General features: G+C 38.7%; 13 protein-coding genes, 3 long non-coding RNA genes and 1 other non-coding gene across 22 annotated transcripts; 10 read left to right on the top strand and 7 right to left on the bottom strand.

The window, feature by feature from the left end:
• Positions 1-5,235: 5,235 nt before the first annotated feature.
• Positions 5,236-7,443, top strand: LOC141599299 (putative pentatricopeptide repeat-containing protein At3g18840). Its single transcript, XM_074419282.1, has one exon. It carries the CDS (start codon positions 5,323-5,325, stop codon positions 7,342-7,344), a length of 2,022 nt encoding a protein of 673 aa, XP_074275383.1. The 5' UTR covers positions 5,236-5,322; the 3' UTR covers positions 7,345-7,443.
• Positions 7,444-8,693: 1,250 nt separating this feature from the next.
• Positions 8,694-11,396, top strand: LOC141599300 (deSI-like protein At4g17486). Its single transcript, XM_074419283.1, has 4 exons — positions 8,694-8,933; positions 10,169-10,429; positions 10,527-10,814; positions 10,915-11,396. The coding sequence occupies exons 2-4, from the start codon at positions 10,219-10,221 to the stop codon at positions 11,130-11,132; spliced, it is 717 nt and encodes a 238-aa protein (XP_074275384.1). The 5' UTR covers positions 8,694-8,933; positions 10,169-10,218; the 3' UTR covers positions 11,133-11,396.
• A 74-nt stretch (positions 11,397-11,470) lies between these two features.
• On the bottom strand, positions 11,471-15,004 carry LOC141599301 (NEDD8-conjugating enzyme Ubc12-like). Its single transcript, XM_074419285.1, has 6 exons — positions 14,860-15,004; positions 13,911-14,021; positions 12,680-12,788; positions 12,196-12,274; positions 11,986-12,102; positions 11,471-11,900 (listed from the first exon to the last, which is right to left on the bottom strand). The coding sequence occupies exons 2-6, from the start codon at positions 14,014-14,016 to the stop codon at positions 11,760-11,762; spliced, it is 552 nt and encodes a 183-aa protein (XP_074275386.1). The 5' UTR covers positions 14,017-14,021; positions 14,860-15,004; the 3' UTR covers positions 11,471-11,759.
• A 6,213-nt stretch (positions 15,005-21,217) lies between these two features.
• On the top strand, positions 21,218-23,018 carry LOC141599298 (UPF0496 protein At4g34320-like). The gene has a single exon (XM_074419281.1). The coding sequence runs from the start codon at positions 21,553-21,555 to the stop codon at positions 22,660-22,662; it is 1,110 nt and encodes a 369-aa protein (XP_074275382.1). The 5' UTR covers positions 21,218-21,552; the 3' UTR covers positions 22,663-23,018.
• A 6,476-nt stretch (positions 23,019-29,494) lies between these two features.
• LOC141602485 (dirigent protein 21-like) lies at positions 29,495-30,349 on the bottom strand. Its single transcript, XM_074422746.1, has one exon. It carries the CDS (start codon positions 30,282-30,284, stop codon positions 29,709-29,711), a length of 576 nt encoding a protein of 191 aa, XP_074278847.1. The 5' UTR covers positions 30,285-30,349; the 3' UTR covers positions 29,495-29,708.
• A 31,939-nt stretch (positions 30,350-62,288) lies between these two features.
• LOC141602483 (uncharacterized) lies at positions 62,289-64,131 on the bottom strand. Its single transcript, XR_012524471.1, has 2 exons — positions 64,012-64,131; positions 62,289-62,674 (listed from the first exon to the last, which is right to left on the bottom strand). It is a non-coding gene; the product is annotated as an uncharacterized LOC141602483 (long non-coding RNA).
• Positions 64,132-64,593: 462 nt separating this feature from the next.
• Positions 64,594-66,398, bottom strand: LOC141599308 (uncharacterized). Its single transcript, XR_012523795.1, has 5 exons — positions 66,324-66,398; positions 65,973-66,076; positions 65,793-65,863; positions 64,761-65,040; positions 64,594-64,635 (listed from the first exon to the last, which is right to left on the bottom strand). It is a non-coding gene; the product is annotated as an uncharacterized LOC141599308 (long non-coding RNA).
• Positions 66,399-70,433: 4,035 nt separating this feature from the next.
• Positions 70,434-83,069, top strand: LOC141599306 (uncharacterized). Of its 5 annotated transcripts, XR_012523794.1 has the most exons (11): positions 70,439-70,601; positions 71,199-71,281; positions 71,535-71,571; positions 71,666-71,741; positions 74,088-74,192; positions 75,314-75,448; positions 81,032-81,135; positions 81,495-81,563; positions 81,716-81,776; positions 82,393-82,455; positions 82,865-83,069. It is a non-coding gene; the product is annotated as an uncharacterized LOC141599306 (long non-coding RNA). The 5 variants fall into 5 exon arrangements; XR_012523793.1 differs by lacking the exons at positions 71,535-71,571; positions 71,666-71,741 and having other exon boundaries at positions 70,434-70,601; XR_012523791.1 differs by lacking the exons at positions 71,535-71,571; positions 71,666-71,741 and having other exon boundaries at positions 80,942-81,135.
• Positions 83,070-83,878: 809 nt separating this feature from the next.
• LOC141599305 (uncharacterized) lies at positions 83,879-95,498 on the top strand. Its single transcript, XM_074419290.1, has 22 exons — positions 83,879-84,311; positions 84,480-84,811; positions 85,564-85,667; positions 86,024-86,092; positions 86,246-86,306; positions 86,724-86,863; positions 87,196-87,385; positions 87,653-87,714; positions 87,870-87,958; positions 88,284-88,356; positions 88,631-88,690; positions 88,903-89,049; positions 89,137-89,175; positions 89,307-89,344; positions 89,580-89,666; positions 92,742-92,907; positions 93,002-93,079; positions 93,207-93,343; positions 94,079-94,155; positions 94,592-94,661; positions 94,837-94,902; positions 95,240-95,498. The coding sequence occupies exons 1-22, from the start codon at positions 84,243-84,245 to the stop codon at positions 95,408-95,410; spliced, it is 2,325 nt and encodes a 774-aa protein (XP_074275391.1). The 5' UTR covers positions 83,879-84,242; the 3' UTR covers positions 95,411-95,498.
• A 759-nt stretch (positions 95,499-96,257) lies between these two features.
• LOC141599304 (protein DETOXIFICATION 33-like) lies at positions 96,258-98,796 on the top strand. The gene is made up of 6 exons (XM_074419288.1): positions 96,258-96,901; positions 96,981-97,516; positions 97,631-97,717; positions 97,820-97,876; positions 98,020-98,258; positions 98,351-98,796. The coding sequence occupies exons 1-6, from the start codon at positions 96,617-96,619 to the stop codon at positions 98,608-98,610; spliced, it is 1,464 nt and encodes a 487-aa protein (XP_074275389.1). The 5' UTR covers positions 96,258-96,616; the 3' UTR covers positions 98,611-98,796.
• A 443-nt stretch (positions 98,797-99,239) lies between these two features.
• On the top strand, positions 99,240-103,538 carry LOC141599295 (protein TIC 62, chloroplastic). Of its 2 annotated transcripts, none has more exons than XM_074419279.1 (14): positions 99,240-99,603; positions 100,205-100,322; positions 100,421-100,493; positions 100,574-100,616; positions 100,744-100,920; positions 101,123-101,204; positions 101,320-101,392; positions 101,468-101,578; positions 101,813-101,965; positions 102,097-102,239; positions 102,336-102,530; positions 102,615-102,785; positions 102,872-103,084; positions 103,185-103,538. In XM_074419279.1, the coding sequence occupies exons 1-14, from the start codon at positions 99,429-99,431 to the stop codon at positions 103,237-103,239; spliced, it is 1,782 nt and encodes a 593-aa protein (XP_074275380.1). In that variant the 5' UTR covers positions 99,240-99,428; the 3' UTR covers positions 103,240-103,538. The 2 variants fall into 2 exon arrangements, with proteins under 2 accessions (XP_074275380.1, XP_074275379.1); XM_074419278.1 differs by having other exon boundaries at positions 99,246-99,603; positions 100,574-100,622.
• A 1,160-nt stretch (positions 103,539-104,698) lies between these two features.
• On the top strand, positions 104,699-108,660 carry LOC141599293 (uncharacterized). Its single transcript, XM_074419276.1, has 2 exons — positions 104,699-107,926; positions 108,002-108,660. Exons 1-2 carry the CDS (start codon positions 105,271-105,273, stop codon positions 108,370-108,372), a joined length of 3,027 nt encoding a protein of 1,008 aa, XP_074275377.1. The 5' UTR covers positions 104,699-105,270; the 3' UTR covers positions 108,373-108,660.
• On the bottom strand, positions 108,589-109,645 carry LOC141599294 (peroxisomal membrane protein 11A). Its single transcript, XM_074419277.1, has one exon. The coding sequence runs from the start codon at positions 109,540-109,542 to the stop codon at positions 108,724-108,726; it is 819 nt and encodes a 272-aa protein (XP_074275378.1). The 5' UTR covers positions 109,543-109,645; the 3' UTR covers positions 108,589-108,723.
• Positions 109,646-110,980: 1,335 nt separating this feature from the next.
• On the top strand, positions 110,981-112,492 carry LOC141599302 (anaerobic nitrite reductase Glb1-1-like). The gene is made up of 6 exons (XM_074419286.1): positions 110,981-111,215; positions 111,299-111,457; positions 111,547-111,676; positions 111,770-111,893; positions 111,974-112,090; positions 112,171-112,492. Exons 1-6 carry the CDS (start codon positions 111,179-111,181, stop codon positions 112,306-112,308), a joined length of 705 nt encoding a protein of 234 aa, XP_074275387.1. The 5' UTR covers positions 110,981-111,178; the 3' UTR covers positions 112,309-112,492.
• A 185-nt stretch (positions 112,493-112,677) lies between these two features.
• Positions 112,678-115,048, bottom strand: LOC141599303 (cold-regulated 413 plasma membrane protein 2-like). The gene is made up of 4 exons (XM_074419287.1): positions 114,663-115,048; positions 113,447-113,554; positions 113,267-113,337; positions 112,678-113,111 (listed from the first exon to the last, which is right to left on the bottom strand). The coding sequence occupies exons 1-4, from the start codon at positions 114,848-114,850 to the stop codon at positions 112,858-112,860; spliced, it is 621 nt and encodes a 206-aa protein (XP_074275388.1). The 5' UTR covers positions 114,851-115,048; the 3' UTR covers positions 112,678-112,857.
• A 6,423-nt stretch (positions 115,049-121,471) lies between these two features.
• LOC141600668 (uncharacterized) lies at positions 121,472-122,341 on the bottom strand. The gene is made up of 2 exons (XM_074420911.1): positions 122,021-122,341; positions 121,472-121,954 (listed from the first exon to the last, which is right to left on the bottom strand). Exons 1-2 carry the CDS (start codon positions 122,339-122,341, stop codon positions 121,472-121,474), a joined length of 804 nt encoding a protein of 267 aa, XP_074277012.1.
• An 11,389-nt stretch (positions 122,342-133,730) lies between these two features.
• Positions 133,731-133,837, top strand: LOC141603605 (small nucleolar RNA R71). Its single transcript, XR_012525468.1, has one exon. It is a non-coding gene; the product is annotated as a small nucleolar RNA R71 (small nucleolar RNA).
• The last annotated feature ends 7,482 nt before the right edge of the window (positions 133,838-141,319 follow it).

Below are 141,319 nucleotides of genomic sequence, written 5' to 3'. Positions count from 1 at the left end.
TATTGGAGTCTTGCTTGGCTGTGTATGGATGTCTTTCATGGTTTGCGACGAGGTAGGGTTTCTCCTACTCAATACTGTTAATTGATTGAGATTGCATATGTTCATAATTGTTGTTATCTGCTGATCATCGGAGGATGGGAGTTGTGGTGACGGTGTTGGTGTGGTTGTGTTGTGACGGTTGTGGTGTGGTGACAGCTGTGATGCTGTGTGTGTGATTGTGGTGGAGTCACTTGTGAGAGTGGCTTCACACCCTAGTTCGCCCTCCGTGGAACCCGTCACGGGAAGGGATGTGCACATTAAGGGACAGGGATTGTTAGTCGCTCGTTGATGAGCTGGACTAGGTGGGATCGGCTGCGGTCACCCACTGGCGGCGAGGATTACTTGTTGCGATGGGTAATCTGGTAGGGCTACACACTTTGGTGTGTAGTCGGTTACTGTGTGAGATCGGGAGACCGGGGATGGAGGATGATCAGCGGGTTACCCTGTTTGTTTGCCTTTCTGTTGGTTAGTCAGTACTGACCCCGTGTTGCTTTGTGGTATCTGCGGTGATCCATTCGGGGATGGTGAGAAGTTGGCTTAGCATGTACTGTTGCTTGTGGCTGCTAGGATTGGAGGGGTCGAGTCATCACGCTACCAGTTTAGAAGTGCCGTAACATGAGTGTAGCAGTTCTTACTTTTCTTTATAAAGGGTTGTATACGGAGTTATATTGTATAAGGTACATTAATATTTTATAAATGTTCTTTTATTGTCTAATTTGATCTACTCCCTCGGGAAACCGATATGGTGACACCTTCATACACTGGAATGGTCCTTGGTAAGGCATCCTGGTGTACGGGGGCGTTACACAAACCTGACCCGATGTTCACCCAACCCGATATTACCTCGATTAAATTGATGACCCGACAATTATTTAGCTCAATATTGAATAAAATGAATGTGATTTAGTGTTTAGATTGATATGTTTGACTTAATAATGAAGTAACTAAACCAAATAATGAAAAAATTTTAATGGTCAAAAATTGATGTGATGCGATAAAGTAATCGGACTCGGTAATGACCCGACCAGACCCGATACATCATTTGACCCGAAATAACCTGACCCGAACCCGACTCGACTCAAAATGGTAGGCTAACCCGATTTAATCCTACCCAACCCAAACTCTTCCCTACTAACCCGATTGCCACCTCACTGATAATTATTTATCAGGAGTATCCACTTTAAAAGAGATTGACTACTCTAATATGCGGAGTCTCCGAGATCCTCCAGATGTTTGGGGGACCTAACCTGAAATAACAATTTACTACATTTGTAGATAAGGTAAATAAATTCATAAATTCTCAATTAAAATGAGTATTGTTCGTTTTAAGTTTAAGACGGGTCTAATGAATACCAAATTACATAATAAGTTGCTTAAGAAAGGCCAAAAATTATATCCTTATTACCACTATATAATACTCTCCATATTCTATATGATCTTCTACATTGGTTTTGAACCAATATTTAGTGGAGCGGTATTATGTTTTTTTTTTTTTTTTGTGTTGACCAGGAGTATCCCCTACCGACAGGGGGGCAATCTCCTTCGGGGTACTGAAGGCAATTTAATGGGTTGACCCCTCCCAAGTTTGGCTTTTTCATTCGCAAGAGTCAGGAATCGAACCCCTGACCACTTGTTTAAGAGATGAGAACCCTTACCACTCACACCAGCCAACTTTGGTTGGAGCGGTATTATGTGGAGGAAAATGAAAGTAGGAGAGAGAATGTGAGGTTACATGTTATATTAACCACAAATGATAGACAAATGAGAAAAATAGAAGATCTTTGTGAATTTTCCATTTTAGGAAATGTGAAAGATGTTAGTAAATAGGAAGGAGTAACTTTTAACCCGTTTAAAACGGATACGTTTTAAGCAAGATCTACTGTAATAGACTCGTAAGTCTTAATGTTGAAAATTCGTTGGTCAATAAAAGGTGGCCCTAGACATGGCCCATGAGAAGAATACCTGTAATAGCAAATTAGCAATTGTGGTTCAAAATAATGCATAGAAATGTTGTCCTTACGTCAAATAATTACCTATCCAAATCGTACAAGGACTTAAAATTGAGAGTTACTAGTCCGTAACTATAACAAAATGTGTTGTTAATCTGTGATGTTTCAGAAATTTCGTCAAATAGTAATCAATGGTATAAATTAGCTCAATTTTATGACCATATATAAACAACTTTTTGAGGACAAAACTTGATTTTGGAATTTTCTTCTAAATTATACCTTGTGCAGTGGTTGAGGGAGTAGTACGGAGTATTAGTCAAGAGGGCGCGGTTCAAACCCTCACAACAACACACGTGTATTTTTTTTTTTAATATTTTCAATGAAAGCAAAGACTTGTTAGTTTTTTTATTTTGAATTATAAATTATAATGGAATAAATCAAAATATTCCCTAAAGTGAATGCATTTTTTTCTTTTGTGAAGTAGCTAGAGGTCCTTAAATGCAGTTCTCGACGTAAGTTTCATCTTGGCAATTGCGGAAGCAACCCATTTGTGTTGCTAATATAAGAGTAAAATCGTTACTAAAATTGAAATCAACATCACTTTTAAACCTACGTAAACCCATTTTATACAATTACCTTCACGATTTCACCTCAATCCCTAATTGTTATCTGTTGGTATTGCTTAAGACCGTCTTAATTTATGGGACGTTTTGTTCGATGGTTAAGAATGAAATGGAGTCAGAAATCATAAATGTATTGAGTTCTAATTTCATATCTTTTAAAACTTGTTTAGTTCATTTCAATTATAAGCATGAAAAAATGGAATTTGAAATCAAAAGGGGACGGTGGATAGATTCCGGGGGTTGTAAAATTCTAACACTATTCCAAAACCCTTCAAGTCTCTAACCAAACATTAGAAGTAGACTTGACAAAATTAGCCCAACCCGTATTTGACCTGACACCCGAACTTAAGACCCGAGCTTGACACGACCCAATATAAGCCGACTCGGATATTTATTGTTAAACACTGAGTATTATCCATATAAATAACTTGATTATAGTTGACCCGAACTCGAAAAACTCGACCACCTGAAGTCTGCAAACCGAAATCGACCTGAATAGATTACCCGACTCGAACCTAACGCAGTTGACCCGTTTGTGAGGTCTAATTGGAATGAACCAAATCCTTTGCTATCCATTACAATGGAACCAATCAAACATCCCCTTAAAACCTATTACACCCTCGTTTTATTTCCACATTATTTTAATCGGATGTTAAAGCCATCTTTAAGTTATGACGGTCTTAAGCGAAAATTGGCGAATTGCTTGGCCTTATGTCTAATTGATATGGTAGTGCAGCTGTGCAGCGGATGTTGAGACATTGCGTATAATTTGTTAGATCAGGTAAGGATTCATCTCTTTTATAACTATATCAGATCTCTTAATCCCTTTGGAGATGGTTATATGAAAAAACAACGGTATTATAGAGGGTATAGAGAAGCGGGTTTATCTAATAGTGATCTTTGTTTTAGAAAAAAAGAATTTTATTTTATCTTTACAATTTTGTATTCAGCTGATTATGATTTCTTTTGCAATTACGATAGGACTTATTACAACTTATAAGTTATAAGTAACGAAATTGATCTTTTACTAAAAGTTAAATAATTTAACTAACATAAAAAATTCAAGAAAATACGGGATAACTTTGTATAAAGCTGGCAAGTTTGACCGACCCAAATCTGAGCAAACTCGACTCAACAGAACACGAGAATATTGCAAATTGAAACCGACCCCGACTCTACCTGGCAGGACCAAAATAATCAATCACTCGAACCAGACTTGACCCTATTTGAACCTTACACGGTTGAGGCGATTAAATTAATGACCCTACAATTACTAACCTTAATGTTGATCAAAATGATAACAATTTAGTGTTTAATTTTATACGTTTGATTTAATAATAAAGTAACTAAACTAAACAATAGTCGAAAAAACTAATTTTAATGGTTAAGAAGTGAAGTAATACGATAAAATAACTAAATCCTTTTACAAGAAACTCCTTCTCTCTAGAAAAAACTCCTCCTTCTCTCTAGAAAAAACTTCCCCTAAAAAAAACTAGTTTTGGTTCCGCCGCCTTCTCCTTCCTCCCCTCGCCTCCCTTCCCTGCCTGCCTTTTCGCCGGAGATGAAGCCTCCCCTTGGCCTATCTCCGGCGATCTGTCCCTCCTCCATGCTCACTGTTTTTATGGTCTCTTCTCTCGTCGGATTGCCGTCCCTGGTGGGCAAGCGTCGGAATGTCTCTTTCGGTTTCCGGGCTTGGCTTTGGATTGGTCTGGTGGTTCCGAGGGTCGTCCTTTTGGGTCTCGTGGATTGGTCGTGCTTCTTGGATCTGAGTGGTCTTACGGGCTTGATTGATCTTAATCGTTTTGAGGAGTGATTTTGGTTGGGTAGTGTTGGTTTTGGTGACGGTGATGGTTGGTTATGAAGGCGGTGGTTTTTGCATCTTTGTATTTTATGTTGTTGTCGTTTTGTTTTCTTTCGTTTTTGCCTTTTATTTTGTGGTATGTTCGTTTTCTTCTCCGAGTAGTTGTTCTCTCTTGTTGTGAGAGGTTTGTCCCCATCTTTTGGTGGGTTTTATCTCTCTTTATGAGAGTTTATGGATCCCTGATAGTTCAAAGGATGCGGAAGATCAGTGTTATAATGGTGTGTTATATGGTATTACAAATATTGTCAGGTTATTGGTTACAATTAATTTGGTCAGATGAACTCGTTCCTCGTCAAAGCTTTAGAAGATCGGAAGACCCTCTTGTGAAAAGCCGTATGAGGCGACATGTTAGAGGATGTTCAGAAGCGGTACATGAGCCCATCAAGTTCAGAGATCTTCTTTTGATTGAGATTGTAGTTTGTTTGGTTTTAATCGATTTGTATCCGGTCGATTTTGACATATATTGTAATTGTCATATGACTCTTTATTAATGAAATGATCTTTTTCTCTCAAAAAAAAAAAAAACTAAATCCTTTATGACCTTGTCCAAACCCGGCCCGACCCGATACATCATTGTCCCAAATTGACCCGATCTGATAACAACCCGACCCAAACCCAACTCGACCCAAAAAGATAGGCTAGCCCAATATGACCTGAACACCTGACTGCACTTGAACCGACACAAATCCAACTAACCGGATTGCCACTTCTACTGTCCTTTCATTCCTTTGTATGTACGATTTTATTTTTGTCTCAAATTATATTCATAGGCCCAAATACCCTAGTGAGTACTGAAGTGATAACACCATTAACAGTAGACCTTGTTTTTATTGCTTGTAGATGCCATTAAATGCAGTTCAGGTGCTTAACACAAGTGTTATCGTTCCATTCTCAAGCTATAAAATCTGGGTTTCAATCTGACATTTTCACATCCAATCATATCATTCAAGCCTATGCTAAACATGGCGGTTTACGACTTGCCCGCAAACTATTCGATGATATGCCTAAACGAAATGTATACACTTGGAACACTATCATTTCTGCTTACTTGAAAATACGGGATGTTACGACTGCCGAGAACCTTTTTAAGTCTGCACCATACAAGGATTTGGTGACTTATAATTCTATGTTATCTGGGTATGCCAGTTCTGGTGACGGGCACGAAACGAATGTTCTGGAATTGTTTACTGAGATGCATAATTGTCTTAGTAATAATGGTGGGATTGATGAGTTTACTGTCACAACAATGCTTAACTTTGTTGCGAGGTTGTCGTTGGGTACTCTTGGCATGCAGTTGCATTCTTACATGGTTAAAAGTGGAAATGATTTTGGTAGGTTTGTTTCGAGTTCTCTTATTGACATGTATTCTAAATGCGGTTACTTTGAAGAAGCATATCGGGTTTTTAGTCGTCGTAGAGAGGGATTGGACTCGGTATCTAAGAATGCTATGGTTGCAGCTTGTTGCAGAGAAAATGAGTTGGAATTGGGTTTGGATATCTTCTGGCGTGAGCCGGAGTTGAATGACAGTGTTTCTTGGAACACGATCATTTCTGGCTTTACGCAGAATGGCTATCATGAGAAAGCCCTAACATTATTTGTTTCCATGATGGAAAACGGGATTAGATTAAATGAACATACTTTTGCTAGTGTCATATCTGCCTGTTGCGGAATTAGAAGCCTTAAGCTTGGAAAGGAAGTTCATGCTCATGTTATGAAGAGTGGATTAATTGAAAATCCATATATCAGTAGTGGAATTGTTGATCTCTATAGCAAGTGTGGTGATATAGATCACGCAAAGTCGTCTTACACAACCTTCAGCATGGGAAATGCTTTCTCAATTACTTCGATGATTGTTGCATATTCATCAATAGGAGACATGGTCGAAGCCAGAAGACTTTTCGACACATTGTCTGAGAAAAACTCTGTAGTTTGGACGGCGTTGTTTACTGGCTATGTCAAATCTCAACATTGTGAAGCAGCATTTGATCTTCTGAGAGAATTTCAGTCCAAAGAAGTGAAAATATTGGATGTGGTGATTATAATGACTCTGCTTGGCGCGTGTGCAGTACAAGCATCCCTGCACCCTGGCAAGCAGATTCATGCATACATATTAAGGACTCGGGTAAAAATGGATGAAAAGCTATTGAGTGCAGTAATTGACATGTACTCAAAATGTGGGCTCTTAACATATGCAGAGAGAATTTTCTCAAGCATTATGGAAAGGGACCCGATCCTTTATAACGTGATGATAGCCGGCTATGCTCACCATGGACATGGAATCAAAGCAATCACATTGTTTGAAGAGATGTGCAAAAGTGGGATAAGGCCAAATGCAGGAACTTTCGTCTCTCTACTGTCAAATTGTCGTCACGTAGGGCTAGTTGAACTAGGAGAAAAAATCTTCTACGCCATGGAAGGAGAATACGGTGTAAAACCAGAAGTTGACCACCACGCGTGTATGGTTGACCTATATGGCCGAGCAGGTCAACTAGATAAAGTTGTGAACTTTATGAAAAACATAACAATTGAACCAGATGGTGTACTGTTGGGTGCTTTTGTTAATGCTTGTAGGATGAATGGCAATGTAGAATTAGCTAGGGAAGTGGAGGAGAAGATGTTGCAGATTGAGGGCGAGAGTGGGTCCCGTTATGTGCAATTGGCTAACGTATATGCCACGCAAGGGAAATGGGACGAGGTTGGTAGGATTCGAAAGAAGATGAAAGGGAAGGAGGTGAAGAAGATTGCAGGGTGCAGTTGGCTGAATTTGGAGAATGAAGTCACCATATTTACTTCTGGTGACAAAGGTCATTCGAGATCAGATGCGATATATTCTTTGCTTGATTGTTTGTATGAAGAAATTTACATGAGTTAAGATTCGGATGTGAGAATGCTACTCTTCAAACAAGTTGATGCTAGTTTGCTGTAACTCTGTAAATAGGAGAAAAATTTGTAGTCTGAAGTTTTTCATGAAATGCTACGATTTTGTCATTAATATTTTTTTTTTCTATGACGAGGGGATCTGCAGCCGCTACCTTTATCATCAAAATTAACACGTATAGTAGCCAAGTATTATACTTTCGGGATTTTTATGAATTAGAAGTTGAGAATTGATGCAACTTTTTGCTTACATGGGACATGTAATGACTGTTGATAATCTAAGAATGTCTTTCTAGATGGTGATCAGTAAATTTTGTATATGCCTTGATCTGCAGATGCCAAGACAATATAAATTGTAAAGATAATACAAATGGAGTTATAATGGATTGTATTGGATGCCAAGACAATATAATGCCTAATAACTTATTTGGTACTGTATGAAGTATTTGAAATATGGGAAAAAAATACCATTTAGGTAATATTTCCAAAGGGGTTGCAAATGGATCCGCTAATGAGCCATAATTGCCATAAAAGATCTGACTCAAACCCAATCCGAAACGAATTGTATAATAGGACTCGAAAAGACTTGAGCCAAGCTAACTCGACTTAGATATGAAACCGAATGACCCGTTTACCAGGTCTAGAGGTGACAATCGAGTCACTCTGGTCAGGTTAAAGTGGGTTGAGTCATAAGAGGTTCAAGTTGTGCTTGTTCAACAATGCTGTTCAGGTATATGTAAGCTCAATGCTGATTTAGGTTAATCCCATCTTATAAGATCCGATATTATGTTAATTCTTTATCGATGAAAGAAAGGGTTAACAAGGACTGGCTCCTATAGTATCGTACACATTTCGACAATTGGCCGGTCGAGTTTGCTATTCTTTGTACACAAGACTCGTCATGTATTTAACGACCGAGCTAGGGAAGACAAAACTCGTGGATTCCTAATTGATTATCATCGGCTAGGTTGAGTCATTATCGTGTCATAAATCATCTCATACCAATCCTAGGGTCGGGCGGAATAAAAAAAATGTTATTCTCGGTTATCAGTGTAGATCGGGTCATAAATCAACTTGGACCGAGTTGGGATATACTCCCTCCCATCCAAACCAAAGGTAACACTTCTCATTGGATGGGAGGGAGTATAACATTCTTCTCGCTAATCGATAATAACATCATATTGGGCCAAATCGGAAGATATTGTTTCACCTGCCTTTCGGATCCTGCGGATCAATTTTCTCGGATCGGGTCGGGTTTTACCAACTATAGTTCCATACTGGCATACTGCCATGTGACAAAAGACAGGGAGCAGTGGAGTCTCCATATTTTGTGTTTATTAATTTGCCACCTTTTTTTATCAAACACAATCATTAAAAAGAGAAGAGAAGAAAAAAGCGGGAGGGGGGCTAAAAACAGACCTCTCAAAAATGGTGAAAAAAAAATGTGTGGGTTAATTTAATTCACAAGATCTCAAGTAACTCTTAAGTACCTTAAAAATGGCGGATATCTCAATTTTACATTGAGGTTGTGAACCCTGTTTTTTTCTGCATCTTTGATGGTGGTTTCTTCCTTCACTTTTTGAGGTCTCTCTTTCCTCTCTTCCTTTTCATTTCCATCTTTCTTTTGCATTAATCAGATTATTTAATTTCTGGGGTTTTGTCAATGTGATTTGTTTTGTTTACGGAAAATGAGATGGCGCAACCAGGTGGTACCGAGTCTGAGTACCACCTTACATTTTGCATCCTGTTAAAAAGCTGAATTTTATAGGATTTTACCTGATCTATGATTTGTATTGCTAATCTTCATCTAACGTGTCCTCTAAGGGCACATATTAATAACCTAACTCTGGAAAGAATAAGATCTTGTTAATCTTTCCATATTTAGTTTATTAATGTATTCCATAATGGGCACACATTAGAAAAACCGATTTCCAAATGATCCAAATGCACCAACTTTGTATCTGGATTCTGGATGCATTATATAGAAATATGAAAATCGACACGCAACACCCATTTGCGATAGGTGGGTAGCAATTTAAACACGGGAAGATATTATCGATTGCCAGTGTATCTAGAATTCTAGATTGATTATATACACAACTTGTGGAATCCAAGAATGTGGTAGATTTGTTCCTTTCTTTGACATTTGTTTGGGAATGTTGAGATAGAATAATTGAAATCCTCATGCTAAAAAGGGAAATGTCAGATGAGCCACATTTGCTACAGGAATATATGTTAGGTGCATGTATACAAGAGGTATGTATATGTTACTGAGATCATGGATAACATACGCGTACAAAAATGATGTATACATGTATCTCTTCTTAGAGTTGGTTCATCGTAGTGGGTTCTCTATATAAAGGAAATTGAGACGCGTAGTTAGAGGTGTATGGAGGAAGATACTCACAACAATTGTGTGTTGTGTGGGTGTAATATCTCTTCGCCACGGAGAGGGAAAGGAGTAGACACAACAATGAATGAGTGAGTATAGTGTGAGATTTTCATTTAAGATCCTTAAATCACGATTTGGACTCATGTTCTTAGGTTGATCTTTTTTTGGCAACGGTTGACCCACAGTCGCTACCTTTATAGTATGTGTGCAATGGCCAATGGTTTTGTTTGCTTCTCGTTTACCTTTGTCAGCATGTATTAATTTTGCGACCCCATCTTTACTCGATTATGTTCTCTATTCTCCCCATAATCCCGATTTTTTTAAACCTAAGAGCGTTAAATCAATTACTTGAGCTTGTTATAGTAAGATTTCAGAACTCAATTGCATTGTTTGTTAACCATTGTCTTTTCATGGGACTCGATTTCAGGTTAGAACTACACATCAAGGAGTTTTCTTGGTTCCAGCCTCACTGAAAACATGAAACTGAAATCCAAAAATGGTGCAAAGAGTGTTAAGCCTGCACGTAGAAAAGGCAAACTCGCCTCTCGTTTATGTCTGTTCCCAAAGGTGAAATCAGTAGATAGCTTGTCCGGATACACTCCAGTCTACCTTAATGTCTATGACTTAACACCTGTCAACGGCTACATGTATTGGGCAGGCCTTGGTGTTTTTCACACCGGCGTGGAAGGTTAGTACCTAGCTAGCATCTTATCTTTTGGCCTCTTAAACCTACCATCTTTTCCCTGGTGTTACAAATGCTGAAATGAGTTCCTCTTCTTTGACAGTCCATGGCTCAGAGTATGCTTTTGGCGCTCATGATTACCCCACGAGTGGTGTCTTCGAGATTGAACCTCGGAAATGCCCAGGATTCAAGTTCAGGAAGTCAATCTTCATGGGAATGACGGCACTGAATCCTAGTGAAGTTAGAGAGTTCATGGAGGAACAATCTTGTAGTTATTATGGTGATACGTATCACCTGATCATCAAGAATTGCAACCATTTCTGCGATGATATGTGTTCCAAGTTGACAGGAAGAAGAATCCCTAAATGGGTTAATCGACTTGCAAAAATCGGTATTGATCCATTACTTACATACCCCCCTTACTAACAGATAAGACATGCTCTCCTGCCTTGAACAATAGATGACAGTTTTATGTACGACTTGGTTGACAGGGTCAGTGTGCAATTGCATATTACCAGACGGTCTCAAAGTCACAACTGTTCCAGAACCCCATCTTCAAGTACTCGAATGTGATGACTACGAAAGTGAAAAGAAGCATCTACGCACATTTAGCTGCTTCTCATCCTTTTCAATGTCGCCAAAGGAGAAGGAGGAACCCATTTCATCCCTTTTCCTTAATTCGCATTATAGAGAATGTCTATCACCCTAGCGATATTTGAAGAAAAGCTTTTGCCTTCCGATGACAACCATTTTGAGAGTTAACGAGTGTTAGTGAATACTGATTAGTTTCATCTTTGTGCATACATCTTAGGAGAGTGAGAGTGATTGTGTTTGTACATTTGGAGCCTCACCATTTTGTTTTGGTTACACTAGTGTAATTTTTCTTGTACCGGAGGAGTCGCTGTCCTTGTTAAAAGTGTATTGCAGCTTTAGTCAGTTTTTCCGAGTAATCATCTGTTGAGTTCATCCTCAATCGCATTATGTTGAAATTGTGATGGGTGCTTTCGAAAGATCTCTTTCATATAATGCCAATGTTTAAACCGGTGATGTTAAGAACACGATTCAAGCAGATACATTACATTCAAAAGGTTCAATCTCGTTCACATTGGACATAAATGTGTTAGTAGATTACATACAAGGGAGGATACGAATAAATGGTCTCCACAACTAGTCGACTAGTGTTCCGAAATGTTTTGACACAAACAAAAGATAGCATGGTGGATTTCAAGCCATTTGGCTGATTTCAATTTCAAGTTACATCACAAAGTGCAGCAGATGATACAAGTGACTAACGCGGAACAGTAGGGCTTCCTATCTGAGATTTAGCGGAGAAGACCTAAGAAAGGCACCTTGGGAAGAAAGTTTGTCCCACATAACCCCCAGACATTGCTCTTCTAACAATTGCCTCGAACATTTTTGGATTATCTCTCAACACTGCAGCAGCTTCATGATTCAGAGGATCCTCGTGATTTGGTTGCTGTTTACACGTAAAATTCGAGATTTAAGAGTACGACCCCATGAAACAATTCAAAAGGGTTTGCAAGTAAAACTAATTCCAGTACCGTGAAGAGATGATACAAGCCATAGATGATGGTGTTTACGTTCAACACAGGTTTCCAGTCTTCTCTAAGAATGTTCAGGCACACATTCCCATCCAAATCAATGTTAGGATGATACACCTGCCAGTGTTATGCACACGGCAACGTCAACAAAACTATGCAGAGTGACTAAGTGTAAAATGCAAACAGTCCATGCACAAGGCTACTACAAACCTTTGTCTTGCATTTAACCTTTGGTGGCTCATGTGGATAGACAGTTGGAACTTGAAAGGAAAACGAAAATATTCCACCTCTGCAATACAATTACCCCCGTTAGTAAAGTCCTCTCTGACAGACCAGGAGATAGAAAAATGGGAACTGTGAAGAATACATAAAGTAAAGTCTTTTCTCTCGCTCCTTTTCCCTTTTTTCCGCTTTCTTCTGCTTTCAAAAACAATGGATATATGCTAGCAGGGATGAGCTTCCCTACCCATCTTGAAAAAGAAATTAAGAGAGAGGAGAGAATAAATGTAGAAGGGTGTGAAGGCGTGATAAGCACGCATGATGAAAAAAGGAAAGCCAATTGAGTATACTGAAAACTAGGGTAGAGGTGATGAGGTGATTTGAGAGAATCGGCCTTTGGCATAGAGTCGACCGATCTTACAAGGCACAGGAAATTTAGATATTTACATAATGCTTTATAAACATATATACTTACAGATAATATCCCTCGTCAGGCTGTATAGTAACTTCAAAGTTCATCAGGTCGTCTTTTCCATTGGGGAAGGATATGTTACATGACTTTGGAAGGTTGAGTTCACTGATATCTACAAGAAAAAATATGCTGAGGCGTGATAAATGCAGGACACCACAATATTTGGGACTTGAACTAGAAAGTTTCACAACAATTGTAGCTAAGGTAGTGTTTAGAAATACGGAATTGATTTCATTTTCATGATTCAATTGTAGAAATTCAAATGTCTGAATTCAATCCCAAATCCAATTCCGAAATTGCGTTTGGGAAATCCATGGAATTGGAATTGAACTTGCGCGAGACGGATATGGGTCGAGGTCATTGGATGTTTTATATTTGAAAAAATTAAATATTGTCTCGGAAAATATTGCGATCGGAAAAAATATCATAAATAAAAATATCGTGATGAAATTTCCGTCACAAAATAAAACGTAAACAGTGATAGAATTAAAATGACTACTATATGGTAGATATTTGAGAACCCCAAATTTTAACTAGCTTGGAATTGACAAGGAATTGAGTCAATTCCAATTCCAAATTATAGGGGTTCCCAAACACTTGAAATGTCTCAATTACGGAATTCAATTCCAATTCAAGGTTCCCAAACATACCATGAAATTGTTAAGAATTGGCTCCTATATCATTCAAGTTTCGCAGCAAGTGTCACACATTGACGAAATAAGGAGGGAGATTACTACTATATGAACTATGGAATTAGTTCGCCTATCACCGATTTTAGGAGGAAAACCTCCATGGACTTGTGAGTGTAGGCGTGTAGCCAAGGCCCCTTTTATCAATTTTACATAAAATCTGTTTACTCAGGTGAAAATAAGAATCACCAAAGCGTCGATAATTGCATCACATGACTCCTACTTCAAAATAAAGTGCGGACAGTTTAGTGAGCCGTTTTGCTATATTCCATCAAAATCCAAAACCAAAGAATAGTGAGTCTTGGGCCATCGGATATGGAAATTAATAATATTCAGTTCCAACATACAAAAAAATATTAACCAACACCACAACGAAATGCTTCGACTCTTATACGGTTCTACCTAAGATCACAAGAGAGTCAGACAAAAACTGAAGTTCCATCGGACCTAATACCAGTTGTACCAAAAGCCAGCACCAAGTTAAGTAGTCCAACAGTTTGCCATCATATAGTTAAGAGTTCTAAGCAGTAGTTACTCAATAATACCTTTGTGAAGCCGCAATTCTCCAGCTGACTGCTTCTTGACGTGAGTCTTTCCATTTAAACTCTCATTTTCTCTCTGTTTTGCCTTAACCTTGAATAGATTGATCATCGCCTCTAAAATAATCACGCAAAGGTCATAATCATTTTCCAATACAATTTGGATCAAACCATTCTCTCACTGTACAAACGACGTCCCATCCATTGATGTACTAAACTAATTGGTTCACATACACAAAACCTTAGGCACATACAGAGTTTCCGAGCTATATGAAGTATTCTTCTGCCATACAAAAGTTCTAAGTGGCAGAATTCTAACATATCCAAGAGAATCACAAGGTAAAAAGTCAGGAATCTTGTGCATATATAGCTGGGGGAGCTACATAGTAGCAAGGGGTAGCACTCGCTATCCCAAATCCCAAAAAAATAGTTAAAATTATCGATTTTTGCTACCCAAAAATCTCTGAACATGTAGCTAAGCAGGCGATACCCATATGTGGAATTACCGTATCCATCTGAAAACCCCTAACTAGATGAACAGAATAGCTATCTTACTGTTACATCCCACTAAAAATGAAAAGGCATCCAGTACCTAAAATACCCCTCCGTCTCAATCATTTGTTTACCTTAGATTAAAATACCCGCACAAAAGAATAAAAAAAGGGCAGTGGCGGAACTAAGGGTGTTAGCAGGGGCGTAATAGGTACGCCCCAATTACAAATCCCGGCTCCGCCACTGCAAATGGGTAGAGCATAATTAGAGTGCAGATCAATCCTAGACCAAAAAATAAAATAAATTGAGGACCCAGTAAAGTAAAGATTGATTAAGCAAACATAAAGAAAAATAATCAGTAAAGAGTAATTCCAGATCGCAAAACAAAATATGCAAAATTACATAAGAGATGAATTAATCTAGTACTCCGTAATCTATAATAAGAAAGTTATAATTCATGTACCTGGTTATGATGAAGAATTCAGAGAGAGAATGAGGAGACTACTCAGCAAGGTAGCTTACGACTTACAGCTGAATTTTTGGGGGAAAATACAGCAGTAGTGAGGGGCCAGATAAATACGGTTTTTTTTTTCTTTAAAAACACTTGCGGAGAACATTCATAAAATCCTAAGTATTTCTTAGATTTGATATTTTGCATGAAATATAAATTTTGAAAACTTTAATGTCATAATTTGTGTTTACGAGATTATAAAATGGAGTTTTTGTTGTTAATGTTTTTTTGACCTGACAAACTGACTGACCATGTCTTTTGGTCACGAGTTTCAAACTTAACAATTTTTTTTCCAAATCATAGTATTTGGAAATGATTGATTTTAAAAAAAAAAAAACACCACTTTCTGAACTCGAAAATATGAGTTATAGCTAAAAGTTTTCTGGATCTGAAAATTGGGTATTTTGCACAAAATGTCAAATTTAAGGGGTATCACATGAATTTTCCGTTGATTTTTTGCAGAAAATTTTAGTATTTCACCCAAATTTTAACCTAAAACCCCTAAAATTTCATCCAAATTTTAATCTCTAGACCCCACCTTGCAAACTAAGGCCCTATTTGGTAAACAACTGATTAATTTCAGCGTAAACAGATTGCAAAAGCAGAACATAAATGACATATTTTATCAGAAGGTTTGACTAGCATATTATAATTAGCAGAATTAATTTGAGTGTTTGGTAATTGACAGATTCCGATTAATAGATTGTTAGTTTTCTTTGTAAATGAAGTAAAATTTAATATTTTACAATATGTTAACCAATATGTTGGGGGTAAGCAGCCTATTGTAAAACAACATATTGACCCCAAATATAATGTTTCAATATGTTTTTTTTGTTAACGAGAGAACCCGCAGCCGCTACCTTTGGTGCGCATTAGGTAAACCCTTGGGCCTCGGGTATATGTGATAGCCTGTAAACCACGTATATATAGCAGGTACGCCATTGGAGGGTGACAGACTCGAAGTCTATAATGCATGAACTCAGTCCAAGAATGTTGCACAAAATTTTTTCTCTTGGATAAGTTTACCAAATAATAAAATTAACATATTAATTGATCAATACATGCTAAAACCCTTAAATATGCTAAAAATCGAGCAATATACCATTTATTAAATACCCCTTAGAATACATTATTACATTACTCACACAACTTACAAAGTTACAAGCAACTCAAATTTTCACGGTTGAAAGAAGCTTGTACCGTATCACATCCGAAAGTTACGCGGATACACTAATTAGTACGGAGTAATTACGTACACTAATCACCAACTGTAAATCTTCTTTGATACACTACTGCTACACCAGCTTTTTCATGTTTTTAACTGATTTTTTTTTTTAAAAAAAAAAGGTAAAGAATTTAGGACTTGGGCTCCAAGTATCCATTTCTGATACAAAAACTATAAAAGGAGAACATATATTGCCTGCCTCTAAATTTATACTCGCCGGAGAATTAGAAAGTGCATGCATTTTTCTGGACGTCATTCAACAAATTTATAGCAAATTCAGGTGTGATTTGCTCATCTAAGTCTTATATATCCTGCATATTACAAATGTTCATGAGCTTTAGATAATCGAATATAGTGACGGAATCAGGTAGGGGTTGCCGGGTTGTTAACATGGGTAATCACTATTATAAATAACGGGAAAAAATGAAGTTTTTAGTTGAAATATTTGATTTCTTTTCCAAATAACTCTATTAGTACATTAGTAATTGTCCACATCAAATCCTAATTCAGTAATTGTCCACATGTATAATGATCCAAAGTCCCAAGCATATATTTTGATGAGTATATAAATAATATGATAAGTAAAAGGTATTTGCAATTTTATTTTCAATTCCCCCCTCCATTTAATAAAAATAGATTATTGTACACAAGATGAAAAAGAAGATTTGTTAGAGCAAGTCCAATGGTTTGGCTTAGGGACTTGCTTGCAATTTTAAGAAATTGCAAGCAAGTGGCTAAACCATTGGACAAGTACATGTAGATTGTAGGGTAGCTTAAATCAAGCAACTAGCTTCATTAAGCTAGTAGCTTAAATGACCCTACCACAAAAATACAACCAATAGAAAATAGTTTGATTAATTAACATATGAGTCAAGCTAGTTAAAATTTATGCTAAACCATTGAAATGTATTAGTAGCTCAAAAATAAACTAGCTTAAAATGTGATGTGATAATGGTAAGCTAGTTGAAACTAGCTTACCATTGGACTTGCTCTTATATTAGGAGTAGTTTAGTATTTTACGCTATGGTATTTAACTTGTTTCTATTTAAGATTTGAAGTGTGAACTCTTTTTTTTTTTTTGCGAGAAAAGTGTGATCACTCTTTGTTGTGCGTAAATGAGTAGATTTTTGGCTTGTACATAATGGTTTTATTTTGAGTATCTCAGTCAATTGTTTGATTTTATATTTTAGGAATGTTTTTGGTATATAATTTGATCATCCACAATCAATTTATGAGTTGTTTGGTTGACAATGGGAAGATGGAGTTCCCATGAAATAAATTGCAAAAAAGTTGTTTGGTTGGGATATGAGAACTCAATTCATGTGGGAAGTTCTACTTACCAATGAGGCTATGTGAGTGACTTCCTACATTATGTGCAATTGGAGTTTCATAGGAGTTTCAACTTCCCATAAATTGGGTAACCAAACAAGATCTCATTTTTGCACTTCTAGGAACTTCCAATTCGCATGAATTTGGAAGGCAACTAAACAACCCCTTAGGGTCCGTTTGGATTGAAGGAATTGGAGAGAAGGGGAGGGGAGGGAAATGGAGGGATTTAATTTCCTTTGTTTGGATAAAAAATATGGGAGAAAGGAAATGGAAGGGGAGAAAAATGAGAGGACTTATTTTCCCTCCTATAGAACAAATTATAATCTTTCCAAGGGTGGCAAGATTTGGAAAGAAAACATTATTTGAACTCTAATTATACCACCAACACCTTTCAATCATCCATCCATTCTTCATCTCCCTCCTTCCTCCCCTTCCATTTCCCTTCATAATTTTTGTTATCCAAACACCCACATCTCATTTGCCCTCCCCTTCTCTCCCATCCCTTCACCTCCCCTCACTCCCCCTCCCCTCCTTTTCCCCCCTAAAATTGTATCCAAACGGACCCTTAGTGTTATTAACTTTATTCGAGGTACTTGGCAAATTCCTTGAGAAATTTCTAGTATTATCAAGGATATAAAATTAGACCTTCATTTTTTCGATGAAGTGATAATTAAACATTACTTTCGTGAAACCAACAAGGTTGCTGACTTCATGGCTACTATTGGACATTCATGTCCAACTCTTTCGAGGTGGTTTGATAGCCGGTGGCTTCAACTTAGCTCCCTCATTCGAAAGGATGAGATAGGTTGGTCCTACTCTAGAGGATCAACCTAGTTTTCTTACCTAATAAAAAAAACCTTAGTGTACTTGTCATCTAATAATTGACCATCACCTCTTTCCTTAATCTTTATGCCATCATCAAAGACAAACGAATGACCAGGACAAGGATTTAGATATAGGCTCTGTTTGGTAAAACTAGTTGAAAAAGGTACCTAAAAACTTAAAAGCTAACCAAAACCTGAAAAGGTAGCTGATAAGTAACTGAAAATTAGGAGCTGATAAGGTAACTGATTATATAAAAAATGTTTGGGAAAGTAGCTGAAATGTGGCTGATTTTTGATAAAATGACGTAAAAGGATATAGTAATTATTTAATATTATAGATTAAGAGGTAAACATGGAAAATAACTGATTTCAGGTACCTGAAATCTCAAATGCTATTCTAGGTAGCATTTCATTTCAGGCTACTTGCCGAACACTTGCACAAAAATCAGGTAGGTCAAATAAGCTACCTGAAGTGTCATGCCAAATAGAGCTATAGGAGAGTAATTCAATAATTCCATCATCCCTTCTTAAAACCCCATAATCCTTCTACAATCACGTATGCATATGCCCTGGGAGACTTCAGAAGTACGTTATCCTACTGAAGGATTGGTTGATGGTGTGATGCTCCTTCTTAGAAATGGAAGTGGGTCGTGTCGGGTCGTACTTTGTATAACAATCCGACTCGTCAGAGTCGTAACACAAACCCAAATAAAATGGGATGTGCACCTTTGGCCCTATTGTTTGTCCTCACTTAAGCCTAAAAGCGTAAGACATTGTTACTAAATAGTTGGTGGAATCATTTATAAACATATCAAAAGCCTCTTATTTTCCCAACGTAGGACAACTTAATGTTATAACCTCGTGGGGTGTTACACTTTGTGCGGGGCATCGTGCCTGGAGGAGAAAATGGTCGGCTCAGGCACGGGAAGGTGGATATCGTGTCATGTCATGCCATGTCAATAAAATGAAAATTATGTCAAAGGCATGGCCCACGACCCATGGCGTGGCCAAGTCATTCTTCCATTTCAGCCTTATTTCTTTGTATATTAGGCGTGCCCAAGCGTGTTGTACCTTAATAGGTCTGTCATGCCTAACCTAAGCCATGTTTGGTAAACAACGAATTAATTTCAGCATAAGCAGATTGCAAAAGCAGATTATAAATGACAGATTTTATCAGAAGGTTTGACTAGCATATTATAATTAGCAGAATTAATTTGAGTGTTTGATAATTGGCAGATTACGATTAGTCGATTGTTAGTTTTCTTTGTAAAATGGAGAAATATTTCCTATTTTATAATATGCTAACCAATATGCTTGGGTAAACAACATATTGTAAAACAGTATATTGACCCCAAATATGTTGTTTCAATATGTTGTTTACCAAACACTAAAATTAACATATTGATTAGTCAAACATGCTAAAATCCTTAAATATGCCAAAAATTGGCCAATATGTCGTTTACCAAACAACGCCTAAGCACTTACGAACCTTCGGCCTAGGCACAATCCACGACCCATGGCGTGTCGTATCGTGCTGCGTCGTGTCATACTAAAATGGGCCATGTAACACGCTGGGGCGTGCCAAGACTAACCCAGCAGCCATCGTGCCTATTTCATCTTTATTCCTTCTCCTTGGATGTGTCCTGCACACGTCAACAAACAGGCTATCAGGATTCCAGGGGACGCTCTCCGATGCCTAAGTTAGATTGTATACGAAAACGATTCGAGATCTCACTTCAGTTGAAGTGAGTGAAATGAGACCATCACCTCAAGTGAGATCTAAAACCGTTATATTACACAATTTGACTTAGGTATCGAAGATGATAGTCCCCCCAGAACCTTAGGAGGACACATTTAAGGAGGAGGAGTATCACACCATCCACCAATCCATTGCATACTTGTGAAGCCTCCTCGGAGATATGCATTTGTGATTGTTTTGACCAGAATGATATATTTTCAATCTATGATAGTCTGAAACTTGTGTCATCATCTCACTAGCTCGCCACCAAGCGAGAAAGAAGAAAAAAGATCATAAACCTAGCAAAATATTTAAAATTGCTAAAATTTATTGAAGGCATCTATTACTCCGTATAACAATGTATGACTCTGAACAGTATTGAACTGAACTGAACTTAACTTAAGTAAGAGTTAATTTGTGAAGAGATGAGCTTGAACTGAATTGAATGAAACTGAATGAAACTGAAATAAATTGAATTAAATAAAGCTAAAATGAACTGAAATGAGCTAAAATTAAATAAAAAAACATGCCAGTCATATTATAAACTTAGGCTCAGATTAACCAGGTCTTAGCAAGGGTCTGAGCAAAGATCTCAGCCTCAACCTTGCAGCATAACATGGATAAAGCAAGTGTACTGTAGCAAAGTCTTAGAATGGGTCTTGGGAATCCAAGACCCAACTTAAGACCCGTAAATAGTGTTTTGTTTGTGTATAAAGTAGGTTTAGTGGGGTCCTATATTTAATTGTTGATAATTTTGATGGGTCCGAGGATAAAGTGGAAAAAATAAAAAAGTCCGAATTAAGTCTTTAAAATAAAATAATAATATTTTTATATAATCAATGTGTTACACTATTAACCAAGTGGTGTTAGTCCAGTGATAGCTGGGTTAAACCTTGAAGCTTGCAGAAATGCAGGAGTTGAGAGGTCCCAAGTTTGACTACCAGCTGGGCGATGATCACTTGGCCACTGCAGCCCCCGAAGGGGGTGGCTTACATGGTCTATGCGGTGGTGCGAGAATGCATGGGCCCGGGGGGAACTCAACCCCCTCGTCATCAAAAAAAAAAAAAAAAAAGTGTTACACTATTATTATGATTTTTTTTAAGTTTTAAAAAAGAAACGAAAGGTAACACATTGCTTCCCGCGTTTTCCATCACATGCTCATAAGCCACATTTTCCTTCCTGATTCCTGATGCGTGCAAGCCATTTTCTTCCTCTCTCTTTTAACTCTTCATTTATTTCCCAATTTAACCTTCGTTTTAATTATTGAGCCTAAACATCCTATTATTGAGAGTCATCCTTACAAAAACATTAACAAAAATCTCATCTTTTGTTTCATCATCTTCATCTCTTTGCCGTTAAAAATCTCAACTTTCTGTCATTCCTTGGATTTCGCCATCCGGGTTTTGTTCTTCTCTTTATATTCTCAATTGGGTTTCGATCTTTCTTCGAAAACCGTTTCTAAATTCATGATATAAAGTTGTTTTTCTTTTTGCTTATAGCAGGATAGAACTGAAGTAGATTTTGGAACTATGGGAGGACATATGAGCAAGAAATCGGTAGAAAGTTCGTCTGAAATCGACAATTTGCAGTATGTAACCGGTCTCACATCGTATACAGCAGCTTGTAGAACTGATGCAGTTCTGCAAACCTTTGACACAACCCTGCACGCTCGTACTAATCACGTGATCAACTCGTTAGCAGTCGGAGTTGAGGTTCGTTCCCTTTCGTTTGATTCCTTGAAAGAAGTGACTGGATGTTTGTTAGACATGAACCAGGAAGTCGTCAAAGTTATCCTGGAATGTAAGCAAGATATTTGGAAAACCCCGGAGTTATTCGACCTTGTCGAAGAATACTTTGAGAACAGTTTACAAACTCTCGATTTCTGTGCTGCCTTGGAGAAATGTCTCAAAAGGGTTCGAGATGGCCAGTTGCTTTTAATGGTCGCGTTGCAGCAATTTGAAGGCGAGAAAAGTGCAGGGGAGACCGAGTATTTGAAAACATTGGAAGAGCTTAAGATTTTTAAGGAAGCCGGAGATCCGTTTACTGACGAGTTTTTCCATATATTTCAGTCTGTTTATAGACAACAAGCATCAATGCTTGAGAAATTGCAGGTTCAGAAAAACAAGCTTGACAAGAAGCTGAAAAACGTTCACGCTTGGCGAAAAGTTTCCAATATCATATTTGTAGCCACCTTTGCCGCGGTGCTGATTTGCTCGGTGGTGACAGCGGCTGTTGCTGCACCACCAGTGGCAGCAGCTCTGGCCGCGGCAACAGCTATTCCTATTGGGTCAATGGGGAAGTGGATTGATTCGCTTTGGAAGAGTTTCGAGAATGCATTGAAGGGTCAGAAGGAGGTGATCAGTACTATGCAGGTGGGAACTTATATTGCCATCAAGGATTTGGATAATATAAGGGTGTTGATTGAAAAGCTTGAAATCGAGCTGGAAGCGTTGCTGAAGAATGCTGATTTTGCAATCACAGAAGAAGCAGTCAAGGTCGGGATCGAGGAGATAAGAAAGTTGATGGCTTTGTTTACTAAGAATGTTGAAGATTTGGGGACTCAAGCTGATATGTGCAGTAGGGATATTAGGAGGGCTAGAACTGTTGTTCTTCAAAGAATCATCAAGCATCCCAGCTGAGCATTACATTCTCATTTGATCAAATTTGAAATTATTGTTTGATTGACATTTTGAATACTCTTTGATCAGCTAGTCTCGTGTACGACGGTCTTTTCTGTGTTTTTTTTTGGTAAAAAGTGACCACTTTAAAAAAGAAAAAATATCATTTTTAATCATAAAAAATAGTCACTATTTATCAAAAAGTTTCTGAGGATCGCACGTAAGAATTTGCGATCTTTGATATTGTCATATGATTTCTAGTTCTGATATTCATTTTTTTTCCTGTTATTCTCATGTACGAGTGCCTTGCATAAGGTTACAAACATTGTGTAAAACGAATAAAGATACAAATATCGATCATGACCTATTTTTTTTTTTTTTTTTTTTTTGTGAGAGTGAAAAAGATTGCTAGCTTAGGCTATTAACATAGCCATAGCTTGAGCAATCCTAATAATAGTACATTGAACGGTGTCTAAGAGAAAAGTAAACTATAAATCTAATAAAATTAACACCGTCTCATGACAAAAGAGACGAAAGGTGACAAGCTGGTAAAACGATGTAGAAAGGCCACGAGCAACTCCGTCCAAACCATCAGCAATACTAACAACTTCCATGAGCCAACGAGACGAGCCAGGTGCACTTACGCCACAAGAGCGTAGAAAAAAAGGAGGAAGAACGAGCTGAATAAGCTTGTCTTCAGTGGAGAAGAATCTCCTACACCGTCTCATGACCTATTTAAATGAATGGTTAGCTATTAATAAATCTGTTTTAGAAACTTCTAGTGTAAATCAGCAGTACAAGAATTTATATTTTTAATTTGTTGTTCATAGTCTCAGGATGAATTCACCTAATAATAGTAATATAACTTGCCTAACTTAAACTGTTTCTTTGTATATAATTTTTCTGATATTGTGTGTGACCGCAGTCTGATATGATCATATGATGTTTGATAAACATGGACCATTTTTATATTAAAAAGTGGTCACATTCAACCTACAATAGTCACTTTTTAATTGGTCGGAACATACGACAGTCTTACAGTATAATTTGTCTTCTGATATATATATGTGTACATTGTTAAGCTAAGAAAGAAGGATTTACGTTTTTTGGTCTAAAACTGTGAATTTGAGGAAACTTGTAAGGTAGATAGCAACATCATTGCATCATCTAATCTAATTATTGATATTTAGGTAGTTGGGTGGACTTCTTTGTATGTTAGGGATGTAACGAATTCGGATACGATTAAGTTAAATTTGTTAGGTCTCTCAATGGCAAGCGGGTACGGATCAGATAATTTGGGTTGGCCCGGTTGGATACTATATGCAACTAATGAAGGATAGTTTCTTGTTACTACAGGATGACTGTTTGGGCACATTGCAGGATGAGATCGAAGGCTTACATTCTGAAATTTGAGGAACTCAGTGGTGACGGGTGAGGTCTCTTCCCACAACATGTGTCATGATGGGAGGCCTTATCCCACATCTGTAGAAAAATAGTGAAGCGACGAACTTATAAATAAGTGGATTACTTTTCATATTATCAATGGATTTTAGGATGAACTCTTGTTTTTGGGCCGGTCTCCTGCTACGGAGGTCTAAACCCTCGGAAATTAGGTTGATTCCACATGGGTTTAATATTTAATAATATATACTATCTCCGTCCCGATCATTTTAGGTGTACCAATCAAGGGATGTAACACCATGTACAAATTAAATGGAGATTTATGGTCCAATATTATTATTAAAATGTTTCGGAGTATGTACGAAATGAATAATAACTACGGAGTAACTATTAGCCGGTATGCTACAAGTCAATTGTTGTCTTTTCTATTTTAAGAATGAACTTGATGAGCAATTTGATCATTCACATTCAATTTGGTCCACTTGTATTGGCCATCTCCTCTTTCCTTGGCCTTTGTGCAAAAACCAAAGAACAACAATTGACCGGGACGAAGAGGGTACATCACACACATATAGCATGATCGAACATTGATAGAAGGCAAGCATTACATCACATATAACATGATCAACCAAATTGGGTGGGTTTATTTCAAACTTTGAACCTGTTCCGCTTGTGTTATTATTGCGTTATTTTGATCAGAGTAGACTTGGCAAATGGGTTAATCAATTAGGGAGCGAGTCAGGTCAGTTCTGGAGGACCATTTTAAATTTGCAAGAAATCGAGTCAGATCGAGTTGAGCCGAGCCATTTCGAGTTCGTGTTACTTTCAGATTAAATTATTTACTCGGATGCACCCATGATTGACACAGAACTCAACCCCTATAGTATATACCCGCCCTGTTAGGGACATGTTGACTGCATGTTAACTGACTTTAGACACATGTTAGACCCTTGGAACCTTTCACACAAGCGACCTTGCATCATAGTAACCTTTAGGAAGTGGGAACTCGATCTTGTGTAGGCTACTCGATCGAGTATGGCGAGTTCAGCGTAAATATAGAAGTCGTGAGTCGTAAACCCAAATCAGTTTTCTTTTTTCTTTTCTCCCTAAACCTAATCGACGATACACCTTCTCCCTCATCATCCTTCACCCTTTTGAGATCCCTACACTTGGAGACACGATTCAAATAAAATCAAGCACATTATATCCATTATCTCACTAAAACCAATTCAAGTAGCCAATAAAAATTAAGATGCTATTTTATCAAAAAAAAAAAAAAAAAAAAAAAAAAAAGACGCTAGCACGACTCAAATGAAATCGAGGGTACCTTTGTTGAATTTTAATGTTTGTACACGCTTTTCCTCATGGCAGATTTCTACAGAAAATCTAATATTTATAGGTGTTTTTGAGGAGAAGAGTCATTTATGGTAAAGGATGAATTATGAGCATTCATGACAAAGAAGCGTTTTGAAAATAAGATGAATAGAGAGAAAATTTATGTTAAAGTTTATCTCTCTATCTTCTATCATTAATCATTAATTAATTCACTATAATCATCGGTTTTTGCTCAACTTCAAGCAATTTTAACCGCACGTGGCATTCCTTGATCAAACGTGTCATTTCATTATCCTACTTGGCTTTTCATAATCCTACGTGGCTTTGTCTACGTGGCGTTTATGAGTCATTTTAGCCTAGGCTTTTAATAGTATTTTATAGATTGCAAATGACAACTTCAATCAATTTAGTGGTTGGGGGTTTGGTTTGTATAGAAAAATTTAAGATGACTGAATTCAAATGAAGGGTAGTTTAGGCATTACGATTAAGCTTAAGTCATTAAAATGTATAGGAGACGATAAATAACAAAATAATGTCAATGAACTGTAAAATAGGTGTACTTGAAAGTTGCTAATTACTTTAAAAATTAAGAAGTTGTTAGTAAAGTTGGACAAATTGGTGGTTATTTACAAACTTTTAAATATATATAACTAGTTTTTTTATCCGTGGAAATGCACGGAATTTCATAAGTATGCGATTCGCTTATTTATATCATATTTTATAGTTTTTATTTTTTTGGTGACGGGGGGTTTAAACCCCCCGGGTACATGCAATAGCCTGCAAACCACGTGTGCCATGTAAACTATCCCGTAGGATGACAGGTAACCGCAAACCCTTTCATACAGGAAGTCGAACCCGAGACCTCGCAATTCTTGGCATTTCAGGCTTTGAAGCACTCTGCGCTCCACTGCACTTAAGGCTCTTGGCTCATATTTTATAGTTTGTCATACGAAAATGATTCTTCCAAACATGATTTTATCTTTTCTAGTTCATTTGTGGTTTCGAATTTTGTAGCCTAATGTCTTCTTTATTGAATGTGTAAATTAATTTTCTTTTTAAGTTTGTATACTTTAAATAAATATATGAATTTGTAAATTTTAAGCGTTATGATTTTTTGAGAGTTAAGTTTTATATTTACAGAAGAAAAAATAAACGATATTTCCAATTCCCACCAACATTTCATCATATGAAAATAAACTTAAAAAATTGCATGATTAATTTAATTGATTTTGACTAAAATGTTCTTTTATAAAAATTTTAATGAAAATGTTAGTTTTAGCTATAAATTATGAGGCTTGTATGTAAATTTGTAGATACTTCACTTTTAAAATTTTAAAACTTATCAAATATTTAATATACACAATTAATTAAAAATAATGATGATGATCGACCCTTTGATATTCTTTAATTTGTATGCTTTAAAATATATAATGAGATTTTTTGTAAGCAGTTTTAGTTATTTTTTATTTATGTGGAAGAGTTATTTTAATAATTTATATGATTGCGAGGTGACATCACAATAGACTACAAATGCAAAATGCTTTTCAATTATTTACTCAACATGCCTTTTTCTTTTCTTTCTTTGAAGGTAAACATGCCTTTTAATATTATTGTATGTATAAATAAAATTGTAGATTAATTTACTTTAAGAATACAAAGCCAAAATTTAATGTTTTTTATGCACTAACTATATTTAATGCTCCAAATTTATTTAACTTTAACTTTAACTTTTTTTTTCCTTTTCAAAGAATTGATGATGATGTGGTTTCATAAAATGCACATAAAAGGGAGATAGAGAAATTTTATGCTTTGTCTTGTCTTCTATAAATATAATAAAAATGCTAGACAAAGCACCAGATTTCACCATTCCCCCTTCTAATGACATTTTAACAAGCCATGTCATCATAATTATTATTTAAAAAGGAAAAAAAGAAAAACGTTGAATAAATGTGATGCATTAAATACAAAATTAGAACGCAAAATAAAATTGTATATATTTTTTAAGCTAATTAAACATTAAAGTAAATGATAATTTAAAATTTCGGGATTTAATATTTGGATAAATGTTAGAACACAAAATAAATTTGTATATATTTTTAAACTAATTAAATATCAAAGTAAATGGTAATTTAAAATTTTTGGGGATTTAATATTTGGATAAATTTTATGACAAGTAAAAATTAAAATTTTCTCTTATAAATGGTCGAGAATATGAAAGATTTTTTTGAGTTGTAAATAGTGTCCAAAAGCAAATGCATAGAATTTGTTAAGGCGGAGGGAGTATATCATAATGCAAGTGCATAATATACAACGTCTTATGTAAAATATTTTAAAGTCACGTTATCCAACAATTCATATAAAATGCATTGCTATGAGGGAAAAAAATTAAAGCCAACAAAATGAAGTGTTACGATAAGTGAAAATATTGACAAATGCAACAAAAAAAAGGTACATAAAAAAATGTATTGTAGTGAGAGAGATAAGACAAACTGAAAAATAGAGAGAATCAAACAAATCGCACATTATATAGAGATTTAAAAATAATAAAAAATACTTTACTCCACCACCAACCTATCAACCCCCTCCAAGCCCCACCACCAGGCCATGACTTGCGCGTCTCAGCGACTTGCTTAACACAAAACCCCTTTCGCCCACTGCTCACCACCATTCGCGTCCTTCCGAACAAGACTCTTTTATGCCTGGCTATAACACGGCCACTACCTCTAACCCTAAATAAAACGAAAAGAATACTAGAAAGGGGAAAAGAGAAACATTAATTTTGATCAATAATTTCTAATAAATGGATAAATTATATGTTCTACAATCAAATTAGAATCCATAATTAAAGAAAATTAGTTAATAGGATCGATTGGTAATACTGTTAAAATTTTAGGAAATTCAGTTTATCGTTTTTGTAAGTTACGAGTATGCAAATGAAAACGTGTTTTACATATTAAATACATTATGTTAGTTAACATGAATTTTGATCATAATTCTCAAATTTATTTAACGATGGTTTTAAAGTTATGTCATTAGATTTTTTTATGCAAATACATACATTCATATTATACTATGTAAGAAAATACTGGCCAACAATGAAATGAACTATGTGGGTATCAGATATTTAACTAGCCCAGTTAATTTTGTATCAAAATTATCAATATTTAATTAAGTAGTTTAAAGCTATGTACATTGTATGTTACCACATATAATAAGACATGGCAAAGTAAACTCGAGCTAATTGACCCGACTCGAAAAATCTATCCTTATACACGTAATTGACCGAACTACAACACATGTATGTGACCTAAAACCTGAACCGACCCAAACATGGTATGAGCTTTGTTGACCCATAATTGACCCGACCTAAAATAAACCGATCTGAAACCACCTAACTAAAAAATAACACGATAAAACATAACTCTAATTGACATAAAATAACTTGAAATGACTAATATGAAAACATACTTAATATTATTTAAGTTAAAATAAAGAATTAGTTATCAAAATTAACCTATAAATATTTAGTAATCTTAAATGACTTTTCCCTCTATTAATCATTGACTTGAAAATGACCTGACCAACAAACTCAAAACAAAGCCGAAACTCGAAGTGACCCCACTTGACGGGAACTAACCTAAAAATGTGACACACCCGAACTGGCCAAACCTAATCAGATTCGACTTACCCGTTGCTAAGTATATGGAGTATCTAATTACCCGTATAATATCTTAATTTATGTAAACTTGAATATGAAGTTGTTTTGCTTCTCACAAAACTCATGAAATATAATTCTTATGCAATATTTTTGCAGACTAGTGTATGCAATACATGAAAGACGTCAACAAGTTACAAACTAATGAGGTTACGTTTATACATAAACTTAAATAATTAATCTTAAACGAACCCGTGATTTTCACGGGTATAAAAAGTAGTTTTATATTATTTATAGATGAATTGTAAAACTCAAAAAGTCTTAATAAATACTCGTATAATAGAAGATCGAGAAAATAATTAGAGGGAAAAATGAAGAGCCACCATTTTTATGCTCTAAATCTCATAGATGTGTCATTTGACTATCAATAACCTTTTTCCTTAACTTACCAACCACAATATCTTTAATCAAAGCAAATATTTGTGATTCACGTTGACAGAGCATTACTAACCAATTAGAATTTGGGAGCATTAAACATCTTTATCCCAAAAATTATTACATCAAAATTAAAGAAAACGTTTTTAATGTTGACGAGTTTCAAATCTAAAACAAGACTATCATCCCTCAACTGTATAATATGAGCTATACTAGCTGACATCTATTACATTCAGATTAATTAATGAGAAACATAAACATTATACTCAATAACACTAGCACCACTAGGATCCATAAGTGTGACAGTCTTAGCTTGAGCATAACCAGTAGCAAACCTAAACACCCCACTACCACCAACAATACTCATTTCCCTCACCTTAAGCATAACCAAATTTCTTCCCAACACACTTAAAGTACTTCCCTTAAATGGTCCCTCAATAAACACATAATTCAACACCATTAGTAATCCACTATATTGTTGGTCAGCAACACCATACATTCCTTGAGCATACCCAATGACCTTTGACGTGTTACTTGGACCTTCGGTTAACGGATCGTCGATCATGACTAATGCACCAAACCCTGACGGGTCTTTATCCGTTGTTGAAGCCTGGGCTATGCGTAAGGCGGTCCGTTTTGGTCCGGCGACATAGTCGTGGAAGTAGAAGTGGAGATGGGTTAGGTTTTTGTGTGGTTTAATGCCCATCTCTTCTTTAGAAATGCTTCTTGAGAAAGCACCATGGGTTAGAGTTGAGGTGTTGATGGTTAAGAGGAGGAGTAATAAGATTTGTGTTAGAGACATCATTGAGGTTGACATGGTATTTTCTTACACAACCAAATTAATTAGCAAGGTTTTCCTGTTTATATTAGTTGGTACTTGGCTTTGACGACATACTTGGTTGTTCCATGTGGACTATATATAGTACATGTATGCTTAATTGCTTATGTAGGCGTACATTTTGGTTTCTTTAGTGCTAGGTGAACTTGTCAAAGGGGTAAGACAATTAGGTCATACTGTGTGACTTTTATGTCGTTTCGGTTTAAAGAGCACGTAGTTAGTGGGGAAGTCTGGAATTGATTTTAGCAGGGCAAAAAATCTTAGTAAAGACAAACGGGTAATATTATAAGGGGCAATTGGTCTCCCTTGTGACGGGTTACCATTTGTGGCGGATATTTTGTGAGTTAAAATGGTAATAAAATGGGTTAGTGGAGAAAGAGGACCACATGAATAGTGTTGCAGAGAGAGAAAAAGTGGGTACTTTGTGAGGTAAAATGGTATCCGTCACTCAAGAGTGACGGATATGTGCCATCACAAATGAGAAATTGTGTATAAGGGGAACTTTGAAAATTCTGACCCCCAATGGATAGTCGAAGGCAAGCTCCCCCGCTAGTCCCTAGATCCACCAACTGCACGTAATAACTAAAATGGGTTATGGTCAAGTAATAGAGAGTTATGTGCGTAACACCAAATATGAGTCGGTTTTATGATAGTTGTATTAAGAGACTTCACATATAAGAAATAAGGACTAATTATTACTCCTACTATGTAGTTTTATTTTATTTTTGTTAGTTTTTACTGCATTTTATATAATGTATGAACAATTATATCGTATTTGTCTCTGAAATATGTAATACTCCCTCCGTGTCGGTTAATTGTTACTTTATTTCATTATAAGGTGTTTCAGTCAATTATTTATCTCTATTTTATGAATAGTTTTGGTGGGTTACTTGATCCTGCACCCTTAATTTGGTTAATTTGTTGGGTATTGTTTTTTCACATACGGATTTTACTCTATCACATACGTCATTTACAATATTAACCTTGTCATTTTTTCATCTCACATCCAATTGATCGATTTTTTTTCTCCCTTCATCCATCTCCCAAGTCCCACCCTTGTCATTTTTTTCATCCCTTATTTTTAGAAAAAAAAAGCAATACAACTAAAATTAATTAATTTAGTTAATTAATAATAAAACTAAAACTAATCAATAAATACAAAAAAAATAAATAAAACATAAAAAAAAACAAAGTAATTATAATTTTTGGGAAAAACACAAAGTCAATACAACGTTCATCAACACCACCTGTCCCCACCACCATCTGACCACCAGCCGACAACCTGTCGACTACACACACCACCGTCCCTAGCCGACCACCATCCCAGTCGATCATCCCCTTCCCTTTATTGTACTCGCTACTTCTCTCCTCGCCCTCGCCCCCCCCCTCGCTCCCGCTCCGGCCACCACCAACCACCATACCCTCCCCCTACTACGACAATTATCGTCCCCGCTCCGACCAGCACCGTCCAACAACTAAACCACCATGCCTTTTGCTAACCATCAACCTAATTGAAGAACTTAAAGAATTATAAACCTTAATTTTTGAGCAAAATAGTTGTTAATAACTTATTAATAATTGCTAAACAAAATAATTACATCACTAGAATTATAATCCATTATTCAAGTTTTAAGAACAATTATATTCAATTTTAGGGTAAAATGTATGTATAAAACCTATTGAATCTAGATTTAGGGAAAAGGTATAATATGGAAACTTAATGAAAAATTGTATGTGAAAGAGTAAAGTCCGTATGTCAAAAACAACACCGGAATTGCTATCAAATAATTGCTCCACTTCTTTGTCCTTGTTTTTGTGCCAAAATTAAAGGTAGACAAATAACCGAAAAGGTAAATATATGACCGGAGCGGTTTGAATATTTTATAAGTGCCTTTCCTCTAACAATATTTTTTATCAACTTTATTTTTTTTCCTAATCTTATCTTTATTAATTCAGAAGACAATACTCAATCCAGGACGTGCCACCTCATTAATTCAGCCTTTTTTTTTTTTGAAATTCATGTTATGGTGGGACCCGTTAGTGTGGAAAGGAGTATATTTCTTCAGAATTCCGTCAATACAAATATCCTACAAATTCCGTAGTAGAACAAATACTATGAAATAATTTTATACATTCCGAATAGATGAAATTAGTGGCATATAAGCGGTATGAATTACAAATCGGAATAAATGAAGGGCACTATCCGATGAATATTGGGTCACGGCTATGCAAGAAGAATTTGAGCAATTTGAGAGAAACAAGGTATGGCATCTGGTTCCTAGACCATCTCAACGTACTGTAATTGGTACGAGATGGGTCTATTGCAATAAGCTCGATGATGTTGGAGAAATCGTAAGGAATAAAGCTAGACTAGTGGTACAAGGGTTTAATCAACAAGAAGGGATTGATTACGATGAAACCTTTGCACCAGTAGCTAGGCTCATACGAATGCTCATAGCTTTTGCATATCATGTTGGCATAAAACTTTTTCAAATGGATGTTAAAACCGCTTTCTTAAATGGCTATCTTGAAGAAGAAGTTTTTGTCGAACAACCTCCGGGCTTTATAAACAATGAGTTCCCTAATCACGTATTTAAACTTGACAAAGCACTTTATGGTTTAAAACAAGCTTCCCGAGCCTGGTATGATAGGCTTTCCAAATTCCTATTAGAAAATGGTTTTATACGTGGTTCGGTTGATAAGACATTGTTTATCAAGTCACAGTCAGAGGAACTGTTGCTTGTGCAAGTATATGTCGATGACATTATTTTCGGTGCAACTAACAACATTCTTTACAAGTACTTTTCGGATCTTATGACTTCTGAGTTTGAAATGAGCATGATGGGAGAACTTGGATTCTTCCTTGGTCTTCAAATTAAGCAAGATGAAAAAGGAACCATGATCCACCAATAAAAGTACTTAAAGGAAATGATAAGTAAGTTTGGGATAACTAGCTCGAATCCTATGCCTACACCTATGATTGCCAAGCTTAATCTTGACAAAGATGAAAATGGTAAGAGTGTTAGTGAAAGGGTATATCGAGGTATGATCGGTTCATTGCTTTATTTAACCGCTAGTCGACCTGACATACAATTTAGTGTGTGCGTATGCGCTCGTTTCCAATCAAATCCTAAAGAATCACATTTCAAAACCGTCAAACGGATTTTTAGGTATTTGATTGGAATGCAAGGTTTATACCTTTGGTACCCAACTCATTATGACATTGATCTTGTAGGATTTTCGGATGCGGACTATGCCGGGAGCTCGTTGGATAGAAAAAGCACCTCGGGTATTGCCACTTTCTTAGGACCGTGCCTTATCTCATGGGCATCCAAGAAACAAAATACCGTTGCTCTATCCACGGCCGAAAGTGAGTATGTAAGTGTCGCTCTTTGTTGTGCTCAAATTCTTTGGGTACGACAACAATTGCGTGATTACGGTCTTATTTTCGAAACTACTCCCATATTTTGTGATAACACAAGTGCCATTAACATCTCGAAAAATCCAATACAACATTCTAGGACGAAACACATTGACATAAGGCATCACTTTTTACGTGATCAAGTCGAAAAAGGAAATATATGTCTAACCTTTTGTAGAACGGAAAATCAAATTGCGGACATTTTTACAAAACCGTTAGAAAGGGAACAATTCGTAAAACTTCGGTTGGAAATTGGTTTGTTAGGCGACATGTAACACAAATTAAAATTATCTTTCCCGTATGATTGACTAGAGACGAAAAGATGTATATATGTTCTCAAGTTTAAAAATGACTAATTTGTCATATGTAAGTGTGCCGAAAAAATTGCATTGGAACTCCACATTTTGCACTTGAATTATTTGCATTGAGCCTTGCACTTACTTTATGTCTTATCAATCCTACCCTAGCCGTCCCCTATACAATCATCATTTCCCACATTTATACTTCACCTCACCTATCAACCACTCCCTCTTTAACCAACCAACCTTCCATAAAATAAATCCCCCATGTAATAACCCCACTTTCCCATTTACCCACAAACTCCCTTCAAAATTCAAAAATTCCTCAACCTCTTTCATCTCCCTAAACCGTCAAAACCATCACCCTCACAATGGCTCCCAAAAAGGCAACTAAAAGAGAAATTCAAAACCTTAGAAATACATTCAACCCCAAATATATTGCCCAGCAACAAATGGTCACCAAATCCGCTGCAAGTGTTGAAAAATCCGACAAACCCACCCCGTCTCCTACCAAGCCGCCAACAGTCAAGCCAAATGTTGCACGAAAGAAATCCATGGCTGTCAAAGGAAGAGGTCGTGGTAGAGGAGGCTGTGGTGGATTAAAACGAAGTCCACCAATCTCCTTGATGTTGGACTCAAATGTTGATGTTGATTCCGAGGAAGACGAGCCCACGCTCAAACAAATAGCAAGCAACATCCACAAAGACAAAGAAATTGATGATGATGTGATTGTTGCTACTGTTATTGAAGAAGAAAAGGAAAATGAGGTTGTTGATGATGTTGTTGAGGAGGAAAAAGAAAAAGAATCAGAAAAAGAGAATGAGAAAGATGTTGAAGAGAAAAATGAAATTGAAAAGAATGATGATGAGGAAGAAAAAATGAGTGAAAAAGATGAGGAAAAAAAAGAAAGAGAGTGAACTCGAAAAAGAAAAGGGAACAGTGAGTGAGAAAGATGCTGAAAAAATTGATTCCCCAAATCATAATTCAGAAAAAGAAGTCCTTCATGAGGAAGAGGTCATTCCCAACATTGAAAATACCAATGAACCCACCAATGAAGACACGGTAGCTGATGAATTTGACCCTCTTTTCCCCGAAAACCCCAAATCAAAATCCCAAATCAAAATCACCGAACTGTTTGGTGATGATGATGATGATACTATCATTGAAACTCCCACCAAATCAAAGGCAAAATATAAGGCGGGTATCAAACGAAAGAAGGAATCAAAGCCAAGGGCGGCTAAAAAGCCGAGGTACCCACGGAAGAAGGAGGTGGTCCTTCCAATGGAATATGATGATGTTATTGAGGATAAAATCCCTCTCAATACTTGCACTGAGTTGATGGTCACCACTCACGATGAGGCATTCAAGAACGAGGTCCTTGCTCATCTCAACTCGCTAGACCTTCCGGATGACACCCTCAAGCTATGTCACGGCATGCTTACATGTTGCTTTCACAGTGGGAGACGATACAAGAAAACATGGTATGATTCTTCCCCGGCTTTTGCATTCTTCAAAGCTGCTATTTTTGGTCAGGGCTGGTTTAATCTCCTCGACAAATACTCTCTGGTTTACATGTCGGAGTTAATTCAGTTCTATGCAACAGTCAAGGTTGATGTTGCATCAGGAACTCTCTCGGCATTTATAAACCAAAAACCCCTTGTCTTGACCATTGACCAACTTGCCTCTTACCTTGAGGTTGAAGTCATGGGTCTTACTACCTTTCCTAAGACCACTTGGGGTGATATTGATGAAACTATGGCTAGTGAGGTTATGAGAACCCTTCGACCCGACAATGAAAATGGCACCACCAACATATATGCCTATGAACTTCAAGCCCCCCACCGTTTCACCTTTAACCTTGTTCACCGAGCCATTTTACCAAGCAATAACAGTAGGGGATGATGCTCTCTCCTTGAGATGCTCCTTATTCACCACATTATCAAACGCCATCCCATCAACCTTCCCCAACTTATCTTTCACCGTATCCATGAGATTTCCCCCGACCTCCAAAAGGGGAAATTTGACAAGAAAACCGTGATTCCATACGGTATGTGGTTGTCCATCATCTTCACGAAACGGAAGATTGTCATGAAAGGTAGCCTCGGTATTGAAAAACTCAGTGATGACATGACAATGGGTTTGCTTTCTCAAATGACTTTGGCTATTAACAATGGGAAGTTGACTCGCAAGTACTCGGGTAGAGGTAAAACTGGTGCAACAGTTGGCTCAACTGTTGAAATGGGTGCTGTACTTGGTAAGTTGGACAAGCTTATGAACATGGTGTCCAAATTGGTTGTGGACAATGAGACTCTTAAGGAAGATGTTGCTGAGCTCAAAACCCTAAATGAAGATCTCATTGAGCGTGTGCAAGCTCTTGGTGGTCATGTGTCCGATGATGAATGAGGCATCCGTACCTACCCTTGCCCTCCAATCCTTTTGGCTCTTTGTTCTTAATTCTTATGCAAATTATGGGCTGTTTCTTTTCTCTTGTTTTGAACATTTGTCTTTGGTTTAATTATGTACTACTTGAACATGTTTCTGTCCTTCTCTTGATGATGTCAAGAGGGGGAAGTAGTTAAATTATGTGTTTATGTGTTAACTAACAACTCTTCGGCTAACGTTCACCGTGAATTTGTCTTAGCTATGATGATTAGATGTTCTACTTCGGCCAAGCATGTTGATCCCCATTCACCTTGATCATGTTTAAATTAATGTTCTTGTTATTTGGTTCAAAGACCGACTCGCCATGGGCTTAGGGGGAACTTCACACATATTTAAAACTTGTCATCATCAAAGGGGGAATTTGTTAGAACACGCTTGGTTGATGATGCCAAGTTTCATTATGATTTAATTGTTTGCCTCTTAGTTTAATGTTTAGCAAATTGAAGCATCCAATGATAGATCAAAGAAGTTTAAAGATAATCAAGATGAAGGACAAATCAAGCATGCCCATAGTCTAGAACAAATGTTGTAAACGAGGTAGTTCAACATATTCTTTTTATGCATAAGTTACGGCAAAACCGTGCAACAGTTCCTTTGACTGTTGCACCATGGTTTCTGGTACTAACGAATGGAGAATTTTCGGGAAAATTCACAAGTGTTTGAAATTCTTTAAAAAGCTTTTCTATGTTCAAGAGGAACATTATTTCAAAACTGAAGAACAAAAAGAACAAAAAGAATATGTGTAACACCCCGGTTTATGAAGGAGCCTTTAGCAAGACATTCCCTAATAAACCGGACTGTTACCATCTCGGTTTCCCGAGGTAGTGAATAACAAAGTACAACAATACCAAAGTACTTTAAATTAAAACTTAACGATTACGTGTTTATTACAAATTATCCAACTAATACTTAATATAAGATAAATACAACCCGCAGCGGAAAATAAATTAAGTGATAAAATCTTCTATGTGGTCTAGACTTCTAGGTAGATTGGCCAAGTCCTCACGCATCCCATAGCTCCCAAGTCACTAATCTTTAGTACCACAAATCTGCTCCCATTATGGTTCATCACAGGTGTTCACGAATACACAGGGTCAACCACGAGGTTGAGTAGGGAAAACAATGAAACAATAAATATGATATGCATGCTCCTCCACCACCTCCAACTCCATCTCAACTCATATCTCATATCTCATACCCCGGACAACCCAGCCATACCGATCCCCGGTAGACTATATATATCGACCGTAGCCGATCCGCACTCGCGTTGAGGACACCAGGGCAAGTCCCGCGAACCCGCCCGGGCCTTATCACAACACCACATCGTATCCCGACATCGTCACCACCACATCCTCCTCCAACTCCAATGCATATGAAATGCTCAACAGTAAATAATGCAATGCAATATGTATATAAATCACTGAACTGATAAATCACAAAGTCATGCCAGTTACCCGATGTTGTGATCTCATACTCAATACGATAAATTCAGTCAATCACTTCCCGTATATAAATCATAACGTGAGTCAACAACCAGGAATCAAGTCAACACAACTCAACAACGACGATAATAAGACAATTGTATTTCCCTACCTCAAAGTGCCAAAGAAATCCAATTAAGCGATTAAGCGATCCGAAATAAAGCAATGAATTTGATTATCGATCCTTCACGATTCCGTCACCTAAAACAATTATAATATTTATTATTACTAACTACTAAATATAGAATTTCCCAAAATAGAAACTTCCCGAAATAGTAACTTTTCTCTTTTAATAAACCCGACTCAAAGTAATTAATTATGATTAATTATTATTTTATTTTAATTAACTCGGAACTTAAACCAACACGATTATTTAAACGAATTATACGATTTAAGAAAACCCGAATCCAACATAGAACAACTCAAACCATCCCGACTCAAAACCCGTCTTTAATCATTTACTTAACTCGGTAATTAAATTAATTAATTAAGCATGTGATAACTTAACGGATTCTAAAGATTAAGAAATGACAAAAACCCGATTCAATCACTAAAATAACCCGTCACTAACACCACCCCTTCACTCTCACCCACGCACCACCACCGGCCACCACAAGGCCGTGTCAACCACCAGCCCCAACACCCACTTCATCCCAGCCACCAGAGACCACCGCCAGTAGGGTCGACTCCCGCCGGCGAGGTGAACCACGGCCGCCAAAACACCTGGTTCACCACCACGCAACACCGAACATCCCATTTCCTCGACTCACAACCACCGCACCTATTGCCTATCCCCTGCCCAAACCACCACCGTGTTGTACTCCGTCAACCCACGATTCCAGACACCGTGGCACCACCACTTCGACCTCCCCCGAGTCCACGGTGGTGCCACCCCAAACCTAGTCGTCTAAAACTCGTCTGAAACCATACACAAACCCGTTTCAGCTACCCATGTCGACAACACCCTCTGCCGCCATATCCACCACCTATAACCACCCTAACAACCACCACTACACTCGTCACCTGCTACCCATTTCCCCTACCCCGTCAACAACCACCATAAACGCCCTTATCAGATACGAAACAACCACCAAAAACCCCGACATAATAATGAAAACAGAAAAGGGTGTGGAGTGCTTACCTTGCAGCCACCACCACAGCCACCACGGCCACCCACGACCGTCGACAATAGTCCCTAGCTTCTCCCTGCTGTGCCGTCGACACTCACGCTCCTTCTCTCTCTCTCGTTTTGTGTGCATACCGAGATTGGATCTGAAGAAAATAGGTAGGAGGGAGGCGGGTAGAGGGTAGGGTATTATTAGGTTAATTAGGTTTAGTTTAGGGTAATTAGGGCTAAATGGGCTTTAGGGTTTAATTGGGCTGAACAGCTAATGGGCCAGCTCAACAGATTAGCTCACAATTCGAATTCTTATAAACCCGTCACAATTAACTTATATCAATACAACGCGAGTTAATTAAAATAACTTATCATAATTATCGACTCGACAATTTACCCGACTTAATCAGTAATATAAAATGTATAATAATTAATATATAATAATATCCATTTAATAATATCCGTTTAATTCAATAATATCCGTTTAATTAATTATATAAAATACGGGGTATTACAATATGCTTGCACAATAATTTAAAAGATGTCAATCCCATTTGTGCAAGTTGTTTTTCATGCTAAAAATAGGTCTTATGCTTTTTCCATTTGTGGCAAAATTGTGAGTTCCCATATCTTATGGGAAACACTCCTTCTCTTTGGAAAAACGCAGCCACCTTGAGCCTCTCAAACCTGATAGTTCTTTTATATTTTTTAAATGAAAATGCATACTACAAACTTGTGGATATTAGATTAATGTAGTGTTAAGATCCTTCTCTTACACACTACCTTTCTCTATAAATAGCCACTTCATTTTTCATTTATTGGAAGACTTTGAAAGAGCATTCATTGTAAACACTTTGCAAATCTTTTCAGCATTAAAAGCTTTGTTCTTCAATCATTTGCAAAACCGTTTTCTGTTTTTCAAAAGTCTTCAATTGTTTTTCAAAGCTTTAAAATCTCCAAGTATCAGTTCGCTTAACTGTTGCATAAAAGAATATGTTCAATGATTCTCGTGTTTAGGTCTTAATTGTAATCTCCATATTCTTAAGTGAACCACTGAGATTCTGACTCTGTAAACCGTTGAGATAGAACCTTAAGTCTTGAAGCGGAGTAGCTTTGAGCAAGAGAAAGTCTTGAAGCGAAGTAGCTTTAAGCAATTGCAATCGGAGTAGGTTGGCGAGTTGTTTTCATTGTAATGGTTTAGTTAAGTTTGAGTAAATTTCTAAACAAGCAATAAATAGATCTTACTTGTGTTAGTCATTAACCAAGTAAAGGAGAAATTTTTTAAAAAGGTACACCTAATTCACCCCCTCCCTCTCTTAGGTGTTTATCGTTCTTAACTCTTCAAAAACCTACCTTTAGCAAACAACAGCAACACCGCATACATCCATACGAAGACAAGACAACCTCCATCCATACCTATCACAATCAGTAGGGAAAACCCTATTACTAACAACCATAACCACAAAGGAATCCGAGGATGATGATGATGACTTACTTAGGCTCGACATTCCGGCAACAAGACCGCGACTCGACTCAAAACTCTATCAATGATATTTGTGGGTTCAATTTGTGATATGAATGCTTCGAAAGCACAGTGATTTTGGAGAGATGATCTGGTTTTGATTCCAGTGGTAAGGTCACTGGTTAAATTTGATAGAGGATGGGAACCTTGATGCTTCCATTTCTTTGGAACAAGGGTGTTAGAGGCCTCATTTGTTTCGTTTGGTTCTGATGCAACAGTTTTAGTGACTGTTGCATGGGGAATATTGTGTGAGGGTGTTTGTAGATTGGTTTCAGTTTGGTTAGTGGTTGGTTCACTGCACTCCTCATTCCTCCTGGATGAGCTAACTCCATTTTGAGATGAGGGAGGGTTAGTTCCCCCTGAATTTTGGCCAGCCTCCTCAAGCAACAGTGGCTCCAACTGTTGCTCAGCTTCTTCCAAAACTTGATCCATGTCATGACGTATCATTCCAATTTCGAAGTCATCGTCTTCCTCATCATCTTCTTCATCATTAACCTGAGTGTTTAAAACAAAGAGACTAGATTCGTCAAATATTACATGAACGCTTTCTTCCATTTTCATGGTTCTCTTGTTATAAACTTTGTAAGCTTTACTATGGTCGGAATAACCAACAAAAATACCTTCATCACTACGAGCATCAAATTTGCCTAGGTTGTCTTTTCCATTATTATGTACAAAGCATTTACTACCAAAGCACTTTAGATGTGAGATGTTAGGTTTTCTTCCTCGTAGTAATTCATAAGGAGTTTTGTTAATGATTTTTTTAATCATGACTCGATTGTAGATATAACAAGATGTGTTAATGGCCTCGGCCCAAAAGTTTCTTGGCACTTTAGAGCTAATGAGCATGGTCCTAGCCATATTTTCAAGAGTTCGATTCATTCGTTCCACAACCCCATTTTGTTGAGGGGTTCTTGCGGCCGAAAAATTATGGCTAATACCGTACTCATTGCAATAAGACTCAAATGATAAATTCTCAAATTCGGTTCCATGGTCGGATCTCAAGGAGACAAGTTTATAACCAAATTTGTTTTGGACTTTTTTAACCCAAATTAAGAATTCATCAAAAGTTTAATCTTTAGAACTTAAGAAAAGAAGCCAAACAAATCTTGTAAAATCATCAACAATGACACAAATATAGCGACTTCCACCTTTACTAACAATACACATAGGTCCACACAAGTCTATGTGAATGAGTTCAAGAGGTAAGGAAGTGCTAACAATCTTTTTGGATTTAAAGGAGCATTTTACTTGTTTACCTTTAACACAATCGTCACAAAGTGATTTGAATTCAAATTTGATGTTAGGAATGCCATCAACTAGATCAAGCCTCTTAAGGGTATTAAGTGTTTTAGCATTTACATGACCAAGTCGTTTATGCCAAAGCCAAGGGTCATTATTTTGGACACTCATGCATGATAGTGTTTGACTTGACAATGAGTATAAGTTAGTCATGTAGACATCTTTGACACGTTTACCTTCAAGAATGAGTTCTCTAGATTTTCCATCAATTATTCTACATTCACTAGCAAGAAATTCAACGATGTTACCTCGATCACACAATTGTGATATACTTAGAAGATTGTGTTTCAAACCTTTGACAAGCAACACTTTGTCGACACATAGTGACTTTGACTTACCAACTTTTCCAATACCAATGATTTCACCTCGTTTGTTGTCACCAAAAGTCACCATGCCACCATCGTAGGCCTCTAGCGAAAGGAATTGGTTTTCATCTCCCGTCATGTGACGAGAGCATCCACTGTTTAAGTACCAATTGCTGCTGCCTTTGGCTAATGCCTATAAGAAATCAAACGTTTAGTTTAGGAACCCAAACAAGTTTGGGTTCCTTCTTGACAACAACTTTCTTGACTTCTTTCTTTTTAATCCAAACATGTTTAGCCACTTTGGTACTTCTTTCTAGGTCAAGTACTCTCTTTTCACAACCATTAAACTCATAACCAGTTTTACCACAGTAATTGCAGATAATGTACACAGGAAGACCAGCATACTTTCTTCTTCGAAAATCAGTTACGATTGGGTCTTGGTTTCGAGTGCAATAGTGCGTAGAACTGTTGCATTTGAAACCAAGTCCAGCATTTTTTGCACGGTTTTCATATTCTTGAGATTGTTTTAGAAGAAACTCCAAGACATTCTGACTTCCTTCCCATTTCAAATAGAACATCTTAGCCTCATCTAGCTCTTTGGTTAGTTTTTCAATTTTAGCAAGATGATTAAGATTTAGTTGACCTACTTTGTCAAACGCATGTTTAGCATGTCTCACTTCATCACTAAGCAACAAGCCAATTTGCTCAAGTTGCTTGTTGTCTCTTTTGCACAAGGTAAGGTCAGCTAACAGAGAGTCACGTTCTTTAGTGAGTGAAGACACATGTTTTGTGAGAGTCTCAATTTCCTTCATAGACTCAGATGCAACAGTTGCATCAACTGTTGCATGGATTTGTTCAACCTTTTTCAGAGTTTCAATTTGAACGAGAAGATCATTATTTGAATTTTGAACACGATCTAAAATACTTTTAACATGACTTGACTCATCATTTAGCATTTCAGCAATTTTGACAAGTTCTTCTTTTTCATTTTGACATGTTGCAAGATCAATCAAAAGTTGGTCACGTTCTTTGGTTAGTGAGGACACAGCTTTGTCAAAGGACTCTTCTCCCTTGTTAGACACAGATGCAACATTGTATTGATCTGTTGCATGTATTTCATCAACTCTTTTAGCAAGAAACAGATTCTTTTTTCGGAGCCTTTTAATCTCCTTTTCAAGACTCGATGATGAACTAGGTTGATCTACCTCATTTAGACATTCTTTTAGACCAACATTTTCTTCGGCTATGTCTTCAATTTCAGTTTGCATAGCCTCTAATTTATTGCTTTGGACACGACACTTATCAATGAATTGGTCTAGGAGATGACAAATTTTGTCTTTAGAGAAAGATCGAACCTTTTTCTTGAGCTTATTTACCTCTGTTCCACGTGTAATTTCGGAGCAGTGTTTTGACCACGTAAGCTTGTTGAATGACGTCTTCACTTGACTCTTCCTTTCGCTCTTTCCTGTTTAAGATGAACAAACTGAGGGCTCGGCTTGGTACCGAGCGTACTCACTCCGACGCTCAAGTCAGTAAACTTAAAGAGATTAAGTTGTGTGTTACTTGGCAAAGGATATTGTAGAGAGATAAGGGAGTTTATACCAGATTATTGTATTGTGAGATGAATTGTGGATTATTGGATGGTTTTTGGATCCTTTTCTCAATGAGAGAAGTGGAGTATTTATAGACTTTCACCTTTTGTCACGTAGTGGCCAAGTGGCCAAGTGGCAGTGCAGGTGGAAAGACTGTTCTACCCTCGGCCGAGGGACCCATGGCAGGCCGGCTGGCCTGGTTGACTCCATGCCGAGGGAACCTGGATGTGAGTACGCGGATTTGCCTCCCGGCTGGCTAGTTGCCTAGCCGAGACCCAAGTGACAGGCCGACAGGATGCGTCGGTTAGGCTGTCAAATACGTTGACTTGCTGTCTTTTAGCTTTGACCTTGCTCAATATGTTGACTCGGTCAGCGGGTGCAGAATATGCCCCATCAATTTGCCCCCAGCGTAGTCTATGCCGTGGTATGGACCTTCGATGCCGTGTTGAGCGTATTCTGCGCAAGTTGAACTTCTTCCCGGCTTCTTCTTCTTCGGCTTGGTTCTGTTCAGGCCGTACCGTATCCCACCTCCACATGGATGTGTAATGGACATCAAATGTGGAAAAGAAATGGCGCTGGCCGAGACCAAGGTTGAGGGCTGTGTGCTTTTGATTGGCCCTGGCCGGTGCTGTCTTTGCTTTGTTGATCAGCTGGCCGTTGGCAAGTAGATACCAGGAAGCGTGTCAAAGAAGAGTGGTTACTGTGTGTCGATTGACATTCGATGGCTGCATGCGTGACACGTGGCCTGGTGCTGATTGGCTGACGCTTCATGGGCTTTGCTCTGATTGGTCAATTGAATGGGCTTTGCTCTATAAATAGAGCAGTGTGCCCCTCATTTTGACCGCAAAACTTCATTTTCTCAAAAAATTTCTTCTCTCTAGTTTTTTCGAAGAGTTTCCTTCTCTCTCTAATTTCTCGAAGCGTTACTCGGTGTAACATTTCCTTCCAAGGTAATCAAACAAATTTTTCAACTTTTATTTGTTAAGTAATTGTTGTCATGTCTTCTGCTGATGCTGGACCCAGTACCTCTGCGCCGGGGGGCGAACCGTCGCATCCTTATGAAGAGGAGCCATTAGTCGTCACCCCGATAGGGTTTGGGGGTCCGAAGTCGCCTTCTCCTGAGATTGATGAGCAATTTTTGGAGGGTATTGATGATGATGATGATGAAAGGACTCATTCTGATGAGGAGAGGCCGCATCTCTTGGATCACGGCGATGCCTGTTCGATCAATCCTGATCGTGCCTGGACGAATAAGTTCGCTAGTTGTTTCGGTCCTGATCTTTTCGAAGACCATTACTCCTTCGGCAAGGGGTATAAAATTGTTATCCCTGAGGAGGGTCAGGCGGTCTGTTGCCCTCCCAAGGGCTGTATCGGCGTGTACATCAGACACCTGGAGTATGGGCTCCGGTTTCCTCTGAATGCATACGTTGCGGCCATCATTAAAGCCATGAACGTCGCCGTGGCACAACTGCATCCGTTGGCCATCAGGACGATAATTGGCTTTGTGTGGCTCTGTCTCTTTAAGGGGGAGGCCCCAACGGTTAACCTGTTCCGACGGCTTCATCATCTTCAGTCGTCTACCCTCGGTGGCACGGGATGGTACAGCGTGCAGACGGAGCCGGGTTATGTTACCGTTTCCAAGCTGACATCTTGCAAGGACTGGAAGGGGCGGTGGGTATACGTCGAGGTTCTGGAGGATTATCCACTGCCCCGGTCCTTCCAAAGCCGCGTCAATTTGTGGTGCGAGAGTAAGGGGGAGCATGACAAATATGTCTCCCGGAGTAAGCTTAAGATGGACGCCAGCAGAGTCTATCTTAATGAGGACGAAACGCGGGCAATGAGGCTGTTTGAGGCTGAGAGGGATAGTACGCCGAAGGGATGGATGCCCCCGACGCAGATCGTTCTTCAGGATGAGCTGCTCTGCCACGTCGGCCTCATACCGGCCCTCAGCCAGGGTGAGTGGGGTCGGTATGAGGCCCATCTTTGCTTTTTATGTTTCTGTATTTGAACCTTGTTTATTTCTTTTGCTTAACTCTTGCTTCGTTTCCTTTGCAGACCGATTTGGCCCAGATCTGCCTGTCTCCGTCCTTGAGAGGTTGGGACTTGACGAGAACGGGAAAGTTGTTGAGCTGCATCCCAAGGCCTTGCCGCGTGATCGCAGACCGGCCCCCAACGAACTTATGGAGCAGCAGCTGAAGGCACTGGACGTGACGGCGGCTCAAGTGCAGATTGCCAGTAACGTGTCGCGTCGGAAACCAAAGACAACGTCTATGGCGGCAACGGCGTCAACCCCAACTCAATCTGCAATCCCGTGGTCCAAAAGGAGCAGGTGGTCGTTGATGTTGAGGAGGAGGTCACCGTTCTGGAGGCTCCCCCTCCTTCAAATAAGAGAAAAGAGACAATGCCTGCTGCCGCTGTTACCGAGGCCGGGGAAAAGAAGGACTCAGCCGGCCCTCTATCCAAGAAGTTCAAGACTGGTACGGATCTAACCCACGGCTCGGATTTAGCCGGTTCTTTAGGTATTCCTGATGACAGGCTCTCTGACATGTCAATGAATGTTGACATGGATGCTTTGTCTGAATTTTTTGTTGATCAACCGTCGCCGGCCGCTGTTCTTACGGATCGGCAATTGGGGAAGCGGCCTGTGCAGACGGGCAATCAAAATGTCATCGTTGACTCCTCATCCCTGAAGGTTTCCCCCGCTCAGATTGCGGCGGAGGGCACAAGGTTGTGCAAGAAGCTGGCGAAGTGGAATGAAATAGCCGGCGCTCACATTATGGAGCAAGAAAAGCTCATGGCTGAGGCGGCTCCTGCGCTTGAACGGGTTAGGCTTGAACTTTCTGCTTCTAAGGAAGAGGCCGAGAAGGTGAAGAAGGACCTTGTCTCCACCAGGGAGAACTTCCTCACTCAGCGAAAGCTTAAGGAGGAAGCTGAGAAGCGGGCATTAGCCGAGAGAGCCAAGGTTGAGGCTGCGTTGGCTGACGCCGCTAAGCTGCGGGAGGAGAGAGAGAAGCTTCAGGGCGGTTATGATGCTGTGGTTGAGCAGAGGGAAAAATGGAAGCCCCTGCATCTGACCGAGGCGAAGGAGCACAGGAACACAAAGGCCATCCTTGCTCAGAGGGAGAAGCACATTGAGACGCTCCAAACTGTCATCATCCCTGACATGTGTGCCCAGTACCGAGACTGGGCTGAGGATGCTACCAGGGATGTAATTAAAGAGCTCTTTCCTGAAGGCTCCTTCCCGTGGCAAAAATTTGACCGGCTTCTTGATGAGAAGGCGGATGCTGCGGAGGCAAAGGCCGCGGAGGAGGCAAAGGCGGCGAAGGCTGCTGAGGAGGCTGAGGCCAAGGCGGCTCATGCTGAAAAGGTGAAGGCGGCCAGGGAGGAAGCTGAGAGGGCAAAGGCAGGTGAAGCTGCCAAGTCGGCTTCTCGCTCGCCTACTGATGGTGATGCTGCTACTACTGCCGGCGGCGAGCAAAAACAGGCATAGGGAGACGGGCAGTCGTCACCAGATTCACCCGGCCCTTCAGATAGCTTCAGCTGTTCGGGGGCCAACTATTGAGCCTTTCCTCCCTGACATCCTTTTGGCGCTTCAAGCTTTATGTCTGTAACCTTTTGTTGTACCTTTTTTTGTTTTTGTTAAACTTTTGGTAGGTTGTGTTAAGGCTATCCCTGTGGGGACGGCCGTCGTCTTTGCCTTGCCTCATCTTGTAAACATTTTTTTGTAATAAAGTTTGTTTATCTTGCCTTAATAAAGTTGTCTTCTTACGTTTCAACATATTGAGCGCTTATTTCGTTTTTACTTCCGGCTTAGCCGAGGCAGTTAGAAGGCGCGTCTCAACTGTACTTAAACGTTTATTAACATGTTGGCATGTCGGTCGCTTCCTCCACCACCCGAGGCGGTTAGATTTGCACTTCCCAACCGCCGTTGTGAACATGTTAGCGTATCGGTCGTTGTGTCCCCGTCGCCCCCGGCTTTGGCCGAGGTAAAACGGGGTTACGGCTCGACAGCGTTCGTATCTGTAGACATATTGATCGCTTCCTCTGCCGGGCCTTCGGTTGGCCGAGGCGGCTAGATTTGCGTCTCAACTGTACTTATACGTTTCTATTAGCGTATCGGTCGTTGTGTCCTCCTTGCCCCCGGCTTTGGCCGAGGCAATCGAGGTTACGGCTTGACAGCGTTCGTATCTGTAGACATACTGATCGCTTCCTCTGCCGGGCCTTCGGTTGGCCGAGGCGGCTAGATTTGAGTTTCAACTGTACTTATACGTTCCTATTAGCGTATCGGTCGTTGTGTCCTCCTTGCCCCCGGCTTTGGCCGAGGCAATCGAGGTTACGGCTCGACAGCGTTCGTATCTGTAGACATATTGATCGCTTCCTCTGCCGGGCCTTCGGTTGGCCGAGGCGGCTAGATTTGCGTCTCAACTGTACTTATACGTTCCTAAGCATGTTGGTCGCTTTCGCGAGTATCAACTGCATTTGGCGTGACTGCCCGGCTTTGGCCGTGGCGTCTTCTTTGGCATGGCTATGGACAAGTATTTTGATGGAAAACTTGGATTATTCTTCATAAGGTATAATCACGCGTTGGGGTGCCCACAACGGTCTCGGACACCTCCGCCGCTATACAAAATATTTCCTTGGGTTGTCCGTGTTCCAGTGGCTCATTAAAGGAACACCCTCCATGTCTGTCAGCCGGTATGTCCCCGGCCTCATTTCTTCAACCACCTTGTAGGGTCCTTCCCAGTTGGCCGTCATTTTACCATGGACGTTTCCCTTGTTTGTGGCAGCCGACTTTCTTAGGACTAGATCTCCTACTCTTAAGTCCCTTTTGTGGACTCTGCGGTTGTATGCTCTTCTCATCCAGTTTTGATATACTGCCAAGTTGAGCCGTGCCGTGTCTCGACTTTCTTCGACCAAGTCTAGGGAGACTCTCAGGCCTTCCTCATTTTTGGCTGGGTCAAAGGTTTGGTTTCTGAATGTCGGCACCGCTGCTTCAATTGGCAGGACGGCCTCAGACCCATAGACTAGGTGGAATGGACTGTACCCCGTTGCTTCATTCTCCGTGGTTCTAAGGGACCACAGGACGTCGGGTAGTTCATCAGCCCACCTTCCCTTTAGATCTTCAACCTTCTTTTTTAGCCCGTTCAGGATTGTTTTATTAGCTGCTTCCGCTTGCCCGTTGCTCTGAGGGTGGCAGACGGAGGAGTATGCAAATTTGATACCGAGCTCCTCCAACCAATTCATCACCATGTCGCTCCAAAACTCTCGGCCGTGGTCAAATACCATGACTTGGGGTAGCCCAAAACGAGTTATGACGTTCTCCCAAATCACCTTTCTTACGGCCGCCGTGGTCTTGGCAGGTACCGCGACAGCTTCGACCCATTTGGTGAAGTAGTCAACGGCGACAATCAGATACTTTCTTCCTCCGGAGGCCGTCGGAAATGGTCCTAGTAAATCCATCCCCCACTATGCAAAAGGAAGGGGACTGAGCACCAGTTGTAGGTTTCGGGAAGGAGCATGTATCACCGGAGCATGCATCTGACAATTCTTGCACTTCTTGGTCTTTTTTTCTGGAATCCTCAAGCATGGTAGGCCAGAAGTAGCCGGCTCGGAGAGCTTTGTGGGCTAGCGTTCTTGCCCCCATGTGATGTCCACAGATGCCTTCGTGAATCTCTGTCAGTATGAGATCCGCATCGGCTGGGCCGACACACTTCAAGAGTGGTCTTATTACCGACCTTCTGTATAATTCTCCTTCGAATAGCAAGTATCTTGCGGCGATCCTTCTTATCTTCTGCGAGAGACTGCGGTCCTCCGGCAACTCATTTGTAAGTTTCAATTTCATTATCGGAGTCATCCACGTCGTCTCGGCTTCGATGTCGCCCACCATGCCGACGGTCTCAGTGATGCTTTTAGCATTCTTGATATCGACCAGCACGGTTCGACTGACATTCTTGATGCTTGAACTGGCAAGTCTTGAGAGAGCGTCGGCTCGGTTGTTCTCAGACCTGGGGATGCATTGTATTTGGAAAGATTTCAATTTTGAGGTATCAGCTTTTACCCTTTCCAGGTACCTTATCATCCCATCGTCTCGAGCCTCATACTCCCCTCTGATTTGGTTAGTCACAAGGAATGAATCTGTCTTCAACACAATATGCTCCGCCCCGGCAGCTCTAGCTAACTCGACTCCAGTTATCACCGCCTCATATTCGGATTCGTTATTTGAGGCCGAGAAGGTAAATTTTAAGGCGTACTCAAACTCGTCCCCGTTAGGGCTGGTGATAAGGATGCCGGCCCTTGAGCTGTTTGCCGTGGAGGACCCGTCGGTGTATACTTCCCACACACCGGGATTTGATTCTTCTTGATATATGCATTCGGCCAGGAAGTCTGCAAGTGCTTGCCCCTTTATCGAAGGCCTTGGCTTGTACTGAATGCCGAAGCCGGATAGCTCCACTGCCCACTTGATAAGTCTGCCTGATTTTTCGAATTTTTCTAAGGCTTTTTCCAATTGCTGGTCGGTTAAGACCGTTACGGGATGTGCGTCGAAGTAAGGTTTCAGTTTCCTTGCGGCAACGACGACGGCGAAGGCCGCTTTTTCAATCAGTGGATAATTTCTTTCGGCGGCCAGCAGTGTATGGCTGACAAAGTAAATTGGGTGCTGCTGCGTATCTTCTTCCCTTACAATTACGGCATTGACCGTGGCCGAGGTGACCGCTAAGTATAGATATAGCGTCTCCCCCAACGTCGGCCTGGACAGGGTCGGGAGTTTTAGAAGGTGGGCTTTCAGTTGTTTGAAAGCCGCACTCTGTTCCTCCCCCCAGCTGAAGTTTTTATTCCCTTTCAGCACTTGAAAGAACGGTGTGCTCTTGTCGGCCGACCGAGAGATGAAGCGGGTAAGAGCCGCCATTCTCCCGGTCAGCGTCATAACCTCTTTTCGATTCCTCGACTCCGGTAAGTCCAGTATTGCTTGGACTTTCTCCGGATTGGCATCAATTCCCCTGGCACTGACAAGTACGCCGAGGAACTTACCGGCCCGGACACCGAAGTTGTATTTCTTTGGGTTGAGCTTCATTCTATATTTCCTTAGTGAACAAAATGTTTCGCTCAAGTCGGCCAAGTGCTCGCTGTCAGACTTGCTTTTTACAATAGCATCGTCGACGTAAGCCTCGATGTTTCGCCCTTTTTGATCTTGAAACACTTTGTCCACCAGCCTAGTGTAAGTTGCACCAGCGTTTTTCAAACCGAACGGCATCATTTTATACATGTATGTGCCGTGTATGGTGATGAATACGCACTTAGGCATGTCTTCTTCGGCCATGAATACCTGATGGTACCCTGAGAAGGCGTCGAGCAGGCTCAGCATAGTGTAGCCTGCCGTTGCGTCAATTAAACTATCTATTCGAGGCAAGGGATAGCAATCTTTAGGGCATGCTTTATTAAGATTGGTAAAATCTACACACATCCTCCACGCCCCTGATGACTTCTTTACCATTACAACATTTGCTAGCCATTCAGGGTAAGTACAAGGCATGATAAAGCCTGCCTCTAAGAGTTTATCTACTTCGGCCTTGATGGCCTCATCCTTCTCGGCGGAGGAGTTCCTCATCTTCTGCTTGACAGGGCGAGCGGTGGAGAGTACGTTCAGCTTGTGAACGATCACCTCCCGGCTCACGCCTGGCATCTCGGCTGCTGAGTATGCGAAGACATCTTTGTTCTTCCTCAGCAGGTCTAGGAGGTCGGCTCTGAATTTTGGCTCCAGGCCGACACCGACAGTTACGGTGCGCCCTGGGTCAATTTCCACTTCTTCGGTCTCGGCTCCTTCGACCATGCCGACATTGGTGTCCATCTTGTCGCCCTTCTGCTGTAAGGATGGGCTCTTCCCCTTCTCTGATTTCCTCGCCACTTTGAGGGATTGCATGTTGCACCCTCTGGCAGATACTTGGACATTGACGATTTTGTCTCTCTCGTCCTTTGAGACGAGCTTTTGTGCCTCCCCCCGGTCCGAGACATACATCAATGTCAGGGCTCAGATGGACATCACAGCATCGGCCTCGCTCAAAATGACCCGACCTATCAGAACGTTGTAGGCGGACGAACCATCAATAACCACGAACTCAGAAAAAACATTTTTAGCCGCGTCCGCTTGGTCGAACATCACCGACAGTCTGATTGACCCCAGGGGTACCAGGCCGGCTCCGGAGAAGCTGTACAGCGGGTTGGTGCAGGGGCTCAGGTCTTCAATCTTCAGACCGAGATTGAGAAAGCACTCCCTGAACATGATGTTCGTGTAGGCGCCTGTATCAATTAGGCACCTCTTGACCAAGTGGTTGGCTATGTCCAGGTGGACTACCAGCGGGTCGCTGTGCGGGGCAACGACTCCTTCGTAGTCCCGCTTTCCTATGGTTATATCGGGGACGGTGGAAGCGGGGGTCGCTGTGGTGGGCACAAAGTTGATGGCTTGGTAAAGCTCATTTAAGTGCCGTTTGTGCCCATTAGCTGACCCACCGTTCTCGTTTCCTCCGATGACAACCTGGATCACTCCCATTCTCGGAATACGATTTTACGTTCGCCCGTCGGAGCTTGTTTCTGGGCCTCCAGCTACATACTTGCTGAGGGCCCCCTTTCGGATCAGCTCCTCGATGGCGTTCCTCAAATGCCGACAGTTGTCGGTCTTATGGCCGGGTTGGCCGTGGTAGTCGCAGAACTGGCTAAGGTCGCCGTCCCCCCTCGCCTTGGGGGGCCTTGCCCACTTCTGCCCTTCATTCTTGCTCTGGGCAAAGACCTCGGCCGGTGACTTGACCAGGGGGGTGAGACCGATGTACCGCTTCGGGGTGTATGGTCCCGAACTCCCCTCGGTGCCCGCCGAGTTCTGTTTCCTGTTAAATCTCTCAGGCCGTGACCTATTCATGTCACGGCGTCCTTCGTCTACGTTGTCCCGGCGGCTCCTCCTTTCTGGGTGCCCAGTTTCACTGTGGCCTACCCAGGTCTTGTGATAGTCCTCCACCTTTATGGCTCGGTCAGCCATCTTTCTGGCGGAGTCTAGGTTGAGGTCCTCGCACTTGATGAGCTCGTTTTTGAACTCGCCTTTCGGGAGGCCTTTCATCAGCGCGAAGGCCGCCAGTTCGGTGTTCAGCTCACGGATTTGCTGAACCTTAGCGTCGAATCTCTTGACGTAGCTCCGGAGGGACTCGTCCTCCCCCTTTCGGATAGTCAGGAGATCCGAGGTCTCCACGGCCCTTCGCTTGTTGCAAGCGTACTGGGTTATGAAATTGTCCCTTAGGTCGGCATAACAGTACACCGAGCCATTAGGTAGCCCCTTGTACCAACTTTGTGCCATGCCATGGAGGGTGGTTGGGGAGACTCGGCACCACACCTCATCGGGTTGCTCCCATACCGACATGTAAGACTCGAAAGCCTCGGCGTGGTCGGTTGGGTCGCTATCCCCTTTGTATGATATGAGCGGCAGCTTCAGTTTGGTTGGCACCAGGACTTCGAGGACATAGGCACTGAGGGGCTGTCTGACCACGTGCCGAATGACACGCGGCGATCGGCTCCTCGCACCTCTAGTCCGGCTTCTCTCCCCGTGGCGGGAAGGGCTTCTTGTTGTCCGACTTTGGAGAGTCGGACTTCTTTCTTCATTTCTTTAGGGGTGGCCTCGTTGTTGTCGCGGCGACGCTGTCCTCCCGCGAGTGGGGGAAGGACTTCGGTCTGCCACTAGCACCACGGGCACCGCCGGCGTCCTTGCATGCCCAGCTCCTTGTATTACTTTGGTTAAGTTATTTGGAGTCACTTTATGGGCCCTGGTTACCTGTGGGTGCGCTACCGTCCCCGTCGCCGTGACAGGGGTAATCGGTGTACTACTCATCAGGTCCAGGAATAGCTTCAATTTGGCTGCATCGACCACATGTCCCATGACAGTGACTAGGTCGGCAGGCAGCGGTGTTTCTGGCTCGCTCGGCATCCCGTACTTCACCGGCTCAATGACTCGGCCGGTGGGGGAATGCCCGATCTCAGAATTTGGGAACGCGTCATCCTGGTAGAATGCGGTTTCGTCACTCACAATTACTTCTTGTTGTTTTGACATCTTAGCTGTTTGAATGGTTTTTCTTGGTTGTTTCTTTTTTCGTAAGGTAGGTGACCAGCTTTTAGTATGGATTCCCCACAGACGGCGCCAATTGTTCCGCGTGTAATTTCGGAGCAGTGTTTTGACCACGTAAGCTTGTTGAATGACGTCTTCGCTTGACTCTTCCTTTCGCTCTTTCCTGTTTAAGATGAACAAACTGAGGGCTCGGCTTGGTACCGAGCGTACTCACTCCGACGCTCAAGTCAGTAAACTTAAAGAGATTAAGTTATGTGTTACTTGGCAAAGGATATTGTAGAGAGATAAGGGAGTTTATACCAGATTATTATATTGTGAGATGAATTGTGGATTATTGGATGGTTTTCGGATCCTTTTCTCAATGAGAGAAGTGGAGTATTTATAGACTTTCACCTTTTGTCACGTAGTGGCCAAGTGGCAGTGCAGGTGAAAAGACTGTTCTACCCTCGGCCGAGGGACCCATGGCAGGCCGGCTGGCCTGGTTGACTCCATGCCGAGGGAACCTGGATGTGAGTACGCGGATTTGCCTCCCGGCTGGCTAGTTGCCTAGCCGAGACCCAAGTGACAGGCCAACAGGATGCGTCGGTTAGGCTGTCAAATACGTTGACTTGCTGTCTTTTAGCTTTGACCTTGCTCAATATGTTGACTCGGTCAGCGGGTGCAGAATATGCCCCATCAACCTCAATGTCAGAATCTGAATCTGAGTCCACGGAGTGAGCCATAAGACATTTGACACTTTCTTTCTTTGTTGACTTTGGAACATCATTGCTTGACTGAGACGAGATGCTAAGTTTGGCATCCAATTCTTCCTCAAGGACATCGTCCTCGTCAGAATCAGACATTCCACAAATGGCAGTCATTACTTTGCTTTTGTATTCTCTTTTAGCAAACTCACGCTTTTCTTTAGACTTAATGGCATTCCACTTTGGGCATTCTTTGATTTGGTGACCTTTGTCACCACATTTGAAGCAACCAACAGTGGAAGTAGACTTTCTTTTGGGAAAGCGTCATTTGCTAGTATAGTTATTAGACCTTTGTGAGTTTCGACCATTAATCATGCCAACAATGTTTTTAGTGAACATTGCAAACTCGTCATCTTCATCCTCCTCATCACTTGAGAGAGCATAAAGAGCAAGTCCTTTCCCTTTAGAGCTTTCACCGGATCGCTTCATGAGAGTTAACTCATGAGCCATGAGTGAGCCCATAAGTTCATCAAGGGATAGCAAAGAAAGGTCTTTAGCTTCCTCAATAGCCGTAACCTTCAGTTGCCATTTTTCAGATAGGCTACGAAGGATTTTACGTACTAAATCCTCGGATTCAAAGTTTCTACCTAGACTCTTGAGGTCATTAAAAATACTAGAGAAACGAGAAGACAAAGTATTAATTGACTCATCTTTTCCCATGTTGAACATCTCATATTGTTGCATGAGAAGATCAACACGGTACTTTTTGACTTGTGATGTTCCCTCATAAGCAAGATTTAGGGTGTCCCAAATTGCCTTTGCCGAGTCACATCCGGATATCCGGTTGATCTCTTGTTCACCGATGCCATATTGAAGGATGGACATGGCTTTTGAGTTTTTCTCGACTTTTCTATAATCGGCCTCAACATATTTGTCCTCACTTTTGATAGACTTAGTGCCATCGGCATTAGTCACCTCAATCTTGAGGGGAACATTTTGAATGATCAACCAACATTCGTAGTCCGTACTTTTGACATAGTGCTTCATGCGATGTTTCCACCAGGCATAGTTTTCTCCCTTAAAGATGGGATAATTAGTGTGTTTTGAATCGTCCATAACTATGGGATCAACTCTTTGGTTTTAACCAATATCAAGAGCACGAGGCTCTGGTACCAATTGAAGAGTTAAGAACGATAAACACCTAAGAGAGGGAGGGGGTGAATTAGGTGTACCTTTTTAAAAAAATTCTCCTTTACTTGGTGAATGACTAACACAAGTAAGATCTATTAATACGAGTTTGAGAAACTTAATGGATTGTAAGTTCACAAACGGTACATCAGGTCTATGCAACAGTATGAGAGACTGTTGCACAGCACTGAGAGCGAGATTAACGTGTAAAATAAGAATGATAAGAGAACGTGAAAGTAAATAAACAAACAAGACGATGTTTTAAAAATTGGTTCAGCTCCTACTCCGGAGCCTACGTCCAACCGTTATTTTATTGCTTGTTTAGAAATTTACTCAAACTTAACTAAACCATTACAATGAAAACAACTCGCCAACCTACTCCGGTTGCAATTGCTTAAAGCTACTCCGCTTCAAGACTTTCTCTTGCTCAAAGCTACTCCGCTTCAAGACTTAAGGTTCTATCTCAACGGTTTACAGAGTCAGAATCTCAGTGGTTCACTTAAAAACATGGAGATTACAATTAAGACCTAAACACGAGAATCATTGAACATATTCTTTTATGCAACAGTTAAGCGAACTGATACTTGGAGATTTTACAGCTTTGAAAAACAATTGAAGACTTTTGAAAAATAGAAAACGGTTTTGCAAATGATTGAAGAACAAAGCTTTTAATGCTGAAAAGATTTGCAAAGTGTTTACAATGAATGCTCTTTCAAAGTCTTCCAATAAATGAAAAATGAAGTGGCTATTTATAGAGAAAGGTAGTGTGTAAGAGAAGGATCTTAACACTACATTAATCTAATATCCACAAGTTTGTAGTATGCATTTTCATTTAAAAAATATAAAAGAACTATCAGGTTTGAGAGGCTCAAGGTGGCTGCGTTTTTCCAAAGAGAAGGAGTGTTTCCCATAAGATATGGGAACTCACAATTTTGCCACAAATGGAAAAAGCATAAGACCTATTTTTAGCATGAAAAACAACTTGCACAAATGGGATTGGCATCTTTTAAATTATTGTGCAAGCATATTCTTTTTGTTCTTTTTGTTCTTCAGTTTTGAAATAATGTTCCTCTTGAACATAGAAAAGCTTTTTAAAGAATTTCAAACACTTGTGAATTTTCCCGAAAATTCTCCATTCGTTAGTACCAGAAACCATGGTGCAACAGTCAAAGGAACTGTTGCACGGTTTTGCCGTAACTTATGCATAAAAAGAATATGTTGAACTACCTCGTTTACAACATTTGTTCTAGACTATGGGCATGCTTGATTTGTCCTTCATCTTGATTATCTTTGTACTTCTTTGATCTATCATTAGATGCTTCAATTTGCTAAACATTAAACTAAGAGGCAAACAATTAAATCATAATGAAACTTGGCATCATCAACCAAGTGTGTTCTAACAGTTTTCCTATTCAGTACTGTTGATTAGTTGTCATGTGTGATGCGTGGAGTATCTGTTTGTGATTGGTTGTGATTGTCTGTAGTTCGTGAGGTGCGCCCTCGGCTGAGTGGAGTCATTTTCGGAAATGGCTTCACGCCCTTGATTCGCTCCTTGTGGTTCCCGTCACAAGGGGGATGTGCACATTAATGGACATGGGTTATTCGCCCTATGGTGTTGAGCGGGGCTTAGGTGGTAAGGTTGCGGTCCCCACTGGCGGTGTGGATTACCGGTTGCGATTGGTAATTTGGCAGGACTATATCTTTGTGTTAGTCAGATGATTGGTGGAGTGTTGATGTTGGTGATTGATGCTATTGTGTTGTACTATGTTTGTTGTGTTGTTCTTCAGTTACTAACCTTGTGTGTGGTTGTCTGTGTTTCTTTATTGTTATGTGTCTGCCGTGATCCATTATGGTGAGCAGTCAGTCTTAGCAAGTGTTGATATGTGGAGCTTATCTGGGTGCTTTGGAGGGACGGGTCTTTTATCGAGTCTTGGCATGGAGTAGTCTCACCATAGTTGATAGTTGTTTGTTAATCAGTTGTATCTTTCTTTTGTTGGGTTAAAACTTGTAATAAACTTTAAATAGTTCTTATATTGACGTTATGATATACTATTCCTCGGGCAACCGAGATGGTAATGCCCGTATCTGCTGAGGAAGGTGTTTTTAAGGTTCCTTGGTAGATGGAGGTGTTACAACCCCAACCATCTACGAAGTACTAAATTATGATCACATCATTGGTTAAAACAATAAAATGTAAGAATATTCTTACCAACTGCAAGATAATGTTTTTTTTTTGGGTGTGCGTGGCGGTTACCCAAATCACTTTACGGTCGTTTTTCGAAGTAAAGTAGCTTGACCATTCAACGACTTGGGGTGAAAACCATGTAAAGACACAATAGAGAATAATACGGTCGTTTAATTAGTTAGCAACTTACGATTTCACCTCAAAACAATCTTACTTAAAACACATACGTAGTATTCATCTATTCAATAATATGTTTAACAAAACCCAATAATATTCGTATTTAATAATATCTAACAGAAAATCCTAGACATTGAAAACTAGTACAAATTCTATATTTCTATTCATAAATGCGTGTGACGTACATGAACGCTATTATTCGATCATCATCATCATTAATCATTATCATCTATATATAAGTATAATAGAGGAACCACTTGACACGTGTCCTACTCACATCAACTATTTTCCCGCCCAACTTCACACAATTGACCAAAATAGGAAAGAAAATCACAAAGTTTCCATTGAAGATATAATTGATATTTTATTGCCCAAAATATATTGAATGATCTTCGTAGTGATTCCCATTCTGTATCATCCCCTTCAATATATTTTCTCATTCATTTTTTTTCAATTTCTTTATCTTTACCGAATAGTTCTAAATCTCTACTAATTTAATTAATGGAAAAATCATATCAAACCGGTATTCTTCATTATATTCAACAATAAGTTTTTGCCGATCATTCCTTATTTCCTTAATATCGATTATATGCATGCAGTTGTTCCAGCCAACAATCGCAAATTTTGATGGTAAGTTTTCTTTAAAGTATTTTTTATGCATCTTTTCTTCTATCATTATTTTTATTATTATGATTAATAATATTTTTGTCGCTCTATGCTTCTGCTTCTACATTCATTGAACCGCTTCTATATTTTTAGAATTTCATGATGTATTTAAGAAAGGTTACGCACGAAATTGAAAAGATAGAAATTGGAGTGTGATTTTTGTTTAAATTGAGGTAGTTGATAAAATTTTTGAAGGTAGTAGATGTTCGCCGATAGGTTTTTTTATTTATTAGAGTATTAGTTAGTCTAAAGATGCAATACGGTGCATATTATGTGCTGATAAATGCTACTCTTTGTTGATTTTCAGTTTCCACATTTTGATACCATATTCTATTAATTCTCAATTATTTTATTAGTAGATGATTTTTTTTCTTCTTAAATTGTGTTCTACCTACTGAACTTTGATCGTGTGTCATAGTCCCATGTTCTAATCGATTTTACAACATTTTAATTTACAAATAGGAATGGAATACTTCAAGCGTTTTTCGTTCTTTGTTTAACATTTTTTAGTGTTGAGCTTTGAATTTACCGGAATAAGAAAGAGTTGATTTATTGACCTTACAATGGACTATTTAGCAGGGGATATCGTTCAACGGTAGTTCAACGATAAGAAGCATATATGGGTAGAAAGCAAAGTAATATATTGAAGTTTTAACTCCCTGAATATTGCCTTGAATCTGTGAAGTTACTTATCAACTACTTAAATAAGTTGAATTTCGTTATATTGTCTTGCTTATTGTTTCATATTGGCAAAGATAAGTCACTTAGTGATGCTATTCTTTTCGTTCACAATATTTTACTCAGGCATAGATTTTGGACGTGGCTAGCTTTGGTCTATATGTACATCTTATACATCTTATTTCGATGTAAAGTGTAATAAGGCACTTGAGAAGGTGCAGTGGGGTGCCATTTTCGTGTACTAATACAAGTTGTGGCGTTAATTCACGCTTGGTCACTCAAACTTGGACATAAACGTCAGATCAACAACAAAAAAGAAAACGACGTCAGAGCTTTCATGTTTATATAAATTGCTCGAGAGCTCACCATAGTGACACTTTTGACAAGTTCACATGTTCAAAAGGCTATGGAATAGCTATTTAGCAAAACTCGGCAATTTTACATACTCAAAAGCTGTATCTCAGATATTTTATTCAATTGTTATTTGATTAGCATTCTTGGAATGTCTAATGCAGTTTATGTAACCTTTGGTTGTAAAATATATGGAAGTCTATTCCTTTGAAAAAAAAATATGTATTCTTATAACATAGATATTCTCATATTACCAGTATGATCACCTTATATCCTTCCTAAAAGGATTACTTTATTTTCCGAGTAGAGTTGTTTATGAGGTAATTATATTCTCTGAAAGTTGGTTTTACACTACAACAAAATTGCTACTGAAGTTTCAAATCAAGTTACTTATTTTCCGACTTCTGAGTAATATGGTTACGAGATTAAGTTCATTGACGTTCAAATAATAAAGAACGAGAACCAAGCATGCGCAAAAAAATATGGTATTTTTATATTAGAGGGCTGTTACATTTTATGGTTAAGTACTAATTCCACATGATATCATATTTCTATGATTTGTTTAGAGTTGTGAGACAATCCATTTTTATAAGAAAACTATTCATTTATTGTTAATAAATGAGTTTGATTTATACGCAATGGAACCGTCTCAGAGTATAAGACCGTCTCACCTAATAACTACTGTTTCAGGAGTATGTCATTCCTAGCTTTGTGGGTTCCGTACAACATCTTCAAGTTAATCACATGTTCTAAGTTTCAACAACTTAAAGAGAAACTTCTTACATTCACAGAAATATGGGCGAATAGTTGAAATGAAAAAAAGGTCACAAATTACAACTATCCGATCAAAATAACATATAACAAAATATTACTATCAAATTAGAAGAAATATTTGTTACTCACAAGATTTTAAAGATCTTTGTTACAATAATTTGGTTCATAGTCCGGACCACGGTCTATTCGATCTGGTCTAGAATCATACTAAAGACGAACTTAATGTAAATAGTTAATATGATGTCTTATGGATTCTAACTTCAAAGATATAGACACCGGTGCAAATATGATATACACCTAGGATTTAAGATTCTCTTCAGGATTAACGTTTAACATGTTAATTCACCAAAAAAATAGAGTTGGGATTCTCTTCATTTCCTAAAAGAAATGGAGGGTCCATTTCCTTTAAACGGCGTAGATTCTATTTCGCCGCGATCCAAGGATCCAACGGTTCATCTTTTAGTACAAAAAATAAAGGAAAAAGCACATGAAATGAGAAAAACAATATAAAATGGTTTTGTGAGAGAGGATCCCAACTCAAAAAAATAGTAGTATGATTATTTAAACAATTATACGGATATACGGTAGATTATTATATTGATTAGAGAAAATTTATTTATGCTTCAAACGATTGAATGCCACTCTATAAATTAAACATATACATATATATTTTCCATGTTAAAAGAAAAAAAATTATATAATTAAGATGTTGTATACTCGAAGTTAAGAAATGTTATAACTCTTAAGAATTTAAACCTTACTTATATATAAAATTTATATTATATATGTCCGTGCATTTTTGCACGGGTCCTAAACTAGTTAATACTTATAAGGAAAAATTACAAATAACCACCTTGTATTTGCGTATTTTTACGAATAACCACCTTGTATTTCTGTTTTTACAAATAACCTCCACACTTTCACGTATACTCCCCAATTACCACCGTATAATTGACTCGAGCCTCGATTTTTATATTTTCCGACTCTTGAAGTAACATTTTATCTGAAATACCCATATTACCCTTATCAACTTAAACAATACAACAAATTACTATTACTTTACTATTCCTTTTTTTCCCCATATTTTCCTTTTTTTCCCCCAAATCTATCTATTATTAGTATAATAGAGGAACCACTTGACACGTGTCCTACTCACATCAACTATTTTCCCGCCCAACTTCACACAATTGACCAAAATAGGAAAGAAAATCACAAAGTTTCCATTGAAGATATAATTGATATTTTATTGCCCAAAATATATTGAATGATCTTCGTAGTGATTCCCATTCTGTATCATCCCCTTCAATATATTTTCTCATTCATTTTTTTTCAATTTCTTTATCTTTACCGAATAGTTCTAAATCTCTACTAATTTAATTAATGGAAAAATCATATCAAACCGGTATTCTTCATTATATTCAACAATTAGTTTTTGCCGATCATTCCTTATTTCCTTAATATCGATTATATGCATGCAGTTGTTCCAGCCAACAATCGCAAATTTTGATGGTAAGTTTTCTTTAAAGTATTTTTTATGCATCTTTTCTTCTATCATTATTTTTATTATTATGATTAATAATATTTTTGTCGCTCTATGCTTCTGCTTCTACATTCATTGAACCGCTTCTATATTTTTAGAATTTCATGATGTATTTAAGAAAGGCCACGAATTTGAGCGTAGTGTGCAACACTGAAAAGTCATAATAAAGGCACGATGATACATGCTAGCTAGGATTAAGACGGGACAAAGTGAGTAATGTATGTAATTTGCAGAAAAGATAGCCACTTCTACACAAAATTTAAGGTTTGTCTAGTAGTCATATACTAACTATCTGCTACATCCAAAAATTAGCTGCTTGTTTTACTTCCAATCCAGCTTTTTGTACAACTGTTTTTGGGTTATCTAACTCTGAAACCTTTTCTTCTTATACTTGGGTTGAAAGTGTGCACCGGTTACAGAAGCGTACCAAAAGTTGACAAGATAGCCATTGACTATTTTGTGTTTAGATTAGAGAGAATTGTTTGAGCACCCACTACAGCTTAGTAGTACTTAATTTGTTCTCGATGTAGTCAAGGTAGCCCTCTCGTTCCTACACATAAGTCGCATGTATTTATGGTGAGGCTCAGATGATAATATACACATATCGGAAGTGCATAAATGTTGCAAATTCTGAAAGTTCATGATAAACAACACAACATGAATAATAATCCAACTAATACGAAATTCCTAAGTTGATATCTCCACCCTTTGCTCCCTTGGGAGTATCAGGCAACTGTTGTCACACTCTCACTATAAGAATACACTAAGGCTCAACACTCACTACCAATGAGGCAGGCCCCGACTAATTGTATTAGTATTGCCAAACTATCTCGTTCTATAATACAGACGCAGGATGTTGTCTTCCTAAACACCTTGCGCGAGCTTAATAAGTGAAAATTCGACTAAATATACAAACTTAAAGACACAATATTATCAACACACTTAATCTGTCTAAAAACACCATAATTAGATAACCAAATTTAGCTGTGGCCATGAATATGAACCTCATACTCTGTAAAAGAGAGACCCCCTAATTATAAGCACAAATACATAACTTTCATTAACAAAATGAACTACCACATCTAAGCATGCATAGCCCGGTTCAGAATTCCAACTAATACAATCAGTTTCACAAACCATATAAACTACCCATAATAAATAATGAGCATCAAGTTCATTTTAAAAACATAGCTCAAAAGGAATGGTATTAAAGAAAGTGAAAGGTAGTTTAAAAGGACAGAGTTTGGGTTTTGTATTCATACATTATTCAAGTCTAAATGGCCATTTCTCTCTAACTTGTGCGGTTTATTACAATTGTAGTTGTAACAACCTGGTTGAGACTTCAATTGTCGCTTTCTTGTTCTCAAAAAAACATTATGTGACAATTGATAAAAACATACTCTTCATTCATGTTAACTTATCACATATAAATTTGAGAGATGCATAACGAAGTAAGATAAGCAATCAAATAAAAAAGAAGATAAAAAAACATAACAATTGACCAGTTAACCCATGAAAGATCAATGATCATCATGTCAAATTGAGTACAAAAGATAGGACACCGCATCTTCCTTTATATACAACCAGAATAATCACACGAGCTAAAACAAACCGATCCATTGGAACTTCTAAAGAGAATGAATCATTGTCTTACACACCTACCAGAACAATTAACCGAGCAGGGTACAAATGATATATTGTAATTTGGCGAGTGAAATTGCTTTATTACTGGAATATATTTATTGGCAAGTATGCCAAAAATGAAGTTAATAGAGAGAACAAGTCAAGCACACTAAATCTGCAGAAAACAACCACCACCTTCAATATAAGAGAAGTCCAACTTCAATCAAACTCACTAAAAAAACATAATTTTCAGTTGTTGCTTACCACTTTCAGCCAATACCTATCCACATCCACCACCGTCACCGTCGTCAGGCAGTTCCCATCGTACATCAGCTCAGTGTTGCAAAGGTCCCCATGAATGGCTAAGAATCAATAGGACACCCATCTATAATCAACCAAAAGTGGATAGGTAAGGAGAAATCGGAAGGAATTAAAGATAAGAGAGAGCTAGAATGCAATATCACAAGTTCACAACTACAAGAATTAATGTCCACCAAAAGAATAATGGAGCATATAAGCGGAAATGTAAGAGTTAATTAACAAACATCCGGTCACTAATCAAGCGTCAAATCAGAACTTGATTGTGGAACATTATTTATGCCCGTGACGGAACTAAGAAGGGTTAAAAGGGAAGGTCACTTTCCGAGTAATCGATAATTGAAAAAGAACATTTTCACGCATAAACGTGATAAATGAATGATACATGATGAACCATCCAATCCAATATAAATTGACAAAACATTTACATTTATGACACAATGATAAATAATAAGCATCTAATAATATACGGAGTATAACACTACTAACAGCAAGATCAATAATAATACTCTTGTAATAAGCAAATAACTTTAGCTAGGGAGGACACATCGTGAAAATCGGCAGGGCTCTCTGGCATTAAAAAATAAAAACACATTAAAAAAATAGCTAAACCAAAAAAAAAAAGATTTAAGACTTTCAAAACTAACTCCAACCAAATTAAAACACATTAAAAAAATAACTAAAACCAATCATACCCGGGGAGAGCAGCATTTCATAACCTGCCACAGTTACTCGAATGCTCACAAGTCACAACTATTGCATTTGTTCCTGCATTGATTACAGCAAAAGCAAGTTGTATTGTTAGGCGCCCAAAATATTGTAAAGCTTTAAAGACTCAGTGACCCTGGGTCAAATAAGAAAGAGCCAAGCTAATTCCAGAGTAGCACATAAGTGCACTTGTATTCACTGTTTGGGAGCCGGTGCTTGCCTTTTACGGGGTCAAAAACGACAACCAGGGTGAGTAGCAGCTGGTACCTGTACAGTTTACCAGTCGCAAAAGTTTATTAGGAATAAGTTTACCCAAATGCAAAGAAGCATTCACCCCAATCAACCTACTCCAGATCATAAGGCAGAGCATATAGCTGATTTTGGTGTTCAAAACCAAATCTAAAAAGAAGTGCATAGTGTCAATGAAGGACACTCGATTATCTGCCAATGTATGTATGTGTTGGAGGGTGTCAATAAACTCACACCCAGACATAAGCCAAAAAACCCAGTCTAAAATATTGAAGATTAGGCAAATCAGCGTGCCCCAACATCATCTAGACCTGTAAATAGTGTAATTTAAACAGTGAACTATAAATCCCAAAAACATGTCCAGAACACGCAAAGAACAGGAGTAGCATATATGTATCCAACAAGCATGGGACCTGAGTGCTAGAACAACCCTAAAGTCAGGTAGTTCCAAATGCACTGCAAATAGTCCCAAAAAACTATCCCAGCTGGCCAATGGCAAGGTAAGGCGGCCAATACCTGCAGCACCCCTTATTGTGTTCTTCACATCACAAAGAGGTTACTTCTAACCAGGTCAGTCCTAAAAGTGTGTGGAGGTACATCGAATATTGTCTAATTTATGCTTATCGCTAGGTATTCAAAACCGGAGAACAATTAGGAACGAAAGCAGAAGCACCCAAAAAAAAAGAAAACAAATAAACAGCCAGGAACTTAAGCATGGCGGAAGTCCATTGTAAGCACAATAAATTGAGAAATTGAATGTTTAGACTTACATTGCAGATGAGTGATCTCTTATCAAGGATGAGAGCCAAACCATCTATAACTGTCACCATCATGTTTTGACCTAGAGGAACCAAGAAACATCCACATAAAATATTGTAAAGAATCTAAGTTATTAAAAGAGAACAAGTTTGGTTATAAGTAAACCATAAGGTATAATAAACAGATCTTACCTAATATAAGAACGCCTTTTCAATTTATACGACTCGTATCACCAAAGGCGCCTCTTATTGTTGCAATTACCACCTTTGTAGTCCATTAATCTGCCAAGGTTAATCTGCTATCCACACAAACAAACAGTTGAGAAATAATCAATCAAAAGAGAAATGGTAAATGTGAACACTGAACTAAAACGTAGAATTTAACTTTGATTAGAAGGCCACAAGACGTAACAAATACTGGAACCCTGATTTAAATGAACTACATAATAAACAATATCAGGGTGAGAGGAGATGAAAATACAATACCAGTGGAAAAAAAAACAAAAAAAAATTGGACGATAAATGTGTATTTAATTCGCTAACCTATTGAAAGGAATACAAGCAATTCCGATCCCAGGAGCATCGCCATGACGCCATATCAAGGAGCTAAGAACACCTGGTTCGAAAGATCAACATAATAAACAATAATGAGGGTAAATGGTGATGAAGAATACGTATCTAACGGAAAAAACAAGCTAAATAAAACCACAACCCATGCTAACCTTTTAAAACAAATGAAAGCATCCCCGGGGTGCCATACCGAGTAGCTAGGAAACCCTTACCGAGCAGCTAGGAAACACTGGATCTAAAGGTCAACATAATAAACAATAATAAGGGTACACGGTGACGAAAATTACGTGTCTAGCCGAACAAACAACAAGCTAACTAAAAGCATAACCCACGCTTACCTTATAAAAAAAAGGAAAGCAGTTCCAATCCAAGGAGCATCCCAAGGTGCCATACCGAGCAGATAAGAAACTCTGGATTTAAATATCAACATAATAAACAACAACGAAAGCAAACGGGGCCGGAAAATACATACTCAACCTAACAAAGGATCAAGCTAAATAAAACCATAACCCACGCTAACCTTTTAAAAAATACGATGAAAGTTCAGCAGTGACCTTAGTCCCAGTATAATACTTCCAGTATAATACTGACAACTCCAGGCTTAGCATATAATATCGATAGACCTTGAAAACAATAAATAGGTTGGTAAATCACTAAGCTCTTAGGAGTTATAGGAAATTCCCCCCCCCCCCTAATTAAATGGATGACTAACCCCAAAGATTTTCAACGAGAAAGACAACATTAACCAAAACACAGTGCATACCAACAACTCACTACGATCTCTCGAGTAATACAGCTAAATCGACCCTTTAACCATAAATAAGCATAGCCAATAACAATAAATAGCCTGTTAAATCGCTCGCCTCTTAAGAGCTCAGGAGATTTAAGAGGGTCATCCACCAATTAAATGAGAGCCAAAACATGTAGATATTCAGACACAAAGACAACAACACTAATCAGAAGACAAGTACAATAACAAACCATTAAGATCTCTCCAAGAAAGTCACATTTGTAGACTCACATACCCCAAGCAAATAGAACTAACACCGAAAGCAACGGGATTTCTTTAGAAAAAAAGCGTAAATTAAACAAATCAACAAATTTAGCAATGAACCACCTGCCGGTTCACAAACCCTCTTTCGTATGTGCTGAAATATGCATGAACTTAAAAAGTTTGGGCGACAGTCCCTCTTTCGTAATATAAAACCTGCCTCTAAAAACAAGAGATGACATTTATGTCTAAGCCTAAGAAGTATGTAACTATGTGAAGTACCGATAAGTATAAATTTACGCCACTAATACTAATGCTTAGGGCCTTCGGCAGTGAAATCAATCTAACGATTGTGAGTGACTTGCTCAAACTGATGGATTCAAGATAAATATTTTAATGCACAAAAGAAGAATATGCTGGTTAACATTGAGATGGTTTTTGAGGGCAAAGAAAATCATAACTGTGGTGCGTAGCCTGTATGAATTTTGGTGTTTTTAACAATAAATCGGTTCAAAAATTAACCTGACGATTATAAATGACTTGTTGATTTTCTGGGTTAACACAGCGTGTTCAATCTGACGATTATAAATGACTTGCTCAACTGCAACAATATAATTAACAATAAATCGGATCAAATAAAATTAAATTGAACAAAAACACCAATGAAAATAATCAACAACGAAAAGCATCATAGACGATGATAACTACCTATATGGATGTGCAGCAACTGTAGGGAAGAAAGAAATCGGTTCAAAAATTAACCTGCTAAAAAATAAAGAAAAGTTAAGTGAACTTAAATTCATATTACTCATATAACCCAGAAAACAAAGACTAAACTAACCCGGAAGAAGAAAATCGATAATGGCCAAGAAAAAAATAAGTAGTCGTCATCATTAGCAGCACCGATGGTGAGAGCGTTGATAGAAGATTGAAGTGAAGAGTGAAGGAGACCAATGTGATATTTGAGAGGAACTGGGTAGGTGAGAGTGAGATGAGTAGTGAAAAGGGATTGTAGCTATGGAGTAAAAGGAGAGAGGACGACTTTTTTGAGGGAGAAGTGATGACCTAAATCTGTGGATGAGAGTATATAGCAGGGATGGAAGGTGGAGATTAAGCTTGGAAATCCAACGGCAGAGGGGGGTTTTAGGCGGGACTATTCATTGCTACAGTGCAATGAAGTTCTCATGTTTATAAGAGTAAGGATTTGTGATGTTTCTCATATAGGATGATATAGGATGATGATACAACATTAATAAGTTAGAATAAATGTCAAATTACGGTTGTTTGATAGTGATAAAGTTAATGGAGAGTTAAACGAGGTCATGCTGAAGAAATAAGTATGAAGTTTAGGGGTACAATATAGAATGTAAAAAAGGAGGGGTACAACATAGAAAACCGAAAAACTCGGGGGTACACCGTAGAATATCCCAAATACCTTTTTCCTACTTATAAAGCAAAAGCCACTATACGGACAAAATGCGTACGTGTCATTCTGTGGTGAATTAACCGTATATTATAATACACATACATACATACGGCCATACGGGTACATAAACACCAGTTACGGATAAAAAGAAGTACCCATTACCTCAATACCTCATTCTCCTCAATTCATGGATTATACAACCAGTTGTATATGTTGTACGGTGTAGAATATGAGCTTTGTGATAAATTATCCGAGCTTTATGTTAAATAATATGACCTTTATTAGAAAGTATTGAACTCATGCATTTACACATTAAAACATGAACTTTGAATTAGCTCAGAAAAAATATATATAAGCTCGGATTCTTATACCTTGGTTGTACAATGTTTATGGTACAACTGGATGTATAATCTCACTCCTGTTGTGATTAGGGATGGCAATGGGTAGGGTCTGGGTAGGGTCCGTCTAGACCCGGACCCGACCCGAGATTTTCCCTTTGGACCCGTACCCGACTCAGACCCGCAAGGGTCTAAAATTTGAGGACCCATACCCGGACCCTATGGGTAAGGGTAGGGTCTGGGTCTACTCGCGGGTCCGAGTTTCAGCCACTTTAATAACAAGATCAACAGCTATGCGGTCTATAATATTAAAAAAAAAATTATACTACATTAACATTATGAGTTTATTAATCTGCCGTTAATGATGGTTGTCGGTCGCCGGCTATTAGAGAGGTGGTTGCCAGTCGCGTATCAGTGTTGTGGTGCTGGTTTTCTTGTGTCAGTGGTGGAGTGGTGGTATTGTCAGTGGTTGGGTTTTATCACTTTATGGGATGAGTGAAGATAAAGATATTTTAGTTAGGTTTCTACAGTCTGTCAGTATGAATTCAAAAAAGTTGTAATTCTGATTATTTTATTTTTCTTTAATAAAGGGTCTAAGGGTCGGGTATGGGTCTCATAACTTAGACCCGGACCCGAAATATTTTCTTAAGACCCATACTCGACCCATACCCATTGGGTCTGAAAAAATGAAACCCATACCCGACCCATTACGGTCCGATCCTCAGGGTCTGGGTCAGGTCCCCGGCCCACTGCCATCCCTAGTTGTGATGCACAACATTACAAAATACAACCACCTGCAAGTTTAATTAACCTATCATCATCAACTTATGATACATGTAATAATATGATGGCCTTTTTAGTCTACGGCATGCATTAAAACGAAGCTTTTTTTTTAGTCCAACTGACAATAATTCTTTAACTTTCTATAATTCTATTAATTAATATTACTAGTAAATAACTATTGCGAAAGCGTACCTGAATTGCGTAAATAATTACATAAGATCTGATATGAACCTCCTGATTATCAGATCTGAATAAAGCTAAATAATAGAATAAGATCTGATATGAACCTCCTGATTATCAGATATTAATATATGAACAGATTAACCTTACGTGCTGATAACGTGTTGTGAAATAAAGAGGAGAGAATTGTAGAGAGAAGGTAGAGAGAATATGGAGAGAGACAAAACTGTATATTATTCCATTATGAGGGGTATATATACACATAGAGGTCCATAAAATAATACACTCTAGAATATTCTAAGATATAGACATCCATATAATATTATGGGTACTATAATATTTCATAACAACTCCCCATTTCTCAATCTCCAACATTTAACCAAAAAAAACCAACGATACTCATCTCCGGTCAGTTTATTTAACGGCACCGGTGAAATCTGAGTATTTAACATCGTCGATGATTTCCAATCTCTCTATTATCTATGTTTTGTTACCATTAAGTTGCCGCCGGTTACCTATCCGCGGAGTATCCGGTAATTCCCTTGCTTCTTTTTATTAACTCCTTTTAGGTGATGCGTAGTTATTTTTTTAAATAACCCTAGCATAATGATCTTTGAAACTCTAGGATGATGGCAACTTTTTTTAGTGATGTTTTCTATTGTTTAAGTTTTCGTACTATAAGGTTTCGTATGATTCTGAATTGTGATTTAAGGTGGAATTAAAGACCCTTAGTTTAACTGTTATGGAAACTTTTGTCGGAAAAGTTAGGGGATCTTTGATTGATTTGTAATCATCAAACAAATCACAACCTGTTTGAACCCAGATTGATGATGGTAGTGAAGAGCTGTGAGTTTTGATCGGGAGTTTGATTGTGATGAGCAGACCCGTGCAGTAAACATTATACTCCCTCCGTCCCAATCATTTGTTTGTCTTTGATTAAAATCCCTCACAAATAATTAAAAAGGGCAAACAAATGATTGGGACAAGGGGTATAACATTATTCTGATTAATTCTTTTGTTATCTTACTCATTCTTTGCTCCGTTTATATTCCTCTTCTATAGATAATGATATTTTCACAATCTTAATATCTTATAATAATCATTTTGTTACATTTTGTTTCACCTTGCAGAAATAGCTATATGATAGACATGCAAGTATTTTCGAAAAGTTAGCTACCGTGAATAGCGTTCTCCGATGATGGATGAATCAGAAGTAAGTTAGTTATATGTTACTCTACATATTGTTTGTATAGTTGTTGCTCTATCACTTACCTGACTCCTTAATAGACAGGGTAAACCTTCATCATTGTTTTTTATACTCTTTAGCCAATTTTGATATATCTCACATTGATAGTCTCATTACTTATTTTCATGCCTTTCCGTCTCACATTACCTCGCTTCACCATTATTGTATACCTGATTACTTATATCTTCTCTTCAACTTTTGGTATTTGTGCTACTTGGAGTCATCCCTACTCAGTCTACATTTTCCGTCGGATAATGGTAATAATAATCATTTTTCAAGGTTACTTTCGTCTTTTGCCCTTCCCTCTTCTTTGTCTTAAAGAGTTGTTTTAATTATTGATTAAACATGTAGGCTATGGAGTTTGTTTTTCATAGACACTGAAATTTTCACGAACTTGCATCAAACACATTACCATGATGATCAAGAGGTATGAAATATTTAAATTGCTAGCTTGAAAACAAGGTTGTTAACTGTTAAGTACTCCGTATCAACCATAGAGTTCAAGTTGGGATAGTCGCCCTATGTTTAATTCACTGTACAAGTTCGGATAGTGCACGGACCACATGTGGACTCCCCATCATGTATCAGTAGTCTGTCTCACCCTCCCTGTTGTTACTAAATTGAGTTGTCACAATGCATGCTGGATGCTAGAGGCGATACCATCAGCCTATCTCTTTGTTTTCGTTTCTTCACAATTGTTTGAGAAATGGTATTGTTCTCTTTCTTATCAATTTTAATTTCGATTTTAGTACAAAAATACTATTAATTGGAGTTAATAAGAAAACAAGGAGTTTAGATAGTAATTTGGGCAATCAACTACAATAAAAATTTTGCCCAATTAAATTGATTATAATTCCGACACCTTATTGCCAATGCACTTTTTTTTGGAGGCCCAACAAGGAAGTCGTAATTGTCAAATTTGATGCCTTTGATGTCAATCAACATATCCTGATTAAAAAAAACTTATTTTGTAGGATACTAGGATGTTAGTTTGATAATTTTTGTTATAAATTTTGAAAGGATGGAACATTTACTATGGCCTTGATGGTTTAATTATCTAACATATTATTGTTGCTGCTGGAATTTAATGGAAGTTCTAGGATCGGGAAGTTTACTATAGTCATCTGAATTTGCTACTTACAACTACCACTCTCCTATTTTATTGAGTGAGTCTATAAAAAAACAAGTTATGTTAAAAGTCAGTTATTTATCCCACATAACAACTATTTTGGCTTGATTATCATTAATCATTAACACTATTAAAGAAAAGGCCACTATGCCCATATTTGTTTTGCTGACGTGTCAAGCTATCGTCAATTCTCCGTATAAAATACACATCTACATACGTAATAGTGTACGACTAATGCATAACTTCTTTGAAAACTGGTGATAACGACGTCATCTTAATATGCATACAATTGGTAGCATAATACAAAAGATATAGTATATAGGATTTTGAGTGGTGGTTATAAGAGGTAAATGTTGTCTCTTCAAAACTTGCATAATTAGCTTATGACAGATATGCAGGTATCTTCTGAAAAGCTAATTCTAAACTATTTTGTCTTTCACTTTACTTTGTTGAGTATTCGCATAAAATAAGCTTCACAGAAAGGAAGCAAGGGTGCATATATGATTTGTTTGTCGTTAAGAATCTTGAATCTATAAGAAATATGAAACACAATCTTCTAATTGATACTAAGAGCTATCCACTTCAATTCCTACTGTCTCAGTAATGCAAGGTTTCAACATCTCAGGTGTGGTAATTTTGGAATTTATCGTCATTGTTTACCTGATAAGTTTATATAGACTCCTTTTTATCAAAATGTAGCCCATCTGGTTCTCTGATTTCTCACTACTTTTCATCTACTATTGAAGTAATTTTTTAAGTGAGGTTTGTGTTATAGAGCACAAAAAAAAAATTATTTACTATGATGAAATTGATTGAAATTAAGGATTCAGAAGGCCTTCCTCTGCACTAAAAATATTCGTAAATAAATTAGGTTGCAAAATTTGACAGTTGGATTGAATAAAATAGCCCCGTAGTTGATTATGGCCTTGTTTGGTAAACAACATATTATAAATAACATAAGCAGATTGTAAAAGCAGATTGCAAATAACATATTTCATTAGTAGGTTTGACCAGCAGATTTCAATTAACAGATTTTGTTGAATGTGTTTGGTAAATAGCAGATTTAAGATTAAGTGAAAGACATTATAATTGTAAAATGAGAAATTAGGAAGTTTTAAAATATGCTAATCAAATATGCTGGGGTAAGAAGCATATTGAAAAACAGCATATTGGGGCAAATATGCTAATATAATATACCGTTTACCAAACACCACAAATGGCATATCTGACCAGTCAAACATGCTAAATGACCTCAATATGCCAAATCTTGGCAAATATGCCAATAACCAAACACCCCCTATGTCTAAGCAAGATAATGCTTCTAAGTTCTAACTCACTAGAAATTTGTATTGACTACGCATTTCACATATTCAACTCGCAATAGCTTACCTTAAAGAAATTTGGTTTCATGTCACAATTTGACATGTTTGAAATAAACTTGTAAACTGATTTTTTTATGGTACTTTTACCTAATTACTGTTAATATATAACTCATGCAATAGTTTCTACTTTGATTCTGTCGAGGCTTTGTGTGGATGGTAGATATGTAACCTTTGTGACTTGATAGTTTGATTGGATGGTGTTTTCCGTACTTTTTTCGTTAACCCTTCAATTTTGGTTTAACATTTTCGTTGTGAGTTGAAGGCTTGCTGAATTTCCAGCTCAGTTCACGACCGACCGGTTGAAGACTTGGCCTTCGCGGAGGGGTGTTTTGTCCAAATTGGAGGTTCATACTTCAACTATTACATGGTTAGCAGCACTAGCCATCATTTTTGTTGCTTATGAAATACAAAGTTTATTGCTTATTAATTCGCTTTGGTATGCTCAGGAATTATTTTCGACACAAATCCACCTTCGTTTCAAGGTTTCTGAGACTTTGAATCTGACTTCTGACTTATAGAATAATTTGCTAATCCGCATTTCATTTAGGGTTTCTTGTAATTTAGTGAGTCAAAATAGTTTTTCTACTAGGCAATTTGACTTGTCAATAGATGGTTTATTTGTGTCTTTTAGTATGTTTGAATATGGTTTTGATTAATATGCTCGGGTTAATTTGCAAAGCAAACCCACCTTTGATATGAATTTCTGTAATTGTTTTGGGTTTTTCCAATTTCTATGCTCAGGGAGAAACCATGTCTTAGAGCCAGACAAGTTTGGAAAATTTCCATTTCAGTGTAAAGTATAAGGAGCACAAATTATTCATTTAAGCTTTAGAAATTACTACTCTACTATTGTTTTGTGATTTAAAATAAGGAATAGACGCCTTGGGCTTAGGGTTCACGCTTTGACAAAATCGAAAATCTTTATTGACGGGACTTTAGAGAAAGACAGCGGCTATAGATTTTCACCCTTTACATTAGCATTGGGAAATGGTCCAACAATTATCCACGAAATCTGGAAAAAGAAATGCTAGGTACTTTACACTTCCACAAATTAAGTGGGATTCATTTGAGAGTATGGCACATTGGGCAGAAAAGCGTGTAACTACTCTTGCTACACTGTTTATACTTCATACTCCAGTACAAAGGCATTGCTGAGATTGTTATTTTTTACTATCTCAGTCAATGTCTATTTAAAGACCCAAGCCTAGAGGGTTTCAAGACCACATATTACCTATGTTGTCATGAATATAGATTATAGATAGCCTATTCCAGTGTTTGGAGAAGCTATTTTGTTTTATACGGAGTAATTTTTTTAACATGGGTGGAAACCGAGAATGGTAGGGATCGAGGCTGAACCTCCTTTGCTGTGCTTAGTTGTTAGTAGTGCAATGTCGAGAATCGAGAGTCGTGGGCTTCATTATCCTACCTCCTTCCCTAATCTAGAAAATGGCTACTTACAATGATTATGCTTTCTGCACTTCTCGACAGTATATGGAGTTCGAGGCAGTTTTATCGACAGACATCAGCTCAGGTTCCTCTGGTTGAAGGCGTACCGAGTTCTTTTCAGTTTCTGTGAGAGACGGATACTTGTTTTCAAGGAGTGTGTCATAAATTGAGCAACAGGTATATGATTTGGGCATTTTTCATGTGTATTTCTTTTTAAAATATAATAATTTGGACCAGTTTTGTGATCCTTGTATTACTTGATGGTACTACATTATTTGTACATGATCCTTTGATACAATTTGAGAGGGGTTCAAGGTTAGATTGAGATGGCTATATAGATTTTGCCTGCGTTGTATTCTCCTTTCATCAATGGTAATCGAATTAAATTTTATCGACAATCCTTGTCGGAATCAAGCGATTTTCATGGCGTTGGAAAGCTAAGAGGATAAGCTTTCATCTCCAAATTCGAATCACCTAAATATCAGTTATATAACTCTAGATATGGCTTTTTAAAACAGGCACAAGTGATTTGAAGTTCTTGTTTTATCCGCTAAGCTTCCGTACTCCTTCGCGCATCACCAAATTGTTGTTTTCATGCTCCGACTTTTACTCATTTCCAAAATGCATGCATAGGGACATGTTTTAGGCTTGATTTTGCTACATTTGACTCCTCTTTGCAAAATACATAAAGAAACCCAAAGTAGCCAATACGAGGAATATTCGTAGCAATAACTACTATAAAAGCATAGAAAATGCGTGCATAAATGGCCTAGAAAGACTATAAAATGCACGCATCAGTCTTAATCATAACCTCGCCTACCTTCAAACATTGATTTGCACCACCCTCCCCACGATAGCTCGGTCTAACAGCAACACGGTCCGCCTCCAACGCCTTCTGAACTATAGCATTATCCATCTCACTAATAAACTCATGCACCCTCTTAATTACTTCCTCCACACGCATCACCTTATCATCAAACACGATCTTATTACGCATCTCCCACATAGCCTATACACCCGTCATAAACAACTCAACCTCTCTCAAATGTAACTCCCTCAAATTCTCCTTCACCCACTCCCTCACCCCCTCAAACCCCGACACCGCCTTCAACTCCAGGCCCAAACCCGCCCAGTCCCGAGAGCCCTACCCCCCCCCCCCCCTCCCCTCCCCCCCCGCAAGATGGAGACAAGTCTCCATTTCACTCAAGCAAACCGGACAAGACACATCGAGTGACTTAATTCGGGATGCTAAATATACTTAGTAATGTGTGATTGGTTTATTGATTTAAGGTAAAATCAACAAATCAACAAACTAAAAATATACTCCGAGTAATAGTAGGGACTATTTATTTTAATTATATTACTAATTAATTATCTTAATTAAATATCGTCCTCCTTCTTACTCAAAAAGGAAAAAAAACCATGGAATTATCCGACGCAACAAAAAGATTTAGAGAATTAATTTTAACAAACCAGTTAGATGTTGGTTTACCCGGAAAATTCTCATGGGAAGATTTTACAATTGAAGGTAATAATTTACTTCCTAAACCTTTAGATCAATTACATAGTCAGTTATGTGTTGTATTTAGTTTACAACATTTGTTAATGTTTCAAAAGAATATAATCTCAATTACTGAAGAAAATGTCATTGGATTACCTTAAATCCATTGTGGGTGACATAAGATATGTTGAAGGTTTTGTGTCTAAGCTCAAATCCATTCATATAATGGACAAGGATGAGTTTAGTTTTCAATTGACAGCATGACTATTGACGCTATGGATGACAATGCGCTTGATTTAACTAAACAAGCTGTTAGTGATTTTGGAGGGGCAATAGTCACTGTTTATCTATATGTCGTTGATAGAGATGGTAAATTTAGGGTTAATAGGTATGGTACTGATTGATTCTAAGGATATGTATCCGAGACACACACACGTTTCTTCAGATTCTCCCCCTCCCTCAGACGGCTCGGACTCCGATTTTGGGATCCATAAAAAAAGTCTACCAAAAGGTATCTTTATTGTAAATTATGGTTGAATTCTTGGCATTTGAGTCACCAGCGAGTCGCAATATTGAAAATATTGACGGCACGCAATCATATACGAGCCACCATTGGTGACTCAAATGTCAAGAATTCAACCATAATTTACAATAAAGATGCATAATTAACATCTACCATCAAGCGGTAACAGATTTCACCAAAACCATTAACAAACAATAGTATTGAAACACGGAAGGAGGCCTCTAGATCTCAATTATGCGAAAGCAATATAACCACCAATTAAACAATCAAAGAGGTATGTAAATGACACACACAGATCATGCTAAACACATCCAACATCCTACAATCATGGCTTAAAGGCTAAAACACATAGTCGCCACAACGTAAACATACGTACAACTTAGAATGAAACCCATTCCCAAACAAAGTCTACTTATAACAAGGTTTTCATTGACTACACACACATAAACACAACGGCATGAACCAGTTTGACATATCTACAAGCAAAGTAGACATACAAAGAGGCATTAAGCCACAATTGAAAGGATGAATTCTAACCTATAAACTTAATGAACATAAGGCATGTTATAGAAATATTGCGGTAAAAACGATGGTAGAAGATGCAAGGAGGCACCCTAAATAAACCTCAAGTACTACCCACTTCATTTTCTATATACCTTTTGATAGACTTTTTTTACGGATCCCAAAATCAGAGTCCGAGCCGTCTGAGGGAGAGGGAGAGGGAGAGGGAGAGGGAGAGGGAGAGGGAGAGGGAGAATCTGAGGAAACGTGTGTATGTCTCGGATACATATCCTTAGGATCAATCAATACCATACCTATTAACCCTAAATTTACCATTTCTATCAACGGCATATAGATAAATAGTGACTATTGCCCCTTCAAAATCACTAACAGCTTGTTTAGTTAAATCAAGCACATTGTCGTCCATAGCGTCAATAGTCATGCTATCAATTGAAAACTAAACTCATCCTCGTCCATTATATGAATGGATCTGAGCTTAGACACAAAACCTTCAACATATCTTATGTCACCCACAATGAACTTAAGGTAATCCAATGACATTTTCTTCAGTAATTGAGATTATATTCTTTTGAAACATTAACAAATGTTGTAAACTAAATACAACACATAACTGACTATGTAATTGATCTAAAGGTTTAGGAAGTAAATTATTACCTTCAATTGTAAAATCTTCCCATGAGAATTTTCCGGGTAAACCAACATCTAACTGGTTTGTTAAAATTAATTCTCTAAATCTTTTTGTTGCGTCGGATAATTCCATGTTTTTTTTTTCCTTTTTGAGTGAGAAGGAGGACGATATTTAATTAAGATAATTAATTAGTAATATAATTAAAATAAATAGTCCCTACTGTTAATTATTACTCGGAGTATATTTTTTTAGTTTGTTGATTTTACCTCAAATCAATAAACCAATCACACATTACTAAGTATATTTAGCATCCCGAATTACGGTTTGCTTGAGTGAAATGGAGACTTGTCTCCATCTTGCGGGGGGTGTGGTAGGGCTCTCGAGGTCTGGGCGGGTTTGGGCCTGGAGTTGAAGACGGTGTCGGGGTTTGAGGGAGTGGGTGGAGAAGAATTTGAGGGAGTTACATTTGAGAGAGGTTGAGTTGTTTATGACAGGTGTATAGGCTATCTGGGAGATGCGTAATAAGATCGTGTTTGATGATAAGGTGCTGCATGTGGAGGAAGTAATTAAAAGGGTGCATGGGCTTATTAGTGAGATGGATAATGCTGTAGTTCAGGAGGTGTTGGAGGCGGACCGTGTTGCTGTTAGACCGAGCTATCGTGGGGAGGGTGGTGCAAATCAGTGTTTGAAGGTAGGCGAGGTTATGATTAAGACTGATGCGTGCATTTTATATAGTCTTTCTAGGCCATTTATGCACGCATTTTCTATGCTTTTATAGTAGTTATTGCTACGAATATTCCTCGTATTGGCTACTTTGGTTTCTTTATGTATTTTGCAAAGAGGAGTCAAATGTAGCAAAATCAAGCCTAAAACATGTCCCTATGCATGCATTTTGGAAATGAGTAAAAGTCGGAGCATGGAAACAACAATTTGGTGATGCGCGAAGGAGATCTAAAGTTATATAACGGATATTCAGGTGATTCGAATTTGGAGATGAAAACTTATCCTCTTAGCTTTCCAACGCCGTGAAAATCGCTTGATTCCGAGAAGTAACGAAGAAATGGCAGCCATTTGAAGTTCAGTGCGCAAAACAAGAATTACGCGCTGCGCTCGATCGAGAGCCTTATGTGCTCGATCGAGTAGTCTACTATGCGAGGAAGCTTAAGTCGAGTCTTTAGTTATAGTATCTTATGTTTATCTTATCTTAGATTAATAAAACTACTTCTTAGTATAAATAAGAAGTATTTAGACCTAATAAGAATTAATCTTCCCTTGGCTCAGTCAAGGGGAATGACGCTTCTTGTTTTGATGCGGCGTGATGTTCCCAAATTGAACCCAACACAAGTACTGTGATTAAGTTAGGCTCTGACCTGGATCGAAAGAGTGGACACTACGATTTAATAAGAATTTCTAATTAATGACTAGAGTGGACACTACGATTTGGATCGAAAGATTGGAAAGAGCGGGCTTGTTGTGACCGATAGAATAACCTAATGAGGGCGAAAGCTAAGTTAGAAGTGTTCTAGGGAGAATTGAGACCGAAAGGAGATATTCACTACCTTTCTCATGTTTATTTGACCGACCTATACCCCTTTAGTTAGTCACAGAATTGCTATGGTGGACCGAAAGCTCTAGCATGTTTTTCTCTTAATTGTTTACATCTCTTCTATTTATCTGCCTTTTAGTTGTTAGTTACTCCCTCCAAGTTTGATCAATCTTCCCTATTTCTCTTTTGAGCTTATTTTCTTATCTTCCCCTTTCCTTTTTTGGTTATCTTTTATTCATTCTTTATTCATCCTCTCTCCTAAAAAGTCAACAATTTCCCCTACTTTATCCTACTTTATTCATTATTCATTTTTTATTATTTTCTCTCTCAACAACTCATACTACTTTATCCATTTTTTATTGTTTTCCTTATTTTTGGTGCAAAAAGCAAAGGGGAAGATTGATCAAACTTGGAGGGAGTATTTAAAACACTTTTAAACCCCCGTTACTCATAGACTGAATTTAGACAGATAAATCTTGCAACTGCCTCCCTGTGGGGATCGACCCTACTTACCGCTAAGTAGGGTCATTTGGAAACATCCGACTTCACTTACCAGCCTATGTGTGTCATTTGGAAACATCCTCTTTGTGTTGTTGATATAGGGATACAGTAGCGTAAACTTGACTCCAATTACCCCGCCATTTAAAGTTAACGATATGTGGAGTTTTTTGCATAGTAATCCACTCGAAATTCAACTCAGGTCTTGAGTGTCTTGACGGTGAGGTGAACGCGAATATTGAACTCAGCGCAAGTACTGTGATTAAGTTTATTCTAGGTTTGAGGTATGGTTACTGTCTACCCTGTGAGATGCAAGTTTTGGATGTGCTTATGTAGATTCTGGGGGGAAATGGGCTGCAGACCTTCAGTAAAGTGCACTTTTGCGTTTATGATATACTCAGTGGAGTTATGATATTATTAACTTGGTAACTCCTTCTTAACATGTGAGGAAGAGCTAGGCTGGATGCAAAAGGACCTCATTTTGCGTAGTAAAATATTTGTTACTCCCTCATGAAACTGCAATTTGGGCTCTCCTCTTGTAGCACTCTCAAACGATGGAGAAACGGCAAAGCTGTGGAATCTTGAAATTCTCATAAAACTGCAGTACAAGCTGTTATTAAGTTACCATCAGGCGAACTTGCTACAGGTATAGTTTCTTTTTATGTATTTGATTATTGTGTAAAGACTAAAGATGCAAGGGTGGATCTGGTCATTAGGATAAGTAAAAATCGTGTGATCTGTATTTTATGGACATATTGCACTTTTTAAGCCAGCCTGATGGGCATGATGGCTAAATTTCAGAATTGTTGGTGAGTGCAGATTTGATCACTTGACTCTGTTTAGGTCTTGACCGATCCCCTGAGCTCCAAATCCTGCGTAACGCTATTTGTGTGCTGCTGTTGGCGATCTACAGTGCAATGGCCTTTTTAATAGTCAGAAACAGCTTATCATCTGTATTAATCAAGTAAGCAGTCTCTTATCGTTGTTATTTAATGAAAATGTTAGGATCCAGCGACTCAACTCTCAAGCTTTGGAAAGGAAAAACATGTGTTCTCACGTTGGTTTGGCATACTGGTTTGTCCCCTCTTCATTTCTTGAGTTCTCGATTTCTTCCCTATGATCTTGTTTGTGGCTTCATTCTTGAGAATTCCACCACTACAAAAGTACAAAATGTTCAATTAGTTGCTCTTACTCTTCTTCTGTTTTAATCTGCTGTGGACTCTCAGATACTGTTCGAGACTTGGCTGTCATGTCTGATTTAGGAATTCTTTCGGCTTCTCATGATGGGTAAGAATATCTCTGTTTCATCTTGACTCTTCTCTTATGCAAGGAGTGAAAGATGGTGTTTATCATTAAGATCTGTATGGACTGTTCTTGATTGTGATCCATGTAATTTAATGAGCTAAGGGTAATATCATTGATTATGCTAGCTAGTGGTTTAATTTTGGACCTAGTATATACTCTTGAACTTGAGGGAATATTATTGAAATGAAGAAGGATGCAGATGACAATAAGCTCTTTTTATATGAGGCCAATCATAAATTACAAAATTTTTGACAAGACATATGAGGTATTACGATTATGCTCTCTTGTTTTATATTGAACTTCTAACCAATTTTTGGCGAGTTCAGCGTAAGTATATAAGTCGTGAGTCGTAAACCCAAATGAGTTTTCTTTTTTCTTAATTTTCTCCCTAAACCTAATCGACGATACACCTTCTCCCTCACCATCCTTCACCCTTTTGTGATCCCTTACACTTGGAGACACCATGGGGATGGAGATTTGAGTCGAGTCGCGATCTTGTCGCCGGAATGCCGAGCCTAAGTAAGGCATCATCAACATCCCCGGTTTCCTTTGTGGTTATGGTTGTTAGTAATAAGGTTTTCCCTACTGATTGTGATAGGTATGGATGGAGGTTGTCTTGTGTTCGTATGGATGTATGCGGTGGTGGTGTTGTTTGCTAAAGGTAGGTTTTCCTACTTAGTACTGTTGATTAGTTGTCATGTGTGGTGCGCCCTCGGCTGAGTGGAGTCATTTTCGGGAATGGCTTCACGCCCTTGATTCGCCCCTTGTGGTTCCCGTCACAAGGAGGATGTGCACATTAATAAACATGGATTATTCGCTCTATGGTGTTGAGTGGGGATTAGGTGGTAAGGCTGCGGTCCCCACTGGCGGTGTGGATTACCGGTTGCGATTGGTAATCTGGCAGGACTATACCTTTGTGTTAGTTAGATGATTGGTGGAGCGTTGGTGTTGGTGATTGGTGCTTGTGTTGTACTATGTTTGTTGTGTTGTTCTTCAGTTACTGACCTTGTGTGTGGTTGTCTGTGTTTCTTTCTTGTTATGTGTCTGTCGTGATCCATTATGGTGAGCAGTAAGTCTTAGCAGGTGTTGATATGTGGAGCTTATCTGGGTGCTTTGGAGGGACGTGTCTTTCACCGAGTCTTGGCATGGAGTAGTCTCACCATAGTTGATAGTTGTTTGTTAATCAGTTGTATCTTTCTTTTGTTGGGTTAAAACTTGTAATAAACTTTAAAATAGTTCTTTTATTGACGTTATGATATACTATTCCCCGGACAACCGAGATGGTAGTGCCCGTATCTGCTGGGGAAGGTCTTATTAAAGCTCATTGGTAGATGGGGTTGTACCATCTACGAAGTACTAAATTATGATCACATCATTTTTTGGTTAAAACAATAAAATGTAAGAATATTCTTACCAACTGCAAGACAATGTTTTTTTTTGGGGTGTGCGTGGTGGTTACTCAAATCACCTTAGCCTCTGATTATGAAGATATGGTTCGATCTTTGCCTATGACAAAGAGTTTACTTACAACTTACAAGTATGATCACTAATCGACAATGGACACCTTGATTATAAAAAGTAATACCCGCAAAGAAAAACATGAAACAAACAAAACTATTTTCTCATTTGTACCCTAAGTTATTAATTTGTCTAAGTTATACCCCTACACGGATTCTGATCTATTCGTAATCCCCAACTCTAGCCAAAAGTTAAATTCCGTTAGTCTTATTCGTGAAGTGTTGAAGTGGCAATGAATTAGTTTTAATCAATGCTAATTAACCCTAAAAAGCATAAACGTAATAATGTAAATATATATTATTTCTTAAAATATACTTAAAAATCAACTGGAAGATTCAAAAATATTTTAAAATAAATTATATAACAAAAAAAATCCTCAATTATTTATTTGAATTTTTTTAAAAAACTATAAATTTTAGAAAAGTACTTTCTTTAATATTTCGTTGAAATTACTTTCCCTTTTTTTGTTTCCTTAAAAAGTAATTCAATTACCACTAATCAAGTCTATCATCACTTAATGAAGGTAAACTAACAAAATACTTTTGGTCACGGTTGGAAGTTACCCAATTCCTCGAAACCAACCTATACCTGGCCCTGACACCTGCACTGAGGAACCAAGCATAACCCTAACTCAAATTGACTCGAACAACCTGGCCTTAAAATTTATTGTTATATATTAACCATTATTACTCTTAAATAACTTAATAAATAACTCGAAATAATAACCTGACCTGGTCCTGCTTGTTGCAAACCCGAAATAACATGCCCGAGAGATTGACCCGGTTCGCAAGGTCTTGTACTCTTGTTACACAAATGAGATTTCAATAACCAGATTACCAGAACTATAAATAAAGGAAATTCGGACGACTAATTACAGAGTGACAGTTGCAACTGAATAGTAAAACTTGCAGCGAAAGAAAGCTCAAGAAAATGAAAATCACGGAGATTGATTTCCAGGATTATCAACTCAGCTCTCAACTCCATGGTCACGAACACGATGTATGCTTTAATCTTCACTTTTTTCCAGTAATTTTTGTCGCAATTTTCTTGCTAATTCATACAGTGATAAAGTATGCATATTAGTTACATTTTGATTACAATTGCGATGAATTATCTGTTCAATTTGATTTCGGAAACCCTAAGAAACACAATAAATTGAATGTTTAGGTTAGGCGGATATGTGTTTGCGGCAATGCCGGTATAACGACGTCGTCGAGAGATAAAACGGTGAGGTTTTGGAGGATTGATCCAAGAAACAAGAATCGTTACGTCGAGTCGAAGGTGATGGTAGGTCATACTAGTTGTGTGGGCCCGTTGGCGTGGATTCCGCCCAATCAGGAGTTTCCAGAAGGCGGTATCGTGTCCGGTGGGATGGATACTTTGGTATGTGTTTGGGACTTGAAGACTGGTGATAGAGTTCAGGTTTTGAGAGGTCATACTATGCAGGTTACTGGCATTGCCTTGGATAATGGCGATATCGTCTCCTCTTCCATTGATTGGTAATTTCTGTATTTTCTTTTTCCGTTTTTGTCAATTTTATCGCGGTTATGTGGATATGTTGCTGATTATACAATGTTCTGTTAAGCGCTTGATATATTGTTATTAATTAATTGGAAGAGGTAAATTGGGGATAGTAGGTTTGTTTAGATTGTTTGGTATTGGCGTGAGTATTTTCGTGATTGCGTTATACCCAAACAGCTTATCTGTATCATGAACACATGGCTAAGGTTTTGTATATACGGCTTCACTTACCAGCCTATCTGTGTCATTTGGAAACATCCTCTTTGTGTTGTTGATATAGGAATACGGTAGCTTTGAGTCGACTTCTGTTACCTCGCCATTTAAAGGTAACGATATGTGGAGTTATCTGCAATTCTGCATAGTAATCCACTCGAAATTCCACTCAGGTCTTGAGTGTCTTGATTGTGCGGTGAACGCAAAAATTGAACCCAGCGCAAGTACTGTGATTTGGTTTATTCTAGGTTTGAGATACGGTTACTGTCTACCCTTTGAGATGCAAGTTTTGGATGTGCTTATGTGAATTCTGGGAGGAAATGGGCTCCAGACCTTCAGTAAAGTGCACTTTTGCGTTTATGATATACTCAGTGTAGTTATGACTTATGATATTATTAACTTGGGAACTCGTTAACATGTGAGAAAGAGCTAGGCTGGATGCAAAAGGACCTCATTTTGCGTAGTAAAATATTTGTTACTCCCTCATGAAACTGCAATTTGGGCTCTCCTCTTGTAGCACTCTCAAACGATGGAGAAACGGCAAAGCTGTGGAATCTTGGAATGCTCATAAAACTGCAGTACAAGCTGTTATTAAGCTACCATCAGGCGAACTTGCTACAGGTATAGTTTCTTTTTATGTATTTGATTATTGGTGTAAAGACTACAGATGCAAGGGTGGATCTGGTTATTAGGATAAGTAAAAATCGTATGATCTGTATTTTATGGACATATTGCACTTTTTAAGCCAGCCTGACGATGGCTAAATTTCAGAATTGTTGTTGAGTGCAGATTTGATCACTTGAGTCTGTTTAGGTCTTGACCGATCCCCTTAGTTCCAAATCCTGTGTAACGCTATTTGTGTGCTGCTGTTGGCGATCTACAGTGCAATGGCCTTTTTAATAGTCAGAAACAGCTTATCATCTGTATAACTAATCAAGTAAGCAGTCTATATCGTCGTTATTTAATGAAAATGTTAGGATCCAGTGACTCAACTCTCAAGCTTTGGAAAGGAAAAACATGTGTTCGCACGTTGGTTTGGCATACTGGTTTGTCCCCTCTTCATTTCTTGAGTTCTCGGTTTCTTCCCTATGATCTTGTTTGTGGCTTCATTCTTGAGAATTCCACCACTACAAAAGTACAAATATGTTCAATTAGTTGCTCTTACTCTTCTTCTGTTTTAATCTGCTGTGGACTCTCAGATACTGTTCGAGACTTGGCTGTCATGTCTGATTTAGGAATTCTTTCGGCTTCTCATGATGGGTAAGAATATCTCTGTTTCATCTTGACTCTTCTTCTCTTATGCAATGGACTGAAAGATGGTGTTTATCATTAAGATCTGTATGGACTGTTCTTGATTGTGATCCATGTAATTTAATGAGCTAAGGGTTATATATTTCAACAATTCGTCCTTCCTTTAGTGAATCCAGTTTGTCACATATCATTGATTATGCTAGCTAGTGGTTTAATTTTGGACCTAGTATATACTCTTGAGTCTTGAACTTGAGGGAATATTATTGAAATGAAGAAGGATGCAGATGACAATAAGCTCTTTTGATATGAGGCCAATCATAAATTACAAAATTTTTGACAAGACATATGAGGTATTACGATTATGCTCTCTTGTTTTATATTGAACTTCTAACCAATTTTTTTTTTTGCTCTGGTTTGTGCTTCTAGTTCTGTGAGACTGTGGGCTCTAACGGGTGAAGATCTGATGGAGATGGTTGGACACACATCCATTGTTTACTCGGTTGATTCACACATCTCGGGTCTTGTAGCCAGTGGTAGCGAAGATTGCTTGGCAAAGATATGGAAAGGTTGTTATCTTGTATATATGCTGTTCTGTGTAGTAAATCAATCTTCATATGTTTCAGGGAATAATAATAATCATGCCTGCCTTCTACTTGGCTTGTATGTTCAGTATTGCGCAGAGTTAATACTTGAAAACATGCTTTTGGTCCTGTACGTAATTTATCTTGTACATATTGTTCCATGTGCCAGTGTGCAGTGGGACTGAAATAGGCATGCGCATTACTGAATTGTAATATTTCCGATACATATTTTCGCTACTGCATACATCTTGGTCTTTCTTCCGAAAAGAGAGGCGATTTACTTTTTTTTTTTGTTGGGATAACGAAACTGCTTGCAGATGGTTTTTGTGTTCAGACTATAGAGCATCCTGGATGTGTTTGGGATGTCAAGTTCTTGGAAAATGGGGATTTAGTAACAGCATGTTCAGATGGAGTGGTTCGTATATGGACAACTCATCAAGATAGGACTGCGGAACCCAGCGAGCAAGAATCATATTTATCTCAGCTTTCGGATTACAAGATCAGCAGGTATTGTGAAAATAAATAATGATTAATGGTAATATTAGGCTATAAAATCCCTATTAAGGATTAATATAGTGCAGTCTTACTCTTAACCGACAAAGGAGTTGCCTCTCTCTAAGGTGTGGTGTAATGCATGTTTTTGTTAATTAGATTATGAAAAGCCATTTATGGGTTTTCCTTTTGCGATATTGAGATCATTTCTTTCCAGTTTACGTAATGATGTGTTGGAAATCTGAGCTTGGGCTGATGTGCTTTGTGGCTTGTTTGTGTTAGAAAAAGAGTCGGAGGCTTAAAGCTGGAGGATTTACCTGGATTGGATGCCTTGCAAGTTCCAGGTTTGTATGCCTAGTAGTGTTCTTCTATTCAAAATTATGAGATTTTTGTTTTGTGCATTATTTTTCTGGTAGGGCCTCTTTTACTGATCATTTCATTTGAGGCTCCACCGTCAATTCCATCCATATTTCATTCTCCTTATCTGTCTGGTTCCCAGGTACAAGTGATGGTCAAACTAAAATTGTTAGAGAAGGCGACAATGGTGTAGCGTATTCATGGAATATGAGAGAACACAAGTGGAAAAAAGTACTGTAAATTTTACTCTTTGTTCTGATTTCTGAATTTCTGATAGCAATTTCACTTTAATGCAATTTACTTTAAGGAAGATTAGCTGTGCAATGTTTTGAATTAAATCTTTCAATGATCCATGGTTCATGTTTTTGAGAATATTTGAAGTCATTAAATTTGAATTTTTGGTTACATGTTGGCATCTTTGGCTTTGATTTATCTCTCCACTGTCGAGCAGGCAGTTCATGTGCTGATTGTGTTGAAGCAATTCTGCCCATTAGATTTATTTCTTGTTTTCTCCACTCTATGTGCTGCTGACATTAAAAGAGCTGCTTCCCTTCAGATTGCCGAAGTTGTTGACAGAGCTGAGGATGGAATCAAGCGTTTTGTACTTGATGGAAGGGAATATGAATATGGTGAGTAGACTACTAAGAGTCTGTGACATAATGTGGCGTTTTTAGTCAACCATTGCCAGTTAGGCTCTTAAAAATTTCCCTTTGCCCTTTTCAGCAAATGTACATTCTTCCATTTTCTTTGAACATGGGGATCATTACTCAATATTGTTGTCGTCAAGATTGACCATCAGTGTTGGCATGCTGAGTTTGCTTACTTTGCTGTCCTGTGTGCAACTCTCAGTCTTGTTTGTAGTCTTCATTTTAACCTCTTACCCTTCATAATGTCTATGGTCAGTTTTAACTGTTGACATTGGAGATGGAAAGCCTACACGCAAACTACCTTACAATCGATCAGGTGCTAGTTTGATTATCAGTCGATTTACTTGCATCAACTTCTTTTACATTTCACTACTCTCTGGTGTCTTTCATTTAAAGCAATCATTATTGTGGTCAATGCTATTTTGGGGCTCTTTTTAATTAATTTTCTCTGATTAGCAAAAATGCAACGCGGTTATGTGAATGTTCTCTGATAGTATGTTGAACTGAACTGGGTTAATCTTGTCCTAGATAATCCATATGATACGGTTGATAAGTGGCTTCTGAAGGAGAATCTTCCGTTGTCGTACCTGCAGCAAATTGTGGATATTATTCTTGAACATACTGGTCAGAAGACCGTTTCTTTTGATCCATCTTTTTGTGATCCTTACACTGGAGGTAGCTGTAATTAGATGATACATGAGCTTCAATATTAATATTTTGCCGCCTTCGTATAGTCACCTTATGTTTTGTTTGACATTACAGCCAATGCTTATGTACCTGGGAGGACATCTAGCCAGAACGGTGTGTACTGTTTGCACAAATTTCATCTTCTCTTTTCGGCTCAGTAAAATTGTTCATCGAGTTCTAGGCATTGCTTGCTTTTTCAAATGTTAGCCCATATCTCCTACAGATCTTAATCTTATAATTGACAGGTAATTCTAGGAAGGCTGCCTTCAAGCATATTCCGAAGGTATACGTGTGAGATTGTGCTTCACTGCTACATTTATGATATTTAAATGTGCATTTCAATCATTGAAGGCGCTTGCGGTCATGCCTTTCTCATCTGTTTGTTACATAATGGCTAATTTTTGATACAAAATGAAGCCATCTATGTGGTTGACAGAGATAAGTGACGATTGGTCAGGCCCTAGATGGGTCATCTCCAGGCCAACCATGACGATAAGGTGTTTTTTTTTTTTTTGCAGAAAGGATTCCTTATCTTTGACACGGCTCAATTTGATGGAATTCTGAAAAAAGTTTCTGAATTTAACAGTACACTCCTCTCTGATCAGGTGGATGCCTTGATTTATGTATTTGTGTTCTGGATATAATTTGAGCGTTAAACTTTCTTCTTTAATTTGAATTTTAATCATCACCTTTTGCTTGCTTCTTTATTTAATGAATATGTGGTATTGTGACAATTATGCCAACTTGCACTGTAAAAAGAATAAAAGAGTCTTAGATACTCCTATTTGAAACTGTATTAATAGACTTGTCAAAATTTCACCCGCCCCGTAAACCTGACCTGCACGACCAGTTTTTTCAGGGTAAAGACACGTAAATCTTGGGCCGGGATAAGTAACCCGAATTGGCTCGTTAGTCTAGAGTCAAAATCCGACTCGACCCACTCGAACCGGTAGTTAAATATATATTTAAAATATTATCAGAAAATTAATAGTCCGTAGTTATATATTATTAAAACACTAGTTGAAAAGCCCGTGCGATGCACGGGCTCTCATTAGGATCATCTGTATAAATATATTCTATAGTTGATAAAAGAAGTTCAATTATGTTTAAATCATTGATAAACAAAAGTTCGTGGTTTGTGTAGCCGTCTAGTTGATCATCAATGAACTATTAGTGCTTCTAGCATAGAAGTTTTGTCATTTAGTAGTTATCATTTCAGTTATGAAACATTAAGTAATATGGTAAAAGTATGTAATTAGTTTTTCCATTATTGTTATAGGTATCACTGGTTTAATTAAATACAATAGTTATCTCCATAAATATAGTGCAGCTCACCAAATGAACCGCCCTTAATAACTGAGACAGACCTTTATGAGTTTTGCAAATTATTTTAATCTATAACAACTACGTAAAACTAAACGGTGTTACGTAAAACAACAAGTTTCATAATTATCAATATTTAGTGTGTTTAGAGAAAATGTTAGATCTCCTATAGTATAAGTTTACCTTGACTATCTACAATTAAGAGAGTGTTTTGCTCTTTATATACTTCTCGTAAAATCAAATCCATACCGAATTCCAATAATTTAATAGTCTCTAAACAACTGTACACAAATATATGTGATTCTATTACATAGAATGCATGAGGCTCCCATTAGGATCATCCTTAACAATATGCATGTTGAATAATGTTCTAAGAATTCAAACGTTGGTTTACATTGTCATGGTTTGGTAGTAGAAGTTAACTAAGTTGATAAAAAAAAGTCCAACTATGTTGAAATCGGAACACAAAACACTTTAGGGTTGATTTAGTTGATTGTTGATGGATCATCAGTCCCTTTAACATAAAAGCTACTTTTTTTTTTTTGTATTAGTTATAACAGTTGTATAACATCCGAAAAGACATTATTTGAATTATGTAATTACTTATTTTTATTGTTGTACACACCACCGATTTTAGTTAATTTAAAGCGTCATTAAATGTGGTTTAATTCCATAAAATGAACACGTGATAACTGAGGCTGGTTTTATAAGATTCACAAATTAGATTAATTTACAACATTTACCAATATTCCATTTTGTAAGCATACGATAGTATAAATGTTGAATGGTGGTACGCAAAACAACATGTATCTCAATTATATATGTAGCCTGTTTGGAGGATTTTTGTTAGATCTCTCAACAATAAAAATTTGTTTTTGACTATCTACCATTAAGACTGGTTGTTCCCTATGAACTTCATAATAAATATATAAAATACGAAATCTAATTTTTTAGATGTGAGATATATTTTTGAGTGAATTAACGGTCAAACTTTTCAAAGTTTGACCTCCAAAAAATAAACCAGGAGTTTTGTGTGGATTGGAGAGAGTAAGATATTAGGATACTACTCTTAAACTCCATTAGTTTTAGATTAATTCTATTAAAATTATAACCCATTTTTGTTTATTTGAAATGTTATTTATTAACAAAATTAAGTCTCGTTATCTTACATTTTTATTTACTGTTCACAAATCCTCATTTATGATGGACATATCCGTCGCAAGCTTGCGACAGGTCAAATATTACTCATATGGGTAGGTAAGACAAAAGCAGAATGCCTAGGGAATAGTCGATAAATTATTAGATCCACTTCTATTGTATTATTTTTCTCATAAATTATTAGATTTACCTCTATTAGGATTACTTTCTCATAAATTATTAGATCTACTTTGATTAGGATAATTTTATCCCAAATTATTATGAATTTTTATAGAGTTATTATTATTTTAGTAAAGAATAGTCGATAAATTATTAGATCCACTTCTATTGTATTATTTTTCTCATAAATTATTAGATTTACCTCTATTAGGATTACTTTCTCATAAATTATTAGATCTACTTTGATTAGGATAATTTTATCCCAAATTATTATGATTTTTTTTTTTGCTTTATAAATGTTTCTAAAATAAATATTCTTTATAGAGTTATTATTATTTTAGTAAAGAATAGTCGATAAATTATTAGATCCACTTCTATTGTATTATTTTTCTCATAAATTATTAGATTTACCTCTATTAGGATTACTTCCTCATAAATTATTAGATCTACTTTGATTAGGATAATTTTATCCCAAATTATTAATAGGAAAAATCTAGATCTACACTTATTAGGAATTCTAAAAAAGTTGGACTCTCTAATATCGCTTGAAAAGTTTCTGCTGTATATATATGTATTGATGATTAGTATTTATGTTTTAATTGTGAGTAGTAATTTTTTTTAAAAAAAAAGAGTATTAATTTTAGTACTTTAAATCACAAACATGATTAAAAAATCTAATTGTATCTTTTGTATCATTTAATAATAAAATAGTTATTAAAATAAAATTAATTTTATTATTATTTCAAATTAAGTACTCTAAGTGAATATGATTTAAAGTATTAATTTCAAATGCGATCTAATTTATTTATTTTTATTTAAAAATGTAAAAGAAAAGGCGTAAAAAACTATTTTTTGACCTGTATTATATCCTTATCGGTCATCGGACCTGTCATTCATTATCCATATAACCCGACCCCTATCTGACCTAATCTGTATTCTGACATGACTTGTAAAACCGGACCTTGACCCCCTGTGGTTCATTTTTTTTTTTCATCTAGCACTTTTCTGAATGACTTTCCCTGTCTTTCTCAACTTTGAAGGATCGGAGGCAGCTATCCCTGACAGAACTGGAATCTTCTAGACTTAATGCTGTTGTGAAGATTCTGAAAGACACGTCTTATTATCATAGTAGCACTTTCGCTGATGATGACATTGGTTTGTTGTTCAAATTGCTTAACTCATGGCCTTTGTCCATGATTTTTCCAGGCATGTGCTGCACTCGATTTAAGTCAAAAAGCCAATTCAATTTTTGTTATCTTCTGATTATGGGAATGATATTTATGTCCATTGTTGAGTGCAGTAATTGACATATTACGCATGATAATTTTGCATCCTGATGGAGCTGTTAAACTCCTGAAGCTCATTAACTATCCTAATGGTAAGCATAACACCGAGTTGTAATTTTTGTCTCAAACCACGTTACTCTCCATATCTCCACTGGTTTCTTTTATTTCTTTATTTGAAGAATTAAAACATAAATTTGCTTCCTGTCGCTTTCTTGTCAGATGCACTGTTGAAGACAATCAAGAAAGCTACGGTGAAACCAGGGATTTCTGCCAACATTTTAACTGGCCTTCGTGCAGTAACCAATCTCTTTAAAAGCTCTTGCTTCCACTCATGGCTTCATAATCACCGCAGCGAGGTTCTTTCCTCTCTTTCACCAACTTTCACTCTGACATATATCCAATTTCTAGTTACTTGTAATTCCTGCTAGGCAAAGCAATTTCAAGTGCTGCTGTTTATGTTTATCATAGTTTCAGGTTTCACCTGGCAATTTCTTTATTATATTGTTTCAAGTGCTGGAGTTTATCAATTACCTTAATGATATGCTCTTGTCCTTGTACAGTACCTCTGGGATTTTTGTTCTCCACTTTAGAGTCTTGTTCATTTAGTAGCCATTATGAATATGAATTTATGATCATTGAAGTTTCACATGCTTCTAGCTATTTGGAACAGTAGGGTAATGGGTCAATGACTGAAGAGTTAGAGGAATTTACATTAAGACACTAAAAAGCAATGATTCTGCCTAGGTCATAAGTTTGGATGTGTTGTATGTTTATAGCTCACTTCAGTTATAAATAATTGCTGCGAAAATGTTACTTGTGCCACTTGGTTCTTCCAGACCAGTTCTTAGATAATAAGAGTTTTCACCCTTTCTTGTCCTCCGCAAAAAATTTTTTGAGGCATCTCTATGGAAATCTGTGGAGTGACGTATGTCACTAGTTGATCACGAGGACCATTTCTTCCCAGAGTCTAGAGTTTGTGCATTTATACTTATTTGTTGTTAACGTGCCTATATTATGTTCCGCCTCACTCATTTAAGTGATAATGATTGGCAGGGTTGGTATAATGTTGGTTTATTTTCTTTTAATTGCAGATACTTGATGCATTCTCTGGTTTATACTCATCATCTAGTAAGCATGTGCAATTGGCTTATTCTACACTGATTCTCAAGTGAGTGTCTGATACTTACATTATCCTTAGTAGCTACTCTTCTACCAAACTTATCTTGTCATCTCTCTTGGTGTCTCTTTGATACTGGACAGCTTTTCGCTAGGTATATATAGATCATGTTATGTTGTGAATACTGTCAAAAAAAAAAAAAAATGTTATGTTGTGAAGAAATTAGAAATGGTTAAGTTCACGTGCAGAAGTAAACTCCGCTCTTCTGTTGAGTCGATTAAGCATAGGGTTGATTTCATGGAATGACTGTTTGGGGGTGGCTAGAGGTAGAGATTAATGTGTGGCGCTCTATACCACATCAGATTGGGTTAATCTTTCATTTGACTTTTCTCACAGTAGGCATTAAGGCCTTGAGGGATGTCGTCAGTATTGTAATTGGGAGTTTGTTTATCTTGCTTCTTAATATCTATCAATTGTTGCTTTACAGCTACGCGGTTCTGTTGACTGAAAAGAAAGATGAAGAAGGGCAGTCACAAGTTCTATTGGCAGCCCTTGAGGTTCTTCTGCTTACTTTTATGTACTCTTTGTAATTTTTCATTTACTTGCGTATTTTTAGCCATAGCAACAATGTTGAGGAATCCTTAAATTAAATAAGCATGCAAAGCCAAGCCTTATATAAGTGGTAGACAAATTTGTCAATTTAGCCGTGTGCTCATTGATTCTTTATTGCAGATTTCTGAGTCTGAAAACGCGGAAGTGGAGGCCAAGTTCCGGGCTTTAGTTGCTGTTGGCTCATTGGTATGTTCTGTTTCTTTTTCTCTGGCTTTGTGTTTGCTTTTCAATATGGAGGGGTTCTCTGTATTAGTTAGTTGTTACCATGTTCAACTGTCAGACTGCATCCTGTGGCTTTTTGCTTCAGTGTGCTATTTACACGGGTGAATACTTAAAATGCGCAAATGATGCCATTTGCGCATTTTGGGTAGGTGTGGTTCTTTTTCCATTTGGTGTGCCTTGTTATAGAACCAATGAACTTTTAATGTGGTTGATGTGGCGGCATCTTATGAATGAAGCTATATGCCTGCCTGAAACTTTATGTTTGTATCTGTTATCATTGTTATTTGACGGATGAATGCAGATGTTAGATGGAGTTGTCAAGAGAATGGCGTTGGATTTTGAAGCCGAGAGCATTGCAAAAGCAGCAAAAGCCTCCAACGAAGCAAAGCTTGCTGAAGTTGGTGCTGACATTGAACTTCTGGCACAACGAACCAAGACAGTGAGTTCTGGGTTGGGTCAGTGTGATGCATGATGTAGCTATGTTTCGGAAAATTATGAATTAACCACTGCGTCATTGTGATCAATAACAACTTTGGAACTTGTAAATATCACCCTTTTGATATGTGGCCGGATTTCTAATCTTGCAGTACCCCTTCCCTTAGATCAAATCAAGGCTGTCTCTCGAAATACGCCACTTAACTGAACGTTGCACGTAAGCGAATTAGATTCATTTCTCGTTGGATAGAAATGGAATGACCAATTTTGTTGCCAGTTTTTGGTCATCGAGGGAGTTGACAAAAGTTAACTCGACTCACCAAACCGTACATGCGACATCGAAAGTCCGGCTTGGCAAAACTCAGAAAATTGATGAACTAGAAATCTTAATAGACCTGACCCGATCCAAAAGCCAAACCGTTAACAAGCTTAGCTGTGTCAAGACTGTCAACTAGACTTGATTGATGAACCCGAAATTACCCACGGTACAATGTTGGCTTAACTTGTGGATGACCTGATAACATGTTGAGTCTTGAGAGAATAATAATGGTCTAAATTAGATAGAAATTTGAATATATCTAACGACGTGGCATTATGGCCCTGTTTGGTACTCAGCAGATTAATAATAATAGATTGTTGTATCTATGTGTAAATGGTTCAAACATGCTAAAAGGGTTAAATATGCTGAAAATTTACCAATCTATTGTTTACCAAACACCCCCTTAACTCGAAACTTAGACAACATAAGATAAAATGTACGTATGTATGAATATAACTTGACTAAATAATGACCCGAATCAAACTCAATCTAATGCGTCCATCTCGATTCTCAGATGACCTAACATGATCAAGAACTGGCAACAAAATTGGTCATTCCATAATAGATCTGTGTGATCCAAGCTAAGCACGACCTGTATGAATAAATCATAGAGATGATCATTGATTCATTGACCACTATTCCTTATCTGCAGGGAATCCATATTCTATTGAATTTGTCTCCTCCATAATCTATTACATGATCAGTCACGTCCCTCATGCATTGAAATCAATTGTTAAATACAACTTTGATTGATTACTGTTTCCTTCTGATAACAATTGAAAGGAACGTGGGATTGACTCTTGTTCTATATTCCTATGCAATCATTCATTTGTACGTAATGATCCCACATCGTTCTGAACCAGCAAGGATCGACGGAAGACACGTACATTTTTCTTGTACCCAATATTGTTGCAGTAACGATAAATGTCAGATGAGAGCGAGGAACAAAAGCTTCTTCCTGTTGAAAGGGTTGAAGCCTTTGAACTCGAGGGACCGTCAAAGATTAAAGGATGGACAGAATTCCACGTTCGAAGCATGGAAGAGGCTAAGGAAATGTGGGAGATAGCCGCGCCTGCTATATTAACATCAGTTGCTCAATTTTCCATCGGATTCATAACCACCGCTTACATTGGACCTTTAGGTCAGGTTGAATTAGCCGCGGTTTCCATCGTTCAAAATGTCCTTGAAGGTTTCGTATTTGGGGCCATGGTATGTGTCTTTCTCCGCCTTCTTGACTTCCAGTGCCATAATGTGAAGCTTTCGGACTTTGACATGTTGCTGTTCTTAGCTAGGAATGGGAAGCGCTGTGGAGACGCTAAGTGGTCAAGCTGTAGGAGCCGGGGACTACCAAACGCTCGGAATACACCTACAAAGATCATTCATAATCACTTTTATTACAGCTTTGTTTCTTACCCCTTTGTACTTGTTTACATCACCTTTGCTTAAGATCATTCACCAGGATGAAATTATCTCCGAAGCAGCGGGCAATTATGCCATTTGGGTTATCCCACAGTTGTTTGCTTACGCATTCAACTTTCCTATACAAAAGTTTCTACAAGCACAGAGTAAAGTTTGGGTGATGTCTGTAATTTCAGTAGTAGTGGTTGGGTTTCATACATTTCTGAATTGGTTGCTCGTATTCCGTTATGGCCTGATTGGTGCTGCCATTGCTGGGAATATTTCATGGTGGATAATTGTTTTTGCTCAAATGATATATATTGTTTCTGGGTTTTTCCCTGAGTCATGGACTGGTTTATCCTTTTCAGCTTTAACGTCATTATTCGAATTTCTGAAGATCTCCTTGGCTTCAGCATTGATGTTATGGTGAGCTATGGCATCTTGTAACCATATGTGTACTGTACTGCCTTTGAGCATTATCTAGGACAAAAAAAAAAGGAAACTGTTTTCGGCTGACAGTATGTTTATTTGCACTTGCAGCTTGGAGACATGGTACCCCAGTATAGTGATTATTCTGGTTGGCTGGCTTCCTAAAGCAAATGTTGCAGTAGATGCGATTTCAATATGGTTTGTCAATACCCGAAACAATTCTATCTGCTATTCAAATTTAAACAACATTCTTCGTTCTTTCATCTTGTCTGAAGTTACTGTCATTCTGATTTCTGACAGCGCGAACATGGAATTTTGGACGTTGATGATTACTTATGGCTTCAGTGCTGCAGTCAGGTAATGAGCCTTCTGCTGTAAGACTCATTAAAACTTTTAAAGTAGGAATCTTGGCTTGAAAGCGCCTTCTTAGCCATGTTTTGGCCAGGATTGTTGATGAAAGCGGAATACTGAGATGTTTTCTTTAAAACAAAAATGTACAGTGTGAGAGTTTCCAACGAGTTAGGAGCAGGAAATCACAGGGCAGCAAAACTAGCAGTAGGTGTAACTCTGGTGACATCAACTCTAGTTGGGATAATGTTTGCTGCAGTTACAGTCGCAACAAAGGACGAGTTTCCAAAGATGTTCACATCTGAAAGTGCGGTAATAAAAGAGACTGCAAAGTTAGGTTATTTCTTAGCAGTTGCTATCCTAATTAACAGCATCCAACCTGTTCTACACGGTAAATCTCCCTCGACAACTTATTCACATATCTGTTTTTTCTACTTATTTTTCGATTCAGTTTGTAATTAATTTTTAGATTGAAATACGCAGGGGTAGCAGTGGGTGCAGGGTGGCAGACTCAAGTCGGTTGGATAAATGCAGTATGCTACTATTTAATAGGTCTGCCTGCAGGAGGTTTGCTTGGATTTAAGTTTCAACTCGGTCTACAAGGGATCTGGTTTGGAGTACTTAGCGGACTGTTGCTACAAACGCTGGTATTGCTGTTAATGCTCCTTCGGACTAACTGGAGTGACGAGGTTTCACACGCTGAAGAACGTATACAGTTATGGACCCAACCGTATCAACATTAGACTTGTAGCCAATGCTAGATAGTTTGTCAAATTGTCGCCGATAGACCCAGGATTGTTGTATACTGTATTGATGGCCGGGGATTAGGCGTAGAATGACTTACTCCGTATTATAGTAGGAAAAAGCAAGGTACATTGTACAATTATTTTCGCTTTGATTAATATCTAATACTCCATAGTCTGTATTAATTATGTCACATAGTTTAGGAATCCCTTATGCTAAAGGTAATAGGAATAATAAAGAGTTCGCATTTTACTCTTTCACATATACATTTTACCTTTATACCCTTGTCATTTTTTTCCAACCTCACTCAATTGCATGTTTTCCTACGTGGCCGCATTTTCAATTGGATTGGGACCAATTACCTGGGTCTACTCTTCGGAGATATTTCCGTTGAGGTTAAGGGCTCAGGGTACGAGCATAGATGTGGCCCTAAACCGCGCGGTGAGTGGTGTTATCTCAATGACATTTTTGTCATTGAGATATGATTCGGAGAATTACCCGCCTTAAATGAGAATTTGTGCTTAAAAAATGTACTTAAAAGATTAAAATTAGGCAGTTGATAATTATGATAAAAATAAAAATAATAAATGTTAGACAAAATAAGAGCCACAATCTAAAAGTTGGGAGTAGGACCAAATCATATCCTTAATGAGCTAATGAAAATCCCTCTATTTTGTACACATTATAATATTTGTGTTCCACAAATTAAATTGCAAGAAACTGTAGATTAGATCATTAGATTTAGTAGTCAGTGGCACACACTGACTCAGTTGAATGCTTAATGTTCCTGCAACATTAACAACCTGCAACCTGCAAAATGGAAGTTTGTTCTCTGAAACCATCTTCTTTATTTCCTAAAACAACATTATCCAGTAACTATTTGTCACAAAGATGCCAACTTTTGGGTCATTTTGACAAATTCTTCAAACCCAAATTACACCCATGTTCTAAAAAGCTCCATTTTTCTTGCATTAGAGCTCAGTTATCATCTGGTATGGATTTTTATCTTGTTTTTTCCACTTTGTTACTTAATTCCCAGTTGGGTTGGTTATGATTGTTGTTTGAGATTGTTTTCTGGGAGGCGCGATTGATCTTTAATCAAAGTGCCTTGTGTAAAACGGTTTTACAATATCAAGGTAGTTATGTAAAACAAAAAAGAACCGACAATAATGTTATTGTATGTAAAACCGTTTTACACAAGTATTTGTGTATATCTCAGTTAGTTGTTGATTAGTGCCCAACTGTAATGGCTCAACTGGGTTAATTGTGAGTAGAAAAGTTTGGGAAATGGTGATTTGTGTAGTTTTTGCTGTGCAGAAGCGAGTAAGTATAAGAAATGAATGTATTAATAACATGTGATCGGGATTTCGTTCTATAGAAATCGAGAATTATGTGATTAATATCAGTAGAACTTGTGTTAAAGACAAAGTCTTTGTGTGAATTGTTTGAGTTGTGTCTAAAATGGTCTAAAAAAATACTGGCTGATGATTAAAAGATTTTGTCTCTGAATGTCTTATGGTCGAACGATGCCTTGATGTATATTCTCAAGGTTCTTAAGATCAATAATAGGATATTTTTATGGATTATCTCAAGGTGTTACAAGAGTCAGCTCTACAACAGTTGCCACTACTCAGGACAATGCTGACTCCGAAGTTAAAGACACTGTATTTGTTGCTGGTGCTACTGGTAAAGTTGGCTCGCGAACTGTAAGGTTGAGACTCTTAATCATAAAAGTCAAAGTCGATAACTTGCCAGAAATATTGTGAATTTTCTGCTCTGATTTGATAAAGAGTTGATTGTTTTCTGTAGGGAACTTTTGAAAAAGGGTTTCCAAGTTAGAGCTGGAGTGAGGAGTGCACAAAGAGCAGAAACTCTGATTCAAGTATGTTTTCTCATTTTTACGACATAAATTTAGTTACGGATTCTTCTCCCCTAACACATCCTTGATTATATGCATATCAGAGTGTTAAAGAGATGAAGCTTGACACTGAAGACAGTAACGGAGGTAAACGTAAGTGGAGGGCAGTGATTACTGAGATTGCCGTCTCTTAGACCTACACACAACTGCTTGATGCAATCTACTGTAACATTAAATGGCAGTTATAACAGATTTGTTTTGGTGTTTAGTCCAGCTATAGAGAAGCTTGAAATCGTGGAATGCGACCTTGAGAAACGTGATCAAATAGTTCCAGCAATTGGTTCTGCTTCCGTAGTTATATGCTGTATTGGTGCTAGCGAGAAGGAAATTTTTGATATCACTGGACCTTTTCGCATTGATTACCAGGCTACTAAAAACCTAGTTGATGCAGGCAAGCCATTTTTTGGTTTCTCATATGAAGCCTGCTGAACAGGGTTTACTGAAACGATTTCTGCTGCATTTTTGGCGTATTTTTAATAACTGAATGCATACGGTCTATAATCCGGAGAAAACTTCATCCTAAAATAACATTTTCTCAATGAATGCACCGAGTATTAGCTTTCTGAATAGTTAATTTTTTACAACTACTACAGCAAGAGCTGCAAAGGCTAAGCATTTCATATTGGTTACTTCATTGGGTACAAACAAGATCGGATTCCCTGCAGCTATCCTCAAGTAAGACGATAAGTTGATGTTGATTTTTCATTCTTGTTACGATATTTGCAGCTAAGATAGAATCAGTATGCTGGACACTGACCTTAAAACTCATACTTGACTATTCATGTTGTAGTTTGTTTTGGGGGGTGCTCATTTGGAAGAGGAAAGCAGAATTAGAGCTTATAGCCAGTGGTCTTCCCTACACTGTGAGTGTTTGTTGCCCCTGGAAGCATAATCTTCTGTGATACATTTTATGCTGAAATCCGTTACGCTTTTTCCAGATAGTGAGACCAGGAGGCATGGAGAGGCCTACCGACAGTTATAAGGAAACTCATAACATCACTCTTTCCGAGGAAGACACTTTGTTTGGAGGCCAAGTATCAAACCTGCAGGTATAATTTGAATTATCTTTACCATGTGGTCTGGCCCTTCTCTCAACCGAAATATATCTGTTAAGAGTATAAAACCGATCTTGGGGCTCCAACCATCAGCTTAAGCTTTTGGTCAACCAAAAGCTTAAGCTGATGGTTGGAGCCCAAGATCATACTCTTAACAATATCTTCAAACTTCAAAGTGTATTTGTGCCTAAAATACACTTATCAGTAACATTTATCAGTTCATGGCAGGTGGCAGAGCTCTTGAGTGTAATGGCACAAAATCGTGATCTCTCGTACTGCAAAATTGTAGAAGTAGTTGCTGAAACAACTGCTCCATTAACTCCTATGGAGGATCTGCTTGCAAAGATCCCATCTAAACGAAAAGACATGTCTAAACCAAAGGTAAACACTGCCTGTGGATATGCTCTAGTTTGCTGTAGGTTATTTAAAAACTAAAAAACCTGTCTTCTATGCCCGAATTATGTTATTTTATCCGAAGCTCAATAAAAACAGTTCCATACTTGCATTAACAGCAACTGGATGTGGTAGTTAAGCCACTTGATCCGGAACCTGTCAAGAGTTCCATCAATGAGGCTGCAGCGGATGTGGCTGAAGAGGAAACAGTCCAAGTCGAGATTGAAGTGGCTAAACCTACTCCTTTGTCTCCATACACAGCGTAAGCAGATTTATTTGAATTTAACATGATATCAAAGCCAGACTGAGTTCCTGGATGATTTTGTCAAATATGACATTAAGCGTTGTTATGCTTCAGCTACGATGATTTGAAGCCACCTACATCACCAACTCCAACTGCGCCTACTGGTCAGATTAAGGAAATTAGTTCTACTGATACACCAGATATTCCTACTCCTACCAGTAGTGTTCCTGAAACCGAGGTCTTATCTGACATCACTGAGTTGAATGCAGTTATATCACAGAAACCGCAGCCTCTCTCCCCTTATACTGCGTAAGTTATATATCCACCCTATTTTATGCGGCTTACATATGTCCAACAACTCTGATGACGTCTGTTTTCCTTTTATCTTTGTAGGTATGAAGATCTGAAGCCTCCGAGTTCCCCATGCCCATCTACCCCGAGTAATTCCCTTGAAGAATCTTCGAAAACTCCTAAAGTCGTGGATGGGGTACCAAATATCATTGTTGGGACTCAGCTGGAAAATGATCCGAGGGAATCTACATTTTACCACTCGCCGTTTCCTGTGTAAGTGTTTATGTGTTTTTGTGTGTGGATCAAAAGATTCTAAACAGTCATTTGCATCAAATCAAAGCACTCATGTTTTCTTGCAGATATGATGACTTGAGACCCCCTACTTCCCCGACTCCAACACCTCCAAATTCATTTGGCAAAAATGGGACGATTGCAGAAACTGAAACTGAGACTAGTAGCATATCAGCGGATAATGGCGTTGAGCCGAGTATCTCAACTGTCGATGAAATTTCACCTGTGGAAGAGCAAAATCCAGTGAAACCAAAACCAAGGCCGCTCTCCCCGTATGCCATGTAAGCTCAATTACCTTCCTATCTAGGCATCTCATTGATCTAATCTGCTCATACTTCATTTCCAATGTGATGCCTACTAATTAAAGCGGTCTGTGAAAAGGTATGACGACTTGAAGCCACCATGTAGCCCGATGCCATCACCAAAGAAACTCTAAATTCAACACTGGTGGGACTTTTCCGAGTTGAGGATCCAGTGCTGCTGAAATTTATCAACTTATTAAAATTACATCTCATTCATTCTTTTACCAAATGAACAGCTGTGGAACAGAGAAAAAGATGTCGAGTTAAGAGCATCCCCAATGAATGTGGCCGAAATACTCGTAAATTGATTATGTACACCTTGTATATTGCAATTTCAAGTTCTTCCAGTTTCTGACAGTTATGGGATCTCAGCCATTTATTTATTAGCATCCACACATCTTATTACATTCCCTCCTATTCTTGGGAATTACTCGGATTTTAAGGAATTTTGAAAATAGGTCTCCAAATAATAGGAGACAGTAAAATTGTACTCACGTATTATCATTAGTCTTATGTGAGGCGATTGGTTCAAAATGAGCCGAGGTTGACATCACCAACTCAGACGACTTTTGTGCCAACGATAGCCCGATTTAACCATCTAACGGTGTTTCAACCAAGTGCCAAAGATGCCACATTCATTGTTCGCCTTAAGTGCTTAAATTTGTAGTTTATGCACATGATAAGACCTCAAAAGTTATCAGTTATTCAAACAAAGCCATGACCACCACGGTTTTGAAAACTTGTACCCGTCATAGGTGAAAGTGCAGTGCAGTTACGAGTATGAATTTTGCTTGGTGGGTCGAATGTCGAGGAGCCTACATCCGCTCCAACGTTCAACCAAAAAGACTTAGGCCCTGTTTGGTAAACGGCATATTGGCCAATTTTTAACATATTCAAGGTTTTAGCGTGTTTGACCAGTCAATATGCTGATTTTAATGGTTGGTAAATAACATATTGAAACAACATATTTGGGGTTAATATGGTGTTTACCCCACCATATTGCATATTGGTTAGCATATTCTAAACTATGAAATTTTACTACATTTTACAAAGAAAACTAACAATCTACTAATCGTAATCTGCCAGTTACCAAACACTCAAATTAATTCTGCTAATTATAATATGCTAGTCAAACCTTATATTAAAATCTATCATTTCTAATCTGCCTATGCTAAAATTAATACGCTTGCCTTTTCTATCATCAAGTCTCCTATGACTTCCTATACATCCAAATCCAAAATTGAACCAGTAGAGATATGTTTCGACACGTCTTAAAACTATATTTGTTCTTTCTTTTGCAATTGTTTATTGTTGCATTCATACACTGAAGACTCTCCATGCTTCAGCAGCCATCTTTGGTGGGTCAGTGAGTCAAGCTACTTTATATCTAACAGCAAGTTGCAGAATAGTCCTTTCTTCTGATACTAGTATACCACCCATACCACCATTCATACATTCATACACTATCAAGGCAAATTCTCGTCTCAAACTTAAGATGGGTCAAATATATCCATGTGAGATGAACAGAACAAAAGCCTAATGCATAGGAAAAAAAAAAAAAAAAAAAAAAAAAAAGAGCAAAACATTTATCCTCTACATTCATTTTAAACGTAAGTCGCTCACCCACACAGCAACTTAATGTAAAAATGCAAAAAGAACATAATTTTTTGTTACTCCACCGAGTGACTTAGCTACAATACCACAAAAAAAAAATTCCTAAATTTATCAGTAGAATCAACCAAAGTCGCTAAGTCAAAAAAGTTACTTTGCTCCAACCTCAATTTTATCTATATTTTTCTATATATTGTTTTTTGCTAAATTTAGCTTTAAAATTAAGTAGCAAAGCTTCGTATATCCTTATCCTACGTGGACTCATTTTCGTGTACGTTTATTCATATGAACACCCGTTTGTTAATTTCTTTATATTTGAACATTGTTTTGGAAATTTCTATCCCAACCTTTCTGTGTCAGTCAGTCATCTTCCCTAATCTCTTGTGTAGTTGTGTTACCATCTTACTACTCGTATTATTTTACTCGCCACCATTCTTCTTGTTTACACCGCGATATCTGACTAATAAATAGACAGTAGAGCTCTCAAATTTTTTTCAAGCAACAGCCATCACCCACAAACTGTACAAAACACTATCCAGTATCCACCATTAAACATGTCACGCCGTATCTCATTGTCTGTGTTCATTTCCGCAGCAATTTTCCTGTCTTGTGTTCATTCCTGCGTAGCAGGCAGCAATGAAACCGAGAAGGAAGCGTTGCTGGAAATCAAAGCCAAAATAAGTGATGACCCTTTAGACATACTGAGCTCCTGGAATGACACCTTCCATTTTTGTAACTGGTATGGTGTCTACTGTGACACTCGCCGCTTAAGGGTGATCAAACTAGACCTTCAGTCGTCTAAGCTTGCAGGAACAATCTCTCCGTATGTAGGGAATCTAAGCCTTTTAAGGGTGCTGAACCTGCAAAACAACACTTTAAAGGGGACAATTCCGTCTCAAATAGGTCGTTTGCAGTCGTTGCAACATCTCTTGCTGAATAATAATTCCATAGCCGGACTTATTCCCTCAAATGTTTCTGGTTGTTCTAGCCTGGTTGAGCTGAGACTGGAATTTAACAAGCTGACAGGCGACATTCCTTACGAGATTGGTTCTCTGTCGTCTCTCCAGTTATTGTCACTGCCATTCAACTTTCTCTCGGGAACAATCCCTTCAAGTCTCGGAAACTTATCATCTCTCACTAGACTGTCCTTATCCACCAACAACTTGGTAGGGACGATTCCAGATAGCCTTGGCAAACTGAAAAACTTAACCTTCCTCTCTGTATCCCAAAATCAGCTATCTGGAATTGTCCCCGCCTCAATATTTAACTTGACCTTTCTCAAAACATTAGATTTGGGAGTAAACAGCTTCCAGGGAAGCCTTCCTTGGGACTTGGGGTTCAAGCTCCCTAATCTAGACTTCTTTTCCATAAGCAACAATAATTTTACGGGAATAATCCCCGCTTCCATATCTAATCTCTCCAAACTTGAATACCTTCTATTAAACGATAACAAGCTGCACGGACAAGTTCCTTCTCTAGGGAAGTTAGAAAAGCTTGGGTTTCTTCTCCTTGCCAATAACTCCCTTGTGAACGGCATGCAGGATACTGATCTCGACTTTATTTCATCGTTGGCCAATGCCAGCATGTTACAGATAATTGATGCAACTTTAAATGATTTCAAAGGAAATATTCCGAGAATCATTTGCAATTTCACGATGCTGTATTATTTAGGATTAGAAAGTAATCAGATAGACGGAGATTTTCCGTCTTGCATTGACAACCTAGTCAATTTGCAGGTCCTTCATGTGGGGCTAAACAATATTTCTGGGATCATTCCTCAAGGTATAGGGAAGCTTCTATACCTTGACAGCGTAGATTTAGGCGGTAACTGTTTATCAGGAAGCATCCCATCCTCTATAAGCAACTTAACTCAACTGACACTTCTTGATTTGTCTGAGAACAATCTTCATGGGAGCATACCCTCAGATCTAGGGAACTGTAGAAACCTACGAACATTGGTTCTTTCTCAGAACAATCTTAGTGGCGAAATTCCCCCTCAGCTATTCGGTCTCACCCTATTATCCATAGAACTTGATTTATCTCGTAATAAGCTAAGCGGGCCTCTCCCTGCACAAGTTGCGCAATTGTTTAGTCTAGGCATGCTTGACGTATCACATAACATGCTCTCAGGTCAGTTACCAAGCGCACTTGGTGCTTGTTTGTCTATGGAGATGCTGTATCTGGAGGGAAACCTTTTCAAAGGCACCATACCCGATGCTTTAGAGGCTTTGAAGGGTCTCACTGCATTAGATTTGTCCCGGAATAACTTGTCTGGAAAAATACCAAAGTATCTGGCAGTGGCACGCCTTAAGTTGCAGATGTTGAATCTATCTTACAATAACCTCGAAGGCGTAGTGCCCACAGGGGGAGTGTTCAACAATGTAACAGCTGTTTCAGTTGTTGGTAACAGTAAGCTCTGTGGAGGCCAACCTGAGTTGAAGTTACCCAAATGTAATTTGGAGATATTACGAAGAAAAGCCGACCTCAGAAAGAGACTGATAATTGCCATTCTGGTTGCGTTTCTGGGAGTTATCTTGCTGGTGTCACTCGTATTATCTTATACCTATTGGTGCACGGAGAAGAAGAAGGAACAAGGTGCTTCGAGTAATTCAGATAATTTTCTAAATTTGTCGTACCAAAGCCTCCTGGAAGCCACAAACGGGTTCTCAGCCGAAAACAGGATAGGCAATGGTGCATTTGGGGTCGTATACAAGGGGACACTTGTTCCAGATTCAAGATTAGTTGCAATCAAGGTCTTCAAGCTTGATCATCACGGTGCTTCTAAAAGTTTTATGGCTGAATGTGATGCGCTTCGTAACATTAGACATCGGCATCTGGTTAAGGTGATAACCGCTTGTTCAAGTACTGATCATCAAGGCAATGATTTTAAGGCTCTGGTTTACGAGTACATGGCAAATGGGAGTTTGGAGGAGTGGTTGCATCCAGCGGACCAAGCCAATGGTGTGCCAAAGACATTAAACTTTAACCAAAGACTTGATATTGCAGTAAATGTTGCTTTTGCTTTGGAATATCTACACCATCATTGTGATGAGACGCTTGTCCATTGCGACCTCAAACCAAGCAATGTCCTCCTAGATGGCGATATGGTTGCACATGTGAGTGACTTCGGACTGGCAAAATTCCTGTCAGAAAGCGTAAATCATTCAAGCTCTGTTGGTGTAAGAGGAACTGTGGGCTACACTCCTCCAGGTAACTAACTCTCTCCTATTCCTCCTACCTTCATATGTAGCAGCATACTCACTCTTAAAAACGATGAAAACGCAGAATATGGGATGGGAAATGGGGTGTCTACCCATGGCGATGTCTACAGTTTCGGGATCTTAATACAAGAAATGTTCACCGGAAAAAGAGCAAGTGGTGAGACGGTGAGTGAAGGACAAAGTGTCAGGGAGTTAGTTAAAGAAGCTTTGCTGGCGGTTGAGGTGACTCACATCCTAGATCAGGCTCTTCTGCAAGACATAAACAGTGGTGAATTGGAAGCCGTCATCTCTATACTCAAAATCGCCCTTTCCTGCAGTACTGAAGTACCAAATCAACGGTTAGACATGATGAATGTTGTCGCTAGACTGTCATCAATCAGAACCAAACTTCATGCTACTCGTCAACTTCATCCCCGGATTATATCAGAAACATAATGTGGGGGTAATAAGCTAATGTGTTCATCATCTGTTTACGCCTGCAACACACTGACCAGGCATTACAGGATGCCTTGTTCTGTAGATTTCGAGTATACAGGTCATGTTCAAGTAAGGTCGTCAACTCGTCATTGTTTTGGGGTTTTAGGAACCCTTTTAAGCATTCCAAATTTTTAGGAACATTCAAAACAGTCGAAACCAGTAATAACAGCACAATTAAATTTGAATCTGAATTTGATATTATTCAAAGTTGTAGAACATACAAATACAATCTTTTTCAACTAACAACAATTGCATATTATTATGCGTACTGATAAGCGCAGACAACAAAGGAGGGGGCGTCTTGTTAATTCAACAAGACGCCCAATTTTTATGCGTACTGATAAGCGCAGACAACAAACCAGCACCAGACAATAACAACGGAGACGACAACAACCTCCCTTTACCATCCCTAATATCAGACAAAGCCATAAAAGCATCAGCCAAATCCTGAACAATAGACATTTTCTTCAACAAACATTTCGCTTCCAAAACTCGAAACTTCCCTCGTTCCTCATCACAATTCTCCCCTCTCACAGTCGAAATCTCGACAGTCGAACTCAAACACGCTAATTGATCATTCAAACACTTCAAATCCCCAATCTTCAAACTAATACTCCCAATATAACCAATAAACTCCGCCCAGGCGCTAAATTTCTGCAAATTCTTAGCGTGTTTGGGATCAATTAGTCCGGATTTTGAAATCCAGACGATTTGTTCGATAAAGTAGTAAACTCCCTCTCCTCCGTAACACAACAAATTCAATATGAATTTTGATTTAGAATCTTGAAATTCCGGAACACGACGTAGAGCATTAACGTCCTGGATGAATTTACCGAGGCGAAAGGCCTTTCGGCTTAACCCGACGCTGGACTCGAAAGAGCGGAGGCGGTGATTGACGGGGTGAGAAGAAGGGATTAGGGAGGTTGAGAGGAGGAGTTTGGAAGTGTAGCGAGATATTTTGAGGAGTTTGTCGACACCGTCTCGTTTTGAGAGGTAGGCTTCTATGTGTTGGAGAAGGTCTCGGTTTTGAGTAGATGGTTTGAGCGGTGGTTGTGACGGTGGTGTTGGTGGTGGTGGCGGTGGCGGGAGATCGGATAGGGGTTGGGGTTGGGGTTGGTGAGGTTGCATTGGGGAGGTTGAGTGTGAGATTGATGGTCAAATGAGAGAGAGATGAACGGAATTGATTGTAATTAATTGTTGAAGATTGCGATTTGTTTAGTTTTCCGAGGAGGGCAATATGTCAACTTGTCTAGTTTGAGATTTAATTGCAAGATGAGTTGGTTTGTGACTTGTGAGTTCTGAGGAGAAGGCCGCAAAGGCGCAAATAATGACACGATATAAAAACACGATACGAAATTAACGGGTTTGGATTGGGCCTTGATGACTCATTTGTGTGGATGGGTCGACAAGAACATGACACGAGATTTAATTGGGTCGGGTTTAGGTTGAACTCTCTAAACACGAACCCAGCACGAATGACCTATTTACTAAATTAATCTTAATTTTTCTTGATTTTTCATCGCATAAATATACTTATACTTTCCAAATATAGAAAAAATACGAAAACACGACACGAAATTAACGGGTTAGGATTGAGGTTTGGTGACCCATTAATGTAACTGGGTCGACACGAAATTTAATTGGGTCGGGTTTGGGTTGAAGGGTTCATGACCCGTTTACATGTGACACGAACACGAACCCGACACGACCCGATCTGTTTGCCAGGTCGAAACTTGTGAGTAGGTCTTAAGATTGGGGCCGAGCAAAATCATATATTTGATACGTTTTTAAAAATCGTATCATGTATGCGATTTTTAAAAACACAAATTACGAATTTGTTGATAAGATTGACCCGGTTTAAGTGTATATTCGGTTTTTCGTATACTCGGATATGGATTTTGGTTGTTCGGTGTTCAATTTCTTGTATTTTCGCAAGGATGAAGTCTGGTTAAAACTCGGGTGAAACTCTCAAGGATCTCAAATTCAAGCCCACCAAGAGCAATCTTATGGGAGTAAAATGGCCTGGGCTATGTCTTCTACAATTCGAACCTGTCAGTCTGTCACCCCCCAAAAACTAAAAAGAGTGGTTAACCAGACTTAACCTTAACCTTGTGTACGTGGTTTGTACTTTGCAGGCTATCACATATGCTTTGAGGTTTACCCAGTGAACACCAAAAGGAACAACGATGGGTTTCCTCTTCATCCAAAAAAATTACTCCGTATATGAGAGTTTAGATTGAGTCTTCAAAATATTATTATTGAGATTTTCACGAGTCTGGATATTTGTTTAGGGATAAAATGAAAAAAATATGGGAGTCTGAATTGAGTCTTAAAAATATTAGGGAGTACTAAATTTAAGACTCAATTTAAAAATCTAGGATAAAGATAGGCTAGGCTCCTCTCCTGAAGCAGGTAGATGTTTATCTGTTGGTGTGTTACATCCAGTTTCCACATACACTGGCTTTGGTCAGTACTCAAAGCTTAAGAGTCAATGCTAAATACTAACCATATTAGTTAAGGCCTTCTTCCCTTGAGGTCATTGCTTGCAAGTTGCAACATTCAGCCCACAGTATTCAGTAATAAGGTATAATAAAGTATAAGGTAGGCTGCCCCTGCCCTTCATTCAAAGGTTACTCATACTTTACTAATCAAATTTGAACACTAACTATCCTAACTTCCCAACTTAACTACTCACTATATAATAACATAACTATGCATTTACACTTTTAAATATTTTCTGCTTAATCAAACTATCTGATCTGCTATGAATTTTATCAGCTCCACAACTCCTGCATCCAAGGGTATTCCCTTTGCTTTAATTTCTTTATCAACTTCCTTTGTGTCGTGTTGTGTCGTCTTGTGACTTTTCGTGTGTTTTGTGCAGCAACCTGCCTTGCCAATACAGTGACTGCATCTTCTAATATTGTTTCCCTGAAAAGTTCACATTTACTACGCTCAAATAATGTCGCCGACTTTTCATGGCTCAAAAGGGAAGGATCTAGCATTCAGAGACTCTTCTGCCAAGCCCCCAGATCTATTACAAGTAATGATACCACTAGGTCCACTACCGTGACAGAAACCGAGATTTTATACTAGTTTTTACGCATTAATCGGTTTCTGGTGATTAATTAGGTGTCAGCAAGGGAAGTAATGCTGGATTCACAGTAAAATCATTTACAGAAGAGCAGGAAGCTCTGGTTGTAAAATCCTGGAATGCAATGAAAAAGAATTCTTCTCAACTCGCCCTTAAATTCTTCTTAAGGTTTAATGGCTAAATTCACTAAAATTACGAATTATATTTAGTTTTTGAATGATTTGAGATTGATAAATTGACTGCAGTGGTTTTTATTTTCAGGGTTTTCGAGATTGCACCTGCAGCAAAGAAACTGTTTTCTTTTCTAAGGGACGCGGATGATGATGCCGTCCCTTTGGAAACTAATCCGAAGCTTAAAGCTCATGCCTTGACTGTTTTTGTTATGGTGATTCCCGAGTTATTTTGAAATTTGTTGATCAATATTGCAACAAAGTTTTATATATTGACATTATCATCTTAATTCAGACATGTGAATCAGCTGTTAATCTGAGGAAATCGGGTAAGGTGACAGTAAAAGACTCCAACTTGAAGGATTTGGGAGAGTTGCACCTCAAATATGGAGTAGTTGATGAGCATTTCGAGGTAATTAACTCCGTCAGATTATCGAGTGTCATTAACAATTGCATTAGTAGATTAACAAAACAAATGAGTTTTTTTGGAAGGTTGTGAGGTTCGCGTTACTGGAGACTATAAGAGATGCAGTGCCGGAAATGTGGTCGGATGAAATGAAGGAAGCTTGGAAAGAAGCTTATGATCAGTTGACTGCAGCTATTAAGGAACAAATGAAGCCTCCAGCTTAACCTCCTCAGTAATCTGATACTGTAGTAAAGTACGGCGATCAATTGACTGCAACATTCTACTGATCTTTTTCGATATATGATAAAACTTGTAATAAACAGGCTACCAGTAATATTATCAGTATTAGGTATTGTGTAATTATTACTTACATCAGTCTTGAGAAGTTTAAGATCGAGTTTTGGGTCATTTTCGGATTGTTCACTATGGTCTCAGTTCAGTTTTTCAGGCCTGCATGCAAGTTACTAGTACTTAATAAACCCATAATTGTGTTCAGTTGTTTAATTACATGAGATTTGAAATACTAGTAGCTAAAAAAAATCAATGCCGGATTCACATCAGTGAAGGTTCTTGTTCTTAATAGGCAAATGATCGACAGTAAACCAATACACGCTTAATTTCACATTCTCGGTCCACAAAAACAAGGTCATGCAGAACATATGTTGTCAATTCATAAACAAATAAATCCAACGAATATTGACAAGAATGCCAAGATGAAAGCTGCCACAGAAGAGAAGCCACGACATATATAGGACCCAAATAATGGTTTGGGTCTAGAACCAGTATACTATGAGATACCAGACGGGATAAACCAGTAAAAGAACAATGCCGAATGAGTTTGATATGCCATTTGCCCTTGTGAATGAATTCCTGAATCCACCGGAAGCTCGAATGTGCTCTTGCAACAAGTAACACCCGATCACTAAACACACTGCTGCCCCAACCACGTTATCTCGAAGAGTGTCGGCAATCCAATCAGGAGCCACCACTATTATCAGAATTATCGCACCTGGCAATTCTAGCCAATCTGCATTACAAACATGCAACTCTCAGGCATACTCAAAGAGTCAAAGTGATTTGGTCCATCTACTTGAAAATACATCTAACATAAGCACTCGCAAAGTCGCAATCTCAATTACTATAGCCTAAGATGACTAGGAATGTGGACGGGAAGATGCATACCAGGGAATTGACGTGGGAAGAAAAGGCGCAGTACAACAGCTATGAAAGCAACCCACATTCCAAACTGTCCCCTGAATTTCAAAGCAACCAGTACGGGATTACAGAAATTACTCATGTAGAATGTAGCTAGCTTCTGATTACTAGGAAAGTAGGAATTCTAAGGTGCACCAAAACCCGTACCTGAAGAAGGCAAACAACACCAATGGAAGACTAAAGAAGATGTAAGGCACTAACAATCCTGTCAGAATATTTGTCTTCCAATTTGTGCGATCCAATATCAGCAAATAACTGCAACATGCATGAGACATGGACAATGCTCAATAATTGAACACTTAATTAATCTACAGCAAGAGAAATGACTAGCTAATAATATTGGCAGAGTGCAGAACTTGTTCTCTTGTACTCCATCTTAAGTTAACAAAGTTTAGTAATCATTTGATCACGGAAATTATCAAATTCTAGAGGACAGCCGGACAGAGGGCAGTCCGCTTTTAATACTAACAAGCTAGCTGCCTAGCTGCAACTGCGCATAATTTTCAGATCATATACTTGTTGGATGATGAAATCATGAGAAGGCACAGAACCAAAAACAAAAGATTTCCATGATTTTATGAAGCAATAGCAATTTCGTGAAGGCGGTCAACTAACCATCTTTTGGCTACATCCAAATAGCCACTACACATCATTCATGTGCTAATCTGATGATGAATTCATGATTCAAACAACGGTACAGAACAAAAGGCACAAGATGCTTAAGTAAATTACTAAAGCACAAATTCTCATTTGTGATAGTCACAAGCTTGTGACCTCTCACACCGATTAAAGTAACGGCAAGTGGGAGAGAGAGTTGTGAGAGGTCACAAGCGAGATTTGCTGTAACTAAAGAGTGTAGAATCAAAGAAAACACAAAGATGTTATATAAATCTCTCCCTTGTCAAGCATGATCCAAGGTCAAACCCAGATATGTTAACACCACCACCTTGGCAGTTGGCAATGAAAAGTAATCAAATTGTCAACCAGTAGCAGAACTAAGGGGAATTCACAAGGGCAATTCCCCCCGCTTGATAATATAAATTTCGAAAGTTTTAGTTAAAATTTCCGAACTTTTCTAGAGTTTACATTATGCCCTAACTAAAAATCCTGGTTCTGCCACTAACTAAGCAATGAAAATTTAGTTAAAACCCCGAATTTCGACAACTAACTACAAATCCTGGTTCCGACCCTGACCCTGATCACACCAGAATAGCTGATAAAAAGAATAAACATTCAACCGGATACAAGAAACAAAATAGATCAACAAATTAAGGAAAACCCAGATGAGTTGCTAACAAAATAAATAAACCCAGATGAATGAAATGAAAAGCAGAAGAAAAGAGAGTTGAGAAAGAAAGCAGACATGGCAGCAAGAGAGGCAAGCCATTGAAAGAAAGCAGTGCCAAAACCCAAACCACCAAGTTTGATTGCATCAGAGGTAAACTTGCTGAAAGCATCTTTTAGTTCATTCAAATCATGGTTGATTATCTGCTGATTTACAGAAGGAAAATCATCTGTTTTCATCCTTAGATATTCCTCCTGGTTCCTCATTTTTCTGAAATCCTTCGATGAATGAATGAATGATGATCAACTCTTTGATAACTTTTTCAGTTTAATATTTTTTGGGGGTGCTTTGATTGTTAAATTGACTTGTTATTTCAATTGGGTGTGTCTGTGTGCTGTGACTGATCTGTTTTTGCATTGTTGTCTCATCCTGCTGACATTCACTGCTTATTCATCGGCTATTCGGCTCCACATTGGGAGTTAAGTACCGAATATACCTGGTAAAGGGGTCAATCGGGATTGGGTTTGGATCGGATTAATTTCGGGTTTAGGTTTACAAAATCTGGTCGAGTTGGGTTAGGACATTTTGGAATCGGGTTGTTTTTCAAGTTCTTTGGGGATAACGGTCAGTTTGCTACATTCGGGTCGGGTCAATTTGGATTTCGGGTCAGATTCCGGTTCTCAATTCGGATGCAGGTCAAGTCATTTGGATCGGGTCAATTTTGTCAGGTCTACTCTTGATGGTAAATTATATCCTACTCCCATAAGTAGGGAGTAGGATACTTTCATCATTTAGTTATTGAAAAACTATAAAATTAAAACTTAAAACCTTTAAAATTTAAATTTGATACATTTGAAAAATATAAAAATTAGTACCACAATTTATAATTTTCGTTCCTCTATAAATAGAGATCACTTTTGATATATTTTGGTGTTTATTTTGATTATACTCACATATTCACATCACATAATTGACATATTCATAACAATGAGATATTCACATCACGTAATTAACATGCTCATCAGATATTCATATTACATAATTAGTATATTCACATAGATTAAAAATTATATTCACAAAGTAAAACTCACATACTCACACAACTAATATAGATATTCAAACAATATAACAGACATGTTCACAAATTACTTGTTCATATGAACAACAAACATTTTATTGAGATTCACAGATATTCATTTAACAAAATATACATATTCACACAATTTAACATGTGAATAAGCAATTAGTAGATTATACAACCAGTTGTATACGGTTGTATGGTGTAGAATCCGAGCTGTGTACTAAAGTTTTCGAGTTTTATTAAAATGAATATGAGCTATGCTTTAAAGTTTTTGAACTCAAACTCAAACATAAAAAAAATAAACTCTTACAAAACTCAATAAAATTGCACATAAGCTCGGATTAATGTATAGGGTTGTACAATCCTTATTATACAACTGGTTGTATAGTAATATTTGTCGTGAATAAGTCACTTAAATTTTGTGAATATATATTTAAATATTATAAACGAGTTTCAAAATATAGCAAATATGATCTTTTTTTATTGAGTAAAAAATGTTATGAACACTAGTTTTAAACCCGTGCAAAAAATGCACGGGTCACAATAATAGGCGTTTTTTATTAAATACAGGAGCATATAAATGAGTAGTGATAAAGATAATAGTTTTTGTGCCTAAAGTAAAGGTAAACAAATGACCAAGTCGGAGGAAAGAGCTATATGTAATTTTTATTATAATTAATGGTAAAAAAAAATGCAAATAATAAAAGCCTATAAGAAAAGTAGAGTAACTATCTTGTAAAATAATCGCATAATATGGACGGACTATCCTATGCATAAAAGTGTGTAGGTTTAAAATAAAAATGACCAACTCACTCACCTTTTTAACACAAATTAGTACTATTTTCACCGCATTAGTTTATTTACCTTTTACACCCGTGCAAAATTGCACGGGATTGCTACTTAAAACGTTATAATATATATTTAACTAATAAAATAGGTTATTTATATAAAAATTTCACAATTATTCAATTTAAAATTTTATATAATACCTTATTATATATTTAAGTTTGTAAGTTAATAATTCAAATATTAGGTTATTAAAATAAAAATATTATTTTATATTTTTGTTAAATAATTGACACATCTAAAAGAAAAACTAAAAATAAATGTAGTAGTTTAGAAGCCCAATCCCAACATTAATCTACAAAATGCTAATAACCTTCATTCTCTCACCTCAATCGTCTAACAATAAACCCTAAATGGAAACCACCTCCTCTCAACTCTCACTTACAACATTTTACCTTTTTCATTCATCTTCCTCATGAAATACATAAAAACCTTTTTCAAAAAATTCAACATCTTGCATGTTTCTAATTTCTGAAGAAAATACATATTTCTAATTTTTTATTTTTCATCCGTAGAGATTGTGTTCATACACATGTAATCACAAAATGAAGTCAAATTTTAATAGTTTAGATAGGTAATTATCAAAAAAATATTTTTATTTTGTTGTTCTCTCTTCTATTTTTACGTATTCAATAATCTTTTAAATTTTCTATTCAGCAATGTAGCTAACTTTTATTTAATTTCAATGTTAGTGTTGCACCAAATATATTTTTTAAAGCTTTTGAATCTTTTAATTGTATGTTCATAGTTCATACTGATTAGAGCATCCGCAAAGGTGAGACTCCCCTTATTTTCTCTTTCCTTTTCTTATTCGTCCACCTCATTTTCCACTAACTTTTCCATTTACCCTCCCCTATTTCATAACTACATCTATGCAACAATGGGGTTCCCCAACAAATATTTATATTTAATAATGGCCCACTTTTTTCTAATTAAACTAAGTGCAAACTGCTACTTTTTTCTAATTAATTTACTGCAATCAGCCATGTGCAAGAATCAAGTACATATTGGCCCACTTTTTTCATTTGGGAAGCTCCTCCAAAAATAGAGGAACCCCAAATGTTGGGGAGCTTAGTGCAATAAGGAGGAGCCTCATAGGAGGAAAGAGAGTGTATATGGGGAGGTCCGTTTCCACCTTTGCGGATGCTCTTATACTCCTAATATTTTGAGCATTTTTTTTCGTGACCAATTATTTTTTTTCAATTTTTTTAAGATTAAATAAAATAAGAAAATGTTGAAATAATTTTTTTGGTGAGGTTTTTGATTTATTCAATATAGTAAATGATTTTTGTAAATTTAATTTTCACAGAACATTCTTTTAATTTGTATCGATTTGTGGTATTCTATGTTACTAAAATGTGTTTTGTAAAACCCTTTTTAGAAATTTAATACATTTTTTTTGGTTTTTTAATGTCTTCTCTACTGTTTTTTATTTTTTTTATTTTTTGGTATTTAGATTATACCGTTATACTTTAATCGTTTTTATGTTTATAGTAAATGTTTAGAGAGAATGCATCTTTAATAATTTCATGTAATGTTTTTTGCGTAGTTGTTTGTTGGTAGGTGTATATATATTGTATAGTGTTTTAAATTGTAGATAGTTATTGCTAAATGAATTGCAATTCTCTAAAATAAAATCCCCTTAAATTTAGAAGACCATGATCAAATGAAAAAAAAAAAGTTTTCAATTCCTAAAAATAAGGAGCCAATGAGAGTTCTTTAAAGAACTTGGCTTTTATACTAGTTAGATTAGTGATTTTTTGTTTTTTAAAATTGGTAGTTAGATTAAAAATAAAGTCATTTTAAAAATCGGAATTACTTTTTCACATACGGAATTTACTTTTTCACATACACTTTTTCATTAATTTTCCATATCATACCTTTTTTCCAAAACGGCTAAACCTAAACAAATTGACTCTTTTTTTTTTTTTGGTGCTTAAGAGGGGCCAAGCCCCAGTACAATAAGAGAAATTAAACACGAACTAAACGTGGAAATGCTACGCCTAGAGCATCCTCACGAAGGATAGTACAAAGACCATCGAGAGGTTCTTCTAAGTAGGTAACGGTTGTGCTTGCGTTGATCCCTTCGTTAGCGAGCCAATCAGCTGCTCTATTCGCTTCGCGGAACACATGATGGAATTTAACTAACCACCCATTAAGCTTAATTAGATCGCGACATCGTTGAACGAGTGGCCGAAGGCTGCTACTTAGTAATTGTTTATGTTGGACAAAATCCACGCAGGATGAATTATCCATATGGACAATGAGCTTCCTTATACCCAGTGTTCGAGCTCTTTCAAGTCCAACCACGAGGGCACGCATCTCAGCCCGCATCGAATTGCATACACCACAGGAGAGGAGAAAAGCGTGTACAAAATTACCCGTCTCATCGCGAATTATTCCACCACAGCCAGCAGGACCAGGGTTTCCCTTCGAGGCCCCGTTCGTATTTAGAAGACACCAGCCGTGAGGTGGTGTTTCCCACCGGATAAAGCGTTCCTCGTGGGTCGTGCCGGGTATAGGTATGAAAATGTCGAAAGGGTCAAAAGCCTTACGCGAAATATCAATTTGTTCAATTATGTGAGGCGAGAGGGATTGCGTTACTTGCGTTTTTCGAAATCCAACTTGTGAATGGCATTGCATAAAAAATGTCAGTAGTAGCACATTCCTCCAGTAAACTCCAAAGCTCTTTAGAGTATGGACAATTCCGTAAAAGATGATCCGTCGATTCATCCTCCTCGAGGCACCTAGGACAAATGGGATCGTCATGAATACCCCTTCGCACCCGATTATAATTAGTCATTAGGCGGCGATGTGCTGCGAGCCAAATGAACATTCGGATTCTTTGTTGGACTGGAAGCTTCCAAATAACATGCCATGCTACTGGTTCGGTTTCAGGTTCCATTTCTGCCGTTTTAATTAGAGTTAAGGCTGATTTGATGGAAAATTTACCGCTAGAAGAAGCGTTCCAGTATAGAGAATCGTCTAAGTCTGGTTCGGGTGATAGATAATAGGCAGCTATTTTTAGGAGGTCTTCTCGCGCAAGGTAATTGGAAAACTCCTCCCACTTCCACCCTGTTTCCTCGTTCCACATATCAGCGACCGTAGCCCCGAGAATAGAACATTCAGATTCTTTGTTGGACTGGAAGCTTCCAAATAACATGCCATGCTACTGGTTCGGTTTCAGGTTCCATTTCTGCCGTTTTAATTAGAGTTAAGGCTGATTTGATGGAAAATTTACCGCTAGAAGAAGCATTCCAGTATAGAGAATCGTCTAAGTCTGGTTCGGGTGATAGATAATAGGTAGCTATTTTTAGGAGGTCTTCTCGCGCAAGGTAATTCGAAAACTCCTCTCACTTCCACCCTGTTTCCTCGTTCCACATATCAGCGACCGTAGCCCCGAGAATAGTTTCCGGGATAGGCAAAATAACTCTGTCAGAAAGACAACCCGGGTCGACCCATGAATGACCCCAGAACAACGTTTTTCGTCCGTTACCCACTGCCATAGTACTGCCTTTATTGATTATTTTTGCCTGTGAAGAAATATCGGCCCACACATTTGACATGTTCGGTTTTGGTTGGAACATGTCGACATCACAGCGTCCTTGGCAATATTTCGCTCTCAAAACTCGAGCCTATAAAGTTTGTGGTTCCGATAAGACTCGCCAACCTAGCTTGGTAAGAAAAGCTGCATTAGATTGACGGGAAGAACGTATGCCTAGACCCCCCATAGATTTTGGTTTTTGTACCGTATCCCATGAAATCAAATGAATTTTTCTTTGATTCTCATTACCACCCCATAAGAATCTCCGTGTTTTTCTGTCAATGGAGTCGCACACCGACCTAGGAATTTTCGCCGTTTGCATACTGTAATTCGCTAGAGTGGTGAGAGTTGATTGAACCAAAGTATTCCGACCTGCAAGCGATAAATATTTGGTTTGCCATCCAGCTAACCGTCTATTGAGCTTCTCCTCTAGATGGGCAAAGGTTGCCTTCGTAACTCGTCCGTTAATTGTAGGCATTCCCAGGTAGGTTCCCAAATCGTTTGTCATTTCGAAACCGAGGATGCTATTTACCTCCTCTATATCCGTGGTAGCTGTGTTCGAAGAGAAGAAAATGCGAGACTTTGCTATACTGACTTTTTCTCCTGATGCTGCGCAGTAATTGTCAAGAACATATTTGATAACATGAGCCTGATCCGCTCGAGCCTCCGCAAGGAGGACCATATCATCTGCGAAAAAAAGGTTGGAAATACGAGGGCCGTTTTTGAAAATAGGTATGGGTTTCCAATCGTCCCCTTGCACTCGAATATCAATAGCTTGTTGAAGCTTTTCTAAACACATGACAAATAGGTATGAAGAAAGGGGATCACCTTGGCGAACTCCTCGAGTTGGTTTAAAGGGCGCGGTTGGTTCACCGTTCCATAGTATTTGCATAGACGGAGAGGTCACACACTCCATGATTGTGTCAACCATAAGGCCAGGGAAGCACATATCTTTTAAAGTATTGTATATAAAGCTCCATTTCAGACGATCGTACGCCTTCTCCAAATCTATTTTAATAGCCATATATCCTATTTTACCTTTCTTCTTTCGCATGGTATGAATTGCCTCTTGAAAAATCACTATATTATCAGTGATTTGACGATCGGGGACGAACCCGCTTTGGGTCTCGGAAATAAGTCGTGGGAGGACTTTCTTAATTCGGTTCGCAATAGTCTTACTTATAATTTTGTAAGCGACATTGCATAGACTAATTGGACGGAATTGCGAGATATGCTCCGGTGCATTAACCTTTGGAATCAAGACGATATGTGTACTGTTTAATCCGTCTGGAAAACCCTTGCCTTCCAAAGCCTTCATAAACATATTATAGACATCATGTTTAACAGTAGACCAATGCTTTTGGTAGAAAAGAGCCTGAAATCCGTCGGAGCCGGGGGCTTTAAGAGAGCCCATATTTAAATAACATTATCAATTTCCGCTGGCGAATAGCTCCTCGAAAGTTTATCCCATTGTTCATTGGAGAATTCCTGAAATAGGTCATAAGGAATATCTGCATCCTCCCTCTCTGGGGTATCGTCTGTATATAATCGCTTAAAGAATTCGATTACCATCTCCTTAATGTCGTTGCTATCCTCCACCCACTGGCCATCATCGTTCTTCAACATATTGATACGATTACGCCACCGTCGTACTAAGGTACTAACCTGAAAATAGGAGGTGTTGCGATCTCCGTCGCGAATAAAATCAACTCTAGATTTCTGGTACCATAGTAGTTCTTCTTGTTCCAAGATATCGTCTAGTTCTTTTCTCAAACGTGACTCGAGTTTAATGAGATGGTTCTGTCTATGAGCCGAAAGTTCACGCTGGCAACCTTCAATACGAGCCAACAATTCTCTTTTTTTTCGAAAAATATTGCCAAATACATCTTCATTCCACCGCTATAATTTGGACGATAAGTCTGATAATTGTGAGACTAAAGTATCTCCCGTCTTCCAGTTGGAAACTATAAACTCAGAGAAATTTTCATGGGTCATCCAAGCAGCTTGGAAACGAAAAGGACGTTGGACGGAGCTTAGTGGCGCAAAACCATTTGGAGAAATAAGTAAAGGGCAATGATAAGATTGGAATGCAGGGAGATGACGAACACTAGCCTCACTAAATTGAGTGCTCCATTCACTATTACATAAGGCTCTATCGAGGCGGGCACTCTGACGAGTTGCAGCAGAGCTTCCTCGGGCCCAAGTATAAGCCGGACCAGAAAATTCCAATTCAATAAGTTGACAGCTTTCTATCAAATTGTTAAAGAAGGCGCATCGACGAGCCATATTTTGATCTCCTCCGTGTCTTTCATTCAAAGAACGTGTCTCGTTGTAGTCACCAGCTAACATCCAAGGATGACCATTAGAGCGAGCATATTATTCAAGTTCAGTCCATAATTCCATCCGGTTAGAGGGGTTCGGGCTTGCATAAACAGCCGAGAAAAACCATGGTAAATCTCCATTGCGTGAAACTTCAACTGTAATATATTGTGAATGTTCCTTCACAGGTGTAACAGTGACAAACTCAGATCGCCAATAGAGCCATATACCTCCACTAAACCCATTGGCATCAACACGAGAATGGCAGGTGTAGCCAATAATTTTTTGAATTTTCAGAGCATGTTCGCCATTCATGTGAGTCTCGATGAGTGAAATAATTGACGGCTTGTAAACCTTAACTACTTCTTTCAGTGCATTAATTTTATTCTTATTTCCCGTCCCTTGTATATTCCATACCATACAGGTAATGGGGGACGAATTTGGTGACAAAGCAGGTATTCGATCCGACATATGGAAAGGTGCATAAAGTAAATTTGTTAGATAAGCTCGACTTATTATCGATAGCACTTGATTAATGTTCCATGGTATCGACATCTCCAGCTGGAGAGTCGATGGGTCCTCCTGGATTGGTTTGAAGCTGAGATCCATTATCGGGCATTCCCGTACCATCACCCCCATATAGGGTGCGAGAATCTCCTTCCATACTGATATCGATATTGTCTGTGCTGGTGGAATCATTTCGAACCGAGGGTGTTGGGGGAGGTAACGGATTTGTGGGAGCTTGAGGTCTAAGTAGGATATGTGAGGATCCATTCTGTTTAGTTGTAGTCAGAATAGGAGATGAATTTTTTGTAGTCGTTGGAACAGGGGAGTAGCTTTTGGGTAGATTAATTGATGTAATCTTTTGAATATTAGAAATATCTTGTAGAATATTAGGGAAATAATTTGGAATGATCATATTACTGGTAGATGGATTATTTTTGGTAATTGGAGCGGATTTTGTGGAGCGAAGATTGGGACGAGATTGGGAAGGATTTTTGCTAGCTTGTCTATTATGGAAATTAGACCTCTGATTATTTTTGGCATTATTGCCTATATTATTTTTAGAGGAAAATTGAATAATTTCCCTAGATAAATTAGGTGATTGCGAGATCACCGGGATATTTTCCTGATTTTGCAAGATCTCAAATCTTGAACCTTACCTTGCTTGATTTTTTTTGAAATTAAAGATTGTATTGCCATGGGTGGATTGGTTGGTGGACTGGACTTGTTTTCCCTGAGCATTGACGGACTTCTTTCTTTGAGGCTTTGTAACTATCATCCAGTTACCAAAGTCATCTTTCTCCTCCGGTCTAAGGCCTGCTTCAATGGAATTGGCACTCACTACTGGGACTTCGACATACCCCTGTGACTCTGTATGCGAATGAGCACTGTCTTCGGACTCTCTGTTTGCCCGAACAGGACAACTATCAGTATTATGGCCTAATATACCACATTTGAAACAAATCATTTTCAATCCTTCATATTGAATACAATGAACCTTGCCATTTAATCGAAATTTGGAGAGGAGAGGTCTGGTTATGTCGACCTCTACACTCATACGCGTAAATTGGCCACGTTCTGCAGATGCAGTATTCTTATCAATTCGTAGCACCTTCCTGATTCTCGTTCCTATTTTCATCAAAAAGGTTTCGTTAAAGTATTCAACGGGGAGATTTGGTATACGAACCCATACCGTTAGGAACTTTATGCTATCTTCAGAGGGAATGAAATTCGGAATCCATTTCCTGATGGTTAGATAATGGTCATCTATCATCCATGGTCCTTAAGTAAGAACGAATTCATAGTCTTCCTTTGACGTGAAGCGAGCAATGTAATATGAACCCGTTAGATCAGTGAGTGTCAGCTTCCCACGTATTGACCATTTAGCCTGTAACTTCCGCATAAGAGAGAGATAACCTATGTTCTTATCGAACATTTTGATGATGAGGGAGTGCCTCCATGGTTTTCGTAACTTTGCCTTCTCCTCCTTGGTCAGTGTTATACGGGGACATATAGCGTCGTCCTCATCTAAAATTTCTTCACTGTCGTCATCAGAATCAGAATCATCGTCCTCCAGGGACAAATCATCGAATATATACGAATCTGAACCAAAGCCTTGTACCGTATCCTTGTAAGAGAAGGACGGTCTTGAATGCTTTGGTTGACTACCACCCTCTGGGATGGCTTGTGGGACGGATGAAACTGTTGGGGGAATAGGTTGTGAGGGACTAATCATGAATTCACTAAGATGCATAGTCTTGCGTTTTGAATTTTTTGTATTATGTATAAGAGGGATTTCACCTTCCTTAGAGGAGTGTTCGGTGTCTTCAGAGGTTTGAGGGAGTATGGGGACCCCCGGAGGGAGGTCGTTCCGGAGATGTTCATTCAGGGAGGGATGCAAAATTTAGAGAGAGAAAATTTAGAGAGAGAATCACTTGTGTTTCAACAAATTGACTCTTGTTTGTACTTTTTCTCTAAAATCAAATCTACTTGCTCTAAAATTTTGAACAATGAATCACAATTTCCAATTAGTGAAGTAATTTAATTGTTTATCAGTTAATAATATTAATAATATGTTTTGTTAAAATTATTAAGGGTATCAATTAGTGAAATTAATCTGTTTAATTGTTTATCATCAATTATTATGGTTGGATTCATTGAATTTCTTTAGTTCGTAAATTAAAAAGTCGCGAATACTGGAGAGGCTTGATTTTATAAATAGTGGAGACCATACTTGGGGAAGATGCAAATGAAACTTAAATAGAAATGTTGCAGGGAGCAATCTACTTGGAATGCGGCAGTAGAAGCAGCAGGTGACTTATCTCCAATTCACCAACAATTATCCTAGCAACGAGATTTGTTCCTTTATCTTTATCCTCGTCAGTGTGGAATGCAACATCATGGTCATCATCTGGCCGGAGCATGGTCGGCCAGAGCACGGGCCGACTGGAGTAAGTCCGACGGAGCGGGTTATCGTAGGGAGGTGAAAGGAAGGAAGATGAAAAAAAGCAATTGATTGAGGGAGGTAAAAAAATAACAAGAGTAAAATTGTAAAATACATATGTGAAAGAGTAAAATTCGTATGTAAAAAAGCACAACCCTTAAATATATATATATGCACCTTTTAATAACTACCCACTAATTACATTACAATTAAAAAAACGGATGGGAGTACCATGCACCATACTCTTGGGTGCATGGTAGGGTGCATAAGAGTAATAATAGATGTCAGCTAACTGGGATCTAACAGTTAGTATTAAATTTGCTCATATAACTCATTTTATAAGCAAAAAAAAAAAAGCCGTAATGATACCAAATATTCAATGTCGTTACTGCAATACATCTCAAAAGTCGAGCACAAACTTTGTAAAAAGAAAAGGTTTAATTTCAATAGATTGATCCATTAAATAAATAATAATGTTAATTACTCCTTAAATTGAATATAATTAACCTTAAATCATAAAAAACTGTATATGAGTAAGAATTTTGAAAATAAATTAAATATTTTTTTAAAAATAATTCAAAGAATACGGCTGTATGGTGTAAATAATAATTTTTAATAAAAAATACATTTTTTGAAATTATTTTTTTGAACTATAATTTTATGATTTTTTTCAAAAAAAAATTACATAATATTTTTTAAAAATAATTCCTGACTTTTATTTATTATATAATATTTTCATAGGTTTTTCTGTTTGAATTTATATATTTTAAAATTTGTGGGCAATTTCATGAATTATAAGATGATGAACTCATGGCCGCTTATGGAGCACTACAATGAATTGCTCTGGATCTTGCGCAGTTTTCTCAACACGAGATGGAGATGGATGAGTTCATCTCGACGTCAAGTATAATTGACAAATTGCCTCCTTTTTTGAAGGATTTCAAGTAGGGAAAATGCACATGGTGCCCTTGAGGTTTGCCATTTTGCACGATATACCCAAAATTTTGATCCGGAAAACTTTAAGAGGTCATAACTCGTGTTTAAGAAATCGAAATGTGATGAGGTTTTTTTTCAAATCGATCGTCTTTTCGAGAACTACAATTTGAAAAAAAAAATTAAGTTTGTAATTCGTTACCAAGAGATATGGTTACTCAAAGTTTGTTCGGTCAAAAAAAACTTTGACATACTAAAGCTCCTAGCCATGGGATCCAAATACGACATTTTTTTTTTTCCAAATCGTAGTTCTCGAAAAGACGATCGATATGAAAAAAAAAACCCGTCACATTTCGATCTGTTAAACACGAGTTATGACCTCTTAAAGTTTTCCGGATCAAAATTTTGGGTATATCGTGCAAAATGGCAAACCTCAAGGGCACCATGTGCATTCTCCCTTTCAAGTATATGCTCAGCATAAGAAGAGTTCAGATCAGTGGCGAATTTATATACAAGTGAGATTATTTAACCCGTGTTGATCCTTAGATCGGATATATCCGTATTCAGAGACTAATTGATTGATTGATTGATTGGTATGGCGCCCCCATTCAAATTTTCCGCGCCCCCTAACCGTAAATCTTGGATCCGCCACTGGTCCGGAGTTGGTTTTCCCTAGTTGAGGGATGGTTTTACTAGGATTGTAAGAATGTCTCGCGCAATATTGCCCTAAACTTAAAACTAAGATTCTCGGGGCACGTAAGACAGATCTCAGAGGGTTTACTCTCTCCTAGAGACTCCTAGGGTTTACTCTATCTTTCTCTTAGATTCTTCCTCTTTCTCGAGGTCCTTTTCTTCGATTTCGATCGTAGCAAATAAGATTTTGCTTTGTTTTCCTTTGTGCTTTTGTTTTGCTATGCAGGGTCAGGATAATAGTTCGATGCGAGGCCTTATTCGTGACGGGAAACGGCCGATGGGAGAGGTTGCGGAGGGCGAAGGTGGAATCTTTGAATGGGAGGAAGGATTCGACGAGGAGAAGGGTAAGGAAAAGCTGATTCTTGTGGGGAAAATATGGGCTTCCAAATCAATCAACGCGAAAGCTGCCATCGAATCGATGGCTCGAATTTGGAACCCTACTAAACCTATGACAGGAAATATCATCGATGCGAAGGAGAAAGTGTTTGTTTTTCGTTTTGGGTGCGAGCGCGACAAAGCTAGGGTTTTAGAGGGACAGCCATGGCACTTCGACAAGTTCCTATGGTGCTTTAATGAACCAAATTGCGAAGGTAAGATTACTGATGTTCCACTTTCTTTCTTTCCAATTTGGTCGAGGGTCTATGATTTACCCATTGTGAGGAGATCAAGTGAGGCTGATACCCGTCGTTGTGAGTACCAAAGATAATATTTATAAACTCCTATTAAGACTAACCTAGGCTAGTGGTAACAGGGTCGATCCACAAGGAGGCAGTTGTAAATTCTAGTTGTTCTATGATCAGTCTAAGGTAACTATTATGGGGGTCGGTTGAATTGGTCTATAACTAATAACAATAAGAAGAAAATAAACTAAAGATATGGATTAAACAGATAAAAGAAGGGTACTAGGATGTTCGGGTCATTACAGCTTCGGCGGCAGCAAACTAGGTCGGTCTGAAATAAGCACAGGTAAGGCGGGAAATAAGAGGTCCTCTCGGTCCACTCCTAACAAATAGCATCTCTCGATCTCGCTATAGGTCCCTAATGTCACTAATACTGACTCTCGTCCTGAAAAGCGACTAATGGTCTAAACTATACCTATCTTTCGATCTTAGCACAGTTTAGTCGAATTAATTGACGGTCAAGCAACCTACCCTACCTTTCGGTCTAATGGGTCAGTCACAAAAGAGGTATCTAACTGGTCACATGCATTCGATTCGTTAAATACAAGTTTAAAAACAATTAAAACGAAGGTAACCTTACAAGGTCAGTCGATCGACCAACTATGTCAGTCGATCGACTGACACGCGGGTTCAGTCCGTGTCTAACCTATTGCCGCCTAGCCATAAATCGCCTACATCCTAGCACTATAGGTTTAGCTACTCATGACGAAGGTAAAAACAACATATAAACTAATGACAATTATGGAATTCATGTTTGATGTAAATAACAATAATAATGAAGCGATAATTGGCTTTGGGGAACGCTAACTATCAATTCTATACTAATAAAAGCAATAAACGGAAATAGGGCAGAATGAATACCGAAAATTCAGAGGAAGATTAAGATTAAGAACTGAAAGATCCGATGCAAAAGTCGATATATCAAACCCTAATTGCGAAATAAGCTAAATTATTATGATGAGAAACTTAAAATAAAAACTTTATGTAAATTCTCTGATCCTCTGGTAGATATGTGTATGCTACGTTATATAGGAATATCAACGCAACAACTTATTCCAAAACCTAAAACTTCACGGGCTTTCTAAATCTCGTCTGGAGTCGAAGTCTGGTCGATCGACTGCTCAGGATGGTCGATCGACTGCTCCTCAGCAACAGTAGCTTCTGGGATCCGATAGGTGGTCGATCGACTGATGATGCTAGTCGATCGACCGGATTAGCTGCTACTTGACTTCTTTAAACTCGTGGATTCGTCTTTCGGGCCTTGGATCGCGCACCAAGCTTGTTCCTTAAGCGGTTCCTTTACGTCATTTGCAATGCAGCTTACTCGGGGACGGATTCGGCTTGATTTCCCGCTAAATTCTCCACATTTCTGCAATAAAGTACAAAAGCACGAAAGTAGAGGAAAATAGAGGAATATGGGCATATATAGCACAATGAAGCTCTGAAATGCGTGTAAAAAGAGATGTAAAACATCATATAAATGACACGCATCAAATCTCCCCAAACCAAACCTTGCTTGTCCCCAAGCAAGAACTAGACTCGATCTATTGACCTAATGGAACGAGTTCAAACTCAGAGCGAAATGCAAACTGTAAGGCCTAAACCAGTTTAATGCACAACCAACAATCAACTAGTAATGCGAATCATGCAAACGAATTATAAAGTCGTCAAAAACTGCTGAACCGTCAACTGTAGAGACTTATCAAATTGGACTCTCACGGGTCGCTCAAATCACTCAATTAAGCACAGGTGATATATTTGTAAGATAGAAAGAATTAAAATTGTAATGACCCTCACCTAACTACGACCTATGAAAACATGCTAGCAATAAATTATGAAGACAACCTCTATAACCGTACATACGCATTCCAACCAAACAGATGACCATTGACACACGCCGAGGTATAATTATGGAAATGTGAGGTATGGGTAAGAAGAGGCAAAACATTTTATGGTAAAGTGGAGGTACAGGTGATCAAGCTAGTACCAAAACGGAACCAAAGGTCAACATCCAACTTCTTGCTCATAATCAAACGAAACGGTGCTATAGCAAGCACAAAACTCACAAACTCCAAACTATTAAATCAATAAACTCCCCATAGGAAATAAATGGAACATGGGAGCAAAAATCGCCAAAAGATAAAGATTAAATCATGCGAATTGATTTTTTTTCTTTCTTTCACGAATCTCAGTCGATCGACCATATTTGGCAGTCGATCGACTGCTTAAACAGTACAGGACTCTTTTTTTCATTTTCTTTTTCGAATCATTTTTTCATTCATTTTTTTTCTTTTCTTTCCTTTCTTCCTTTATTTCACTTCCCAACAATCATCTCAAACATGAGCAAATGCTACCAAAAACGAGTAACAATCCCAAGGACACAGGCTACTAGCTTGACAAAGGACAGGCTAAATGTAGGATGTAGTAAATAGGACAAAAAGGATATTTTTGGCAGATGTGGAGCTTATGGGTAAAATGAGAAAAGGAAACCTCTACCACATGTGTCAACTAACCACAGACCGAATGCATACAGGTATTAAGTAGATCAAATTCATAATTATGCAAATTAAGGAAACATGTCTCATAAGGAGTACTACTCACATTCCTAGATGAACTGGTCATGAATGACACCAGTTATAAGCTCTAAAAACTCAGAATATATGATGTAGCTTGCCAATAATAAAAGTCAAGTCTCAGGCTCAGCGAGTAAATTAACGAAAACTCGTAGATATGCACTTATGATTCTACTAATAACATGTAAGTCAAGCAAGGCTCAGGCAAAACAGATGCAAATGCTAAATCATCATAGAAATACTACCGTTCCGACTCGACCTATATGCTAAAATAAACTTGCATTTTATGGAAATTTTTGAAATTTTTCAATTTTTTTTTTTGAATTTTGTATATAGCGAATATTAAACAAACGATGCAAACATAATTTAAACGTGAATGCAAACAAATGAATGAAGTGCGACGCAAAACCCTTCCCCAAACCAAATCGCACAATGTCCCCATTGTGCAAAATCATATAATGAAGAAAAATGGAAAACGGGAGTTTGCGAGAAAAAGGGAAATAAAAACATAGACATAAAGTAAAGACGTGGGAACTCACAAGACTTTAAGCGCAGCAAAGGAAACCTCCCCAAACCAGCGTGAGCTAGGAGGTTTCAGTAGCCAGCAGTGCTACCAACAAGAGTGCCTGAAAGACAGAAAACACCACGCATAAGACCGAAGAAAACAATTTTGGAACGTAAAAGTTGTGCATAAATGAGACAAAAGAAGAAATAGACAATTCGACGGAAAATAAAGTGGAGTAGAAAACTCCCTAAAATCCGCATATCGACCAAACACAGCAGGGGAGAGGTCGTGAAAGAATGTAGCAGCAGCAGCAGTCGATCGACCTAAAGGGACAGTCGATCGACCAGATGGTCGTGAACAGTAGCTCCTGTAACCCGCAACTCGCCGATCGACCACCGATACCATCGATCGACAAAACACTTCTTTGCGAGTGTCTTATTTCTTCGTAATTGCTCAATGATTCGAGCTAATAAGCTCTAAATACCTGCAAATGCACAATAGTACGCGCCCAAAATTGCGCAAAACCCAGAACGAAGTCTAAAGTAAATAAAAATCCTAAGCAAACAAAATAAAAGCGAAGTTTTCGCGCACACAAAAGCAATAAAAAATAGTTCGAAAGCAATAAAATGAAGTTTATGACGAATTTTGATCAACTAATAGTTGATCAAAAAGGACCAAGGGATGGCCCACTTCGTCGGCTTCTGGCTACTAGAGGTAGCCTCAATGGTGCTCATCTTATCAGTTGCACCTTTCTCAGCTTCAACAGTCGGAGAGTTCAGCTGATCAGCTTCGTCGTCTCCCCAATCGAGGGCTCCCTCGGAATCGTCGGACTCCAAATCTGCCCATCTCACTTTGACGGGCTCATCTTCCACTTCCTCGTCAGTCCCATAACTTAGGCATCCAAGACCTCCCCTCGAAACGATAGGCTCTGTCGCAGCTGGAGGATCCAGCGGCTCTTCCTTCCCCAAACCAGCTCCTGCATTATCTAAAACAACAAAGTCTTCCTCCTTTTTGCTCCCAATCTGGGGCGGAGGGATTAATACAGCAGTAGTAATAGGGACGGTCGGTTCGGGAAGCACAAAGTACGATCTCTTTTCGTAGACCGTGTTACGGGTGACAGCCACATGGCATCCTTCTTTTTTTAGCGAGTTGGGCAAAAACGATAGAATGTTTCCCGACCTTGAAAGTCAAGGTTCCTAAACCGACGTCAATAACTGCACCAGCAGTGTGCAGAAACGGCCTACCCAAAATGATGGGAATATGGTCATCCTCAGGCATGTCAATGACAACAAAGTCAACAGGGAAGAAAAACTTCCCTATCTGGACGGGTATGTCCTCTAGGACTCCTATAGGCTCGACCGCAGATCGGTCAGCCATCTGAACTGTCATCTCAGTAATCGCAAACCGGGTCAACTTGAGTCTCCTAGCTAAACTCAAGGGCATGACACTTATACTGGCCCCTAAGTCACACAATGCCTTCTCAATTGAGAAGGTACCTACTTTGCAAGGGACAGAAAAGCTACCCGGGTCCTCTAACTTAAGGGGCGCAGTGTGAGACAGATAAGAACAAGACTCCTTTGTAAGTGCGACAGTGTGCACTGTTTCAAGTGACCGCTTTTTTGACAACAATTGCTTCATAAATTTGGTGTAAGCGGGTACTTGGTTAACCAACTCGAGGAAGGGGACTTGCACATTAAGACTACGGATAACTTTCTCAAACTTATTGAAAGATACCTGTTCTTTGGTTGGCACGAGTCTCTCCGGGTATGGGGCTGTAAGGAGCACCTTAGCCCTCTCTTCTAATTCGCGCGCGCCGGCGTCCTTGGACTTTGGCTGAAAGTCCGTCACCTTCTCTTTGTTGAAGCTAGACCCTTCCTCAGACCGTCTCAAATGAGACCCATTGACCGTCATTGGATCGAACTTCGGAGTCGGGACTGACCCATCAGCACTCGGGTCTGCCCCTAAAATCTTCGGGATCGTGGTACCCCGAAACAAGTGGTCTCGTAAATTATTTGGCATTAAAGGACGAGACTCTTCAATATCAGCAGTGAAAGTGGTCGATCGACCACCTTCCTCAGTCGATCGACTGGAATGCACAGTTCCAGAAGCTCCTGTAACTCGTAACTCAGTCGATCGACTAGGGATATCAGTCGATCGACTGAGATTCCTGGCAGACGCTTTTTTCTTTGAATTGTTCGTTGAAGCTTTCTCTTTGCTTGTTTCTGGCTTAGCTTTCCCAACAGCATCCTCAACCATAGCAGGACCGTCAAGGGTGGACCCGCTCCTCAATGTGATGGCATTTAGGGTCTCCTTTTGTTCGGGTTGAGTGGGTAAGTGCCCGGGAGCTCGAGTGTTATTCTTACTGGCCAATTGAGCAATTTGGCTCTCTAATAGCTTCATCCCGGCCTCTCTTGCTTGGGATTCCTTTAGCAACAGATTCTTAAGCTCTGCAAACTCAGAATTTTGAGATTGTTGTTGTTGCGGCACATAAGGAGGCTTTTGATACTGTTGTTGCTTTTGATGAGGAGGCACATATGGCTGCTGCTGTGGTGGAGGTTGAGTTGGGTTCTGAACATTCTGGCTTCTCCAACTCAAGTTCGGATGTGGTGGCTCGTAGTAGGTGTTTGTCTGCCTATAGTGTTGAAAGGCGGCACATGATTCAAAAGGACTAGGGCAGTTTTTCGAGACATGGCCCTCAACTCCACACCTTTCGCAGATGAAGGGACCGTCCTGCACAGCATTGACTTGGTACATCCCACCTTTAGATGCTCCCCCTAGCTCATACTTGTCGAATCTCGCGGTAAGGGCCTCAAGTGCAGCAACAGAGGAGGATTCAGCAGCTCTCCTCTGGTTCCCTCTCGAATTCCCATACTCGGCCTTGTGGGTAGCTAGATCGTCAATGATCTTCCACCCCTTGGTTGCTCCTAGATTTTCAAAAATCTCCCATTGGCTGCAAAGATCCAAAATGGCCCTCTGATCGTCGTACAACCCATTGTAGAAATGATTGCACAAACTCCACTTAGCAAACCCATGGTGCGGTATGGTTCGCACCAACTTCTTGAATCGGACCCATGCCTCATGGAAATTTTCATCTGGCCCTTGTTTAAAGCCCGTGATCTGAGCTCTAATGGTGATCGTCCTTGAAGCAGAAAAGTACTTCTTGTAGAACGCCAATGCCAATGTATTCCAATCAGTAATCTCCAAAGCAGCTCGGTCCAGATCTCTATACCATTCCCTTGCAGCATCGCGAAGGGAGAAGATAAACATAGTCTCCTTGATCTGGTCCTGGGTCACGCCACCGGTGGGGGAATGGAGCAAAGAGAGTCAATGAAGGTCTCCATATGTTTAGCTGCATCTTCATTTGCAGCTCCCCCGAACTGATTTCTCTCTACCATAGTGATGTAGGCAGGCTTTGGTTCGAACTTTCTGGCCTCTCCCGGGAGTTCGAACCCCTTATATAAATTCGCGGCCGTCGGCTCAGAAAAACTAGCTATACTCGCTTCCTCGGCCATGACTGAAAATTCTGGAGAAGTAACTGTCTCAACTGAAGATGTAGAAACGGGTGAAGAGGGTGGATTCTCCTCGAACAGCTCGTTCTCGTAAAAGCTAGAATGAGAACTGGGCTCTTCCAGCTGTTGTTCTTGAAATAACCTCCTCTTAACGTGCAAATATCTCTCAATCTCTGGATCAAACGGCAGTAATGGACCACCCTGAGACCTGCGCATAAGAGGAAACTACAACAAAATATAAGAACAGTTTAAGGAACGGATGTTCCTTAAACTAAGAAAGACTAAAAATAAAGACAACTAAAATTAGGACTATTGCCTCCCCGGCAACGGCGCCAAAATTTGATACCCGTCGTTGTGAGTACCAAAGATAATATTTATAAACTCCTATTAAGACTAACCTAGGCTAGTGGTAACAGGGTCGATCCACAAGGAGGCAGTTGTAAATTCTAGTTGTTCTATGATCAGTCTAAGGTAACTATTATGGGGGTCGGTTGAATTGGTCTATAACTAATAACAATAAGAAGAAAATAAACTAAAGATATGGATTAAACAGATAAAAGAAGGGTACTAGGATGTTCGGGTCATTACAGCTTCGGCGGCAGCAAACTAGGTCGGTCTGAAATAAGCACAGGTAAGGCGGGAAATAAGAGGTCCTCTCGGTCCACTCCTAACAAATAGCATCTCTCGATCTCGCTATAGGTCCCTAATGTCACTAATACTGACTCTCGTCCTGAAAAGCGACTAATGGTCTAAACTATACCTATCTTTCGATCTTAGCACAGTTTAGTCGAATTAATTGACGGTCAAGCAACCTACCCTACCTTTCGGTCTAATGGGTCAGTCACAAAAGAGGTATCTAACTGGTCGCATGCATTCGATTCGTTAAATACAAGTTTAAAAACAATTAAAACGAAGGTAACCTTACAAGGTCAGTCGATCGACCAACTATGTCAGTCGATCGACTGACACGCGGGTTCAGTCCGTGTCTAACCTATTGCCGCCTAGCCATAAATCGCCTACATCCTAGCACTATAGGTTTAGCTACTCATGACGAAGGTAAAAACAACATATAAACTAATGACAATTATGGAATTCATGTTTGATGTAAATAACAATAATAATGAAGCGATAATTGGCTTTGGGGAACGCTAACTATCAATTCTATACTAATAAAAGCAATAAACGGAAATAGGGCAGAATGAATACCGAAAATTCAGAGGAAGATTAAGATTAAGAACTGAAAGATCCGATGCAAAAGTCGATATATCAAACCCTAATTGCGAAATAAGCTAAATTATTATGATGAGAAACTTAAAATAAAAACTTTATGTAAATTCTCTGATCCTCTGGTAGATATGTGTATGCTACGTTATATAGGAATATCAACGCAACAACTTATTCCAAAACCTAAAACTTCACGGGCTTTCTAAATCTCGTCTGGAGTCGAAGTCTGGTCGATCGACTGCTCAGGATGGTCGATCGACTGCTCCTCAGCAACAGTAGCTTCTGGGATCCGATAGGTGGTCGATCGACTGATGATGCTAGTCGATCGACCGGATTAGCTGCTACTTGACTTCTTTAAACTCGTGGATTCGTCTTTCGGGCCTTGGATCGCGCACCAAGCTTGTTCCTTAAGCGGTTCCTTTACGTCATTTGCAATGCAGCTTACTCGGGGACGGATTCGGCTTGATTTCCCGCTAAATTCTCCACATTTCTGCAATAAAGTACAAAAGCACGAAAGTAGAGGAAAATAGAGGAATATGGGCATATATAGCACAATGAAGCTCTGAAATGCGTGTAAAAAGAGATGTAAAACATCATATAAATGACACGCATCAGAGGCGAACATACAGAAGATTGGTGCCATGTTAGGGACCTATATTGCAATGGAAACAGGCCCAAATAACGAACTTGATAGGGCTGTTCGGATAAGAGTGCTGCTGGATGTTCATGCTCCGTTGAAACCATCAGTGCCTATTAAAATGAAGGGGGGCAGGGTTATTGAATTTGATGTAAAATATGAACGGCTTCCTTTATATTGCTACGGCTGCGGACACATTGGGCATGGTGAGAAAGACTGTGACGAGGGGCCATATGAGGATGGGGAATTGCGTTTTGGTGATTGGTTGCGTGCTTCTCCATGGAAGGTAACAAAAACATCTACGGAGGGTCCGGGTCGAGCACGGAGGGATCTAAGTGCTGAATTCGAAACTGAAAGGCAGAGGGCAAGCGAATTGGATATTGCGAAGATGATCGACAAACTACAAGTGATTGCTATAGACCTGAAATTGAAGAAGGCTAGTGCTCCTGTGGGTAATAAGAAAAGTGGAATTCACGGAGAGGGAGGGACGAGGTCACCAGAGGCAAAGCAGAGGGAGGGGGTTGAGATGGCTCTAGACGCGGGGGTGCTTATAGAGAATGAGACTGAAACAAGCAGGGAGGAGGTGGCAACGAGGAGTAATGTGCTAGGGGGGAATGAGGTGGATGCTATAAGAGGGACCAATCAGGGGGGGGGTGGAACAAGAAGGGGATGCGAGTGAAAAGGGAGGGATGCAGGGAATGAAGAGTATGCGTGCGGAAATTGAAGGGGCTGGGAATAATATGGCGGAGAAGGGGTCTGGGAAATGGACGAGATTGGCAAGAGGGGTTATTGAAATGAACAGAGGCGGCGGGAAGGGAGAGATAGGGAAAAGGATGCGGGATGAGGGGGTGGTCGATGAAGGCAGCAAGAAACTCAAACTTACTACAGACGGGGACGTCTTGATATCTGAGGCGGAGGTTGAGAGAGCTCAACCCCGCCGGGCCCAATGAATCTCCTAAATCTCAATTGTCGGGGCTTGGGCAACCCCGACGATGTAAATAATCTTCGTGCTCTTGTACGAAGGGAGGCCCCGGCCATACTTTTTTTGTGTGAGACTAAGTTGTGTGGTCGTGAGATGAGGAAGGTGAGGGAGAAGTTGGAGGGATACTATGGGATTGAAGTTGACAGTATGGGAAGGGCAGGCGGGCTTGCTCTTATGTGGAAAAAGGAAGTTGATTGTACGCTGAAGACGGCTTCACTTCATCACATTGATGTGACGGTGAGGGAAGGAGAGAGGGAGTGGCGGGTTACAAGTTTTTATGGATGGCCCTCTGTTTCAGATAGACACCTATCTTGGGAGTTACTGCGACTTCTGGGTAGGCAGTCTGATCTTCCGTGGCTATGCATAGGTGACTTCAACGAGGTCTTGTACTCTACTGAGATGAAAGGAGGGAGCAGAGCGCAATGGCAGATGAATAATTTCCAATCAGCTGTGGATGAGTGTGGACTAAAGGACATTGGATGGGAGGGTTACCAATTTACTTGGGATAATGGGCAAGCGGGAGAAGCTAATAGGCAGAGTATGATTGATAGGGCGATGTGTACAACCTCGTGGCTGGATATATTCCCTTATGCAAAACTAATCCACTTAACGCGGGAATGGTCCGATCACGCGCCTATCAAATTGCTTCTTGATAACCGAGAGGGGGCTACGGTGGTTAGACGAAGTTTCAAGTTTGAGCAAATTTGGATTGGGGAGGAGGGATGTGAAGAGGCAGTGCGGCGAGGTGTTGATAAAGGGCGAGGTGTCTTGGGTGAAACTATCAGGGCCTGCACCCGTGAGCTACAACTTTGGAAGAAGTCGAGCATCAAGAAAATCGGGTATATGATTGAGCGGAAAAGTAGACAGTTGGCTCGGTTAGCTGATGGAAGCCGGTCTGAGGAGGAGGTGCGAAGTAGGAGGAAACTTGTAGCCGAGATTGCCACGCTTAGACGGCAAGAAGAACAATATTGGCGACAACGTTCGAGGGCGCTTTGGCTAGCAGAAGGTGACCGTAACACTAAGTTCTTTCATTCTAGGGCAGGGGAGAGAAAAAGGAAGAACCATATCGGCATGCTCATAGATGATAATGGGTTGGAACGTGCAGGGCAGGATGAGGTCGCGGAGGTAGCCACGTCATATTTCCGGCAGTTATTCTCATCATCACAGCCGCGTGATTTTGATGCAGTGTTGACAGGGTTGGAAGGACGGGTTTTGGAGCGCATGAATCTAACATTGAGACATGAATACCGCGAGGAGGAAGTGATCGAAGCCTTGAATCAAATGCACCCTCTTAAAGCGCCAGGACCGGATGGTATGAATGCTTTATTCTTTCAATCTTATTGGCATATTATTGGGCCGGACGTCATTGCTACGGTGTTGGGAATCTTAAGAGGAGAGCTGGACCCGGGGGATTTTAATGAGACAAATATTGTCTTGATCCCCAAAAAGAAAGCGCCGGATAAAATTCGAGATTTTCGACCTATTAGTTTGTGTAATGTGGTGTACAAGCTTGACTCAAAAGTGCTAGCAAATCGCCTCAAAGTCTTTCTGGGGGAGATTGTGTCCGAAAATCAGAGTGCTTTTACCCCAGGTCGTCTTATCACGGACAATGTGCTTATAGCCTTTGAGATGTTCCATCATATGAAGTGTTCGAACCAGGTTGATGGTCATATGGCCATCAAATTGGACATGGCTAAGGCCTATGATAGGATCGAATGGCAATTTCTGCGACGGGTTTTGGAGATAATGGGCTTTGACCGCGGGTGGATTAGCCGTGTTATGGGGTGCGTATCATCAGTCTCCTTCTCGGTCCTCATCAATGGCATTCGGACGGAGGGATTTAGACCAGAGCGGGGACTAAGGCAAGGTGATCCATTGTCACCATACCTCTTTATCTTGTGCGCGGAGGCCTTGTCCAATCTGATGCGTAGGGCTATTGAGCACGGTTCTCTTCACGGGCTTCGTATTGCGGCCACTGCTCCGACTATTTCTCATTTATTCTTTGCGGATGACAGTATCTTCTTTGTTAAAGCAACGGAAGATGAAGCGGAAGTGGTGAGTGACATACTGCGAAGATATGAAGCTGCTTCGGGGCAACTAGTAAGTTTGGACAAGACCACTGTGTCCTTTAGTCGAGGTGTTTCACGAGGGAGAAGGGATGGGGTGGTTCGTAAGTTGGGTGTGAGCGAGGTGGAGGTTCAGGAGCGGTACTTAGGCTTGCCTACGGTTGTTGGGAGATCCAAAAAAGTTCTTACTGATATCATTTGTGACAAGTTAAGTAAGCGGTTACAAGGTTGGCGTGGGAAAACATTGTCTAGGGCTGGTAGGGAGGTTCTTATAAAGGCAGTTGTCAATTCACTTCCTACCTATGTGATGAGTGTATTCAAAATCCCGGCGAATTTTTGTAACGAGCTCCGATCGATGGTTTCTCGCTTCTGGTGGGGGCATGGGGAAGGGAAGAGAGGTATCTCGTGGGTCTCGTGGAAGCAGCTGTGTCGTCCGAAATGTGAAGGGGGGATGGGGTTCCGTGATTTCGAGCTGTTCAATGATGCTCTCCTAGGGAAGCAGGCGTGGAGGCTTTTAGCGAATCCCGAATGTTTATGGGCACGCGTTATGAAAGCTCGATACTACCACACAGGAGACTTTATGAGTGCGAATTTGGGCCAAAGGCCGAGCTATACCTGGAGGAGCGTGATGGGTGCACGGAGTGTTTTGGAGCGGGGTCTGAGAAGACGTATTGGTGACGGAAGGGATACGAGAATTTGGGGGCAGGCATGGATTGCGGGAACGCATAGTGGCAAGATTATTTCACCTTGTGGACCGGGTAATGAATTGATGACAGTGGCGGAGCTGATTGAGCCTGTAATACTCCGTATTTATGAGTCTTTGGGTACTCTATCGAGTAGGCCTTACTCTGTCGAGTAAGGGTAAGTTGCGTTTTAGAGTAGTTTCTGACCTGTTGGGTACTCGATCGAGTAGCTGGGGTACTCGATCGAGTAAGGGGGTACTCGATCGAGTACCTTGGGTACTCGATCGAGTGTCCGGTTTTACGGGGAGTTTTCTCGGGTTTTGTTAATTATGCGATTAAGGTATTTAAACATATTCGTCATTGTTTTAATTCACTTTTGCAAAACCTAAAACCCTGTTTAAGAGAGAAAGCAGCCACTTCATCTTCCTAATCGCATTCTTAGCAATTCCCGGAGTTCAGACGGTCGGTTCTTGTCGTTTGTCGTGTCGTTGGATTCCTTGCGTCGAGGGTAAGCTTTTAATATAGTTTTTATAATGTTTAGTTAAGTTTGGTTAAACCCTAATTTAGGAATTGGGGGTTTTTATGTGTAGTATGTGATGTATGGCCTATGTGTGTTATATGATAGGAGGAGGGTTCGTAGAAGAGGCGTTTTGATACAGCTGTAGATACCGTCTGCTTGTTGTGCTTTCCAGGTAGGATTTCCTACTCAGTATTAGTCCCATAATGGGATATTGGTGATGTGCTGTAGTTAGTTGTTGATATGATGATTGTGATTGTGATTGTGATTGTGATTGTGATTGTGATTGGCTGTTGATGGTTCTCGAGATGCGTTCTCGGCTGAGTGGGGTCACTTGCGGGAGTGACTTCACGCCCTAGTTTCCCCCTTCGTGGAACCCGCCACGAAAGGGGATGTGCACATTAATGGGACAGGGTTATCGCTCGTACGATGAGCGGGGCTTAGGTGGGAACGATCTGCGGTCCCCCACTCGCGTGGCTGGTCCAAAGGGACGGTCGATATTGAGACGATGGGAGTTGGTGGTGTGTGTGTGTGTGTGTGTGTGTGACAATTCAAATTGTCTGTCTGTTTATCTTATTGTTGATATATGTATTGAATTGTGTGATTAGTACTGACCCGTTTAAATGTTTTAAAAACTGTGGTGATCCATTCGGGGTGGTGAGCGATTATTGAGCAGTGTGATATGACGTGTATGGGATAGCCGGGATGAGTCATCACGTGGCGCTTAGAAGTCTTCCGCGTGTCGACGAAGTCTAGTAGCTTTGATAGTTTTATCTGTAGACCGTATGAGAACCTTGTAATTCCTTTTATTAGTTTTGGTTTGAACATGTAATCACTTAATCTATAATTACTTTAAAAGTACGTTTCTTTATTGTCTTATGATATTCGATACCTCGGCAACCGAGATGGTAGTATCCTTATACCCGAGTGGTCCTGGTAAGGCACTTGGAGTATGGGGGTGTTACAAATGGTATCAGAGCGACGATTTTGGAACTG

Source organism: Silene latifolia, chromosome 9 (genome assembly GCF_048544455.1).
Source record: "Silene latifolia isolate original U9 population chromosome 9, ASM4854445v1, whole genome shotgun sequence".
Lineage (NCBI taxonomy): Eukaryota > Viridiplantae > Streptophyta > Magnoliopsida > Caryophyllales > Caryophyllaceae > Silene > Silene latifolia.
The sequence above is the reverse complement of the archived record's forward strand: the minus strand, read 5'-3'. Positions and strand labels throughout refer to the sequence as shown.

What these genes read in the sequence shown, in the direction of transcription:
- LOC141599299 (XM_074419282.1), top strand. Translation starts at nt 5,323, where the DNA reads ATGCAGTTCAGGTGCTTAACACAAGTGTTATCGTTCCATTCTCAAGCT.
- LOC141599300 (XM_074419283.1), top strand. Translation starts at nt 10,219, where the DNA reads ATGAAACTGAAATCCAAAAATGGTGCAAAGAGTGTTAAGCCTGCACGT. An exon ending in TTTTCACACCGGCGTGGAAG is followed by an intron (nt 10,430 to 10,526) that starts GTTAGTACCTAG and finishes CTTCTTTGACAG; the next exon opens with TCCATGGCTCAGAGTATGCT. An exon ending in TAATCGACTTGCAAAAATCG is followed by an intron (nt 10,815 to 10,914) that starts GTATTGATCCAT and finishes CTTGGTTGACAG; the next exon opens with GGTCAGTGTGCAATTGCATA.
- LOC141599301 (XM_074419285.1), bottom strand. Translation starts at nt 14,016, where the DNA reads ATGATCAATCTATTCAAGGTTAAGGCAAAACAGAGAGAAAATGAGAGT. An exon ending in CCTGACGAGGGATATTATCT is followed by an intron (nt 12,275 to 12,679) that starts GTAAGTATATAT and finishes ATTGTATTGCAG; the next exon opens with AGGTGGAATATTTTCGTTTT. An exon ending in GCTTGTATCATCTCTTCACG is followed by an intron (nt 11,901 to 11,985) that starts GTACTGGAATTA and finishes ACGTGTAAACAG; the next exon opens with CAACCAAATCACGAGGATCC.
- LOC141599298 (XM_074419281.1), top strand. Translation starts at nt 21,553, where the DNA reads ATGGGAGGACATATGAGCAAGAAATCGGTAGAAAGTTCGTCTGAAATC.
- LOC141602485 (XM_074422746.1), bottom strand. Translation starts at nt 30,284, where the DNA reads ATGTCAACCTCAATGATGTCTCTAACACAAATCTTATTACTCCTCCTC.
- LOC141599305 (XM_074419290.1), top strand. Translation starts at nt 84,243, where the DNA reads ATGAAAATCACGGAGATTGATTTCCAGGATTATCAACTCAGCTCTCAA. An exon ending in GTCTCCTCTTCCATTGATTG is followed by an intron (nt 84,812 to 85,563) that starts GTAATTTCTGTA and finishes CTCCTCTTGTAG; the next exon opens with CACTCTCAAACGATGGAGAA. An exon ending in GGATGCCTTGCAAGTTCCAG is followed by an intron (nt 87,715 to 87,869) that starts GTTTGTATGCCT and finishes TCTGGTTCCCAG; the next exon opens with GTACAAGTGATGGTCAAACT.
- LOC141599304 (XM_074419288.1), top strand. Translation starts at nt 96,617, where the DNA reads ATGTCAGATGAGAGCGAGGAACAAAAGCTTCTTCCTGTTGAAAGGGTT. An exon ending in GTTTCGTATTTGGGGCCATG is followed by an intron (nt 96,902 to 96,980) that starts GTATGTGTCTTT and finishes TGCTGTTCTTAG; the next exon opens with CTAGGAATGGGAAGCGCTGT. An exon ending in GCTTCAGCATTGATGTTATG is followed by an intron (nt 97,517 to 97,630) that starts GTGAGCTATGGC and finishes TTGCACTTGCAG; the next exon opens with CTTGGAGACATGGTACCCCA.
- LOC141599295 (XM_074419278.1), top strand. Translation starts at nt 99,429, where the DNA reads ATGGAAGTTTGTTCTCTGAAACCATCTTCTTTATTTCCTAAAACAACA. An exon ending in GTTGGCTCGCGAACTGTAAG is followed by an intron (nt 100,323 to 100,420) that starts GTTGAGACTCTT and finishes TGTTTTCTGTAG; the next exon opens with GGAACTTTTGAAAAAGGGTT. An exon ending in TAAAAACCTAGTTGATGCAG is followed by an intron (nt 100,921 to 101,122) that starts GCAAGCCATTTT and finishes CAACTACTACAG; the next exon opens with CAAGAGCTGCAAAGGCTAAG.
- LOC141599293 (XM_074419276.1), top strand. Translation starts at nt 105,271, where the DNA reads ATGTCACGCCGTATCTCATTGTCTGTGTTCATTTCCGCAGCAATTTTC. An exon ending in TGTGGGCTACACTCCTCCAG is followed by an intron (nt 107,927 to 108,001) that starts GTAACTAACTCT and finishes ATGAAAACGCAG; the next exon opens with AATATGGGATGGGAAATGGG.
- LOC141599294 (XM_074419277.1), bottom strand. Translation starts at nt 109,542, where the DNA reads ATGCAACCTCACCAACCCCAACCCCAACCCCTATCCGATCTCCCGCCA.
- LOC141599302 (XM_074419286.1), top strand. Translation starts at nt 111,179, where the DNA reads ATGAATTTTATCAGCTCCACAACTCCTGCATCCAAGG. An exon ending in CCTTGACTGTTTTTGTTATG is followed by an intron (nt 111,894 to 111,973) that starts GTGATTCCCGAG and finishes ATCTTAATTCAG; the next exon opens with ACATGTGAATCAGCTGTTAA. An exon ending in TAGTTGATGAGCATTTCGAG is followed by an intron (nt 112,091 to 112,170) that starts GTAATTAACTCC and finishes TTTTTTTGGAAG; the next exon opens with GTTGTGAGGTTCGCGTTACT.
- LOC141599303 (XM_074419287.1), bottom strand. Translation starts at nt 114,850, where the DNA reads ATGAGGAACCAGGAGGAATATCTAAGGATGAAAACAGATGATTTTCCT. An exon ending in CTTGCCTCTCTTGCTGCCAT is followed by an intron (nt 113,555 to 114,662) that starts GTCTGCTTTCTT and finishes TGCATGTTGCAG; the next exon opens with TTATTTGCTGATATTGGATC. An exon ending in CTTCCCACGTCAATTCCCTG is followed by an intron (nt 113,112 to 113,266) that starts GTATGCATCTTC and finishes TTTGTAATGCAG; the next exon opens with ATTGGCTAGAATTGCCAGGT.
- LOC141600668 (XM_074420911.1), bottom strand. Translation starts at nt 122,341, where the DNA reads ATGGCTCGTCGATGCGCCTTCTTTAACAATTTGATAGAAAGCTGTCAA. An exon ending in AAAATTTCTCTGAGTTTATA is followed by an intron (nt 121,955 to 122,020) that starts GTTTCCAACTGG and finishes TCCAAATTATAG; the next exon opens with CGGTGGAATGAAGATGTATT.